This window comes from Hypomesus transpacificus, chromosome 24, assembly GCF_021917145.1.
Source record: "Hypomesus transpacificus isolate Combined female chromosome 24, fHypTra1, whole genome shotgun sequence".
NCBI lineage: Eukaryota > Metazoa > Chordata > Actinopteri > Osmeriformes > Osmeridae > Hypomesus > Hypomesus transpacificus.
Window position 1 is genome coordinate 1049895 of NC_061083.1, and position 144179 is coordinate 1194073.

The following is a 144179-nucleotide window of genomic DNA, read 5'->3' on the forward strand; positions in this document are numbered from 1 at the left end:
GTTCAGTCTTGGGTCTCTAGAACACTCGAGGAAAGCAAAACCAGGGTCAATGAACACAGACGAACTGTGGAGGAATAGAGGCAAGGACATACCTCAGTTATGTACTGTATGGATAATATGAAGTATTTCCTAAATTGTCAAACTTCTATGGATGTTAAACCTATGAGAATCGTATGCAAACTATGGATTAAGTCTTCACCTCATCAGATACAAAATCCAAATCCAAAAGAAAAATTGTGTACTACCTAATGTCATTTCCCATTGAAGCTGTGGTCTCTGATTCCAGAGAGTGGGGACAGGCCAGCAAGCTTCCTGACAGCATTCCCGCCATCTCCTCTGACATATCTGTGACAAAAAAAAATCAAGGTTGACTTATTATTGTTTTAGGTGCATGTTAACTTGCCTATGTGCTTTTCTGATAATGACTTCAATGGGCATTCACTTCAATGCACCAAGAAACAGTTCGAACAAATGGTTCGAACAAACTTGCAGTGGGTGGCTTCACATCCCTTTTTTGCTCATTGAACTCTCCATCACGTTGCCTGCACCCCTGCAGTGTTTACTTTGTGATATAAAGTGGCATTCATTACACATGGCAACATTGGACATTCCACAGAGGAATCATTGGGTTTTTGACTACGCACCCAAATATTCTTTTAAAATCAAGACTGACAGCATTGATTGAATTGTCTCAGAGGGGGACAATGTACGGTATGGCATGATGGCAAACCTCTGGATATCGATGCAAACTCACCTTAGAGTGAGTTTAGGTGGCGTGAAAAATATCAAATGCTAATTTGACAGCTTCGTTAGACCAGAGAGGGAGCATGGTCACTCCCTATGTCCTAATTAAGGTCAGATGTAAAGACAACTGCATTACAGTCCAAAAATGTCTCATGCAGGAAAGCTCAGTAATGACTTTCTGGGTAATAAACCCCCTTGGTTCGACAGTATTTAGAGCAAATTGTTCCTCTAGGGAACCCCTTTGAAATATGTCCAGAGGCAACTTTTGGTTTCTGGATAAAACATTCCTCCCTAAAAGAACCATCCTTCATTATTTTTTCCACAATTATTAACCCTATGGCGACAAAAGGTTAACTGGACATCTGGAAACCGAATGTGAGGACAAATGTAAAAGTGTCTCTCAGGTATATCTCCAGGTGACCAGCTTGAGCCACCCACTATCATTTTACTGACAGAAATGGCCTGTTTCTCCTATGCTCCTGTTCTATAATATTCATACTCTGCTTGTTCAGTCTGCCAGACCTCCTCCCAGACACATGACTGATGATCTCCAATCAGACTCTTTATTTTAAGAAGGGGTCCGACATTCTTGGGGTACACAACAGTGGATTCATAGAGGGTGGACTCTCTTTCCCCGCTCTCTCTCTTTTTCTCCCCCCCCCCCCCTCTCTGTTTAGAGCAGACCCTGGTTTCAGGGCCAGTGGAGGAGCCAGAGACTGTGGGAGACCCGACCCACCTCAACCTTACATTAGCAGGAGCACAGAACAGCTCTGGAAATGCTTTCAGGGGCTGAGGCCCCGGCTAGTGTTGATTTTAAATGAGCATCGCTAATTTTCGGGGGTCTGTTCAAACTTTTGCGTGTTTGATGTGTGTGTTTGTGTGTTTTTGTGTGTGTACGTGTGTTTTTGTGTGTGCACGCGTGTGCGCGTGTGTACTTGCACAGCGTGTGTATGTCAGTGTAAGTGAGAGAGAGAGAGACTTAGAAAAAGCGAGTGAGCATGAGTGTATTTGTGTGTACTTACATGTGCAAGTATGTGTGGATTTTTTTTTAACATGTTTCCACAGTGAAGAAAAATAGCCCGAATAGTGTCTATCAGGGAGCTTGAGCAAATATAGAGCTAGCATTAGGGCTGTACTGTTTCCTCCATACACATACAGAGGCCATTCTGTCTGCCCTGCCTCTCTGCTGACTGCATTGTGGCAGCCCTCCATTACACACCACATATCATGCACACTGTCTACCATAGTATATACAGCCTGTGTTTATCTAAAACCCTCTGCACCTTTCAAAAAGGCTCTTTCTTTCCTCAATCTGTCTGCCCAATTGTCTTTCTCACATACATATGCACGTACACACACACATGGGTTGCGTGTGTAGATGTTGCGTGTCAATGCGAAGGGCCCTGTCTCTCTCAGGGTGATGGCTTGGTGAAAGGCAGTCTGTTGTTTGGTGGGAAGCTGCTATATTTGCAAATAGCAGCATCATCTCCACATGGCGGGGCCAAACATGCCAGGGTTTGCTTGCTTATTTCCCATAAAAGAGGAGATTGCTCACTCACTCTCATACACAAGCAAAGGCAAACATTCCGTTTATTGTGCAGACCTTCTCACTCGTCTTTTTTTTCCCCTTCCTCTCTGGAAGGACACCCTCGTACTCTCACCCCGGAACAAGCCTGGAGGTATTCAGACCACACACAGAGCCTTCTCTCTCTCTCTCCCTCCCTCTCCCACTCTCCCTCCCTCTCCCTCTCTCCCTCTCTCCCCCCTCTCTCCCTCTCTCCCTCTCTCCCTCTCTCCCTCTCTCTCTCTCCCTCTCTCCCTCTCTCTCCCTCCCTCTCCCTCTCTCTCCCTCCCTCCCTCCCTCCCTCCCTACCTCCCTCCCTCCCTCCCTCTCCCTCTCTCTCTCTCTCTCTCTCTCTCTCTCTCTCTCTCTCTCTCTCTCTCTCTCTCTCTCTCCCTCTCCCTCTCCCTCTCCCTCTCCCCCTCCCTCTCCCTCTCCCCCTCTCTCTCTTCCTCTCCCTCTCCCTCTCCCTCTGTCCCTCTCCATCTCCATCTCTCTCTCTCTCTCTCTCTCTCTCTCTCTCTATCTCTCTCTCTCTCTCTCTCTCTCTCTCTCTCTCTCTCTCTCTCTCTCACTCACACACTTTCTCTCTCTCCCTCTCTCTTTGTCTTCCTCTCTGGTGTTATTCCCATCTGATTCTGTCTCATACCGTCTTTGTGTGTTTCTGTCACTCTCTGTTCTGCAGTCCGAGACAAGCAACACACAAGTCCTATCTCTTCCTTGACCAGGGTTCTCTTTTTCTCCCCCCCCCCTCTCTCTCTCTCTCTCTCTCTCTCTCACACAAACATACTCTCTCTCTTTCTGTTTGTTTGACCACACTGAACTGAACTCTTGAACTCATTACCAACTATAATATTTGGGCCCATGTGACCACCCACCCAGGACGCCAGTGCTTTTTTTTCAACGCCTCCAATATTCTCATGGCCCGAAAAGATCAGAGCTAAAATCTTTTCTTTTGTGTTTAATTAGAACATATATCCATTGACCACTGACAGACAGAAAAACATGTTTCTGTGCAGGCAGGAGAGGTTTAGAGCACAGATTGAGACTGAACGGACACAAGGAGCAGAGATGAAAAAGGAAGGAATGCAAGGGAGTCAGTGAGAAAATGGCTTTTTAAGGTGACTCCCTCTAGTGGCAGTGAAGAAAAATCTAGAAAAATAGAAAATACAATGAGAATAAAGAATGAAATGATTGAATTTCTTTCTTGACAAAAAATTACAAAAATTGGCATGAAAGCACCACACTAATTATACAGTTGGCTTCAAATTTACTTCAATTTTCAAATATTAAGGTCAGAGGCATGACTGACCTTACTGGTGTGACGTAAGTAGAAGCTGAGGAAACGGAGAAGGTGGTCTGAGAAACGTGTTGGGTGGCTGTGTGTGTGTAAAAATGTGCAAATGGAATTTACAGTGTGTGGACCACACACAGACAGAGAGATAGAGGGGGAGAAAGAGAGAGAGAGAGATAGAGAGAGACAGAGACAGATGAACAAGAGAACCACAAAAGGGACCACAACATGAGCACCTGCTTTGATCCTGGAAGTCCCCTGTGGTACAGTGAAACAGAGAAGGAGAGAGAGAAGGGAGAGAGAGAGAGAACGAGAGAGGGGAGAGAGACAGAGATAGAGATGTGACGTTGTGGGTCGGTGGTAGAGTTGTCGGGGAGTGGGGCTGTGAAGTGGGTGTGACTCAGAAGTGGTGAACCAGGGTCATAAAGCCACCCAGCCCTACCAGCTGCTGTGAGGGTTTAATTGATAGGTTCCACCTCACTCTGGAAGTCCCGCTATCACGTTGCTGTTAATTAAAGCTTGGTTGTTTTTCACCTCTGCAGGGATAAATGTTTTTGTTTAATTATAGCTCAAAAGGGAGAGAAGTGGCATAAACAGGCCTCGATGGAGTGGCATGTGTAATCATTGCTTTTGGGGATTGAGAGTGTATATTACAACATGATGATACAACAACTACTGTGTGGCTCCTCATTGGCTTGGTGTGGTTGGAACATACTTCTTGTAAAGCAGGGGTGTCGAACTCCGGTCCTCGAGGGCCGCTGTCCTGCATGTTTTAGATTTTTCCCTGCTCCAACACACCTGATTCAATTAAATGGTTTGTTATAATGACCCTTCATTCAAATCAGGTGAGCTGGATCAGGGAAACATCTAAAACATGCAGGACAGCGGCCCTCGAGGACCGGACTTCGACACCCCTGTTGTAAAGTCTCAGTCCAACTGATTCGCATTCAGATTTCTGAAATAGTCTTTGAATTGCCAGTGTCTGGTAGTGTTGTACAAGACCAAAGAGCCCTCTGTACATTACATACCACGTATTAGATAAAAGATCTAAATTCGGGTCTAGAATACAGCTGAGCTCTTGTGTGGAAAAAGCTACCTTCCCCCTACACAGGGACCCTCCACTACGATCCAAGGTAGTTCTCCAGCTCCAGAGTCCTGCAGTGGTGGTGTAGCGCAGCCATGAAGGAGACAGAAATGTGTGCTAAATGGTCCATGGGCAGAAACTGGAGACTGGGCTTGGACCCCCTCTGGTCCCCATATGGAGAATATGTCTGTGCTACATGCATGGACGCATGGCCTGGCCCATAGCTGAACAACTCCCCACTGGAAACACACACACACACACACAAACACATACTGTACATGCACACCCTCACACGCTCCCTACACTGTTATCTAAGATGACCAATGCTCTCGCTTCGAAGTGTGCTCAGTGGCCAACAGGAACTGAGCGACAGACAACATGTTGCGCCCCTTGTGCCCCTCGATTGTGGGGAAGGAGCCGAGGGGAACATAATTGCATGCTTAAACGGCTGAGAAACGGACGTCCAGTTCTGCTGAGCTGGTCCTTTTTGTGTGGCCTCATTGTTGCGACGTGCAGTCATGCAGATCCCCAGTCCCCTGGTGCTGCTCACGGTGGGCAGGGAGGTGGGGGAGAGAGACTGGGTGAGAGATGGAGACAAGAGAGAGGAGAAAAGGGAAAGGGGGAGGGGGGAGAGGGAGAACTGTCACACACATGCATCCACTGTCAGTTACACTCTCTGGTAGATGAGCTTATTGTGGCTCAAGTGGACAAACAGAAAGGCTGCTGTATGGGGTTGCAGTGTAATGAGAGGAGGTATGGTCGTCAATACGTTGCTCTCGAGTTTTCCATCTCACTGCAGGACTCAAAGGGCAAGGCCGACCTATTCGGGTCATCCCTGGCTCCGGCGTTGTAACTCAACTCACTGAGCAGAATCGTTTGTGTCATCATGGCTGTCTTTGGCAACTAATTGGCCACTTTCACTACTGGGTCCTCGATCACTGAAAGTTAGGACAAACATTCACTAGGTCATTGATCATCGTCCTAGTGATGTGGAGGGTTAGCCCCCAACACCTTGAGTCGGCTCACATCTTCCTGTCTCTGTAGTCCGGTATAGTCCATTGTTGGAAAGAGCTTCTGCAACAATGTTCAGAGCGTTCCTTTCAAGTGTGTGCCCACTGTTGTGTAATTGAGTGGCTCAAAAAAAGAGGGGGGGGGGGGGAGGGAGAAAGAGAGAAAAACTGGATTAGGTTCAAAGCTGCTTGGAGGAGATTCAAGTATTGTACAACTTAATTAAAAAGCATGGCAGCACCCTTTTTGTCTCCAGCTCAGCTGAATAGAAACTATTTACGGTGCCTATCCTTTACTTCTACTGTCACTGGATTAGGCTGTACTGAATAATATAAATTCAAGATTAGATTATTGTTGCATTTGAATGACTATCAATCACTATGCTAAAATGAAGAATGTTGCCCGGATCTCTTTATTTGAGAAAGAATGGGGCATCTATGTGTTTGACCTTTGTTTGAGCAGTTGAGTAGAACAAACTTCCAGAATATTCAATTGATCAAAAATGCGTGTATTTGGCTAAAAGAGATATAGTATATAGAAATGTAGAAATATTTGAATTTGTAACTTTTTCTTTTCAGACTTGTTTCTGCTATCGTACCACTGTCCATGGATGTGAGAAGAGGAACGTGAAAGAAAAGCCAACATTTCACCCAGCCCACTCTGCCTGAACCCTCTTGATTAACAAGCATATGTGACATGTTTACATTAGACATGATTGCAACGGGAACTACAGAATGATGGACACAGACTCTCACACACTGTGTACATGACATCATGTGAATCCAGGACTAGTGGAGGTTCCACAGAGAGACACATTCTTACACCGTGAATGAGGTACAAGAAAACAAATTTGTCAGTGAAAGGGGGAGAGGAAGAGAGAAAGAAAGGATAGGAAGATTTAGAGAGAGAGAGAGAGAGAGAGATGGAGAGAAAATATGAAAATTCATCCTAATTTTCCATTTCAGCAATCAATGGTTATGAAGCTGAAACTGTCATTTTTGGCATGGCTGTAATTGGTTTTGGCCCCAGTTCTGCTGTCTGACTCATGGGAGAGGGACGAAAGAGCAGATGGAGCGTTTCCTAGGCTTCTGTAAGAAGACAAGTCTTCCATTCAGGTCTTTCTCTCCTCTATCTGATTACGACCAGCGGCAGACATCCAACCGATGTTGGCTCCCAATATACTATGTCAAATTTTGTTTGGGTTTTGCCAGGTTGTTTTTCTAAGTTCTTCTAGATCTGTATATCTGGCATGTTTAGAGGTGTTAGTATCCTCTCAGGTCTTGTGGGACACTGCAGAATTGTAAGTTATTTTCCTAAATTTGGCCAGTCATACTGTACAAAAAAAAGATTTTGCAATAGAGAGGAAGAGAGAAGATGAGAGAAACGGAATACAAGAAAAAGCCTTCAAAACAAAACCTGTAAAATAACTAAGACTGTAATCAAGACAATGTATACAGTTTGTCCTTTGGATCTGATCAGAAAAGCCAGAGTGCGTGCATTGTTTGCCTATCTGTTGCTAGGCAGGGCTTGCGAGTAAACACAGTGTAACACGTCCATGGCTCCAGGCCCTTCATCCACCACTTGACTTTCTCTAAGCGGAGCCTGAGCCCAGGGCTCCAGATGAGGGCAGGCTCGTCTGCTCCTCGCCATGGTACACTGCCATACAAAAATGGAACTTTTTGTTCCTGTTTTCTCAACACTGGGAATTTATAGGGCAGCTGCTGCAGATGTTCCCATAAAGAAAGCCCAAACACTGATGTCAAACGGTTTACATACTGTGCTAGATCTCACACACACTTGTTCTCTCGCTGAACCACAAGGCCGTTCCCTGGCCTCTTTTACAATAATACATGAGGGTTGGCTGAGAGAACGCTGGGGTAGGCTAGATAGATGTCTGGTTTGATATTGCTCTTGCTGGCTGCAGCCTCGGACAGATGATTGGGTGTTAGTGCAGAAGTGTATTTCATCAAATGTGTTCGTAATTTCAAAGACAGGTTTAGTTGCAATGGCCCATGCTAAGAACTAGGAACATAGTGCTTAGTTATTTAGCCTACTTTGGTTTCTCAGAAACATGTAAGGCAGAAAATTAATGAAGGCAGAGAGAAGGTGAATGAAGGGCAATGTTTTGGTGAAATTATTATTTCTAAGCATCTTTCTTTCAAATCGTTTTTTTAAATAAGACTTTTAAGGATAAAAAAACCCAGATTAAACTTTTAAACGTAGCTTTCATATTTTATTCGATTACTATTTTAAACGTTGCATATTTATTATGTAGAAAGTGCTGCTCCCGTTGATGAAATAGATAAACAGAACAGAGCCCTCCTGCTTCCACTGTCGGTCTGTGCTGCTAGCTTCGCTAGCTCGCTTGCTAGTCTGAATATTAAGTTGACAGGTCTGTTCCAGCCAACAATACATGCATTTGCGCACAATCACACTTCTAAACGCCAACTAAGACATTTTTGGAACAAGATAAGGAACTTTTTTACACGTCAGCTTTTCAGTTTTTTTGACGGTCAGCTAACGGCTATCAGTGCTGCAATGGGTTCCAATGATTGATGACTTCGACTAATGTCAAAGGTTTGACATTGATACGATCTAGTTGGCTAATATTGATATCTACCTTTTTTTAAATGTCATGCCTTTATTAAATTGTCAGTTATTAGTCTAGTTATTATGCTAGCTATGGCTATAGCTAGTTTTCATACTTCGTGTAGTGCTATAGTAGCTCGTAAGTATGACTTATTTATTACAGGTTTATATAGGCCACTAGGAATCTGTCAAGAAGAGCAAAGTATTCCAGTGTACCTGTCCTTGAAATGGCAAATCAGCATTAATCTCCTTGCTGTTTCAGCAGTGTGGCAGGAGGGGGATGCATGCCTGGCTTCCAGCCCCGAAAAGGGCACCTTACGAGAAGGAACCATCCTGAAACTCTTCTCCGCCCCTCACACTCTCACCACAGCCCTCGTTAGATACACTGATCACTGCAATGTTAGTGACCAAGGAGAGGCGATGGAGGAGAAGGAAGAGATCGTTCCCATTTCTGAGCTCCAGAGGCCAGGCGCTGACTGTTTCGAGAGAGAACGGTCCGCTCAGGAGAAGCCTCTCTTCCACAGCAGTAGTCTAAGCCCTCCTGGTTCCTCTGAGCCCTTGATACTGTCTCAGACTGGGGATAAAGTCCCCTACACCATCAACAGGTACCTGAGGGACTACCAGAAAGAAGGCATCCAGTTCATCTACCACAGCTATGTCCAGTCCAGAGGTTGCATCCTTGGAGATGATATGGGTCTGGGGAAGACCATTCAGGTAAATCCAGACCCAGGCACTAACATTTCAAGTGTACAAAATGTTCTTTTGGGGAGTTCATTGTTGATGTGCGTGTGTTTCTGAGCAGGTCATTGGTTTCCTGGCTGCTTTATTACATAAAACAGGAACTGGGGAAGATATAGAAAACAACAGACCTCAGTTTCTTTTGACACAGGCCACCTCAAAAAACTGTAGACCTAACAAGGTAAGCTAATGGTAGATACCATGTTTTGCATTGGTGTCACGATATAATCAATAACTGCAGCCTCTGGCCTTCGAAATAAATAAAACATGCACCTTGCAGTGATCCACACATGTGGAACCCATTGCCAGGTTTTCCCTTGTTTTCTTAACCTTCTCTGGTGCTCTTACCCCAGGCCTTCTTGATCGTGGCCCCCCTGTCGGTGCTCTATAACTGGAAGGATGAGCTGGAGATGTGGGGTCACTTCCAGGTGGTGGTAGTGCACGGGCTGCACAAGGAAGAGGAGCTTACCAGGGTGAGAAGAGGCCGCACCGAGATCGCCCTCACCACCTATGAGACCTTGAGACTCTGCCTTGACCAGTTCAACAGGTAGATAGACGCAACCGTTTAAAGACAAGGCTTGTGTCCACTTCGGTGTGTTTCATATGGGGTCCCTTCGAGGCAACCGCAGGCAAAGGATCTTGGGTACTGTAGTGTCAAAATTCAAGTTGTTCTATTATCAGGTTGACCTGAGCTCATTCTTGAACTCACCTTCTCCCCGGGCGCTTTAGCATCGACTGGTGTGCTGTGATAGTGGACGAGGCCCACAAAATCAAGAACCCCAACTCCCAAATCACCCAGGCCATGAAGAGGCTGAGATGCCAGGTACGAGTGGGTCTCACGGGCACCATCCTACAGAACAACCTGGATGAACTGTGGTGTGTCATGGACTGGTAAGCTGTAGATAATACTAAAGGATCAAACAAGGAGAAGAACTGGATTTACATTGACTGTATTTGAACCCCTTCAGGGCCATCCCTGGTTGTCTTGGCAGCCTGGGTCATTTCAAGAACAAGTTCTCCGACCCCATTGAGCAGGGACAGAAGCACACTGCAACCAAGCGTTCCCTAGCGACAGGGAGGAAGGCGGTCCGGGCCCTGGCCGGGAAGCTCTCCCATTGGTTCTTGAGGAGGACCAAGGCTCTGATTAGTCGACAGCTTCCCAAGAAGGACGACAGAGTAGGTTGAGATGGAGCACGAGGGTCCACGTAAACGTTGCCCGGTTAACACCCAACGAAGATTCACCCTGCCATTGATTTATTACAAAACACATGCCTTATTTAGGACAATGTCGAACTTATTATGTGATTCTTCCCCGGTAATCTATGTCCGTCTGGTCACTCCTCTGGGTCTGATGATCGGAGTGGCTGTTTGGATGTGTGTCCTGGTGTGCAGGTGGTGTACTGCTCTCTGACAGAGTTCCAGCAGACAGTCTACAGGACAGTGCTGGAGTCGGAGGACGTCTCCCTGCTGTTGCGCTCGTCTGAGAAGTGCAGCTGTGGCAGTGGACGCACTCGCAGGAAATGCTGCTACAAGGTCGACCATCCATGTCAGACTTCAAGCTCTAAACGAGGACATTTAGCGGTTTACATGTCCAGAATGCGCTGTAAAACATTTTTAATTGTTTTTTTTAGGAGAACAGGGATGGCGTAAAGGTCAGTTCTCTGTACTTCAGCTACCTAACCATTCTCAGGAAAGTAGCCAATCACGTCGCCTTACTTCAGAGCACAGCAGACACCAGCAGCAAACAGGTGAGCATCTCTGAAACGTAAACTGGAGTTCTCTAAAGCAAATCTCTGAAACACCCGAACTTATGTTCTGTGACACTCCAACAGAACAGTCATTTTCATTCATCTATTTATGAAGTGTTACCAATTAATTCTTCGGTCGTTGGAAGAAGTAGGTATTCCATTTAGCCCAAAATAGTTGTAAACATTTCCTGGAAATAAGCACAACTTAGTGACACCTCTTTCCATGGTCTCCGTAGAAGAAGTATGTGAACGCTATCTGTGAGAAGGTGTTCCAGAAGTTTCCTGACTTTATGCAGAGGTGCAAGCATGAATCCTTTGAAGCTATGTCAGACCCCATGTACAGTGGTAAGATGAAGGTACGTATCCGGTTCAAATCTCCCTTTTGAAAGCTGTGCGTTGATCACAGGTTGATGTTGGGTTTAAATCATCTTCTTTCTCCTCTCCCCTATCAGGCCTTGCAGAAGTTACTGAAACATTACATGCAAAGGAAAGACAAGGTCTTACTCTTCTCCATGTCCACCAAGGTACTTTGGGTTGTTACACTGCTTGTGTGTGTGTGTGTGTGTGTGTGGAAGGGTTATCTGTGTGAAAGTGACTATCGTGCTGCATAATGTGTGACAGCTGGATGAGCTGGATGCTGGAGTTTGTTTGTTTGTGTTTAGTTGGTTAAGTGTCAGTGGTCTGTGGGGATGGTCTATCTGGTTTAGATAGTGTCTGAGTTAGATGTCTGGTCTGAAGGATAACTCCCTCCACTGCATACCACACACACATGCACACCCAGAGAAGTGCCTCCTGGGAACATGAGGCCTTATTTAAAGTTAGAACGTGACCAAAGGAGATGTGTCTCTCACAAGGTAGCATTCGCTTTGAAGTCCCGGGTTTTATGGGACAGTAATCGGCCCTAGTAATTAATCATTGATTTCAATGCTGGTGGTCGGTCAGCTGAGATTGAATGGTAAAACTGCCTGTCTACATATACTATGATGGGGGGTCAGATGGCTGAGTGGTTAAGGAATCAAGCTAATCATCAGAAGGTTCGATTCCTGGCGATGCTAAATGACGTGTCCTTGGGCGAGGCACTTCATCCTACTTGTCTCGGGGAATGTCCCTGTACTTACTGTAAGTCACTCTGGATAAGAGTGTCTGCTAAATGACTAAAATGTAAATCATTGAGTTAGTTAGACCCTTAAAGAGAATATTACACAGTTTGCTCAAAGTGAGCTGCAGTTACAATAGCGTTATGATCGTCACATTGCGTTGAATACGTTTGACTATCCCCTCAGCTATTGAACGTTCTGGAAAGCTACTGTATGGCCGAGGGTCTGGACTACAGCAGGCTGGATGGTAACACCAAGGCCCGGGACAGGATGACGGTGGTGAAGAACTTCAACAGTCGCCCTGACATCAACATCTGTCTGGTTTCCACCATGTGAGTTCCACTCTCCTCACCTGAGACCAACTGGACTCTCTGATCTGTGTCGTCTTTGGCTGATAGATTGGACTACCGTTGCGTTAAGACCTCGTTTGTTGTTGTTTTCTTTCCTCCTTCTCCCTCCCTCTGTTGTTTTCAGGGCGGGGGGTCTGGGGCTGAATTTTGTGGGGGCTAATGTGGTGGTTCTGTTTGATCCCACCTGGAACCCTGCCAACGACCTGCAGGCGATAGACAGGTAGGAGCTGCCATTCTTTCTTTCTATCTTTATTAATTTCTTCCTTTCTTTTGCTTTATCTGTCATGTGGTTGATCGACGTGGCCTGCTAGGCATCTGACTTTCTGTTTTGGAGATGCGACGTCGCTGATTGTTCCACCGTCCTATCATCAGACGGATGTAATACTGTTGTCGAGATGATGTCGTTTGCGCTGTGCTTGGCAAAATACAGGGTCCGTTGGCACTAGCCACTGAAGAGCCAGGCTCTTCGGGCCACGGATTATCCGCCGGGTCATTCCATCCATCCATCCTGGGGCTTCTTGTCAGTTTAGCGGCCCTGTTCTTGATGTTTTCAGAGCGTACCGTATAGGCCAGTGCAGGGACGTGACCGTGCTCCGGCTGATCTCGCTGGGGACAGTGGAGGAGATCATCTACCTGAGGCAGATCTACAAGCAGGTAAACCCCTCCCTCGGTTCGGAAGGCCAATGCCGATCGAAAACCTGCGAGCAAAAAACACTCCGGGCGGATTTCCGTCGCGACGACGCTACCTCGATGATGCCATCGCGCTGCCGTGTTGTCTTGTGTCCGCCCCCCCCCACCCCCCCCTTGCAGCAGTTGCAGTGTTCGGTTGTTGGCAGGGAGAGTGCCCGGCGCTACTTTGAGGCGGTGCAGGGGGCAGGTCACCAGAAGGGGGAGCTGTTCGGGGTGAACAACCTGTTCAGGCTGCAGACCCAGGGGACCTGCCTGACCCGACAGATACTGGAGGTGAGGGGAGCTGATGGAGCCGCCGTGGCCCACGGTGCGTCCGTCATCCCGGTGAGCAGATTCTTTACTGTAACGTCTGTACGAGGCCGCCATTGGTTGTGCTTGTTGACCGCGTGTGTGTGTGTGGTCTTCACAGAGAGAGGGCCAAGTGGAGGTGGGAGTGATGACGGCGAAAACGCAGATGCGGGAAGAGAAGGAGGAGGAAGAAGAGGCGGAGAGGAGAGAGAGCGTGAGTAACTCTGTCTTTCTCAGGGACCCGGGACGCCGGGGGGCACTCGTCTTTCCCATCCATCCATCCCTCTCCCAGGCGACTCAGTCGTTCTTCCATTCCCATGTAAAAGAGGGGGATGCCTCACACATGCTCCCTCGGCCCCCTCACCAACACATACTCTCTCTCTCTGTCTCTCTCTATGATAGCGTGTCCACTGACAGATGGCTCTAATTACCTCGCTGTAATGGAAGCAGCAGACCACACTGAAGCCTAGCTATCTGGCCTGCTGTATTTATTTACACAGCGATGCCCCTTATCTGCTGCCACAGTTCCCAGCTAGTGCTCCAGTCCGCGCACGCACACACACACACACACACACTCACAAACACACTGTCTCATTTGTATAGCTGCACAACCAGGCCATTCAGGATTTAACAACGTACAGTATACACCAGAGTGCTATAACTTGTTCAACACACACGCACGCACAAACACAGAACCATGCGTACGCACACCACGGAATAGTCATCTGCTCGGCTAAGTTCATATGATTGGTATCGCTGTTGGTGGTCGCACTCATAAAGGCACTCCTACATACCTCCCCTAGCTGTTGTAGACAGTGTGTTTAAATGTTGTGCCGGTCGTGACATCACGACTCAGAACCGTGGAAACGATCACGATTCAACGATGTATTATTGTAGACATCGGATCGTACTCACTGACTACCCGATCCGGCATCGTCCGTCTTTCTAGAGAGCGTACGGTCGCATTGAAACGTCCAGTTCGTCTTTCAGCAACGCCAGGCCGTTCACCAAACTCTGGGTTTGTTTCAGGGGCCAGGGGGTGCAGCCGGGGGGGGGCGGAGCCCCACGGCGGGGGGGGCGGAGCCCCACGGCGGGGGGGGCGGAGCCTCCGGGGCCGTGCTGGACTTCAGCAGCTGCAGCGAGGACGACGAGGCGGAGGGGGGGAAGCGAAGGGGGGCTCTCCAGCTCCGAGCGGGAGAGGACGGCCGGACCCCTCCCGGGAAAATAAGTCTGCTCCTCCGGCACGACTTCTCCAGGCCGCTCCCGGGGTCAGAGGTCGAGGGGGGAGCCGGGTCGTCGTCGTCGGACGGCAGCCTGAGTGAGGAGGGGGAGCAGGGGGAAGGCGGTGACTGTGAGGTGGTCCGGGGCGGAGCGGGGAGGACAGAGGGAAGGGGAGGAGAGGACGGCGATGAGGACTCCACCTGGGACGTGTCTTCCGGCAGTGGGAGAGAGGACGGAGGAAGCGGGAGGATAGAAAGGTCGGGGAAGGCCCGCGCTCCTGGATCCCTGTCTGAAGAGAGCGATGACCTAGGAGGAAAGACAGGAGGCCCTAGCGGTCCGAAACCCGGGATGAAGAGGGTCCGACTCTCATCTTCGGGCAGAGACGCTCTCGCCGAGGCCAAAACGACAGTTCCCCGAATGCAGCCGATCGAGTTTCACTCGGACGAGTCTGAGGACCTGGGCTCGGAGACTCGGAAGGAACCCGTTCTGCAGAACGAGGCCACCAGGGCCAGACACACGGAGGACATCGAGACCTTCACCTCCTCGGATGAGGAACCCTCTCCTGTCAAGAGGAGGAGATCCTCAGCCTGCCCTGTCTCGTCTCCGTGGAAAAACAAGCCCAGAGCACACAGGCAAGCACACACGCCCAGAGCAGACAGACGAGAAGACAGCCCTGGCCCGTCTAGACGGACCGCCAGACCCTCTGTCTCCTTCACCAGCCTGAGACACAAAGATGACCATCACCCCACCCCAGGAGGCCAAGGAGCCCCTGATGGAACCATAGACCACGTCTTGGGTAAGTTTGTGACGTCTGGCGTGGAGTTTGAATAGGTTTGGCAAAAATCGATATTGTTTGTACTGATCGGCATAGGACCTCGCCATGTTTTCAGGTGGCCTACAAGAAGTGGTGTTCACCCACTCTAACCAGCGGGTGGTGGGCGGGAGCAAGGCCGAGGAGCGAATCAGCAGAGCCGCTCTCCGGCACGTGTTTGTACGCAAGGTGCACTCGCAGCTGCCAGCCAATCAGGTTCTGGACAGCCAGGGGGAGGTACGGCCATGGCCAGTCTTCTGGGACCTAAAGTTCACACCCTTGCCTTCAGCCTAATATCGATACCCCTATTATCTTAAGCCACCATAGAAGGATGGATTGGTATTATGGTATGCTGTAAGGCGCTTGTGTGTTTTCACAGTCCCAGTGGGATGAGCCGTCCCCTCCAAGCACCCCCTTTGGGGTGAGAGATGAAGCAGCCCGCAGGCCGAGGGGGGAGGGCCGTGCTCCAGATCACCCCGTTACACACACCGCCCGGAGCATACACCCCACCCCACACACCACCTTCATCGTCGGAGAGACCCCTGCTGCAGTCCGTAGGTGAGGAGAGGGGATGGGGGAGAATGAATAACAGGAAGGGCATTAGGGGAGAGGATGAGGAGTTACCAGTAGAACAGTAGAGCAGGGTATTGGAGGGTATTGGACCAGACCAGAACCCACCACTGCTTGTGTATCCATGCAGGGGTGTGTGTGTGTGTGTGGGGGGGGGGGGGACCACCTCTGAGCTCCCCTCCCACCCTTTTCCCAGCATCTTGAGCATTTTTAGGCTCAGATCACAGCCCTCCAGAGACTGGCCCTTATATTCGCCCCCCAGGTCTTCCAAACACACACACACACACACACATTCTGTACTAAGCTTCATCCAATTTCCTCCTTCTACATCCCCAGAAAAAGACTTGTCTCAGCCTGTACACACACACGCACAAATATATATATATATATATATTCTTTTTTTTTATATATTCCCCTCAATTAACTCTCCTGTTAAATGATTTAAATCCAGTGCACGGCATGCAAGCGTTTTTACCACTGTTGCTTTATTTATTGTTTTTCCTATGAAAGCCACAAATGGTAGCAACACCTCATAATATGCTGTGCCACCATTGGCTTTGAACTATCCCTGTCCCACAGTATGGTCTGTTTTGGGTATGTTATAATGATGGTTGCCGAACTGCTACAGGATATAGAGTCAACATTGTGTTTGTTTGTATGTGTGTGTTTGTGTGTGTGTGGTCCTGTTGAACAATCCATGTGGGGACATTTTCTTGGGGCCCCACAACTTAAAATGCTATGTCTGTGGGCAGTGAGGGGGGTTAAGGTTAAACTTAGGGTTAGGGGTTAGGGATAACACTATTTTGAATGGGAGTCAATGGTCGGTCCTCACTAGGATAGTAAAACAAACCTGTGTGTGTGTGTGTTGCAGGCAGCAGCTGGAGGCTATGGCGGCTGCGTGCGGAGCAGAGTCGGCCCTGAAGTTTGCAGATGAAGTTCTGAGGAGCACTTCAGCCCAAAGGCTTTCTCAGCTACGACACTACTACAGCTCCCAGAGTTCCCAACTAGCAGCCGTTGTTAGGGAGAACTATCCGGAACCTGAGAGCGCCCAGCCCAAACCTGAGGAGACATCCCATCCCTCTACCTCCTCCTCATCTTCTCTCAAGCACCGGAAGAGTTCCAAGAGAAGCCACAGGGGGGATAAAACCACACGCTATGCTGTTCCAGAATGTTCCAGAGAGGTTCTGACCCCTGAGGCAGAGGAAGAGGAGGAGAAATGCCATGAGGCTAAAGGAGAGAAGAAGGTTCAAAGGAGGGCTTTTGGTTCTAAAACCCTCAGAACTGCTGCTGGCTCCTCCAGTCCATTCCAGCCCAGAGTCAGCGGTGCTCCGGGGCCTGGGGAGTCGGACACTAACCTGGACCCCCTAGACAGACCTCCTCCATCCTCTCAGGCTGCCAGGGAGACTGAGGCTGTGAACGTCCAGAGGCCCGCCACCCCGCCCTGCCGGAAGGTTCTCACAGAGCTGATAGGAGACACCTCCATTTTGGACGATCTGTTCAGAACCAAACCCAGGACCGCTGAGCCGAGACGGTCCCATAAATCGCCCCCCCTCGCCGTGGTCACCCCCCAACGCGCCCCTCCACCCATCTCCCAGGCTGAGCCCAACCCCCCCCCGCCCCCCGTCGGTTCTCCTCTGTCGTGTGCTCCCTCCAACCCCTCGCCCGGGCACACCTCACACCAAGTCACACGCCCGTCGCACGCCGTCCCGCACCCGCGGGAGAGGTCGAAGGACAGCCGCAAGGACTTCTGGGACATCCTGAGTGAGGGGAACGAGGAGAGCATCAACAGACTGACGGACCTGGCCGAGGTGGAGAGGGTGTGTAGAAGGACCAAGGTCCCTGGCGAGGCCAGGAGAGGAGAGCAGCGTGGGAGCGCAGACTTGTGGAAGAGCAACGACAGGTTTCTGTGGAAGAAATGAAAGGACGTTCAACGGGTGGTCTTGTCAAATACGTTGTATTGCTCTCGAGTTTTAAAACGGAACGTTGTGATGTCGCTATATCTCCACAAAGTGAAATCCTGCATGAAATACGGACTATTAATTCTCTTCGATGGTTGATTTGAGCTCTTTTTTTAATGCAACAGAGCGTTTTTAAATGTATTCAAATGTCAAGAGTGCTCTTTCTCTCCCAATGGGAATCAAAACCATTCAAACTGCCGTTGTGTCTAATAAGCCAAACTCATTGTTTTTACGGGTCCATACTTGGAGGCCACTGTTAAGAGAAACTAGCCATTGTTTTGGAATTACACTTTTTTGTTGGCCTCCATATTGTCTGCGCGTTGTCTTACACACTAGAGCACGTCCTGCACGCACACGTGATACACGCCGTGTGTCCACTGTGGGGATCGGATCTCACACAGGTAACAGAGAAGCCTGCCCACTTCCATCATGTTACAGTCCTGGAGCTTCATCAGTACTGTCGACACACCTAAACTTGTTAAATGTGCCACCAACTGGATTAGAGTGTGTGTGTGTGTGTGTGTGTGTGTGTGTGAGAGAGACAGAGCTTGGCCCCACAGCTGTTTGACCCCTTTCAGCTGTTGTGCTGAGGTAAGGAGGCCCCTGTCGGTTTGCCTTTTGTTTAGAAGAAATGAGAAAGCGTTGATGGCTAGTCATAAACAAGGAGAGTGAGATGTGCCTCCACAGAGCGCCAGAGTTTAGAGAGTGTGTGTGTGTGTGTGTGTGTGTGTGTGTGTGTGTGTGTGTGTGTGTGTGTGTGTGTGTGTGTGTGTGTGTGTGTGTGTGTGTGTGTGTGTGTAAATCTTTAGGGAGCTTTTGGAACAGGCCTATGGGCTCTATAGCAGTGACTCTTCTACTGACAATAGCAATGGACCACTGCTTGACTGAAAATGATTTGGCATTGATGTGTTTACATTACATTTTGATTTATTAATTTAGCAGACGCTTTTATCCAAAGCAACTTCCAAGAGAGAAGTCAAAAGTGCATAGGTCAATGATCATAAACAACGAGATGCCCCTCGTTGGCCAAAAAACATTGCCGGCAGCCAAAACATGAAGCATACACATCAAACAACATGAACCTCAAAAGTGCAAGACTGTACCTGGAGGAAAGCAAGCAACAATGATATAATTCACAGCAAGTACAAGTTGTTAAATCAGTTAAAACTAACCAACAAGTGCAACAAGTCCCTCAATAAGTGTCATTGTGTTCCTGGAGGAAATAAACTAACATCTGATCCAACAAATCTTTCTTAAGTACCGTTGTACTCCCGGAACAAGTGCGTCTTTAACCTTTTCTTGAAGGTGGGGAGACAGTCAGTGTCTCTGAATGAGATGACTCCACCATTGGGGGGCCAGACAGGAGAAGGGCTTGGGTTGGGAGCTCTTGAGAGGTGGGGCCACAAGACGCTTGTCAGAAGAAGACCGTAGGTGGCGGGTGGGGGTGTAAGGCTGAAGGAGAGACTGGATGTAGTCGGGTGCAGTTGTAGAGGGTGAATCTACACGACCGGGCAATGTGGGCCGTGAGGGAGAGCTCGTCATCCATGGTCACCCCAAGGTTCCTGGCAGAGGATGAAGGGGTCACCGTCGCAGATCCCAGGGTGATTGAGAGATTGTGGGAGGATGGAGGGTTGGGCAGGGATGTTTTAAACCAAAAGTTGCCCAAAGACATCAGTAACTGATCCGAGATGACTGTTGAAGGAGTGGCAGTGTCAGTCCAATAGAAGATACCCGTTTGACTCAACGATAGACTTCCGAGATGCCTGAACGTGAGACACACACACAAGCCTAATCCAAACATCTTTCTCCTTCGCACACATACACAGTCAGACGAACCTTTAGGCTCTCAAAACGGTTCCCATCGCCATTAGCGTCTCGTCCTTGCGTCGAGAGCTGTGTGACTCGAGACGTCTGTTTACAACTCCTGTCACAATAACTCAGTTGTCTGACAGACACCTGGCTAGGCATTTCCCAAGCCGACAGCCTCGCTCTCCCCCTCCTCTCTCCCTCTCTGGGTTTATTTGGAAACGGCAGCCCATGACACATGGTTTGGTTAGATGAGTCAAATGGCTGTTGACCTTCCGAGAGTTGGGGACTCCAAGATCTGGTTTCCAAACACACCGAGCTAGGCAAGGCTAGGCCAAGCTAGACAAGGTTAGCTAATGAGGGCCCCACCAGGTAACGGATACCTCTCGTCTCTCTGATCCTTCAGCTCGGCTCTTATTTAATGTTCCCTCTTTCTACTGGGGATGAAAGAGAATGTTTAGGATGACTTTTGGACACAGCATGGTGGGTGGTTTTATTGATTATTGTGAAAAAATAACATATTACCACAAACTCCATATACTTCCTTTACATTTACATTTAGCAGACGCTCCAGAGTGACTTACAGTAAGTACAGGGTCATTCGCCAAGGCAAGTATGGAGAAGTGCCTTGCCCAAGGACACAACGTCATTTGGCACGGCTGGGAATAGGACCAGCAACCTTCTGATTAATAGCCCGATGGCCTAACCGCTCAGCCATCTGACCCCTTTAAATACACACTGCACAGAACAACTATTTTTGTGTTTATTCACGAACATTCATGTCCACAGTACAATTTACTTAAGCACAAACAATTACCCAATAAAACTATGGATAGTTCAGATGACTCAGTCCACAATAAGTATGTTGTGCAGTTTTAACAGGAACTCTCTGAGGAGGTCTCTGGTCATATTTTCTGTCTCTATCCCTCTCTCTGTCCCTCTCTCCCCTTTTCTCTTTATCTGTCTCTCCCTCCCCTCGTTTCATTAGGAAATGACATCTCATTGGTCTTCCAGTCCTCTCTGGTTACCTAGACAACTGCTTGCTGTAATTTGGGCTGAATCAGTGGTTCCTGGTTCCTTCCTCTCCCCATTGTGCTAGGTAATAAAAGAGATATAACCCAGAGAGGGTTTAACACACAGAGACACACACAGGCTAATCCTAAATGTCTTTCTCCCCATTCCTGAACACGGCAGGAAACAAAGTCAAACTTCACTCTCGGAATATAAATGACCAGCACAGACACTAACCAAACTGGATTTGAATCTATTTGGTTTTAACACCGACATAGACAGTACAGACAGTATATATTACAACGTATCCAATACTTTCCTCCAGCACTTCCTTCAATATAGTGACTTTTGAAGGAAGATATGAGCAAGTTTGTGGTTGGTAGTTTTAGGTCGAAAGAAAGTTGTGTCCTTTCACCTTTGACTATAAAGGAAAAGTAACGTTCAGAAGGTGGGAGAGAGGGGGGTGAACAGAGGGAGGTTTCTCTCCCTCTCTCTTTCGCTCTCTTTTCAGCAGCAACAAAAGGAACGGAAACTTGTGCGTTTTTCCGTTGAGTAAATATTGAAAGTGGAGAGGCATAAACGTACAGAGGAAAGGCATTTCTGTGTCGTTTCTCTGTAGCTCAGCCAGAGGCGTCTGCGTCATCTGATCCATTGTTTAGTGGAGCGGAGCTTTAGTAAGCAAGCGGCTGCTCCCCCGGCCCAGCTGTACTCCCTCCACTGTTGATGTTTGCAGGGCCCTCGCCTTGAAGTGGGGCTACGTAAGCAAAGCCTCGCCATATGTGAACACTGACTTTTTTGGGGGGGGGGAGGGAGTCGTGCCCCTATCTACGCCTCTCTCTTTTCTCCCTCCATCTCTCCCGGCCTCGTTCTCTTTCGTTCATCCTCTATCTCTCTCGGTCATTCTTTCTCTCTTTCGCCGCTGCTTTTTTGTCGGTCTTTTTCTGTCTCTTCTCTCTCCCTGCATTTTGCCGGCTGACAGTGCACCCTCTCCCTGACGGCGTGCTCTTAAGAAGAAGATGACGGGTAGGAATTATGCTCTTGAGTTTCAAAGACCTCCTCGGTGCCTCTGAGAGTTGGCTGGTGTAACTGCTTGGGAGCTATAATTGCCCCTCTAAGCTCAGAGAGAAGCGTTCTAGATGTGCGAAAAAACAAACACAATTTGAGACAAGGTAGTCATCATGTCACAGAAATATGTTGGAAAATGTCAATATTTAAATATTTACCTTGGTGTGCCAATCTACTGACAAGATCAGCACATTCCTGCATAGGCAGCAGGCCAAACGTTATAGTCTGAAGTCTTGCATAGTGTTGGTGAACCCAATTAGTTTGACCTAACACGTGTATATTACTCGTGTTCAATAATGCTATCCCAATCATGAATGTTATCCCAATCAGAAGTGAATTATTGAAACGTAGAGTGTCTATTTACAATACGGTGGTTGATGGTGTTGTTTTACTGGTTTTCACCCTACGTTCCCTCTCCATCTGCCCTTCTACTGGGGAGATGGACTCCGGTTTGGGTTCTGGTCCCGGCAAGCCTGTATCCGTATTGGTCAGTGGTCCAGTTTCTTGACCATGTGTGCTGGCTGGGCTGTGGTGGACCCCAGTTGCTGTACAGCCTGCTGGTTTTGGACCGCCCTCTGACCCCTCTCTCTCTTTTCTCTGTTTACTGAGACAACAACCTAGAGTCCTACAGGACAGATTTGTAAAGGAAAAGTCTCACGGAGGGAGCCAATCCTCAAAGACATCTCTGTTCTCCTCCGCCCACCCACACACAGTAGATCACTCACACAAGACTCACTGGAGAGAAGAAGCTCGAAGGCTTACTAGACCTGTCTTCAATCATGTTGCCTTCAATCGAGCAACCCTCTTCTACCCTGGTCTCATCAGTGATCAGGTTTAATGCGAAGAAACATGTCAAGAAAGGATAGATGAGCTCTGCCAGTATGGGCGAACCTGATACCTTAGCATTAGATCAAGGGAGAACTTTGAAAGTGTGTAATTAAAAGGTGGTTTGAGCAGTGTGTTTATCCTAGAGTACCCGAGGTGTGGAAAGCCCCATCTGCTTGAAAGAGAGAGAAAGAAACCTGTTTGGTTTCTGCTGAACGTAACACGCAGTCTTCCTGACTGTGGCTTGGAGGATAAGTGCACAGCAACCTCGTTGCATTAAATAAGTATCTTCCTGGAAATTCCCATTATTTCACCTGACCCTTGTGAAGTTGAGTCATGTTTGAATGGTGTTAGTGTTGAGCAAGCGATTGACTCCCTCACAACAAACAAAGTAAAGAAAGCAGATAACGTAAATAGATGGATTGAAAAACGGGAAAGGATTTGCTGACGTAAGCCAACTGGAGAACTGGATATTGTACTTTTCAGACCTTGTCAGACCTTTTCGCTCCTGTCTAATCCTACTTGAGGTGCCTCAAGACATGTTATGGTACTGCCCTCTAGAGGTAATGTTTGACAGATCATTTGTTATTTATTTGCTATCACCACATACTACCACTAGATGGTGCCACATACGCAAAAAAAGATGCAACTTATCTACTGTGGTGTGTTCAGAGTACTTTACAGAGTTTGTTGCGCTTGCGAAATATAATTCAAATATAATTCACTGACTCCAAATGAAAACTGGACACATCCTCCAGGGCTGAAGATAAGACTACAGACTAATATGGCCATGCTACTCCTCATTAAAGATCCCATGACATGCTGTTTTTGGATGCTTTTATATAGGCCTTAGTGATCCCCTATACTGTATCTTAAGTCTCCCTCCCGAAATTCAGCCTTGGTCTAGAATTACAACCACCACGAGCAGTCCCACAATGAGCATTCCTCCCTCAGGACGTACTGTTTCTGTGTCTTTAGCTTTAAATGCTATGAGGAAGAAAGAAGCGGGGCTAACTGCCAGGGGCGGATCTAGAGATTTTCATTCGGGATGGCAATGGGGTGGCAGAAGGAAGTTGTTGGGTGGCCTCCTGGAGGCGAATCAAACCCAGAGTAGAATATTGTAGAATATTGTAGTTTAAATTAAACAGTAACATTAATATTATTTATTGAAATGTTCTGTAATGTACAAATAATATTTTTCCATGGGAAGATTGAGGTTCATGTTGTTTAATTGTAACTTGTTTCACTACATGCTCTTATGGTTCTTCCTTTTGGGACTGTTTTTTCACAATGTATGCTTCATGTTTTGGCTACCTACAATGTTTGGGGCCATCTCGTTGTTATGATCAGTGACCTATGCACTTTTGTAAAGCTCTCTCTTGGAAGTCGCTTTGGATAAAAGCGTCTGCTAAATGCATAAAAAAAATTAAAAAAATTGTAGCTCATTTTCTCATTGGTGGGCCAATTTCTCTGTGGGGGAAAAGCAGAGAAAGGGGAGGTAACCTTCCCAATTATGACGTCATAATAGGAACATTTTCAAAACCTAGCGTTTGAGCTTCCATTTTCTCAAAGGCAGAGAAGAATACGCAGGGCTTGGTTTAAACCTATCAAAATGTCTAGCCCCTGGGGGACCAAAGGCAGGCTAGGGGAACTCATATGTAATGTTAAATAACCTCCTAAAGTGAAAATATCATGTCATGGGACCTGTAAGATTCATGACCAACCAAGACTGGATAAACTATCAATGTTTTCCCTTATCCCCTTATCACCCCCCTTAGCTCTCTCTCTCTCTTTCTCATGCTCTCTCCCTTGTGACTGGGGATCTGATAGGATTCGTGCAAAGCTGCCGACCTCTCAAATGAATAACATCCTGTGCCGTAAACAAGAAGAAAGCAACAGCAGCCATTTTTCACTGTTGACCAGTAACTAGCCCAACAGACCCTGAACATCAGCAGGAGAATAACTCATATATATGATATATTTCCGGTAGTTCTCTTGTCAAGATAATGCATTGGCCACACTGGAACACAAGGGTTGTAAGGTTTCGAGATTGAAAGATTTTGGCTGTGTCTACTTTCTCTCTCTGGGAATAGAGCGTAGAAATAGAACTGTAGAACTGTCAACTGTAGAACTGTCATCCCACCTGCTGTGATTGACGGACATACAAACCTCCCCTCTGGCCCCTATTAGTTTAGACCTTCAATATGTTGGTTGTCCTTTGGTGTTGGATGTAGACATGCAGAGCAATTCATGAATTGATAATAATAATTTATAATAAATAAATAAATTGATTGATTGATTAATTACGTCATACTGTAATGCAAGAAATCTGTGTGTGTTCATTTGTATGTGTGTCTGTCTGTGGCTCTATTATCTTGCAAACTGGTTATTGTTTGAAGTTGTGGGGCTTATGGACGTTCAATAAAGCGGGTAAAAAAGAGTCGGCTATATTTGAGGTGATACACAATGAGCAACTTTTTAACAGGTCAGTAAGGGTGTGGAGTGGAGTAGATAATAAATGTAAGACCGTGTGTGGTAAGTGGAGCCAATAACACAGCCCTCAATGTTTTCATTTAGTTATATTGGAATAACCAACTTGGTTATGAACGGAACTTCTGTCAAACTAGATTAGAAGAACTAGCTTCAGCAACAGTCATACTAGTGTAGTGGCCAATTGTGTTAATGGTGTGGGATTTTGAGCCACCATTTAGAGAATGAGGGTACACATTTGCTAACTGTGCCTAAGTGATTACGAAAATTAGTAGTAGAGCGTGAACACTGTATTGTCAATGATATGTAGGCAATACGTTGTAGAAAAAGTTTACAAAATGGGATGTTTTATGAACATTACACACTAGCTGTGGTGATCATGGTGGGCCTAGTTTAAAGAGAACAAGACGGGCACTGAGCTATTATCATCAACTAGGGTTGTTAACTTCTCTCAATCATTGGCTGCATCACGGGCGTTGCACTCTATTATTATAATTCCAGGAATGTGTGTGTGTCTATTTATCTGTATGTCACCAAATTAACTCTCCGATTTCGAAATCACCAGATGCACTATGGGCACTAGTCAATGCAAACCTGCTATATTTGTTTTCATGTACAGTGGACTCCAGAATTAAGAGACTCCTGACTGGCAATACACAAACAATGCTAATAATATGAACAATATAATTATAGAAATAAACTCAAAATACAAGTTTTGTGTGTTTAATCAAGGTCTCACAATTAGGGGCACTATCAAAATTAAACCTGGAATAAAAACGCAATTAATTAAGTTACGTTTATCTAAGTCTTAGGGAACTTTACTGAGCACGCAATATCCCTTTGTCATCCAACACCATGAAGAAAACAACTGAACTGCCCGTTAAAAAGAGACAGATTTTCTTTTATTTGACAAAGACAAAAAACTTTATAAATCAAAATGACAAAGCTTTTCCATAGTCAAACGGTACAGGGAGAAGCAATTATGAGTAGCCGCAAATGGTCAACTAACAGTGCATAATTTAACAAACCATAAATCTTCTCTCACAAAATATGACTTTTCCGAGAAGCATTCTTTTTTTTATGGTCTGTTAAGGCAATTAACTAGGATCAGTCCCGAACATAAGAACCGACACATCAGTGATAAACAGTGAATCATAGTGAGTGGTCTGTAGATTGTTATGAGTTCATGGAAGGGGAAAGGGCTACTCCATACTACAGAAGCAAGAACAGAATGTCGGCACGGGCTGCACAAGCTTTTAACGGTAACTTTACCCGTGGCTGGGCAGGTACAAGCGGGTGACATTCAACTCTACTGTTCATTTTATTTATTACTAAAGAATACTGAAGAGCCATATAATTTACTGCATCCAAAAACATACAAGTACACTACGGCTCGTTGTATTTGGCCTTGTTTCTTTGAAGCCTGACCTGTAAAATAATAATGCTCTGGTTCTTGTGGGAATTGTTTTGGGATGGAAATTGGAAAACGTGGTATTGGGTCAAAGTTCAAACTATAAACCTTTTAACCGAACCCAATTTGCTCTTCTACCAGACCCAACTGAAATGAATGTGACTCGAAATGAAAAATGTAAGTCAATCTACAATCATCAGATCTACAATGTATTGTTTAAAAAACAGCTTTAGACCTACAGTATCCTTGATTAGCCATCTATTGTAAAGTGCAGAGCACGCAGCCAGCTAACTTCATGTTCATGTGTGAAACTAAAACAAGGAGCCATACTACAAATAGGAGTTCTGAATACCTGTGGGGTTTTATGTGACATTGCAGATTATATATAGAGATTTGCCTGCACAGCTGATCCTATATTTTTTGCTATAATGGTGGTATATAACCAGTGGTTTAGACAGATTGAATATTTCTGGGTGTGTAGTATATCTACAGGACCTTTCAAAAACTGTCAGAAGAATTTGACCACCTTCATACATATCATGGAGTGAGGTGAAGGAAAAATGTAGATTATGAAGATATCCGTTTGTCCTCCACAACTAGAAAAATTGTATTGTTTTTCTTTGGCCATTATATTTCCCAGTTTCTCCTCCCGCAGTGAGATTCATAGTTAATCTCTGGAGGACCAGTGTGCTCAGTATGACTGGAGATGGGACCAACAGATGGAGCAGGTTGGAGTCAGAATCCTCTCTCCTACCCCACTTGTGTCCCTGCAGGGATGACTGTAGGTGGGTGAATGGTACCAAGCTTGGACAGCTGGCAACTCTCCTGTTACTGCAGTTCATGTTCCAGATGTAGTCATCTCCAACTTGATGACTCCAAATTGAAATGTTATTTTCTAATTGTATGCATTTAAAAATGACCTATATGAGCACACACACTTTGTGTTGAAGGCCAAAGGTTTATTGTTAATCGGCCGTGACACGCAATTTTTCTAAATATTCTCCTACTTATCAAGTGAACCCTTTTCAAACACTTAAGTGAGTCATCTTTAGAAGTAGCAAACATAAAGTATAATCGGACTTTGGTCAATGGAACAATTATTTTGATTGTGTTTTCTTAAGTAGGTTCGACATGTCAGTCAGTATTTATAACAGAAACCAGTTTCAGAAATTCAGATAAATACGGGCACTGATCTACCTCAGTGTCCATTTTGAGATGTGGATAGCCTAGTCTTAGGCCTCTTTCATCGTGGTCAGGCTGTATTTACTCAGGTGAGCTTGGACTACTCACTTGAAGCCTGAGGCAGTATTTCCAGCAAGCCTCCCAGTCTCAACTGTTTCATGTACACTGGTGTGACCACAAACGGTAGAAGGTACTATGACTCAAAAGTTCAGCGAGTGAAAAAGCTCCTGTATAAAGACACAGCTGATACCGCTGTGACATACTGATCCCTGGGGGTGGTTACCAGACCTGGTGCGCATGGCTAACCGCTGAGGCACCGGGATGCCCCCACAGGATTTATAGTTGCCACCTAATTAATACCTACTTTCGTAACCATGAATGCTGACTACCATGTAACTTCTCTCAGGGGTTTAATCTTATTTACAAACATACAGCCATGAGGAGGATATCCACAAGCCTAACTGTAGGTCACATGCGACCTATGACCCCACCCTCTTCTTCACATACTCCAATAGGCTGTCCTGCACGATCTCACTGTGGAGGATTTGTAAAGGAGCATTCTTTACCAGCCAGCCCTGCACATACACATAAAGAGACAGACACAAGTACAAAGCAAAAACACACAAACACACAAGCAAACAACATGTGGAATCGGGTTAGGATTTATAAACTGTTCACGTTAACCACATCATAGCAGACCTGGGTGTCACATAGTGTATTTTACCAGGACAGTGTGGCGAATGCTTCCATGGGTCTTGTCTCCAGAGGTCAGGTACTGGAGGGACGTCCTGACAAAGTCCCTTGCTGTCAGGGTTACAAAGTTAGGCTTCTGGTAGCCGGTCATGGCTGTGGACACTCCGAATGGGGCTACTGTCTGATGTAAATAAATGAAACAAAGGTCCTGACAATGCTTATCTAGTACTATACAATACAACAATATATTAGTCATGATCATAGCATACACAGTAGAACCAGGACAAAGTCTTTAGTCGTTATCAGTATGTAAAGTATTTTTTTAAATGGTGTGAGGGAATCTGAACAGGCTCGGACAAGGTTGTGAGGAGGCAATATACCTGTATTAAGATTCCTTTGGCTTCGTATTCAGCCTGTAGACCCTGAGAGACTCTCTCCACAAACAACTGCAGGCACACGGACAGACGCACTCACACATTAGGTTTGAAGCCTTGAGTAGCTGTTTCTAGATCTCCAGCTGTTGTGTGAAGTTTTGAGTGGGGAGTACTAGCCTTTGATGCACAGTACATGGTGTAGAGGGGGGAGGGAACTATGGCTACCCCAGAAGAAATGTTCACTATCATTCCTTTTCCTCTGTGGACACGGACATTCAAACACAGACAAACACACAAACTGACATGATTATCAGGACAGAGCAACCTGTGTTTCCTATCAATGGATTGGCTGAACTAAAATAAAATTGCTTCTGACAAGCATTATGAGGACAAAAACCTCTGCTCCATGCCTGGGAGGATAATCTGGCTCATCTGTGTGGAGAATACAAAAAAAACTTTTGGAACGCTGGAACAGGAACCTAAACACAGCTGTTGCTTTTTATAAAAAATAACTTGTGAAGTGAAACATGAAGTGAAACAACTGTAACTGTGTTTTTACTTTGAGACCAATCTTCCTACCTGGACCATGGCTTTTACATTGCAGTTGATTACTTTAGTGATTCCCTACAAAGGAAAACAACCAGTCTCTATGTTAGGTCTTGAAGTGAAGGACAGCCAGGGCTAAGAGGGTCGGGGTAGGGGGGTGAAGTAAGGTGAACTTGTAATGCATGACAACATTTGTTATGCTGTACAAGTGTCTCCTCTCACCTGTTCCAAGTCTTTAGTCTGGAGGAACTTGCAGGGGAGATGACTGGGCAGGACACCCACGTTGTTCACTGAATGAGTTGATTAAACCGTGAGTAGGTCACAGTGATACATTGATTTAAATCTACTTTGGTAGCCTTTTTACATGTGTATTTAGGTATGCCATTCATTGACCTAAAACTCCAATGTTAAGGTTCTTCAGCTTCTCCTTGAGACCTTCATATATGCTATCCGTGGTGAAGTCTGCAACCAGGACATCAACCTTCTGTCCTGTGTTTTTTTCTGTGAGACCAAAAAGAACTGTTCAGCAGGTTTTATAGTTACAGTATGGAAAGACAGGATATATATCTCTAACACTATGGTATGATAATGAAAGAAGCATATGAGCTGATATCGGATCCAATCACCTATCTCGTTGGCAACATGATCCAGTTTCTCCTTGGTTCTGCTCAAAATGACTATGTTCATGCCTCGGCTGGCTAGCTGGTGGAGGTCAAAGATCAGGTCAACAGCGGATAACAATATCTTTATTTACGCTTTATTGGTTATTTCCCTATTGAAAAATATGCTAAATGTTGAATTTTGAAGTGATTAAATTGACATTAAATTAAAGGTTACATTTGCCATCTAGATTACCTCAAAAGCATAGGCTCTTCCTATGCCATCTGATGCACCAGTGACCACTGTATGAGAGAGAGAGAGAGAGAGACAGACAGAAAGACAAACAGAAAAGCTGTCAGATATACTGTATATGTCCCATTCAGTCAAATCCAGTTCTCTGCAGTGCCCATTCCTGGTACACAAGGCACTGATAGTCCAAAGCTCAGCTGATCACTGTGACCTCTCTTCTCCTGCAGTCAATCAAAACACTTTTAGGCTTCTGCTATCGCACTTTCTAGCACAGTGTACTCACACACACAGTCTGTCCCTATGCTCTGATAAAGAAGGTGGCAAAAATGTCTGTCTGTCTGTCAAACGTGTTACAATGTGATTATTCCATGTCCCTAAGTCATTTAAAGGTCTCAGTCTTTGCACTGCTGTTTCAATCTGACATTCAGGTATTCTGTTTGTGTCTGACCACTCTCTGGTGCCAGGCAAGTGTAAACACAAAATGTTTGACTTTAACAGCAAGCCAGACAAAATTGTGTTTGCGTTTGACTCAAATTTTGTTACACTTGGTGCATGTTCCATTTCTCGCAGTGTTTCCCATTGTGAAGCAACGCAATTAGAAATGCACCAGGAAACACAGGCAGATACACACACGTATAAGCATACCAAACACACAAAACAGACTAAACACACTGAAAATACAACAACACAACCACAGAAAACCAAACATTTCCCTTCCCCGGCTAAGCCAGCCAGAATCGGTAAGCTACAGTTTTCATGGCATCCATCTTAGAGCTGTGGACTTTGGCTGCAAGGTATTCAGCCTGAGCTTCTCTGTCATTCTCAGTGGCCTGAGAGGCATGTTTGTTAGGACTCCTTTGAGTGAGTCCACTCATTGTAATTCTTCCTCACCATTGCCAGCATCTTTAGCATGGTATGGGTCAAAGAGCTACAGTGGGAAGAGATGGGAAGAACATTCTAGCTACTGCAACACTGCTAACACGAGAGGCATGGCAAACTGCGGAGATACACACCACATAGACACATGCACATAGACACACTGATGCAGAACCACGCACACACAGATAACCCCCACCCCTTCAGCACACACACACACACAAACCGAAACGCCCACTCTCACAAACAAACCCATCCCACCTACTTCTTAGGATACTTGATAGTGAAAGGGAACATTCTGAAAGGGAAAACAAAGTCATGTCCATTTGGTTTCCAATGGGTCGGAGAGAATACTTACTGTCCCAGAACATACTGTTCTAATTGGCTTTTTTCCCTCCTGTCCTGGAATGGAATGGAAGAGAAGCTTAGGAAAAAGGTTGGCTCTCCATTGATGGTCCTTTATGTGGAAAGAGACACCCTGCCAGCAGTGTGGGAGTATTTAGTGGGGCATGTGTTTTCTCAAAGCTTAGGTACACCTACAGTATCTGTTTTTAGATATGTTGGCCTTTTCACCTAGTTCAAGTAGTGAGTGCGTGACGAAGCCTGATGTCAAGGCTCCCAGGGGCTGCTGTGCCAGAGGATGATATGGTCGATTGGGGAAATGATGACCATGTGTGGTTGCAATGAGTCACAGCATCACTGTGAGAGAATGCTATGTGTGTATAAGTTGTGACCTGTCCTTGAAGAAAACATATTAAAATGATATTGGTATCACACAAAAAATAAAATGACGAAGAGTCACCCACTCTCCTCTTCTCTCTCTCTGAGATTCTTTTATAAACTTGTAAAATTGATTTCCTGGACTCCAAATATCCCTAGGTTTATGTTACAATGACAAGCTGAACTTATAAATGTCTAGGAAATTTGAAATGTAATACAGATTGATTCCTCACTACATAGATTCTGATGAAGCCAAAAGTTGCTGCATTTAATTACAAACATAGGACTACCATGCACAGGCAATTTGTTATTTAAACAAAAATAACTTTTTTCAGCTATGTTTGGGTTAGAAGATCAGGTTCTTAATCTCCAGGTGTGGAAATTGGGTGTTACAGCAGCAGAGAGACAGGCGAAATGTAGAGATAAATAAATAATGAAAGAAATATAGACAATGGAGAAGTGATAAACAGATAACATGAACAATATAAACATATGAGCATTAAAAACTATATAAAACAAGATCAATAATAACATGTAAACAATGTGACGAGGGAAGGCTTTGGGGGATGGCATTGGCTTAGGCTGAGGGGGGGGGGGTTCTTAGGCGCTGTTGTGCAGCCTGATGAATTTTGGCACAAAGGAATGCTTGAAGTACTCTGTCTTGCACCAGAATAAAATACATTTTCTGCATGTGGAGTCTTTGTGCTGTGAAATATTTGAGCTATTTTATTTGGATTATAAATGACACACACACACACAAACACACACACATACACAGATGGATCAAGAGGTTGAAGTTCCCCCTTGTACATATCCTCGGATAAATGTGTCTTGAGCTAACTAACTGTTTCATATACACCCATCGGATTCATCTTACCTGCCCATTCTCCCATGGAGGTGAAGAAAGACTTGGGCTGTGGGAACCAAATTCTGGGGTAAAACATCCTGGCAAAGAGCAGTAATTTCACTCCATAAAATAAAACAACAGCAAAACCAAGTGAGACAAAGAACAACCCAATGAAATCCATCCTTTTGTAGGTGCTTCACTGAGTGGCTATGTTATTACCCACTGTGTCTCTCTGCTCCTACCAGACAAGTGAAAATCCAAGTTCATTCTGGAGAATTACAAACTAGGCCACTCCCATTCAAACACTCACACAACAGAAACACTCACACACACACACCATGGAGTATAACAGATCATTGGAAGAACCAAAGCTAACTATACAGAATAAATGAAGGAAGTCCAAAATTGTATTTTAACTGCAAGCAAAGACAAGTGCTGGCTAAATTGAGATATTTCAACGATTTAATTCAGGTACAAAGCACAGTTTCAAAGCTATAAGGCTATAAGAGACTTTTCTCAACAGACAACATGACACTATTCTTCAAATTAAAAGAAAAAGTTAGCAGAGAGAAAACAAGCAAATAAACAAACACTCTTAATACATTAGATTACCTCCCTACTACTTCCCACCCCATAACTGCCAGCACCTGTCTCTTTACCTATCTACCCCGAACACCACATAGGCTACTATACTGGACTTTGCACATTGCACACAGTGCTTATGCACATTTAATAAATGCTTTATTGTTTATGAGAATGTTTAATATAGCATAAGGATTTATTTATTTACAAATTAAGATTTAGAAGCTGGGTTCGACCTCTAGGAAACTTTCGAGAAGAGCAGGATCAGTAATTCCAATATGCCTGTACTTGATCCTTACAAATACACTTCAAAGATCATTTGAACGAGTCGGTGCAATAGGAGGATGTGTCGTCATCAACGAGCGTCTAGCTGTGTGCTCGTATGCGCGCCAGTGTGACAGCGTGTGTTCAGATTAGCTGAGACAAGCATCAGGTTAACTTTATCAACCGAGGTACCATTAACAGGTGAGTCTTAATCATGAGTAATTCATGCAATATATCTACAAAGAAGCGTTGGAGGATTATTTGTTTATATTCTTGCTAGGCAGCCTATGACACTACAGATTAGCCAGTGCTAGCTATGTAGCTTGCCATTCCAAATAAAAATTACTGAATCGTTTATGTGATGGTTACTTTTTTGTGGCATATATTTGGACATTCTACTTGTCACCAACAGTCTTCCCACATGAGGTCCAGAATTTGTGGACGCTGACCCAGCTTAATTTCGCTGTCATGTTGTTAGCTGCATGACTAACGTTTGCTTTTGTTTTGGCTCAATTAGGACAGTTTGTTGCTATGTTTTGCCACAGCTAATGTAACACATCTTTTAGAAGCCATGATGGGGAAGACAACATATCTACAAGACAAGTTGCACGGTTTCCAGACTGAAAAACATAAGAATATTTGTTTGGTTTCTAGATCAGATGTTTCCAAGTGAATAAGAACTAACCAAGAGGTTATGCTTCAGCTGTGCTATTCCCCAAGTGTCAGCAGGTTTAGAATCTACCCGTACCAAGGCCTTTCCAAACACACATAATGTACTGTATGAAAAGGCAACAAGCAACTACCAAGTCTTATGATTTTGGCAAATTGTTCAGAGGGTGCTTTTACAGGTCCCAAGTTAGTGCCTTCTATTCTTAGTAGCTACTCTTTCCTCCAGCCAAGTCAGTTGTTTCTTCTTAGACACTGATATGAAAGGCTATTTTCTACATTCCAGGCTAAAATTAAATTGCTCTAATTCAGTAGTGAACAGTGAGAATGATATTGTAGTGAGCTTCTTTGCGCCCTAGATGGCAGTGTTGCTAAATTGATTCATCCATCAATTCAGCTTTTCCCTATATGTCTTGATTCCAGTGCTCTCTTTTTATTGCCTCCTCCACAAGTGTTAGAATGGCAGGGTGCTTAAATGCCCTTCATCTCAACAGGCGGGTGGTAGCTTAAAAGCGAAATGGACCAATGTGGAATTTTTACGCCTTTCAGCAAGTTATTGAGTGCTTGACACAACATTACAGTAGTAGAAAGCAACACATAATCCACAATGGGTGTCTGATATGTTTGTATGAGAGTACATGCAGTGTAGATTACCGGGTTGTGGGAAATGTTTGTGTGACCTGTTTTTAATTAGCAGGTAACTGTTCTGAAGTAGGCATTAGGTTGTGGGCTGACTCGGTGTTGCAGTTTTAGTTATGCATGCCGTTTTTCAAACCTGATTGGATTTGGGGTGTGGTGCTAATGTATGCTTCCCGTTCTAGTCTCAAACGTCTTCATTCCCGAAAAGTCGTTGCAGAGCAAAGAACCTGGAAGTATGTTTCAAAGTTGTGGACCGAACAAGTCTGGGACCAACTTTGCTATTGCCTATGGGAGCTACGTCTCTCTTTTTTGGAGGTCTGCCTTCAAGCGCTGTAATCCGCGAAGGAGAGACACGGAACTCGCGGTGTCACTTCCCAAACCCCTTTGAAACGTAACAACACTTTCAGAGCTGGAAAGCAGGGCTTTGAGCGCTCTGACTGCATGATGGGGGGGGGGGGGGGGGAGAAGCTGTGTCAAAGAAGCCCTGTGTGGAGGTAAAGCCCTTTGTTGTCAGGCGGTCTCTGAACACGCACTCCTTACCTCACTGACATTGCCGCTACAGAGTGTTCCTCTCTGCTTTGAAAGTGTCTGTATGATTCGCTATGAAAGAGGGCGATGAGAAGAAGTAGCCTGCGATTTATAGATGAATAAAAGCAGGGTGACGCGCAGAGCGCGTGTGTGCGGGGTTGGGGGGGGGGGGGGGGTGTGCATTCTTGTTTTGACGCGGGTTTGAGGCACTTTCATGTTTCGCAGCTGTGCCTCTTCTTCCTCGGTGTCCCCTGCAACCCCGTCGTATCCCAGAGAGGTGGGTTCATAGCAGGAGAAGAGCTAAGCTCATTCGCTCGTCCACCCCCACTCCTCGACACGTTCCCAAACATCTCTCGGGGTTTAGTGGAGGCGGAGCGAGAAGCTCGTGGGAGGGCTCTCCACAATCGAACAGTCCTAATCACTGCTAACGTTCAACGTGCTCTCTACCTCACCCATCATCCTCCCCCCAGCCCCAGGTATGGACATGGACAGTGCCAGCACGGTGGTGCTGCAGGCCCTGACCCAGGCCACGAGTCAGGACACGGCCCTCCTCAAGCCTGCAGAGGAGCAGCTTCGACAGTGGGAGACCCAGCCTGGCTTCTACTCTGTGCTACTGGTGGGGATTCTCTCTCTCAGCCTACACGCTTAAACACAGAATGCTGACATAACTTGTCATAAAGGCTATGTCAAATGCCTTTGTAAAAAAAAAAAAAAAAAAAACAGCCTCGTACAATTATCTGAAGCTGGACTTTTTGGAGAAGTCGACTTGTCCTCTTAGCGCTTGATAGCCTGTCAGAGAGCCACTGAACTACTGGGCTCTTTTCAACAAAAAAAAGGTGGTCCTGTTTGGCTTCTCCAGAGTTAATTGGTCCACCTGGGCATCGTTATCATGACAGACAGGCTCTTTGGCTTAGTGATGAGGAGATAAACGATGCACTTGCTTGTTTGTGCTCACCGTGCGTGCATATCAAGCAGGTGGAAATGCTGGCGAAGAGGTGACTCCACGTCAACATGCCGCCTCTACAAGCGACGGAGGGCGAACGTTATGTAGACGAACATCAACGGGTCCCGACCTGTTACAGAGTTTTGCATGCTATCAAATATAAAGTAGCGCCGATTTTTATGCCGTGTTGGGATTGAAAATATGTTAGACAATTTAAAAGAGACCATGTGTGCGAGCGAATGAGTCAATTCGAAACTGTCTCATTTTCACTGTGTAAGAGTGACAGCCAGGCCCCATAGGACACATGCAAACTCAATTCCAATTCACAGTGTTTGTATGTTTGAAATGTGTATTTGTATTTTGGGGTAATTTGTGTGTGTGTGGGGAGTGTATGTGTGTTAACTGGACTTGTTTCTATCTGTCTCCTAGAATATCTTTACCAACCACCTGTTGGACGTAAACGTCCGGTGGCTAGCTGTGCTCTACTTCAAGAACGGCATCGACAGATACTGGAGGAGAGTTGCACCCCAGTGAGTAGCCTCTGTTTCTCCTACTCTCTCTATTAATGTATTACCCCCTGTCCGTCGTCCGTCATTCCTCTCTTTAGTCTGCATCAAACTTTTTTCTTTTACAGCCTCTCTCTTTTTGACCGTTTTTCTCATCTGTGTCGAATTCAATTGTGCATTCGGCTCCTGGCAGCACCAAAGCCAGTGTTGTCCGCATTTGCTGCTATAGAACTCGAATGTGCTCAGACTGCCGACGAGCTCATTGTTATTAAATCTAAGTGAATGAATGTCCAAAGAAGGGAGCTCTGTATCGAACAAGCCCCGAAAGGCAATTAGTTCTGCCTCAGCAGTCTCCAGCTTTTCTTTCATTACCTTTCCACCCTCTTTCGAAAAATCCCCACATCCTCCCATTTGAAAGTTGTGATCTTTCACGTAGAGGGCTTTTAAAAGTTTGGTATTTATTTTTTTGGACCAGTGTGAGGCAAAAGTCTCTGGGCAACGTAGCTCTAATTTGGTTTGAACGGGTGCCTTGGTGCCCCCCATAAACCTGATAAGGAGGCGGGCAAAAAAAAATGGAGTGAGGGAGTAAGGCTAATACTTGTCCATGAAAGACTAGACCCCCCCCCCCCCCCCCCCCTCGTTTGGAGAGAGGAAGAGAGTGTCTCTCGGCCCCGCCTGGAGTCGTTTATGCAGGTCATGCAGGGACAGGCGGCTAGCACGTAGCATTCTGCCATGTTCGTCTTATCTGCCTCCATATGAAAGCCCGAGCCTGGAAATTGGATCCAAAGGCAGAAGACGGCTGGTAGGATATCAGCTGGACAAGGCATTGGGCAGAGGGCAGTGCCACGCCTGGACAGTAGCACCCAGCCGATAGTGTTGTTCTATCTCATCACCCCGAGTCAGATGGAAGGTTGTGGAGAGAGAGCAGAAAATGTAATCAAAACTGGAACCCTATCTGTCTGGTCCCCCCCCCCCCCCCCCCACCCCCAGAGAGAGAGACAGAGCTGTATTCTGCATTAGCATGGCTGAGTTCTTCACTCTAGATCAAATCCCTCGACTTCCTCACTACCCCATATTACAAAACCCTCTCAATGATGGTATCTGTGTTTGTGTGCGCGCGTGCGCGCACCTTCTCCCCCACAGTGCTCTGTCAGAAGAGGAGAAGACGTCACTGCGAGCCGGCCTGATCACGAACTTCAACGAGCCCGTCAACCAGGTTAGCGGGGGCTCTACCGTCGACATGGTCACAGGGGCTGGGAGGGGTGGGGCTGGGCTTTGGCGGGCTTGAAGCCCACGACACGAGGTGACTCTGGAAGCGGGGCACCTGAGGACATCTGCTGAGACGGGAAGCCAGTTTGTCTCGGTGCCAAATGAGGGTCACTTCCTGGGCCACTGCAGGCCCGAGTGTCCTCTAGGAATCGGCTCTACTGCTTCAGGACTGATTGCGCACATATGGAGAGCGACGGCTGCTATTAAAACACCTGATGTCTCTGTACCCTTGCTCGTGTCGGTGCGCGCGGCTGACTGAGCGCGTGCGGCCAAGTCACGAGGAAACACTGTCCATATGCTGCACACAGCGACTATCCGTCGTTGTGCTGAAATGACCAGGGGCCTGGTCCGTGAGGGAGAGTTTAGAGTCTGTGAATGAAACTGATATAAGCCAGGCTTATTTGGTGAACTTGCTACATTGAACAGGCCCCTGGTGTATAACCGATGAACACAAAAACAATCTTATAGTTCTGACGAGTGCGTGTGTGAGCTTTTTCTATCAAATACGTCAGTGTGTCTCGTGTGTTTCAGACCTGTTGAATGTGTTTTGTTCCAGCTTGCTGTCTGAACTAGCCATCTATCTTCACACATACAAGTTTATACAAATATCGGATGAACGTTTGGCCACCTTTGCACTGTGAAGTGGCCGTCATAAGAAGAATCCCTCGCACACACTGGTCCATAACGCAGCAGCGTCTGCGTTATGGACAAGTCATAATCAGCCGTCTCCGACCCAGATCGTTAACCTCTCTCTTGTGTCGTGTGTTGTCAGATAGCCACCCAGATTGCCGTGCTGATAGCCAAGGTGGCCCGCCTGGACTGTCCCAGACAGTGGCCGGAGCTCATCCCCATCCTCCTGGAGTCGGTGAAGGGCCAGGGCGGCCTGCCGCAGCACCGCGCGCTCCTCACCTTCTACCACGTCACCAAGACCCTGGCCTCCAAACGGCTGGCCCAGGACAAGCGCCTCTTCCAGGACGTAAGCCCCTCTGGTTGTCTGTCTCTGGTCTGTCTGGCTCCCGGGTCTGCTGTGTCATTCGGTCTGTTGGGTGTGCCTTGTACGCAAAGACGCCGTGCGAGTCCACGCATGCAGTACTGACTCAGGCCGCTGGGAGGTGCTGCTTAGCTGCTCTTTTGGTCTGCTTTTGTGTTCAGACTGTGGTTGAGTCTGCCTGTGTGTGTGTGCTGTGTGTGTTTATATTTGTATTCCAGCCTGCATGTGGTTGCGTGTCTGGGAATGTATGTGTGTAATCATGCATGCCTTGCAAGCGTGTGTGTGTGAAAGAGACAAATTCGAGTGAAAATCCGAACAGATGCTCTGACTCCGAAGCGACACATTTGTCGCCCTCCACGTTTCTGCGGGAGATAAGAGGCCAGTGGAGACGGCAGCCTCCTTCCGCCAGCCGCCAGGCTACACGGCCCGTCGTTCATACGGGGATCTGACATCAGCCTGCCTTTAACGACACCATGATGAATTTAATTGCTAAATGATCCAGAAATGGCCTTCCGTCACTGTCTTGTATGAGGTGTACACACAGACACACACGCGCGTTACTACGACACTTGTCCACCATGAACGGTACACACCGATAAATATGAGAGGGAGAAATCCATTTTTCCAGAGAAACAGACTATTAGCAGAAGATGAGTCCTAGTTTAGTTCATCTTGTTGAAGGCCTTTTAACGTTGACCCGTGTCTGAGTTTCCTGTTCCTTGTTCTTCTGGATCTCGTCCGTCGTTCCATCTCTCATCCTCTCTGAAGTTGGGCCTCTCCAGAGAGCTCTCGGGTGTGCAGGTGTGACACTGACCGACAGAGATCTATCTTGTTTGGGTGACTGCCTCACCCAACCTTCCTACCTCACCCTCCTTGCATGTTCACCTCTTCTCTTTTCATAGTGCCCTCAGTCCCCTAACCTGCCCCCACTTCCACTCTCCCTGCCTCCCTGTGTCCTAGTGTCCTCACCTGCGACTCTCTGCAGTCTATGGACGGTCTGGGTTTGCCATTCCAACAGCTGAAGCTATTAATAATGAATAATGATGCCTCGTTTTGCCCTTCTCACCTCTACTCAACCTGTGAATTATTTAAACCTCTCGTTAGGGGAAGAATTTTTTAACCACTTAACCCCTGGGCAGGAGATTTGGCTGAGGTTGCAAACATATTCTCTTTTCCTTCTGTCTCTTTCTCTTCATCTCTCTCTGTCTCTCGCTCTCGCTCGCACTCTCTCGCTCTCTCTCTCTCTTGCTTGTTTCCGTCTTGTGCATTATCCCCATCTTTTGACGTAGGGTTATGTGTGTGCGTGCACTATCAGAGATGCCATTGTAAACACACCCACTTTGACAGTTCAGGGAGAGGGGTGTGGGGGAGAGTCAGGAAGGTTTAGAGGAATACATAGAGATATGGAGGTTGTGAATGTATTCAATTATATTCCGATGCCCTGCCTGATATTGAGGCTATACATTTGGCCGGCAAGTTCATCATGCAATGAATAGAAGTGACATCAGTGTTGGATGTGCTCACTCTGTTAGCACTTAGCAATGAAAACGTATGAATATGTGACCCTGGTTTGTAAAAGCACTTCTGATTGCACTGCTCTGAGCAGTGACATGAATCAGACAAGCATGCCAATCAGAGACTGTGTGCCCATCACTTTGGATCCCTCATCTGAACATGTTACCAAGGTTCTCATTTTCAGTGACTTTAACAAGGAATTGATACAGAATTCTTTCTGGAGAACTTTCTATAAGAGTTTTGCATGTGGTATTTAGTTAAAGCACCTTAAATTAAGAAGTGCCTTAGAAACAACGATTTCAGTTCAGTGTGTGGCTCTGGCAGAGGTTCTCCGGAACCCCATTAGTAAACAACATGTACTCTGTGGTTAAGAAATCGGAATCTGTGGAGACTAATCTCGTCATGTTGACTCAGTTATGTATTTAACACCTGGACCCAGTACATAACTGCAGCTGCCACTGAGCGACCAGCAGTCCCACCACAAATATGATCAAGGCCTAAAATGGGATTAGACATTTGCTGGAAGGATGGATGCCCATTTTGTACACGTTTGGCCTCTGGACAAAGTTTGATAGGAATGTAGCAATAAGATGCCAACTTTGGATCAGTATATATATATTTGTATGTGTAATCTAAAAATGCACTGTCTTGAGAATGTAGTTCTAATTGTGAAGAATAACATTTTGTCAAATTTAGTTTGTTGTTATTATTTTCTGATTCTGGGGGTTTGTGTTGCTTGGAAATGGATAACAGGATTGTCGTGTGCGTGGGGACAGTGTTTATTAGAGTTGTAGTTGACTGTCACAGGGGCGGCGATGTGCTAGTGTAGAGGAGAGACGAGGACGAGCATTTGAATGCATTTTGCATACCAATCACGAATATCAATATCAGTAAAGGGGCTGTATCCCTCTGCATGGGGTTTCGTAAACACTGGGAATGGTTTGAGGACATGAGCAGCCTTTCCCTCAAGAGCTTTGGTCTGTGAGTTCTGTGTGCCAAGTTGGGAATCGTTTTGATGTACCATGCAAGTGGAGGAAATTGTTTTCCTTTATTCAGTCAACTCTGCTCAATGGAGTCTGGAGAATATCACACACACACACACACACACCTTCACACCTTTAAATCAGCACTTCTTAAAACATGTTACATGGACTGGTGCCGATTAGTAAAATGTCAATCCACATTAAATTGACTGAAGAAAAGAATATACGAAAATCTCCCTTGAAGATAGTATTTTATGTATTTTTGTTGTGTATGCAGCTGAATTCGTTGTCCTCACTTGAGTGCATGCATGCAGATTCATTTGAAATGTTTTTGAAGTTTGGGGAGTTTTCAGCGTCACTCCTAGCCTGACGTTGTCATACTCATGATTCTAGTCAGAATATGAGTCTGAAAACTCTCCGTTAGGCTGTGACTATGGGGCGTGTGTCAACCGAGCTCGTAAAACAAATGCCTCTTCGCTCAATTGGATAGACCTGCAACCAATCAGAGCAACGTAATATGTTGTTTGTTGAAAACGAATTCAACCCAAGCGCTCTTTGGTGACGTTGTTGATTACGTTACTGTTGATCATCTGTCCATCATCGTATAAAGCCCGCCCTGACAATTTAATTGGTCCGAACAGCTCCTGTTCGGATATAGTTTTTCCGCAATCGAGCCCCTCCAGACCCAACTTCCCGACCAAAGTTTGTGGGTGGGGATAAGTTGGGCTGGCAGTCAGGCTACGTCACTCCACAAATCAAATCAAATTTGATTTGTATAGCCCTTTTTGCATGCAAGCATGTCACAGACGGCTTCACATACGCCCATAGAACTGCCCCTCAACCAACCTAAACCCTCAAGGAAGACAAGGAAAAACTCCCAGAAAAACTCCCAATGGAAGAAACCTTGGGAGGAGCAATTCAGAGAGGGATCCCCCTCCACCCAGGAGTTCTTGTTCTTGATCCGTGAAGGGCCTTCTAACGTGGATCTGAGGAAGACCCACTGTGGTGTTTATGGGTAGATGGGACTTATATTGCTGTTGCAAGGTGTTTAGAAAGCAGAACTGGGCACCTCAGTGAGGCACAGGACCTTTTGCCTTTTCCGAAAAGGAGTTTTTTGATGGAAGGGCTGTGTTGTGGATTTTTTAAGGAGAATCATTCGATTGTTAAACTGAATTATAAAGTCAAGTTTATTAAACAGCACAACCATTACACCAAGATAACGATCTTCGACACACAAACATCCGACACTAACACCAAACCACCTGGCCGTGAATCAGATGGGATCAAAAGTAGCACACGCCCAAACAGCATCTCACAAGTTCTGATCTCCATACAGCTCCTTCTAACACACAGACAAGTTCCTACTACATCTAGCATTCTAGAGTGGAACCGGAGAATCCAGCAGACATCAGCACTACTCCGCTGATGGTCTTGAACTCCCAAAGAACATCCTACCATAAAGACCTTTTAGCACACAGTTCTCGAAAGTCATTAGTCCATCCACAATTACAATAGACATGCAGCTGTCCCATGTCTCTTCTGTCATTGGCCCACTCCCTAAAATAACACAATCATTCAGTACAATCAGAGTTGAAACAACAGTCCTTCAGACCCCACTGTCCCAAAGCGTCAAATAAAACACCCAAACTGAAGGTCTCCAAGTCAGGCAGTCCTAAAACTCCAGAAGTCCTCTACCCAAGGTCAAACTGTCTTTTGCTCGATGACCAACCTCAAAAGTAATCAAACCAATCTACCACAAGCAAACCCCCAAAATGTTTGTGATCATCAACACCTTACAGTCCTTTGAACTCTTAAGAAGACTCTTAACTCTTAAGAAGACTTAATTATCTCCCCTTCCTGTATACAGCAAAAGTTGTCACCACATTTGTCTCTTTTAATGGAGAACACAGGAGCCTAAAAATCGAATCATACAAAAACCCCATTCATTTGACATACAACCTAAAATGCCATAACAGGCTGGTAGTTGTGTTGGTCATGTTATTGACTGGCTGCTGGGTTAGTAAACGGTTTGTAGCGTGCTTGGTGAGCTAGTGGGGATTTAGAAAACTAGAAAGTAACCATTTGCACACGGTTGCTAAATGGTTGTGCTGGGCTGAAGGTTGGTTGGTTAAATGTGCTGTGCAGCTTTTAGGATCCCCGGTAGTCAACCTTGGGGCAGTTTAGGCTTAGTTCTTTTAACCTGCACTGTGTTCCTATCACAGTCTAAAAGACTGGCATCCCAAATGAGGGTCATCAAATGCTCAGTATTTATCTTTTGGACATTCCTGGCACATATTTTCTGTAATTACCTATTTGATTATCAGACAGGGGATACGTTTGTAATAATGGGATTAATTGAATATGAGGCCATCTATTAGGAAAGTATTAGCCTAAGCCATGAAAGAGGGATAAAGGAATGAAAGACGAATCATTAAGCTAAGTACAACAGACGTTAATGCGTTTTAACGGATGAAATGGATGTCGTTTCAAAGTTACACCAAAAAAATGCCTCCATTTGTCTGATGAAGGTGTGCCACTTCATTTGATAGCACATCAAACTGCCACCCCCCTTTACCAATGGAAATGACTTTTGTATTCAAGCTCAAATTGTGTTCTCGTATTATGAATGCATGCATGGCTGACACGCACCTGATGTTATTGAGATTAAGGCCCCTTCGGAACACTGTGTATTCTCACTCACTACAGTTCTCAAATAGACACAAGCACGCCGACAAACACGCCGACAAACACGCCATTAGAAATACACTCGAACAGTCAAGCTCGCATACTTGCATGCTGCACACATGCACAGACTCACCCACCCACCGAGTGGCCTGATTAAAGGTTAAATGAATGTGATTTCTGCTTGATTGCACAAAGTATAGAGGGATCACTTATTTACTCTCTGCATGGCAGGCCCAGAGACACAATCTCCTGTGGTTGACTGGAATAGTGCAGGGGGGGTGGTGGTGGAGGGGGGGGTGTCGCGATGAGACGGAGAGAAGAGGGAACGGGGCTCTTCTAAAGTATTAAAGGCTTTCGTCTGTGCAAGCGTCATTTGAATAATGAGGCTTCTTACCTTCAGAGAGGAGAAATGGACGTCTTTCATATCCAATTCATTTTTGATCAGACAGACCTGCCTTCATTCGAATCCAGGGATAACACGAGCCCATTCGGGCCCCTCTTTCATTCTTTCTCAATCCCAGTTTTGCATTTCTCTCTCTTCCGTTGCTCAAATTCCTCTCTTTTCCCGCTATTTCTATTCTAATCTTTCAAAGGCTGTTTGCGGTGATAGGATGATACGAGGTGTGAAAGAGACCCAGCCCTTTTCCCCTTTTCATCACTATGTTTCCAGCGAATGATTAGAGAGAAATAGAAAGAGGGAGCCCACCTTGACAAACAGCCAGGCTATCTGGATAAAATGCACCCTTTTAACCTAGCACAAAGCATAAACACCCGCATGCACAAACAGGACTTTCTTTGGTGCCTTTGTGTTTTGTACAACTGAAGAAAGTCGAAATTACTTCAATGAGGAGTCGCTTTTAAATCCTTTCATGTTTTATCCATCAAGAACTACAAATGGCGACAATCTCCAAGAATTCTTAAAAAAGTTTCACTGGGTTAAATCGTTTAAACTTTCCGCAGTTAATATTAAAGCTGCCTGCATAAAAAGATTTTGCTTGTGCTGAGACAGTGTTTGTGTTGTTCCCTAGGGGTCTGATCACTTATTATAGCCTATAGTATAGGCAGTAACAGGCGAAGATGCCATAGGCCCCATAGCGTCTTGAGACTGGATGGGTGGAAAGAATGGATGGCGCTCATAGGAATTATGCAAATGAAGCAATCAAATCCGGTAACTGAAGAAGAATTGAGTCTGTTATTCATCGCATGTCCACAAAGCACACTGGAGAAGCTTGTCTGATAAATTGAGTGTCACATCGTGTATAATGTGTCAATTTTATATGCCGTGAGCATTGCATTTTGAAAAAGGAGTACAAAAAAGCCCATATAATGTTACTGCAGCCGTTCCATTCTGAATGGTAAATGGCAGTGACATTTCAAAGATGGACGAGAAGGAAGATCCTTGTTCGAATTGTAGAGGTGTCATCTGCGAGATAAACAGGCACTTGAAGCAGGCACAAGATGACTGGAGAAGACTCAAAAGATGGAGGACCAAGGTGTCTCTAAGATTTGTTTGAGTGATTCATGTTATTTTAAAAACGTACATAACTTTGCACACTCTGCCCTGCTGTGTCTATCTATCTGGATTTGGCATATAGGCCCTGGGGCAAAAGGGAGTGTTGGTTAACGGATAAGGACCAAGATGACGTTTGACGAATGGCTAGATGGGTAGAGTTCCCGAGAACATAACTGAGGGCTACATAAAATCCTTCCTGGTTGTAATTGACTGATTTCGACTAACTTTGTCTTCTTGATGGTGCCCTTTTTTCCAGGGCTGTGGTGTAGTGGCAGCTAAAAGATGCGGGAACACTGTGGAAGCAAATTTAAGGAAGAAGTTGTTGAACAGTGTGTCCATGTTGCTTGTACTGCACCACTGGATGGATACAGGTTTAGGATCGAACGGTCCAGCACTTCAGGCTATTTTTCTTCAAAATAATGTGCCATTTGACAGCAAAGTGATGGTCTCACGTAGCAGCAATGTAGGCCTAATGGAGACGTTTTGGCACCTGTGTTTCTAAGTGAAAGCCCCAAATGTTCTGCCAAAAGTCCACTGTATGAAAAATGGTTTAGTTGTTCCTCCATTAAGGACGGTAGCTATTTAGAAAAGCAGCTGTTCAGTTAATTAGGATCCAGACAGATGTAATGGGGAGGGGTAACAGGTTTGGCCAAATGACACGCCCGTCAGTCCTACATCCCCCTTCTCCTGTGCATGACTGTGTGCGAATAGGTTCAGTGCACGCGTGATGACGTTTATGTCTGTGTGCTTTTTACATGTTAGTGAAAATGTGCTGACGGTGATCTGGGTTCCTCCTTTGTTACAGCTGGCGTCGGGTATCTACAGCTTCGCCTGCTCGTTATGGAGCCACCACACTGACTGCTTCCTGCAGCACGTCTACGCCACGCCACGGGACGAGGCGGCCACCCTGGGCTCCCTGGAGAGGACGCTGCTGTCACTGAAAGGTGCCCGTCCAAACACCTGTTGACTAGTGGTGCAGTGAAGCGCAAAACGCGATCCGATCCGAACCGCAGTTTTTACTCACGGATCATTTTGACTCAAGGATCGGAACATATTTCGAATCAGCAAAAAAAATTGACAAATATAACTGCTCTTTACTTATTTGAATTGTATTATTGGCATCTGTGTGTAGTCTTTTCCCCGCAACTCTGTATTGAGATTTAGGGAATTATTACTTTAAAAAGTAACAGCGGCAGTAAAACTGTATTTCACACTATTGTCGTTAAACTTCGCAATAGGTCCGCAGTTCACATGCATGCCGAAGCACGGGGGCTGATCCTTACAGGTCAGGTATCAACTATGGTCCATTACGTTACTGTTGACATGAGGACTGACACCTATAGCGTTGAGTCCTAGTCCTGTAACCGATTATTTTTAAGAACTGGTGAGATTTATGTCTTTGGATCTAATTGATTTCATCTGTCCCTTGTGCTGTATGACAGACTACAGGAACTACCCCTTCATATGCAAAATATCCAGGGGTTTAAATTTTTTTACTATTAAACAGTGCAGAAAATAAGATCCCAAAGTTAATACCAATTCTGGTAGTCACTTTATACCAAAGATGGTAAGATTCAGCAATACACCAGTGTACTGCCATACAAGTACACAATGTGATTGCTTAATTAAAATAGTTGTACACTGAATACAATCTGGAATAAACTCGAGGTGCATCGTTTCTAACGTCTTTGCATCGGTAAAATCCAATGTATTTATATATAATTCTTAGTCTTCCTATGTCTTTATTATGTAGAATTGTGACCAAAAGGTTGCAACCAAGAATTGACTGATTCCTCATCTCTAATTTGTTTCTCAAATTCTCGAGAATATGAGATTACAGATAATCATGGAGGACGAGGAGCTACAGTTCCACCATATTGCTGGCAATCAAATGTTTGGCGACACTTCACATTTGCCAAGAGAGATAGACAATTTGACAGGACGCATGCAATTAGCTAAATATGCTGTGTTGCTATAAAGTACACAGGGAGCACAATTAACATAAATACTAGGTTATTTTTGTATTCTTCATATAGAAACCGCACCACTGCTTTCTGATCACGACTGAGTCAGCCTACATCCTGAAAGTGTAAAGCACATCCGTCTAGTGGCAGTAGTTACGGCATATTGCACTTCTGCTTAAGAACCAAAGAAATACAATTAAAACAGCAGTGCCATTTGTCCATATTGAATTGTCCAGCATCATATAATTTTGAATCGCAGTGTCTTGAGTCAAATCATGTTAAATTGCACTGCATCAGTCAAGGGTTATAGCCTGTCTGGAAAAGAAGTCAAATAAATTATGTTTGAAACACTAACTGTCGCTGAGCAGGGTCTTCTATGTGGTACTGGGTTTACTGATTAGCTCTGAGCTATTTGCAGAATTCTTCCTCTTGAAGCTGGATATCAACAAAATGAAGTTGAGGGATTTTTGAATGAATCAATGTTTTTTTTATTGTAACCTAACAAAGGAGTTTGTACACAATCAAAACAGTCTTATGGTTACACAAGTGTACAGTGCCTGTTATCAGGTCTTTGCCTCCTGTTTTATTGCCAGCTATGTTGACCTCCCATTTCTACATCCCCTGGAATAGGTGTTTTTTTGTACACAATCAACCTATCTCGGCCCTCGTTAACGACACCACATACACTTTTGTTCATTCATATATTTGTAGGAGATTTTCACGCACACATGCACAATGAAAATAATATACACAAATATCATCCACTCATGCACAAATACTGTACATCAAAATTGATTAACACACGTTTTTTGTATGTCTTCCTCCTGACAGTTCTCCGGAAGCTCACAGTCCATGGATTCCAGGAGCCCCAGCAGAACTTGGAAGTGATGGTAAGTATTGAGAATCAATATGGAGTCATTTCAGGAAGGTCACAAGTCATCACAGTATGATTATTTACAGTTACAGACTGCTGGAGCCATATAGTGATATGGGTCAAATATATTTTCCATCAAGCCACCAGCTGGCCCTCCTGGAATATCTTGATACATCTTTTTTGCATTGGTTTCGAATGTAATACATTTATTTTTATTACAAATGATAATATCAGCCTAACAATTTGTGATTTGTGAGGAATTTGTCAGAATTTGAATACTTAGTAGGTTCCCGTTTTGCTTTAATGATAGCGTGTACTCGAGCTGGCATGGACTCCACAACTTTGTGCAAAACCTGATGATCCCAGCATGACTTGACAATTCTCCAAAAAGTGTCTTGTGATGTCAGAGAATGCTCAGCTATTACATTTAGTCATTTATGAGACGCTCTTATCCAGAGCGACTTACAGTAAGTACAGGGACATTCCCCCGAGGCAAGTAGGGTGAAGTGCCTTGCCCAAGGACACAACGTGATTTTTTTTGGGCACGGCCGGGAGTCGAACTGGCAACCTTCAGATTACTAGCTCGATTCCCTAACAGCTCAGCCACCTGACTCCCACAACCACGGCTATCTCAGTCTTTAATTCACCCATTAAACATTCAATGTGGTGGGGATTTCATTAGGGTAGTCATCTGTTGAGGGAACAGTACAGGTCGTTTGAAGGAACTCCTTGTTCTCTTTTCAGAAACATTAAATTGAAGATGTCAAGGGCGAGAGGGAGAGAGCACAGTATTTTCAGTATGTGTTTCAATCTCCACAGCTACTCAGTCTCATTAAATGTTCCCCAGATAAAAATTCACTGAGTACTTTTTAGGTATTCAAATAAAAATACGCAGTATGGACCTTCTCAAAACACCTTAAGTTAAGATTTTTCTTAATGTTCTATGCAAGGTTTCCTTGCAACAACATAGATTACACAAAAAACCCATAAGTTGCTTCTGCAAAGCATCTCACTCCCATGTTAACACGTTAGATAAAGGCGCTACTGTAGCTGTCGGTCTCCTCACTTTTGTCGACTGAAAACCAACTGCTTGCCATGAATAAGAATGTTTAACGTATGCAACCCTACTATATAGCTAGTGCTAAAGTTAGCTAATTATCTAGCTAATATTATTACCTGCGGCTCTGACAACGTAAACTTTTTCAGCATTTGAAGAGAAACTTGGCTTATCGTGCAACATGAGACATGATAAAACACATTATTTTCCCAATAATACAACTCAACCTTTTCCCTTTTTGTTTTTGTTTTCTTTCTTACATTTTTATATTAGTTGAGGTTATCTCGAGCGCTAGAGGAAGCAAACAAACAGTCTTCATAGAAACTGTCAAATTTTACTGGTAAAATCTTTTTCCTTGCAGTTAAGTTTTTCCTTATATGAAGAATCTTTTTGAGGGATTCTGTGCAACAAAGTCCCTCAGCAAAGGAGAAATTAAGCCTCAAGTGTCATACTTCAGGGGAAAACTTAAGGCGGCAGTGTGTATTTTGACCTTTGGATGATGTAGTTTATGTCAGTCAGTCCTCTGTGTCACCAAAGTCATCAATTGCCTCTCTGTCACCTATTAATGCTCTCTAAAAGAAATAAAAGAATACTGATGTGTAGGGGATTTACCAGTCATATGAAAGATTGATTAGGGCCTTGTTTGGCTGTAATTATGACACATATTTTATGGTTGGCAGGTTAAAAAAAATGTGGTTAGCTTGTGTTTTGCTTGTAAATCAATAGTAAAAAAGGGTTACTGTTAATATTTAATGGATGAAAACATCTGCTTCTCAAATCTGCCTGTGGATTTATAAAACCTATCAGTTAACTGCAGACTGGAATGGCCCTTATGCTGCTTCATCTCCCTCCTTCAAAATTGCAGATCAATGAGAGAATATGTAACACCAAGAGCAGAGGGACAAGCACGTAAACAATTAATGGCCAAAAGTATGTGGACACTTGTTCAGTATTCAGACACCTTTTTTTAAACTCATTCAGGGTATCCGTGGGGTCTTAAAACGTATTAAAAGTTGATAAATCCATTTAGGGAAAATTAAGGCCCTTAAAAGGTATTGAAAAATCTTAATCCCGATTTTATGAGGCATTACATTTTGTTCACGCTTTGTCCAAAGAGTTTGACTCCAAAAAGGATGCATGAATATATTCATTTTCCTCCCTATGACTATTATAAACAACGACGTGCTCGGTCAGCGAGTCATGTATTTTGCGAAAAGCATGGTTAGGTGATGTGTTGCCCTCCACATGTTGCGAAACAGACTCCGAAATGGGGAAATGTAAATGTGCAGACTCCTGGTTGGAGAAGGATGAGTTTATACAATAGCTGAAGCCTGTCCCTGAAAACAGGCTTACTGTACATATTTTTAAAAGAAGATTAGCGTAGCTTCGATGGGAATCAACGCTGTCAAGGCCGCCGTTGGCCGCAGAGAGCAGCCGCAGCTGTCCATTGCCAGCTGAAATGCAGCACTACCCAACACGACAGCTGAGCTTGTCAAAACGGCTACGATAGCGACCTCTGCCCCATCGTCTGGCGGCATCAGGGTGGCTATGGGTGGCACAGAAACGATGCGCGCGGACGATATCTGCTGTCTCAATACCAGGCTCAATGAACTCAAACATTGAAATATTTCTATAAACCTTGCCTTTTATTCTTAAATTTATTATTTTGAGCTTTGTTTTCTTCCGAGCTTATCTGAGTTCTGTTGTATGGTTGTGCTCTATAGATTTATTTACAAACTACAACTGTTTATTAAGTTTAAGGTTGTTTGCAGATTAGAACTTGAAGTGGCGATGAGGGTCTTAAAATATTTTGAGGTCTTCAAAAAGTCTTAAAAAGGTATTGAAATTAACTTCTGGATTCCTGCATATACCCTGTCATTCCAAAATAATGGGCATTAACTGCCTCCACTATTTTACAAAAGTTTTCCAATAAATGTTGCAACCTTGAGGCAGGGCAAAAAGTAAAGTTGGACACCTGAAGTTGGGAGATCAAGTCTGACACGAGTTGGCATTCAAATTGATTACAAAGGTGTTTGTTGGGGTTGAGGTCAGGGCAGAATAGTCAGTTTATTTCACCTCAACAAATCATTTCTTCACGTAAACCCACAAATCATCTCCAGACAGACTATTCTTATGATGATGTTGCAGCTAGAGGGATTTTTGAAATCTGTAGACAGGGCTGCAACCAAAGACAGACGATGTTTATGGCCTGCACAAATTTGAAGGTGTGTTACAGTTTTTTTGTGCCATATCTATATCTATACACACTCAGTGAACCTAGTGGTAAATATTTTACAAAGTCTATTAGCCAGACCTTATACTAAGACTATCATATAAATCTAATATTTTATTTTTGAAATCTTAAATTGTTTAAGGAAAGCAATAAAGGTGAGTTGGATATGCGTAAAATATGTTGGTGGATTTGTGATGAGGTAAGGTGCTTTGCGGTACTTCCAAAGACGATGATTCAAATGTCGGTTAATTGATTTGATGTTAACTGGAGCTTGTGACCTCAACTATAACATTTTCTCAGTTTGTTTAGAGACATTCCTGCACAACCACATTTTAACACTATTTTCACGTTGTGCCTGAATGCCCTTAAATATCAATACAAAGATTAGCTTCTCAGTGATGGTAAGCCTAAAAAACATTAGTTGTGAGTTGCTGAATTGAAAAGTTGTCAAGCAAGCAAGTCCTCATTTAGATGATGTCTAGCAAAGCGATGGAAATGAAATCCCTGTAGTAAAGAGCTCCTCGCCAGGGGCAAGTGCTGGGTCTGCATCCCAGTCTATGCCCATCACCGCTCCCCCTGTGGCGACACCTCCACAGAGGGCAGCCGAGCCACAGCCTCGGGCTACTATTTGGACGGGGCAGAGTAAAAGAGGAAGGTGTGACTGACGGCGGGTACAACGGCGGGGTTCTTTAGTTTGAAGAGAGTACTGCACATCCACATCAGTAAACATGTGTTTTTACACACAACATTTACTAAACTATAGTGAAAATAACTTATCCCTTTTGATTTGTTAGCTAGCCAGAACTAACATCTATACCTGCAGTGCTGACAGACAACGTTGGCATAATAGTTTTAATCAGCTTCTTTCAAAGCGTTTAATTTATGGATGAAACAAACTGCTCCAGACAACACAAGTACGCTAACATTTGCAAGTAAGCATACAGCCCCTCTACCTCTTACAAATGTTCAGCTTTTAGAATCTAGCATGTACACTCAATTGAAGGCATGTTTCCCAACCTATGATAGAGAACAGAGGACATGGTAAGGACACTAACCATGCAATGCGAGGCTCTCGCTTTTTCCAGTCAGTATCCTCCGTAGTCTCATCCAATCAATATCATCCTTAGTTTTCCATAAAGTGCTTTTCATGCAACTCGTGTGACCTTGAATGAGCTAATTGTCATTCGCAGCACTGCATGTCTTTGGGCTCTGAGCAATACACTTGACGATTTTAAACTTCACATAGTGCCTGGATATTGAGATAATTGAGCCACAAAAACAGAAAGACAGAGATTCCTGGAACCACACTTAGACATCATAGCTTGTGTTGCGTGAGTGTGTTACCATCCATAGGAACAAGCAGTTGATAACTGCTTGGCAAATAAGCCACGGCTAGACTCAATGGGAAAGCTACAATGCCAGAAATGGCAGCAACATTGGCTAGCAATTCATACTCCCCGTACTGACGGTTCAATTAAGGTGACACTCAAAAGCCCATGCCTGGACAATTACAAACTCCCAGTGTCATTCACATCCTATCAAATACGGCTTTCAAGTCTCATTCCAGGGGTGTCTGTCAACCTTGGAGGTGACCTGGAGCCAATTAGCCATGGGCATTAAGGAAGTTAATAGGAGTTTAACAGGTCATAAGATGTGACTCACAATGTCATGTAAATTGACTAACCACAGAGATGAGTGATTCGGAGATATGAGAGCACATTCATTAGTCATGACATTTATGATATGGGTGGAAAAACCCTTAGATCTGCTGGGAATTGACTGGTTGACTGCTTGGGATTAGGTGTACGGTGAAAAGGTTATTATCTATTTAGACAAGCGCTCCGCATGCAGCACTTCAATCAAGCTCTGGCTTTGTGTTTGGATGTGATCAATTACTATGATACAAGTCCATTTTAGCCGAGCCATAATGTTGTGAGCAGTATTCATCTCAGCCCCAAAGTTATGCCTGCTTTTAGTTGAACTGAAATAACCTGTCAGAGTTGTCTCCCCAAGCAGAGTTGCGAGACCCCAGCTACGGTATGCTAGCATTTAGCTCTAAGATCCACAGCTCTGAACGGCACCAAGCACTCGTTGTTAGCATCTCTCTGGTTGTAGCATTTGCCGTGTTGCCATCACAACAGCCTTGGGCCTGGTCATAATTTGGCTTGCGCGTTTGGAACGTCGTCTGTCCCACAGAGGCGAAACACACACTCGCACAAGATGGGGAGCGTAGGGAAACTTGTTATGCCGTTTGAGTTTACGAGGATTTCTAAACCTCTCTTCCTTTCTTGCTCTTTCTCTTCCCTGCTCACTGTATTTTGAGAATAAATCCAGGTCTGACAGTTTTATAGCAAAGGGGATACACGGAAAGACTTTGCCGCTCAGAATGTATCTGCTGGTCTGACACTATCAAGCAAAAGATGCTTGATAGCATCTCCATCTCTATCAAGCAAAACGCCTGTTGATGTGGTCTGGACAGAAAGGTATAGGTTGACGGAGTTATGGTATACTATAGGTTGTTTTAGATGAAGGTTACTGTTGGGTCCCGTGTCATTGCTAGGTTATTTAGTCTAGAAGGCTATGCCTTCCAGTGACAGTGGTTCACACAGGGCATCTTTTTCAGGAAAGGTTATGAACCATGCTTTCGGGGGTGTTTGGCCATTCTTCAGGGTTTGAGTGATTTGTACGTGACAGCTTCATGTTTCCGACTGGCCATTTCTGTGTGTGTGTGTGCGTATGTGATGAGTCAGTAATTCCCCTAGCCTCTAGCTGTACACAAACATACACACACGGATAGCAAACAGAGGCAAGACGACACTCATTAACTTTCCCCAAAATTCGCTTTTTCCTCGATAACCTCTCTTGTCCCCTCTTCAACCCCCCCAAACTCCAGTTACTTCAGAGACGTAGCAAATCTTTCTTTAGATTTCACCTCTCCTTGCCCCCCCACCCTTTTTCCTCTCATTGACCATACCCTTCATCATGGTCTCCTCTTCTCCCTTCTTCCCCCCTTCCCTCTCTTCTACTCTTTCCTTCTCGGCTCCCCTCTCCGTTAAGGTGCTTATCTTCCAACATGTTCTCAGTGTGAGTCTCAGGGGCTGAACACAGGGACTCTCCATCACTCACCTGCTAATTACCCCCCCCCACACACACACACACACACACACGCACACACGCATGCATACACACACACTCTTTCCCTTAGTAGCACAACTGCCACTGTTTATACTGATAAGGCACTCATGAGTGATGTGACCACTAAGATGTCAAACAGATTAAATTACTCTCCTCCTCTTTCCTGTCACCCATTCCACTACTCTCTGTCTCCAGGGCTTTCTGAATGCAGTCTTTGAGAGGTTAAAACAGTTCCTGGAATGCTGTAAGTATTTCTCCTACGTTTCTTCGTCCTGCTAATGCTCTGCAATGATTATGCTTGCCCTGCTGTTGATAATACATTGTTGCAGCAACCAGGAATTAATCTCTCAGCCATAGGCAGTGGACAGAAATATCATTATAGCTATCATGCGCCGCTATCATCTTAATATGTCTTAGCGTTCACGGGGCAATGAGCAGTGCTGAGGGAGTTGTGGGGGTGTTGGTGGTCAGAGGAGAGAGGGCCGCTTGGTATTTCGGACGGGATTGATAGCAAATACTTCCAATGTGCCGGCGGTGGCGGCGAGCAAAAGAGACGGACCGGCGTGGCCGTCGATAAGGTCAGGGAAATAAGCCGCCTGCTGTTTCAGGGCCAGGCTATTTTGAGCCTTTTCTGTTTCTCAGCTTTTGGGTCACCTGTCAGTTTGAAATGCCCTATTATTATCTACCCGTCTCTTCCTACAATCTTCAGGCTTTCTCTCTCAGCCTGTCTGTCTTACGGCCTATCTGCATATTTGTCTCTGAATGTGTCGGTCCGCGAAACAAACCCCCCGGACCTCTCCTCAATCAAGGGGAAATCAGTACCCATCCACCCCTATGAGACTCACAGTTCTCTCTTGGGGGGGGGATTTCAACCAGAACTGGACTGCGTCCAGGGTCTTAACTATAAACTCCAGGGGACGTTTTAATTGGTCCCAGCATCTGCCAATGTTTTTATAGAGCTGAACATTAGAGCTGTAGGGAGATGTGCTGAGTTTGACTATTAGAGAGACGAATGGAGTTCATTGTAAGTGTGTTTAGGTGTAATAGAAAGCTGGACTGAGTACGGAACAGGAGGGTGATGGATGCGAATATAAAGTGTGTTTGGATGCTAATTGTTAAACCCTAATGCCCTCAACTGCCTGTGCTCCATCTCAGGCATCTCATGGATCTGTTAACATTGTATTGTATTGTTCCCCCCTTCCTAGGTCGACACTTGGGTCCAGATAGCTCATGCAGAGAGAAGCTGGAGAAGACCATCATCCTCTACACTAAGGTGGTAAGTAGAGCCGCCAGGTGTAACACCCTCCCCTAAGGTGGGGAGGGAATGCTCGGTTCTGTAAACAGGATGAAACTGGCTAAGCATCTTTTTAGCCAGTGTTCCAGGTTACAAAGCCTGTTTCAGGTGCTGCAGGCATTCTGTATGAGGCTCGGGTTTTCAGTGTCGCTGTTTATAGGGGGACTCTGGTACACAGGAGAAGAGGAGATCGTGCCTCTTGAACTATTTATTTGGGCAGGCCAAGTTGGTAATATGGAAGACACAGGAGAGTAGGGTCACTTGATGCAATGGCATGGTTGCTGGGGGGCTGGTTAAATGTCTAAGTCTTTCTCTCTTTACATTTAACATTTAGTCATTTAGCAGACGCTCTTACCCAGAGCGACTTACAGTAAGTACAGGGACATTCCCCCGAGGCAAGTAGGGTGAAGTGTCTTGCCCAAGGACGCATCTTCACTTGGCGTGGCCGGGAATCGAACTGGCGACCTTCAGATCACTAGCCCGATTCCCTAACCGCTCAGCCACCTGACTCTTTCTCTCTCTGTGTCTCTCCCTCTCGATGATCCCTCCGCCGTAGCTGCTGGACTTCCTGGAGTGCCACCCGTGCCCGTTCATCCCCCTCATCCAGCGCTCGCTGGAGTTTGCCGTCAGCTACGTGTTCACGCCCGTGGGCGAGGGCGTGGCCTTTGAGCGCTTCACGGTCCAATGCATGAACCTTATGAAGATGATCGTGAAGAACGACGCCTACAAGCCAGCCAAGAACATAGAGGGTGGGTTGGGTGGGGTTGGGTTGGGTGGGGTTGGGTGGGGTTGAGTGGGGGGGGGGAGGGAAGGGAAGAGAGAGAGATGAGACGAGACGAAAAACGCGCTTGAAGAAAGTGAGGGAACTCTAATGCAGTCACGAACAATCCCTTTAGGAAAGTCACGGTGAAAAGTTTGGTTTTATTTGACACAGTCACAGTTTTTCCATGGGAAGCTTTCGTCAACATTTCCCTCCGAACACACACACACACACGCACAGTTTGATCAAGGCCCTCAGAGGCCTGTGGTTTCTTGTTAAATGTGCCTGATGGAATCTTTGTTCACCAAGCCAGCATTTTGGGAAGCTGTATATTCCTCTCGCTCTCGCTCGCTCTCTCTCTCTCCGCTCTCTCTCTCTCCGCTCTCACTCTCTTTGTTTCCCTCTCTCCTCACTTTTGAAAGTAGCACTGAAATTGACAACTGTCTGAAACAAAGTACACAACAGCCATCTCACTTTTGAAAAGAGTCTCTGTCTGACAATCTGTGTGCCCTGTCTATCTTTGCTTCAGACAGTAAAGCAGAAAGTCTAGAGGCACATAAGATCAAGACGGCTTTCTTCACACACGCCACCCTGACCGAAATTGGACGTCGCCTGGTCTCCCACTACTTCCTGCTGACCGAGGAGGAAGTGGCCATGTGGGAGGAGGACCCGGAGAGCTTCGGTACGGTTCCGGAAATACACACACACACGTACATATACGCCCCCGCACACACACACGTACATACACACTAATCTAAATACCACACATACGCGCACACTCCTTTGCAGAGTCTGTTAAGATCCATTTAGTAGGTTCCATTTAGTTACCCAGGGTGGATTCTGACCCCTGGTCACCAAGGCAGTGACAGTCGTGGGCTCCCCCGCTCCGCACCAGATCACTCCTAAGTAACGGGACACAAATGGCTCATATTTGCAGTGCTCTACCTATGTTCTCTCTTGGGAACAGAGCAGTATGTTATCTTGAAGTTTTAAGTGCATTGGTGTGTGTGTTTGCCTTTGTGTGCTTTGAAATCATCTGAGATTCTGCTGGGAGCTCGCTGGTTATTGGTTGTGTGAATCTCCAGAATGACTTCATGGCTGTGACTTGTTACATCCCTGTGTGGTTCTCTGTCATTGAATTGTAATGTGGGGAGTCAAAAGTGTGAGCTTTCTGTAATGCGTTTTTAAATGAATTACTATCCTCTCACAGGTGCTGCTACTTTGACGAATGTGTTGACTAAGTTTATTTGTTTTTTTATTTTATCTTTTTCTCTGCCTTTTCTGTACTTTTTTCTAAGCTGTTGAAGAGACAGGGGGGGACTCTTGGAAGTACAGTCTGAGGGTGAGTTCACTTTTGTTGTTCTCTCTTTTTAAAACAGTTCTCACTCGCTCGCTCTCTCCCACACAGGCGAGCGCACACGCACCAACACTCTCACTCCGTGTGTATGCCTCAAACAGAGCTCGGTGATCTATGTTCTCGGTTGAAACTGGCACGCACCATTGCCTCTCCCGCATCAGTCTGTTTACAACAGCAACCGCACACAGCGCGACAGCCGTTCCGCTGAAGTTGCGGCGGGAAAACATCACGATAAATGTAACTGTCGCCAAGAGGAACTGCTCTCTCTGTTCCCTGAAGGCAAACAACACTGAACCTGTGAAACTGTTTTATTTTATTTATATATTTTTTATACTATAATAGCTCAGAAACTGTCTCAAGGATAAATTCACCAGCTGCATGTGATAGCTGGCCACCGTAGCTAGCTAGAGGCTATTTCATCGAAATGATTGTTAGCGTTTTGGAAAGATGTTCGCAGCTGCCATCCAGGGCACGAGTATCCCCCTTGCGAAAATACAACAGGATTCTAACCCAATAAAGTGATGTCCTCTTTGTTGAAAGGGATTGGAATTGTGTAGTGTATGTCGTCAGGCTGCCTACACTGTAATCAGGTTGCGCCAAACTCCTTTGTAGGCATTTTGTTTGTGGATCGTTTGTCTTGAAAGCGCTCGGTCACACTCCCTTAATCCCTATGGACAAATAACATGGATCCGATGGGAGTGCAACAGCCCCCCTTGACCTGTGGGTTTGGGACTGCCAAATGAACTGGCAGTGTTGTTTTGAAGCGGCTCTCCGTGGTCTCGCTCGCGGTCTTTCTCCCCGTTTCTTTCTCTCTATTGAGATGTTTTCCTCACGTTTTTTCTTATCTAAATCTCCCTCCTATCTCTCTCTCTCTGTGTGTGTGTGTGTGCGCATTTCTCTTCTGTTGATTGTCGGTCCGCCTGTCCTGGTGACCTTTTCATTTCACCCATATTGCCATCTGATTATGGCCGACGCCGTCCCCCCTGTCTATTGTTAGGCGTGAAGTGACCATACCCCCTCCAGGTCAGAGACCCATCAGCCTTATTTTGCCCGATTTAATGAAGCCAGACGGGCTTCGTAACGACGCCTGTTGCCTTTCAAAACCCCCATGTCCCTGCCTCAGCCACGCGCATGCGAGCGCGCACACACACAAGCCCCCACGCACTACCCCCTAGCGCTACCTGCCCAGCCGTTCCTGTGTAGCATGTTGATTTGGTGTCGGTGGACAGGACTGGACGCACGGTCGACCCTTTGTTGATGTGACGTCCTCGTGCTCTTTGTTTCTTAACAGCCGTGCACCGAAGTGTTGTTCCTGGACCTCTTCCACAACTACAGCCAGACACTGACCCCTGTTTTGCTGGAGATGGTGCAGAACCTACAAGGTCGGTCATTAGACACACACACACACACACACACAGAAACAGACACACACACAGCCTGTCTGTTCTGGGTCATTCAGGGAAATGAGATCTGTCGGAGGCCGGCAACTGATTCGATAATTCAATGTTGGCTGAGAAGACAACATCGATTGGAAAGCCAAAGATTGTTATTAACAATAGACTTCCTTGAGAAAAGGGTTGTCAAAGGCTTGTGCTTGCCAGACAGGATATTTCTATGTGACAGGTGAAAAGATGAAGCTGTCAGCGTCTGCGAGTCCTTCACTCAGTCATTTTCCCCCAAATCAAAACCTATATTAAAAGGTCTTCGTTGGAATGACAGGCCTGAGTATGCAGCTTCATTGGAGTAACCTGTCAGTGCGTGACTGTGTGCGTTCTGTGTTTTGCACCGTAGGTCCAACGAATGTGGAGGACCCCGTCCAATTACTGATGAAGGATGCAGGTGAGCACGCTCAGAGAGAACTTGCGAGGGTATGTGGGCTGTGATGGCAGGAAAGTGCCGGAATGCCTCCGTTGGCATTCTCAAAGCGCTGACTCGTGTTGCATCGTGCCCGGCCAGATGGATCCTCCTCCTCCTACAGTGCCAGGGCACCCAACAGTCCCCCGTTAGTTTGCCCTCGCTCTCTCGCTCTCTCTCTGTCTCCCTCTCTCTCTCTCTCTCTCTCTCTGTCTCCCTCTCTCTCTCGCTGTCTCTCTGTCTCCCTCTCTCTGTCTCTCTGTCTCTCCCTCACCCCCCTATGATTACAGCCCAGAGGAGCTCTTCGTTTGTCATTTCTCTGTCACCCTGTCATTGCGTCTCCCACCACCTCTCTTTCCGTCCCTCTCCCTCGCTCTCGTCCCCCCTTTTCCTTTCTCTCGCCCACCCCTCTTCCGCTCTCCCTCTCTCTACCCTTCTCTCTCAGTCTCTCTCCCCCCCCCTTTCACCTCTGTTGATTGAACGTCCTTGTCTCTCACCACTCACCGTCTCCCCTTCTCCTTTGTCTCTCCCTCCGTTCCCCTCCTCCTCGCACTCTCCTTTTCTTTTCATCTCCTAACCGTCGGTCGTCTGCAGGGAGTCGTGGCGGCGGCGGTGGTCTTCCTCCCGTCTGTGTGAGGGTGCAGGGCGCTCGCCCCGTCTCTCCTTCCGCAGGGCTCTCCCTCGACGCTCGTTAGCACTCCACAGGCCTGGCCCGGCTGTCGCTAATGGGATCGTTTGGCTGCCCTCCTCTCCTCGCTCTCGTCTTTCTCTGTCGCTCGCTCAATCACTCTCTCGCTCGCTTTCTCTCTGCCTTTCTCCCTCTCTGTCTCTCTCTCTCCCTCCCTCTCTATCAGCCTCCTCCTCTCGCTGATCAGTCTCACATCCTCGTCTTCTTCCTCGCCTTCTCCCTCTCCCGTCGCCACCCTCGTCATCTCTCGGCCTGTGTTTGTCCGTCCCTCTGTCTGTGCTTCCCAAAAAGTCCATCGCAGACCATGAGACCAACGACCGCCTTGGATAGCCTCAACCGTTCCTCTTTTAATGCTCTGTGAAAACTGTAGCTAACCCAGAGAGTCGCGTTCCAGATCAACACTTGACCTGACAACGTTTTTTAACATGGTGTTTACCGCATTGGGTAAAACCGTAGCTCATCAGATAAGAACAGAGCTGGCTATGATGAACAGATAAGATTGAGTCATTAGCAACACCTGGTCGACTTCAAACCAAAGAGAGAGAGTGACGATTATCAGCTCTACAGAGTGACTGGAATAACACTGGTGTTTCATCTCCTTCTTGTGTGTTTGCGCGTGCGTGTGTGGCCACAGTGTACAACGCGGTGGGGTTGGCGGCGTACGAGCTATTCGACAACGTGGACTTTGACACGTGGTTCAAGAACCAACTCCTGGGGGAGCTTCAAGTTGGTCATCACAGGTATGAAAATGCACTCACTGCCACCCCCATGACAATGGTTTTATCTGTCAACATACACTAGAAACTGTCAGGGCCCAAAATGACCATTCACTGTCAACTGTTAATGTACCAGTGGCACTCCCAATCTGCTTGTCCCCATGATTCATGCAGAGGATGGGCTGTTAGTCCTTTGTTTTGATAATTATTATAGTTTTAGTCATCAACTTCACTCCTGTTCGTTGAGCAAACTCTAAGTCGGTATGGGGGAAATTTGCTCAACTGCTACGTGTTAAGTTAGAGCAGTGGTTCTCAACCCTGTCCTCAGGGGTCCCCTGTCCTGCATGTTTTAGATGTTTCCCTGCTCCAACACACCTGATTCAAATAAAAGGGTCGTTATCTAGCTCTGTAGAAGCCTGGTAACGAACATGCATTTGAATCAGGTGTGTTGGAGCAGGGAAACAAGCAGGACAGGGGGTCCGTGAGGACAGGGTTGAGAACCACTGAGTTAGAGCAAGCCACTATATGAACTAAGAAATGCAGCTGTATTATGCTGTTGTATAAGTAAATACAAATTTTCCCTTTGCGGGTTAGACTGTGGATGTGTGTAAAGAGGACTTCATATTTAGAAAAAGTTATGAAGGTATGTTATTGCGTGAACGCTTCTGTTACATACATAAAATGTAGTGTTGAAAGGATAAGGATAGTAACGTCTGTGGAGACTGCTGTCTTTGCAAACCGTAGCTATTCCTGGAGTTTAGTTTGTTGGACCCTCTTGTCTTAGTGGTACCAGTTCTCAGTGTTGCTGTAACACTCTAGCTTTAGCCCCCTCCATTGAAAACCATTTCCTGTCCTGGGAAGTGGCTTGAACGCCCTCTGTGTTTTTGTGTGTGTGTTAGACCATGGCTATGACTTGGTGGAGATGAAAGCTAGTGATGGTGCTTAAGAGGAGAGAGTGGGAGAGGAAGAGAGTAGGACAGACAGAGAGAGAGAGAGACATGCAGTGCGTGCTCTCACAGACTACAAAGGAGACCCCGGAAAAGACGGGTCCAGGGGTGACGACAGACGGGCGTCTGAACACAGGTGCTCTGACGTCACCGTGGGATTGGGCTGACTTTGCTATCGAGACTGGAACTCTAACCTGCCTCAGGATGAATGTGTGTGTGGAGAAAAGGGAAGGTCCTAGCCCCTCACTAGATCAAAGACGCCAAGGGAACACGCACACGGACACGGACACGGGAGAGCATTGAACCGGCTCACCTTCAAACTCTTCGAGCGCGTTGTTATTGTGTCGCGCTCTGATCAACTTTTCAACTCCCTCTGATGTCCCTGTATCTCAGGGTGAGCCGAGTCTGTTGTTCCAGTCAGACGGTATGGCGTCTGATGTCTGCGGCACTTTGAAAAGATCCGTGCAATAGGCCTCTAGATACGTGATAATGCATGAGAACAGCTTTTGAGACCGCTTCAGCATATTTAATGGCATTCGGATGGGCGATTGTGCACGCCTGGGCATGTCCTAGATCATCTCAGACACGATCTCTTTATTTCTCTTCATTTGTCTACACTAACAGCAGCGAGCCTCAAAGGAACATTGTCACACAATTTCATTGAAATATCGCACGGCAATGTTCTCCGAACTCCGTGTTGGAGTCTAATGGAAAAACCTTTATTGGGTTTGTGTGTGTTGTAGCAATCAGTACTAAATCAGCCTTCTCACCACCATCCAGTAGGCTCTGATCACACACCAAATGGCTATACAAAGGAAAGAATACCGAGGGGACATTTCTGTTAACATGGACTTGACACTTCCTCTGAGCTTGAAAGGGGTTACCTAGACGACCTGATCCGAGTCACCAGTCCTCTCCATCACACACAAACTCACCTACCTTTCAATGCAGCGACAATAGACCTGTACGGCTTCATTCCGTCAACACATCACCTTTATCACAAGGGTATAAAGTGTAGAATTATGAGGGGATTTGTGTGTTGATCGCTACTGTCTTTTCTTTGTTGTTTGCTTTGGTGGTTTTAGTAACTTCTCTTCCTTCCGGCAAGAATACCAAGTCATCCTTGGTATTTATCTACATGAAGCTACATTTCTAAAACAATCATTCGGCTATATTTTGTAACTGTACGAGAACGATAATGTGAACAAGCCTTACACCAGTTCACTGTAACAGTAAGTGTGAATGGAAGAGGGGGAGATGGGATGACCCGCCTTTCCTGTTTGACCAATCACCTTCTGACCTCAGACACTGAACTGTATAAAAAAATCCAAGGTCACAATCCATCTTCGAGTCCACCTCAAATCCAATCCATATTGTAACATTTTTGTTTTACACGTTTGTTTTATATTTCACAAAATCTTTGTAAATATTCATTTGAAATGTGTGTGTGTTTTCACCATTGTTACGACCTGCTCTACTCTTATAAAATAGTTAATTCCTTCAGAATGCTGATTCTAACATATTAAATATGTTTCCTTGATTTGCCATAATAATGTCTGTTATAATAATTAATACATTTACATTTATGCATTTAGCAGATGCTTTTATCCAAAGCGACTTCCAAAACAGAGTTTTACGAAAGTGCATAGGCCACTGATCATAACAATATTAAGGTAGTGCCCATTAAATTGATACTTTATTATAAATGTAATATCTCTTATGCCTAACATCCACACCCCGCTACAGTGTGTGTGTGTGTGTGTGTGTGTGTTTGTTTGTTGGTGTGTGTGTGTGTGTGTGTGTTTCATTCTCTATATGCATGCAGCTGCATGTGTGTACATCTTTTTCTCTGTGTTTTGTGGTTGTAGAGAAGCCATGTCATCTTAGGCTACTTTCCTTCTCACCACACACACATCCAGATGTTTTTAGGTGCGTGTCTGTGTGTGTGTGTGTGTGAGAGAGAGAGATAAAGCACTCGGCAGCAGCTCTGCAGTCGCACGTGCAGAGACACGCCGACCAAGACGATCTTCTTGTAGGCTTTAGCAGCCGCGAGCCTCGGATCCATCCATCCAAGCATGTCAGTCGCTCCCTCCTCCTCCCCCATCCCCTTTCTCCGCATCCCCTCCACACCTGTTTGTCTGCCCCCCCATCTCTCCACCTCCAGGCCCCCTCTGCACCTCCCACCCACCCACACGAGCCGGCCCTCCGGGTCTGTCAGGAGTGGTGTGGGGGGGGCGGGGGGAGATGACGTCCTCGTTAAGACCACCACAAGTGGCCACCTGCCGTCGCCTTGGAGGGTGGGGGGAGGGGAGGGGGGGGTCGAAAAAGGGAAAAACAGAAAGGTGAGGTAATGAGAGAGAGTGAGAGGCTGGTGGATGGGAAAAAAGAGAGAGAAGAGGGGTGGGGGGAGAGAGGAGGGAAAAGGAGACAGCCCAGTGTGCTCACCTGCTCTCCTCGGGATAAGGATGATAGAGAGGGCGGATGGTGTGTGTGTGTGTGTGGGGAGGGAGTCAGGCATAGGATTACTCGAGTATAAAACGAAAAGGGAAGCCGGTTGACCCGATTTCTGCTCTTTTGGGTACGCGGAGAAAACCAAGGAATGTTCCAGAGTGCGTCTGCCTGCCTTCCTGCCCAACTGTGACATCTCGAGGACGGGGTGACATGACAGGAGATGGGAGAGCTGTGTATTTGACGTTCCCCAGACTCAGTTGCTCTGGGCTGGGGGGAATCTGGCCAGTCTGACTGCCGGTGACCCAGACTAGCCTTCTCTCCCCCAGGCCCAGAGACCTCCCCCTGAAACCCAACCAGTCTATCCTCAGCCCTGCCACGCCTTGCGCTCTCAGTTAGTTTGTGTGTGCGCGTGCAAATACTCTGTGAGAGAATAGTGGTGTGTGTGCTCTGAGAGAGAGAGAAAAAGGAGAGCCCTTGCAAGAGAGCGCTGACGTGAGTGGGAGCTGGAACATACACTGGTGGTGCTGGTGGGAGTCAGCCGTCCGCAGTCAGCAGGAGGGAGACTCGTCTGTCATGACTGAGGGGAAGGGACGACCGGGCGGGGGGGGGGGGGGGGGCCAGGCAATGAGTGTTACTGTCAGTTTATGAGAGGGGAAAGAAGGAGTGGAAAGGGCGGGCGCAAGGGGGCGGGAGAGAGGTTAAAACGGTGGGAGAGCAGATTCTTTCCGACGTGGAGAGGAGATAGGGCAACAGGCCAGGGTCAGGCCCACTTGTATACGAACTCCCCGTCAATTCCCTCACTCCCCGTCACTCCCCTTTCCTAGTCCACTTGGCATCTTCCTGTCCCCCCCCCCCCCCCCCCCCCCCCCCCCTAGGCTCCGATCCCACGCCCGGCCCCCTCGTCTGGGGTTGAGTGATTGAAGGTGAGCCCTGCCAATGATTACCTGTCTGGCTCCTCACTCACAACAGCCAAGCCTGGCTAAATATTAATGGGCCTGTCAGACCGGCCACGCTATCGAGTGTGACGGACACCTCCAGCCCGGCCTCCGGCTTCACGGAGCTCTCGCCATTAAAAGGGATGCCGTTCCCTGGGCGTGTGACGCTGATTGACTTCTTGTCATCCTCCCCCACCCCCCTTCCCCGTGCCCTCCGCCCCTTTAAGCACAACATCTGTCTCAGCTGATTAGTCTCCGCAGACAGGAAACAAGCGCTTAAGGAGAAGAGTGGAACCCGTCTCCCGGACTCGGATGGAAGCGATACACACACGCACGACCACACACACTCCCACGAAGCTAATGCGGGCCGTTTTCTTCGGGGATGGCTCATGAGAAAGTGCCCTCTCTCTGTCAGGGATTGCTTAGCTCCTCTGGAGCACGGCAACGTGGACAGGTTGACCTTGTCCAAACCGTTTTTTTCTGTCCCTGTGGGTGTTTGGATGTCTGCGTGTATTAGTTGGTATGTGTGTATGTCTGTATGCATGTGCATAGCGGCATTCATGTATCTGTGTGTGTGTGTGTATCTGTGTGTTTGCCTCACCACAGTGGCTACCTGTCTAGCCGTGTCTGTCCAGTGATGGATCGGGCAACTCCTGGGCGTCCTCTGTGGGTGTCTGGTACTGGGCATCTGGGCTTGATACTGACCTGAGCTCTGTGACAAGGATCTGGATGTGTGCCCATCCCCGTCACATCACCGGCACCTTAGCACGGTCTGGGCCCTGGTGCTCACCCGCTGCTGGCACCAGGGAGATGGGCTCCACATTCTCCATCCTCTCCCTTTCTCTGGATGACTAGCCATGATGACTCATCATGGCTGGATTTGACTGTAATGTCAGTTATGGCATAAATCTACGATGTAGACGACCCCCACTGCCAGTGAATTAAACGATGAACAGTTTCATCAGCTTGTGGACACGACACTCCTAGACATGGTGTTTTTTGAGCAGATTCCGGAAAGGCGTTTCCTCAAAGTAAACTCCTCAAAAAAAGTTTGGACACGTTATTTTGGTCGATTATCCCTCCCCTTTAGTAATACCAATTGGTATTGTATTTTATATTGTTGGAAAGCCTGATTAGTCACCTTTACAACGAGGTACAACTTGTAAGGATCGTGCATTCGTGGAATGAGCAACACACCGTGTGGTTAGCGGCCCGAAAGAATGTGACAAAATCCCCTGCAATATTCTTCTGTTGGTATTCACTCTCGTTTTGAATTGCTTGGTGGATTGGATGATTGCACTCTCCCACAGTAATAAGGAAAAAACAACACATATTGGCCATTGTTTACCTCAGTAGTGTGTGGAAGATCCGTACGCAGCCACAACAGCTTGGCACCTCCTCCTCATGGGATCAGCTTGGGCGTGCTGTATGTGCCAGAGGGACCAACGCAAACATGTTGGCTGACTTGCGACCAATCCTGGTCGAGGAATGGGATGCTATCCCACAGCAGTGTGTGACCAGGCTGGTGACCAGCATGAGGAGGAGGTGCCAAGCTGTTGTGGCTGCGTATGGATCTTCCACACGCTACTGAGGTCCCTGACAGTGTCAAATGAATAGTGTAAAAATGGCCAATATGTGTTGTTTTTTCCTTATTACTGTGGGAGAGTGCAATCATCCAATCCACCAAGCAACTCCAAACGAGAGTGAATACCAACAGAAGAATATTGCAGGGGATTTTGGCAATTTTTTGGGGTTCGTTACCCACACGGTTAGCTGTGTTGCTCATTCCATAAATGCACAATCCATACAAGTTGTAAAGGTGACTAATCAGGCTTTCCAACGATGTAACATACAATACCAATTGTACTAATACTATTATTTAAGGGGAGGAATAATCCACCGAAATAACGTGTCCGAACTTTTTTTGAGGAGTGTATTTGGAGTTTTGTATTTTGGTGTGAATGGTGGACAGTATTGACACACATTTACATTTCAGATCTGTTGGAGTCCTGTTCTTAATGTCCTGTATTAAAGGAGCCTTCCTATATTAACCTGTGTAGGAGAACTGACACACGCACAGTTTTACAGTAGTTCTCTATTTGTTGTTACTATTTGTTAGCCTCTTACCCTTTTTGGAATTAATTATAAAATGCCTTGCCTCGTGCTGTTCTATCCCCCCCTCACACATACACACACACACCATCTAATAATACTGTTTATCTTTTCTCCCCCCCTATGTCCGGTCTTCCTCTCCCCCCTGCTCTGTTGTGCAGATACAAGCTGATACGCCGGCGGGTCATCTGGCTGATAGGTCAGTGGATCTCTGTCAAGTTTAAGTCTGACCTCCGACCCCTGCTGTACGAGGCCATACTCAGTCTTATGCAGGACCCTGACCTGGTGGTGAGTCGCGCACACACACACACACACCGCACAAGATCAAATGTGCACACAACATACACTCAAGGGAGGAATTGTCTAAAAGTATTTACTGAGGTTATCCTTCAGGTCAAACTATCTGGAGAGCATGGCCAGCCAGTACTGTGTAATTGGCCTTGTCCAGACGTTTGACAGTTCAAATGGCAAATCCTGTGTTGCCTGAGCAATACCTGACTCCAAACATGACCTCTCCTCTTCCCAGGAGCAGGACCAAAGCAGGTTTAAACAAGACAGGCTAACTTAAGCAAAAAAATACTTCTATGATAATATCTTCATGGACTCTCTCAAGTCTTTACGGACCTACTGCCAGAAGATCCACCACAAAGTGATTAGGAAAGACAATTTAACTTACTGTAAAGATGTAGAAGTCATGACTGGGCAATTCTGTGGCATCAACTCCTCTCCATGTTTGTTTGACTAGAATGAGTAGGTTATTTAATTCCACAGGGAATGTGTAAAATAGTGAAATATACCATATTAACACAGTAGCTATTCATAGCATTATATTGTGAGCAGTGAGGTTTGCTGTGAGAGAGATGTTGGTCCAGTTTCTCGTCTGTGTGTGCTTTTATGTGCACGTTTGGTTGCATTGGGAAGGAGGAGATGGAATCTAAGCATGATGTAACATTTGTTTCAACAAAACTATATTCACGCAGACACAAACATATTGCTCTGCATTGCCCTTTTTGTCTCGTGTATTTTTTATGGTCAGCTTTCGAGATTCCTCTTCTTTTGACCTTATAGATCGCCTCTTGGCTTGCCCAATTAAGGACTTCCCCAAAGGTGAACAGCATCATTTATTAAAGGCTTCAATGTTCAGGGGATGAAAAATGACCCTATATATATATCAGAACTAGAGTTTTGGCCAGCGTTCCAGTCATCAGTTAGCGATTACAGACAAAATCACAGCTCTGTGGTAGGTCACTGGAGCAGAACTCTGCTGCCAATGTGAGGTGGGAAGGAAGGGAAAGAGACGCACGTTTTATGCTGATGTTGGTTGTTTACTTCTTGGTTAATTGCTTAATATTGGAACATCCTGATAGATAGAAATATGTGCGCAAGGGCTCTCTCGTTACACAATTGAATACATTGGCACACGAAGGCGCCGTCTACACACACAAACACAAGCATACTCTCTCACAACGCACAGCCTAATCTATGATATTCACGGGATGAGTCACAGAGGTTAGACTCCCTGTGATGTTCTCTTGTCTCCCAGCTGCCTGCCGTGATTGCCAGCTCCTCCATCCTTATCCCCTCATCCCTTCCATCCCCTTATCTCTCCCTCCTTATCCCCTCATCCCTTCCATCCCCTTATCTCTCCCTCCTCGTTCCCCCATTCCTCCCAATCCACCACTCTCTGTGTACCCCCTGTCAGGGAGGGAGGCTGTTATAAAAATCGCATCAACACAGACTCCAGGTTCAAGTCCTTCATCTGCTCTGCGGGGGCTAGAGTTTCTTTTTTTATATATATATATATATATATATATAAATATATATATATATTTTTTTTATATTCCAGTTAATCCATCTTTCTGCTTTATACTGCTGCTCTCTTGCCCTGTTTGGCCCAGTTAGGTCACCCCCCTCCCCTTATATTTCAATCACATAACAAAGACATGCAACTTAATCGGCTTTCACGTTTCATTTCTCTTGTCTTATGCTAGAATAGGTTTATAAGGTTAGTATAGGTTATTATGTGTTTTAGAGGTTTAGTATATTGTATAGAATATTATAGATTATCTGTATATTTAGGAGGTTTACTTATTTGGCATAGATGTACTTATGTCATGTTATGCCAGGTTGCCTTGCGTTGTCTTGTCCTAAGAATTTCATCGCCCAGCCTGACCTTGTGTTGTTCTGTGCATCTGACAAAAAAAGACTTGAACTTGATATCCTAGCTTTGCTACGAATGGTTGGAAGGGGGGGGGGGGGTACCAATAAAATGGTGCACAGATGTGTACTTTAGTCATGTCATTTGTGAGATTGATGCTCTGAACCTAACCACAGACGCATAACAAAAGATAACAAAAACCTTACAGCCGAGACGAAGGAATTGGAGGCTTTGGGAATTGTAAAGGCCCCATCTCAGATGAATTCATGGGTCGGTACCCAGGTGAAGCCAAAACGAGCTTTAGTTCGAGACACAGCAGGGAAGGCTGACAGCCTAGTGACAGACTTGGTAGCTCCAGAATTGTCTGCGCCGCGCGAAGGCTCGTGAAATCCTGTGTGCGCCCAAGCGTGTTCACAGAGACAGAAGAACATAGACACCGATAGAGGGGGGGAGTTGAGGAGGGCGACAGACAGGGAGATGAGACAATGGGAGAGAAGAGGAAAATGTTATCGCAGCAGAGGTCGGCCATGTTCACTGTCATTATGTTTACTTACTGGCCCCTGAAACCACAGCCACTGCACATTTCACAGCCGGCGTGTTGTCGAGGAAAGTGCTATTCATTCACTGAATAGTTCAAATGGATATGTTTTAGAGCTGTACAGGAACAAACACGTCGGGTTGCATTTTGTTTTTCTCGTGTCATAAGGGTCTGTTTCTGTCTGTGTGTTCGTTTTTCTGGGAGAGGGTGGGGACAAAGGAACTTTGACAGGGAGAAAGATTGGAGAGGAAAGGAGTAGCCCTGTGTAAAAAAATAAATAAAAAATAAATCCTGGTTTGGGTGTGTGGGGGGGGGAGGGGGGGGTCAGAATGATCTGCCGTTGAAACACAAGCACTCACCCACCTCTCATCCAGTCCAGGGCTGTTCTTTAACATTGTGTTTCCGTCCGACCATGATAAATTCCTGCTTCTGGACCCATGTTTTTTCCTCTCCCCATTCTCCCTCGCTCTACCCATTTGATGTCAGTAGATGACACGTGCTCCATCACTCTGGCAGTGTAAAAATACACACAAATGACAGGGAGAACTACTTAGCCACTGGGTATTTTAGCTTGGGCTAACTTACTCATACGCATGCAAACAATGAACGTATAATGCTGTATTATCACAATAAAAGCAAATGTACGCACATGCACATGCAACGTACCAAGTTCAGTGCTTTTCTTAGGAGTGTATATTTGGCTCAGTTCCAACTGTTATATTTGAAGCTGCTTGTCCATGATAGCTCTAATGACTTATTTTCCTTCTCTTGTCACAAAAACGCTGATTTGTGTGGGTAATGTTAAAGTATTAATCACATAAGTAATCATAAACTCTTTATAGAAACTGTTTACCAGGCACTTAAGTTATTAGGGATTTGAATATCAATACATTTAAAGGATGCTAATGGATATTTTCTCTACTGTTGTTGTTGGCTCTGCAGGTGCGGATTGAGACGGCCTCCACTCTGAAACTCAATATCCTTCACATGCCTGTCGAATATACCTTTGACTGATCGTCAGATACTCTTCTTGTGTTATTTTCATCTGAAATTATTTAACGTGGATCATAGCCTTATCTATCACCTATCTTTGCTTGTGTAAAGACAGCTGCCATCTCTGAAGGTTTACTGAAGCAATATTGCGGTTGAGACTTCCTCCTCAAAATGTCCTCCATTTAATTTTCTCCCCAAGTCTGTCTTCCTTAACTCACAATCACCTGTCGACGACTTTGAGTTCAGGACAGAACAGTTCCTGCCTGTGAGTATTTTCTGTCTACACATTCTAGTTATCACAGTCTTGGATAAAATATAAAGGCACCCTTGCACTTTTCTTTCAAAGAATCACACAATTTTCTCAAAAACATTATTGTAGAAAATGGTAGCCCACTCATCCAGACTACAGTTTTTCTTGATTTGATGGATGCCTTTTCCCGACAGCTAAATAGCAGATCCCATCACCGCTTTTGAATGAGATTTAGATCTGACCTCTTTGCTGGCCTCAGCTTTTCCGTTCAGTTTTTTTTCTCTGCTTTTTGAAATGTTTTTGGTCATTGTCTTTCGGATCTTCCATGGAGATACAAAAGTTCAACTTTACGAATACTCATGCCCATCCTTAGTTCTGTTGTGTTTTGCCAAACTTTCTAAATGTATTCTGTCTTTCTCCCAGCAGTTGGGTCCTCTTGGGAAATCATACAGTTTACTCTTTCATTGATTTGGTGACAGCTAGTGCAAGTCATAACAATTGTACCTTGTGTCTGACAGTCCGCGTGAATCTGTTTGTCGCTTGCCAGTCGATCAACGGTTTCTCTCCACGATTCAAACAATCTTTTCATTCATCTTTTATCACTTTTTCAGCTCCATCCAGGGAGTTTCAGTACTGTGCCATTTACCTTACACAGTTTCCCTTTCTGCTAGCACTACTGTGTGTGGTGAAAATAGGTACATTACCAAGGCTTGTTAGCCTTTTGAGATATTCCATGCTTGCCTATAATCTTTTCTGGTTTTGGAGGGTACACACAGTGAAGAAGCAAGGTCATTTTCTTTAGTCAAACTTTTTATGATCAGTCATTCCATAATGGTCCAATAATATTGCAGACAATTTGAGATAATTGAGGGATGAGCTAAGATTTATAAATATTTGTATAAAATAAAAGTATTCATTTAGCAGACTCTTTTTATAAGTGATGTACAGGGATTTGAACCTGCGACCTCTTGTTATGCAAGTGTTCTGACCTTTGAGCACACTATACCCCGCTACATTTTTGTTCCACTGCAAACATTTATAAATCTCTGGGCACCAGGGCATGTTTCAAGTTCACCAACTTCACTCTTTTTTTCTGTAAGAAATGTTGTTACTTTTCTTTTTAAGAAGTGCAGGGGTGCCACAAGTGTACAGTATATATTCCTGTATATTTGGGATCTCAATGCATTTCATTGTTTTGAAGTGTCTGGTAACAATTCTGTACCTCCCTCCTTTCTAGTACTTGGAGTCCATATTTGGCCTGCTGTTTCAGCTGCTGCAGCAGGTGACGGAGTGTGACACTAAGATGCAAGTGCTCCATGTCATCTCCTGTGTCATCGAAAGGGTCAGCATCCAGGTGAGGAGTCTAGGTTCACGGTTCAGAGCTTGGAGTTTGCTCAGGGTTCAGGCTGCTAAGAACCAATGATTTAGAGGTCTAGTCTCCACTGTGGTTCAGTCAGTGGTCATAGCATTTGCAAGTCAGAGTTGACCTGTCGGTATATGTTGATTAAGGTTGAGTTTTTTCAAGTTTTTTGGTTATGCTGATTCGCTACATCCACCTCGGACGCTCCCTATATGCCACCTTTTTGAGAGCCCAGTGTCTGAAGCTCCCCTACACCAGACTTGTTCAATGTGGCAAGTGGGAATTTAATTGCTAGATTTTAGTACATTGGCTTTGTTTACTAAACCTTTCAACTACACCCTTAAGCCTCACTCACACACACACAAACACTCCCCACACTACTGATACACTAATGGAAACACCTCTCATCTCCAGCCACTCATCTGTTGGAGCTAAATACATTTTTGAAACTGCCTCACCTTGACTACCCTTAGTCACGGTCTAGAGACAGTTGTGACACTCAGACGAGAGGCGACTTTAATGTATTTTTGACGATTCTGCAGTGGCTGAGTGAAGAACTGCAACGCAAGAAGGTCAAGAGAACAGCATCCAGCCCCTTTCGCCCTCGGGTGAAGCCTCTGGCCAATAGGCAGCCATTATAAAACTCATATACCATAACGTCCCTCGCGCTCCCCATTCTAGGCTCAGAGAGAAATAACCATCATCCATCCTGCAAGATTGCAGTCATTTTTCAGTTTCAGAATATAATGGAGCCCATGCAGGAATTCATCCTCTCTGACTTGACTGACTTTCTGACTTCATTATTGTGTGGGTGTCCTCAGTCGAACTCCCGCTTTCCCTTCTGTGATGGCTCCTGTTGCTCTGAACAGTCTCCTCTGATGTGGCTCCAGTCATCCCACATCCCAGTCTGTCCTCTGGGATCCCAGTCCTCTTCATCCTTTAACTCATTATAATCCACGTCTGTGCTGGTATGAATTTGAGTTCTTCAATAGTCTTTTGACACGACGTCTGCCATCCATTGCGATCCAAAAATGGTGTGATGGGGCACGAGTTCCAGAGGAGGAGAACAGTAAAATCTAAAAGTGGGGCAGTTTAATTACATCAGTACCTGTGTGCTCTTCAGAGCGAGAGACAGGACATGTGTCCTGACATGTTTCCAGAGAGCATAAAGGGGGCTCAGAATGACTTCTCCATTCAGATCTGTGGATTGTAGACGGGGAGGGATGATAGGCCAGGGTCGTGCTAATTGGGTGTTTACTTATACTTGGTATGGCTCAATTATACCGTGTAAATACTTAATGGGTCGTGTGAAGGACCATTTCGGGACAGAGCCCTATTTTTGTTTACCTGACGTATGTACACATCCCTGTTTCTATGGCTACGGAGTGCATCCTTGAAGATTTTTTTTTTCAGAATAAAAGCTGTATCTTGGATATAATGTTCCTGTTTTACTATCAGAGCTGTCATTTAGATACCAACTAAATTATGACTTTTTCCAATGCAAGCTTTTTCCCTAAACCGCAGGGCTGGTTTACAAATCTACGTGGGTTCAGTAATTTGCTAATAGTGCTGGTTTGTGTGTATGTGTGTGTTTTTCAGATCAAGCCATATGTGGGGTGTCTAGTCCAATACCTCCCCCTGCTCTGGAAGCAGTCAGAGGAACACAACATGCTCCGGTGTGCCATACTCACAACACTTGTCCACCTGGTGCAGGTACAGTAACAATAGGGCTGCACAAATAGTCACGTTTTAGTCACAATCACGATTTTGGCTTCCCACGATCAAATTTGCTTGATCGAGGGATATTTTAAATGCGTCATTCTGTTCATAGAATTCATTTTTCTTTTTATTTTTTTTGCTTCCTAAAATATATTTACACGATGAAAAATGGTGCCCTGTTGGATGTCAAAAGCATTTATAATTAGCATGTGTGACAATACATTTTTGGGTTAAAATCAACAAATAATCGTGATCTCAATATTGATAAGAATTATTGTGATTATCATTTTGGCCATAATCATGCAGCCCTAAGTAACACACAAACACACATGCTCTTCCACTCCATTCCAGTTCTATCATGGGTTAGCTGTGTAGCCATGGTGCTCCTACTTGGCAAAACCCACAGCCTGGGCTATATTGCCAGCCCAGAAGGTGTTCCAGCACAATCTGAGAGATTTCAAGACCAAGTGTTTGCTTTTTGGTACAATGTTTTGCCCTGCCGCATGGCTTGGTTTGTTAAAGAACACTACATACAATCAAATGGCAGGTTCCAATAAACAAATCTAAAAACATTCAACATTGCAACAAGCTACATATATGGTGCAGCATTGAAAATAGGTTACAACTCTTTTTGTCGAGTTCTTATTTTACAAAGTGCTAGTGTTGGAACAAAAGGAGTTTACCAGGGTCGGGTTACGTACGGGAATGCAGTGCAAAGCTTTGGTCGGGATGGGTATTTAGCACCTTTTAACTAGTTTTGCTAGCCTCGCACAAGCTATACTAAATAGCATATACTGTATGCTATAAATAAGCTGTATCCTATACACGTCTCCACAGTAACTTTTTGAGGCACTTGTATATTAATGTTTCACTTGTCCATGCGCAGAAGTCACTTGTCCGGGTAAAGATTCATAATTATAATTAGTTGACGTTAGCTAGCTAGCGTCGGCAGCTGTGTACCTAGCAAGCATTAGCAACATTTGTATCGGTTAAATGTACGTAGTTGAATATCACCTAATATTCAAATGTAAAGTATAGCTACATCTTTTAAAGGACCCTTTGGTAAATCAGCCTCGGCCGGGTAGAAAGGGAAATTGTACAAAAAAAAGGCAAACTCCAACATTTTGTGGCAAAATCCATTGTTATGTCTACAAAATGATTTTAGATATACTGGTAGTATAGTAGAAGTTTAGCTAGCTTGCAAACACTGAGGATAGCCTACCAAAGTTGAGTTAGCCAATGTCGTTATTGATGCTAGCTAACGTTAGTTTGCTAGCTGTATATAACATTTCACCGTCTTGCAGCGCTGCTTGATTTACTGAAATTATTATGAAATGTTGTGTTCTACTTGCCATTTCCCTACTTTAGCAAGTCAGTTTTTCCAAGCCCTGATAGTGTAACTGAGACGACACAGGAAATAATTCCTCTTTCAAGTAATAAGCCCTCGTTCAAGTGTTGTCTGTATGCTAGAGATCTTGAGACAAAGCCACTTTTGTGTTTTGCTAATGCAGAATTCGGTCAAATAAAATTGGTAAAATAGATGTAATAAGTGGCACATAACGTGAAATAACATGGCATTCCATTTTGTTAGATTTTTTGTCCAGTTGGGTAAGTAGCCTACATTTCTCTTCCACTTGCCCTACAAAAAAATTCACTTGTCGCGGAGAAGCAGACAAGCCTTAATGTCGAGCCCTGTCCTATAGCTTACATATCTTTTTACATACATTATACATATTTATGTATGTACTATTATTTACATACATTTACATTACATTTAGTCATTTAGCAGACGCTCTTATCCAGAGCGACTTACAGTAAGTACAGGGACATTCCCCCCGAGGCAAGTAGGGTGAAGTGCCTTGCCCAAGGACACAACGTAATTTGGCACGGTGGGGAATCGATCCGGCAACCTTCTGATTACTAGCCCGACTCCCTCACCGCTCAGCCATCTGACTCCCATACGTTATACATTATTTATTTCAGCATTTATAGCCTACCATACAACCAACTATTGCATGTCATACCATTTATTCCATTACATTATTATCAGAACAGAACAATAGTCAATTTTATAAAAGTGCATGAAAAAAAAAAACAAAGCAAATTGTTTTATCACAAACAAAACTGTGCCTGTTGAAATACCCCAAGTTAATGGGAAAGAAAGAGAGGACATCTTTATCAACCCAACTGTTCAATCAAAACTTAAGGAGAAGGCCTGTCAAAATAAAAACCTTAGGCTACCAAATGTCAGGTGGAAAATTAAAACAAAATGCAGCAGAATGATGATGCAGTCTATATAAATCGCTGTTGTATAGCATTAGCTGTCAGGGTTTACTCATTCAGTTTATAGTTTCGATCAACAATAAAAAAATATATAAAAAATTTCAGTTTGTTTTGTTTTAATATCACCCACTGTACTGAAGACTGAAGTTTCTATATATATACAGTGCAGCCTTTTCCATGACACTCAAAATTGAGCTCAGGTGCATCCTGTTTCCACTAATCATCCTTGAGAGGTTTCTACAACTTTATTGGAGTCCACCTGTGGTAAATTCAGTTGATTGGACATGATTGGAAAGGCACACACCTGTGTATATATAAGGTCTCACAGTTGACAGTCCATGTCAGAGCACAAGCCAAGCCATGAAGTTAAAGGAATTGTCTGTAGACCTCCGAGACAAGATTTTACCACATGAAGAAAAAAAACAAAGCAAATGGTTTTATCACAAACAAAACTGTGCCTGTTGAAATACCCCAAGTTAATGGGAAAGAAAGAGAGGACGTCTTTATCAACCCAACTGTTCAATCAAAACTTATAGGAGAAGGCCTGTCAATATAAAAACCTTAGGCTACCACATTTTGTTATGTGTTACGTTAAATGGTACTCACCATCCAACCTGATGGAGCTTGAGAGGTCGTGCAAAGTAGAAGAGGAGAAAATGCCCCAAAATATGTGTACCAAGCTTGTAGCATCATACTCAGAATTGAGGCTGTAATTGCTGCTTCAACAAAGTATTGAGCAAAGGCTTTGAATACTTATGTACATGTTATATTTCTGTTCTTAATGGTTGCTTTTTTTTATTGATAAAAATATGAAAACATATTTTTTAACTTTTCATTATTGGGTATTGTGTGTTGAATTCTGAGGGAAAAAAAGAATTGAACACATTTAACGTAACACATAACAAAATGTGGGAAAGTGAAGCGCTGTGAATACTTTACGGATGCACTGTATATATCTATATTTTTAGAACTTCATTTTCACTTTTTTGAGATCCACTTTTTGTCCACCACTCAAAAACCTAAAGAAGAGTAGTTAAAACTGGCACTGCTCTGGCATATGCGCACTTTCGGAGTGATCCGATACAACCTGAGAAGTTTTTAAGCTAACTTTGAAAGTACCCTCAAAATAGCAATTAAGAGAAAACAATTGTGTGTTTCATCTGAAAATGCCAGGCACAAACTTTGTCCAAGTGCTAGACACGGACTACATCCCTGTCTGCCTGTCTGTGTGACAGTGAGAGAGAGCTCATAAGTTTTCTCTTAAGTGGGCTGAGGGCCAAGCGATCTGGTCTGGGCTCTTTCTGGTTCCACATGATTGAGTTCCCTGGGAACTGTCCCTCCATTCACACTCTACATAAGGAGACAATGTCTGGACTATGGTTAGCCGTGGATTGTCTGATACACACATGCACGTTAAAGCAATAATAGCTTCTATAAATTAAAAATAAATACAATTAAATTAAAAAGTCGTTCCAAAGAAATACTGAAGACATACTACAGGTACAAGGAAACTAATGATGGCATTGAGTGTGGTGATCCAGTATAAAAGAAGAGAGGGGGTGTTCTAGGATAAAGTTTTAGTGGAAAAGTAGCACTAGAGGGAGGATTTTGATGAAGTGAGGAGGAGTTAACCAGATGAGAAAGACGGTGAGAGAGGTGTGAGGATTTCACTTGTCAGGCAGAGCCTAGGGATTGTTTTTCGAAGAGAGTTAAACAGGTAGAGGGAGGAGGTGGGGGGGGGGGGGGTGAGCAGAACGGAGCAGTTTTGAGAGGTTGCGGCAGCGGGCTCAATTGCCTTCCGTCTAACCCGACTTGTTGACAGCTGTCAGTAAAGCTTGCTAATTGACAGGGCGCGAGGAAGATCACTTTCGTCTTCGAAATCCACATCTGTCTTTTGTGACTTCGCAGGGCCTGGGGGCGGAGAGCAAAAACCTGTATCCGTTCCTGCTTCCTGTGATCCAGCTGAGCACAGATGTATCCCAGCCCCCCCACGTCTATCTGCTGGAGGACGGACTGGAGCTCTGGTACCTCCACTGTACACACACACACACACACTGTCACACACACGCGCATGTTCACACATACTTGCGTTCTTACACACGCAGTGTTTGAAAGTTTTCCAACGTGTGATAGAGGAAATGCCAGGTCCTCTGATGCTAATAGCCAGTGTCACACTCCTCCAGGCCGGTGTTTATCAAGCACTCACTGTGCTCAACCTCCCTGTCGTCTGACTCCCTCCATTTCTCTTTCTGTTGCTCCCCCTCTCAGTAACTTATCATCTTTTCCCGCTCAGCCTCTCACTTTTCTCTCGCTTCGGCAGAACTCGCCCACTCTCTCACCTCGCGTTCCCCTTTTTCATAGGTCGGCTTTTCTGCTGTTTCTCACCATCTCTGAATTGTTCTCATCATCCTTCTCCCATCTGCTCCCCCCTTCTCTCTCTCTTCTCTCACGCTCTCTTTTCTCAGTTCTTTCGCTCTCTTACAATGCCTTGGTCCCCCCCCCCAATAGGCTACAGGCAGTGGGCTTAAGATGGACACGCATTCCCCACACATAGCTTACTAAGTCTCAGGAGCCTACATGTTGCCTGTGAGCCTGTGGCTTTTTTAATAAGATGTTTAGTCATATATCCCACAGGAGATAAGGAGACCTTTTCATCAAACCACATTCTTGTAATCATTCACCATCTGCTACCTGGGATTAAGATCACAAACACACACACTGTTTTCCACAGTAAAATAACAAATTTAATCTGCTTAAGTAAACCACCATGACCTTTCATTCCTCAGCCCTCTAGTCTCTCTCTCACTCACTCTCACACACACTTACATCCTCTCTGTCGCTCTCTCTCTGCTATGTCTCTGTGTGGAGTGTGCTCTGCTCTCTCCGGGCTATGCTACTTTATCCTGGCTGACAGACAGTCGTGACCTAAGTACTTGTTTACTTCCTTTACTGAGTCATATGTGATTTTGCCTGTCTATCTCCTTTTCGCCTTCTATCCCCCAGTCATTTTTTTCTTGCTATGTCCCTCTATACATACCCCTTCCCTTTCTACAGGTGCAATATAGGTAGCAATAAAATTAATAAAAAATTCAAGGATGTCTTCCGGACAATTGTATTGGCAACTTTGTATTTCCATTGAATCTGCTCTTTTGGAATCTCTGACGGATATGTCACTGGCCCTCTTTCTTGCTCTCTCAACCTGTCCTTTCTTCCTTCCCACTTCATTCCTCTCCCCCTATCTGTCACCCCCGACTCACCCTACGACCTACAACCCTCCAGGTTGGTGACCTTGGAAAACAGTCCGGCCGTCACCCCTGAACTGCTGAGAATTTTCCTCAACATGTCAGCTCTGTTTGGTGAGCTTATATATATATATATATACACACACAAACACACACACACACAGTTCTTCCTCCTTCTCTGTCTCTACATCATCTCCTAGCTTTTGCTTCTTGATGACCAAGGAGGGATTTGAGAGGGAGAGATTGAGATGGAGAGAGAGAGAGAGAGGGCGAGAGTGGGAGAAAGAGGGAGGGGGAGTTTTTGTATCATGGCTTCAAGGTCAGCTGAGTCAGCATGTGCTGGTTGAGTGAAGCTGCTTGTCTGATTGGTAGGCCGTTGAATTTTAGAGCTTGGAGCCATCGCAACTCTCAGAAGACTCCAAAAGCAGCACTAGGGGTGTGCAAACAATACCAACAGGATCACTAAACCCTCTGAATATGACCAGGGTTTGCTGCTGAGCTCAAAAGCTTGGATTGAGGGAAGGATAGATGGGTAGAAGTAAGGATGGATGAGTGCTAGAAAGGATGGATGGATTGATGAAAGGGATGAAATATATATTTAAATATCGCCGTTAATCTATTCTCAAAGTTGGGTTGGGAGCTGGGTCTGTACTACCCAAGCTATGATCACCTTGATATTTTAGCGCGGATGTATACCTAGCCGAATTGCACTGTAGGGCGAGAACGAGTCTTCGAACGTGTGGGTATGCCTCGTGTATGAAATTAACACATCAAACGTGACGTGCCAACATGGATGCAGCTATGGAGCCGCCTGGTTTGCTCCAGGGTAAATGTATTATTAAGAAGCTTCCCAACGGAAACCTTGACAAGACTGAGGTTGTTTGCACCTTGTGCTATGCGGAATTAGTTTACTGTAGGAGTTCTTCCAGTCTCAAATACCACTTAAACACAAAGCATCCCTAGCTAATGCGTAAGATGCCGGGTCAAGCACTGATGTAGCGCAGGGGAAGAGGCGTCGTCAAACTACTGTTTGAGTGCAACCGAGGCAAGCCCATCAGCAGAGCTCTATCAGCCAAGCTAACTAATCTCCTCGCTCACCTGTCTTGAGAAAACCATTCTCAAAGACCTACTTTTAGTCATTATTTGGGTAGCACAATTATTCTGAATGCCTTTGGTGGAATTCAAATGAGCCATTTAAATATATATATTAACTCCAAGATTACAGTGAGATTAATCTAGATTTAAAAAAAAATCTATGCCCACCACTAATATATATATGCATATATTAGTGATGGTATTTTTATTTTTTAAATCTATATATATATATATATATATATATATATATATATATATATATATATATATATATATTGGGCCTGTTGGTACCTCCAGAGGGCCTTCACGAAAGGCATAATTGTGGAAAGTGGCCATGATCTGCACTCATGTATAATGAATGACACACTGTAAATAACAGCCTCAGGCTTGTCAAACCTGGAACCCACTAGCCAATAGCTAAGGATAGACTTGGTTGAAGGTCAAAACAAATCAGGGAGGGGAAACTCTTCTGAGCTTTTTTACTCTGCGGTTGTGTAGTGTCTGTGTGTGTGCGCGCTCGCATGCGTGTTTGATATCCCAGCCAGACACGTTGTGGTTCAGAGCATCCTTCAGTGGTCTTATGTCTGCATTTTACTGGTCTGCTAAGCCTCCTAAGTGCCTGTCACAATGCCTCCCAGGCTGACTACTTGTTAACATTGCGAGATTAGCCTTTAGCCTCTCTTGTCTGGCCTTGTCAGACTTCCTGCCCCTCTTGCCCCCATCACTAACTGTCTGTGCCCGCTGACATATCCCTTTAATGACATCCCGGACTGGCTTCCTGGCTATATTTCAGAGACAATATTTTGCTTTGTTGATTCTTTTTTGTTGTCGTCTTCTTTCGATCTTTCCTTATTTCTGTCAATGTTTTTATAGTTCACAGTTCATCAAAAACATGCAGGTCATCTTAAAACAAACGACATCCCATGAAGCATATTCGGAGATGGTCTTCCTAATTAACGGGCTCTGAGATCTTTTTACACGTTTTTAATTTATTTATTTTCAACATCTATCTTTAAATTTGCATTCCCGTGGTGGTAATTACAGAGATGGGTCATTATGATTCCCACTTTACCACTCCTCATGTTTTCCATTTGATATTTCATCCTAATCTTTATCTTTCGCTTTAACACTTTCTTTTGTCCCCGGAGACTTTCTTTACACATGAAAGAAAGTTATTTTTTCCCCTTTTTTTCCTTTCATCTGGTATTTCCAGGACTTAATTGTGATTCTTGATGCACACGCATGGCATTTAGCATATTGGAAAGAACATAATGTGACATTCCTTTGGATGTAAAGCCTATGGGGAAAATCTGTTTTAATGAGCGAGGATTATGAATCTCTGAGGTGCGGTTGCTGGTCAGAACAAATTAGCACACAATATCAAAGTGTGCTTCCCTAGTCTTTTCCTAGAAACATGAAAACAGGCAGTGACTTCCTAACCCACCCTCTTAAATGCATTTACGTATGTTTAGAATTAAACACAGCAAAATCCTCAAGGAGCTTACGTATAGATATTTATGTTTATATTTATGGTTGCTTGGCATACTGCCAAGCATGTATGCCAAGCGAAAGTATGCTGGGTATACTTTTACAATCAGTGGTGACAGTCTGGCACCGAGTGAGTCTCATGGGCCTCGATAGCTGGCAGGTGGGTGTGTTGACTGACTTTCTCAGCGCTGCTTAATTGGAGCAGCAAATGTAATATTAGGATGTAGGTTTGCCCTAACCTAGCTCTCACCAGGGAGTCGAGTCGATAAGGCAGCTCTCTGTAAAGCTGATGGATCATGGAGACTAATCCGTTCATATCAGCCAATTCTCCTCCTAATACTGTCTTTCTGCTTACATCTCTGTGCACCCTGGAGCTGTGGATCCGTCAGTGTTGTGTGTACAGAACTGCGACTGTTCCCTGGATATATTGGCCAGTCGAAACTTTTAACGGCTGCGCTCTTGTGCCTCGTATCTCACGCTAATGACCCGAGTTTCGCTTTTACGTCTCGCATTAAAGTGAGGGAGGGTGAGGATCCTTCGAGCAAGCCAGCTCCTTCACCCACTGCCCAGCCGTTCTCCTCCCTTCCCCTGAAGCGCTTGTTATTTCAACACTCGTCCGCAACTTTTTTGAAAGACTTCTTCAGTCTGGCGTCCTCAGGGGCCCTCTTCCTCCTCTCAGTGGCTTCGACGGCCATCTTGTTTCTTGATGGTGGTTGGAGACGCGGGGTTATGGATGACAGGGCGAGGGTGCTGCTTTCACGCAGCGCGCAGCGTTTGAACTCTAATGATGTCGCCAGCGACACACTGCGACTTCTCTCTGATGTCTCCCCAGCAAGGGCCGAAAATGAGATTTTCAGATTTTCTTGGTTTGTGTCAACTGAAGAGATCAATTAGACAGGCTAGCCATGGATTTTTCGGACCGAGGTTGATGTTGTTGGTCTCTTCAGGGCACTGCAACACAGCGTATGGTTTGGTTTTTACTTTCCAATTGCATGCTGATTTATTCATTCAAAATGAGTTTTCTGTCTGAGATGTATGCATTTCTTGAAGTAGGTTCATTGCCCTTGTCCTTGCTACTTAAATCTAAATCTAAATGCAAATGACTTATCCTGTAGCTCATCAGCAAAACATGTATATCCAGGCGCAAGCCCTACTTCTCCTTGGGGCCAGTCTGGAATTGTGTATGAAGTTGAGAGAATATAGGAATTGTTTTTCTCAAAGTGGTTCCTGTTCAAACAATATCCTGTTGCTGAACTACTAATTGACTAGACAACTACTTTCCTCAAGCTCCCAACCAGTGTACTGGCCCAATAACCAGTCTCCAAACAGTGCCCCATCCCTGCTCTGAACTCTACTTGGCTGGGTCCCCTGCAACTATCAGACAGCTTTCACTCTCACAAACCAGCTGTGAACAGAAACACGCACAGACGCACTTTCTTGCACAGCCCTAGCCGTGCCTCTGAAGCCTTGGGGGAAGGCAGGAAAGTTTGGGAAGGTCTTATCAATGCCTCTGCAGATGCTCTCCGTTTACCTCATCAATAACGCTGTGTGAGAAGTCTGGGTGTTCAACTAGATAGAATTATATTCATGTCCCCCCCCCCCAACTCATTTTGGAGGATTTGAGAATTGGGTTGTACAGGACATTCCCAGGACTCGTGTGGGTATGTGATGGATGACTTGTATGCACTGCCTATCCCTTTAAACAGTCTCTCAACTGTAGATCCCCAGAGGAGAGTCACACAAATGGGACTCTGTCGTGTTCTGGGACAGACTCCCCCTGCGTCTCTCCCTGGCTTCTTTATCAGAAGCCCTTGTTCTCAGAAGCCCAGAAGCCCAGGGTTGAAGGGGGGGGGGGGGTTGTTATCAAAGAAGAAAGAGTGTGGCTTTTGCTCTCTTTCTGCTCTGCCAACCCCTCACATGCAACTCATCAGATGCCAGTTGCCTGCCATTACGTTCAGTCAGTACGTAGGGCATTCCTCTACCTATCTATCTGCCCTGATAGTTGAATGACATGACTAAAGGCCAGGTGTAATGATCGGCACGGGACCGTACCGTGAGATCTTTTGATAGAACGTGTAGATGTTGTCTTCTCGTTCTCTAAAGTTCAGGCTTGTTGGTTTCTGTATCTTTTGGTATTGGACTCCCATCGTTTCTCTTATTCATCCAGATAGGTGGTGATAACATTCTGGGTCAGTCTAGGTTTAATCACCCCGAACCCAGCAGGAGATAGAAATACGTCTGTATTTTAATTGTGCTTCCCAGCAATTTACATTTACATGTATTCATTTAGCAGACGCGTTTATCCAAAGCTACTTCCAAGAGAGAGGTTTACTAAGTCCATAGGTCACTGATAATAACAACAAGAACCAAAAACATTGCGGGTAGCCAAAACATGAAGCACATATTGTGAACAACCAAAATAAGTGCCAAAGGGAAGAACCACAAGAGCATGTAGTCAAACAAGTTACAATTAAACAACATGAATAAGTGCAAGTGTACCTGTAGAAAAGCAAGCAACAGTAAAAATATATATTTCACAGCGAGTACAACAATTTAAATCAGTTCCCACTAAACCAACAAGAGCAACAAGTCTGTAAGCAAGAGTCATTGTGATCCTTTAGGAAACTAACATTGGGTCCAGCAAACCATTCCTAAGTACCGTTGTACTCCCTGAACAAGTGCGCCTTGAGCATTTTGTTGAAGGACGGGAGACAGTCAGTGTCTCTGATGGAGGTGGGGAGTTGATTCCACCACTGGGGGGCCAGACAGGAGAAGAGCTTGTGTTGGGACCGGGCGGTCTTGAGCGGTGGGACCACCAGACGGCTGTCTGAAGAAGACCGTAGTTGGCGGGTATATTTTACAGAGGATGGGACATAGATCTGGAAAAGATCGGCTTGATCACGTCATGGAATTTCCAGTGGTTTTACATGTATTCACTAAGATGGTGCTGCAGGCAGTCATATGCACATTCACTCATGCCCATATGCACACGTTGGGTGCTTCTAGCTACAAATCAGTTTACCACAGTTCTCACTCTGTACTGAGGGGGCGACTTGTAGTTGACCAAATATTCTTCTCCAGAAGCATACCACAAAACAGAGCATGTCACCATGAAACCAAGAAGGAACTGTGACTTGATTTCCCCAAACTGTAATGTAGCCTTTTAAGCCAGCTATGAATGAGGACATGATTTTGTTGCTGCTATTCAGAGTGGAGAGAAACACTTCAATCCTCACAGGGACATGGCACGGGTACAACAGCAGGGGCAACAACATATGTCACAAAGGCAACAAAGCATTCCAAATGATGGCAACATCAAAGAAAGCAACAAAATGTAAAGGGTACGAATACTGGTGGTCCTGAGCATCCTGAGTGCGACAATGCTAAGAGGCTGTGAAGCACTGCTGTGCGTCATGTTTGTTGTGGTAGAATTGCCCGTATCGCCCTAGCACACTCCTAGCTATCTCGAGTCTCTAACATCCAGACAGTCAGAGAAGGCATCGAAGAGGCTGATATCGGCCGGTGCGAAGCACCTTCTGGAAACCCTCAGTGGAGTGCCGTGGTTTGATCAGTCTGTTTTGAAGCTGCTTCTTTGCCTGACTGGGGTGTCTGAGGACGGAGGGTGAGAGATGTTGTCCATGATGGCCCTCAGGTTGGAGAGCCTCTCTCTCTCTCTCTGTCTCTGTCTCTCTGTCTCTCTGCTGTCTGCTTAACTCTGTCCATCCTGTGCCCCCACCCACCCCCCTTCCCCGAGCAGCACACACAGATTCTTCCCCCAAAGGGGAACAGGATCGGCATGCACGTTTAATGAGGACAGGAGAGAAACACAGCTGCGGGGGGGCAAAAATGGAAATGAAAGAATCAAGGGAGAATGCAGACCTAAGAGAATGATTGAGATCTGGAGAGAGAGCGAGTGAGAGAGACTGGGACAGTAGACGGACGATCGCAACGAGAAACATCAAAGGGAGAGAAAAAAAGGAAACCAATAACTTTCTTGATTCACTTTCAGAATGATCAATACTTGGGGAATTTAAAGCAGCATTAACTGGTCTCCCTTATACACTCCAAGTGGGTGGATGTTGAACAAGTCAGAGGAGAGTGCAATACTTTGTGCGTTTACCAGACTTGAGGCCAAATGTTAGTTAAGGCTGTGAGCTGTTACTATTCAAGCTTTTACTCTATGTATTCATCTATAATATAGTGAAGGGCAAGCTCTTTCTGAGCAAAGCCATCATTGTCTCAAACTGGTAGTCTACCGAATGCTACTGTACTGAATGTTTCAAAGGTAACGGTCAGGTACATGACATCTTTGGATCTCTGTGCTGCAAATAAGCTCCCACCTTGATTAAAAAGCACAGCAATCAGAGCACTTGCTCCAAACGTGTTGTGATTACTCCCGTGGGACTGGTGCAAAATGGCAAGAAGGTTGACTATGTTAGGGCTCCCCTGTGATTCTAGTGATGGGTGACTATGCATCTCCTAAGAAGCCCCGCTAAAGGATATTAGCTGTAGCAATTGTGGTAGTCAGGGCGCCACGCAATTACGTTAGTGTGCTCTTCTCTATGACTTTTGCATATTCAAAGGATTGTTTATTATTCACACTGTGTTGCATCATTAGTCAAAATCAACACAGCTAATTTGGGGAGAATGCACAGCTGCACCTGTGTGTGCGCGCGTGTGTGTGTGTGCACAAAGGGAGGGAGATCAGTTTTGTGTGAAAGAGAATGATTGTGATTCAGCAAACTCTCGGGGGGGGGGAGTATTTCTCAGTGAACATTTGTTGCGTTTGAAATGTAGCCCACAGACATTTCTTTTTCACACCTCAGAGCAAAACATTGCTATTTGTTTCAAACACATTGACGTCCTGAGGATAAGAGTAGAGAATGTAGGCAGTGAGTGAAGGCGCAAACGCTCTCTTGTTGGCATTTTGTCCTGTTAAATTATCCGTGCCTATAGGGTCACATGTATTAACCTTCCTTGGTGAGTGAATTCATGCATTTGCAAAACTTGTGGCACTTACTGGTTATTTCATTCCTTCATCCTTAGTGGGATGTCAGGCGAATGGTATATTTATGCAGACAAGCAGAATTGTGGTTCATGCCTTCGACATGGGTTGACGGTAATTACAAAAAGCAGAAGCAAGACCAGCGTCATTTTCTGCTGATTTGATAGAATTATATGTATGGAAATTGTATGAAGCTGTTTTCTGAGTGCATGCATTATGTAGGTTGATGCAGAATCTCACATTTGTTCCATCTTTGATATGGGTACACACATGGATAGGGGGCAAGCAATATGCAGACCAGGGAGTTGAACAAAATGCCTCTTTAGTGGCAAGAAGCAGTCTGAATGATTGATGACACAGCATATCAGAGATTCAGCAGTGAGTTAGCTCAGTCTTAATGGAGCATCTGTAGTATCGACCAGCACATTTTAAAGATCTATGTCATTACCCGCCATAATATTATTGTTTATTTACAACTAGAGTTGCAAAGGGGTAGAAAATGGCTGGTAAACTTCCGGAAACTTTCCATGGGAAGTTAAACTAACTAAAGGAAGTTGGAAACGTAATGGGAAATTTGGTGTAGTTCAAACAAACTAACATATGCAAACATTAATTTATTTTGTTTGGTTGGTTGTAAGCTGACATGCATCTACCTGCAACCAATACAAATGTAAAACAAATATATATTTTGACTTTGATTTATTTGTGAGTAATCAATGATTTCATTGAACAACAAAAAGCATGAATGTTGAATAAAATCAATTTACTTGCATTAAATATGGTTGTTTTAGCCAAGTTTATGCTGGAAGATGGGGTTTTTTCAACTTCATTTAAGTTCCCCTTTAAGGGGTAACCTGAAATTTGTCCAATTTCCAGTTTATTCCTTTTAATTCCCATATATTCCTGTTAATTAACATATATTCCAATGAATTTCCAATTTAGAAAATTCCTGGAATTTTGCAACCCTGTTAACACCATAGTAGATTATATAGCATGTAGAAAGACCTGTAGGCAATCTATAGACAACATGTCTGCATCACTGCCTGCCACAATGCCTAAGAAAGGGCATTCAGTTCGATAAAAGACATTCAATACACCAATACTGTAGGTTTAACAAGGTGCGTCTGTAGAATGACCAACAACAAAATAATTCCATGTCTGTGACCCTTCAGTGATGCTCATGCAGGTCTTTGTAACCACAAAGGCCACAATAGATGTGGCCAGGTATGGAATATCCTTCCTGGATATATAAGGCTTTTTAATCAGTGGAAATCACTGAGCCCCGGGGTGTGAGACTGGGAAGAGCAGTGTGACCATAAGGATTATAGATTAGCAGTCTGTTAACCTGTGCCTCCTGTACATTGACCATATACGTGCGTTGTTCAGGCTCACGCGTACGTCTTCGGCCTTATTTCTAGTGATAAATTGCATGTGTAGTGACAGGAAATTACTTTGTATAATCAAAGCAGAAATAATGAGCCGGTGTCTATTTTTTGTTCACCCACTCCACACACACACAAAACGGGCACAGCCTTTGGTTCTCTCTTCCTCAGCTAGGATGTGGCTTTGTTGTTCATAAATATTCATCATGCTGGAGGTACTGACAACATTTCTTTCCTGTGAAGAGACCTGACGGAATGCATTATCTTCATTACCCTGCTCTGAGGAGTTGTCTCTAAAAGACAAAGCCATGTTGGACTATGCTGACAGGAGCACACTTCAGCCCCACTATCCCCTCCTACAAAGATTTGACGACTTGTTGGATAGCTAAGAAACGGAAAACACTCAAACCCCGTCTAGTCTTTTCAATGAGGGTGAGATTTCCGTTTCACAGATAGTTTTGGTTAGTACATCCTCACTTTGGTTAGTACATCCTCACTTTGGTTAGTACATCCTCACTTTGGTTAGTACATCCTCACTTTGGTCAGTACATCCTCACTTTGGTTAGTACATCCTCACTTTGGTTAGTACATCCTCACTTTGGTTAGTACATCCTCACTTTGGTTAGTACATCCTTACTTTGGTTAGTACATCCTCACTTTGGTTAGTACATCCTCACTTTGGTTAGTACATCCTCACTTTGGTTAGTACATCCTTACTTTCGAGTTCATGAAGGACTCGGGACCCAAGCCTGCTGCAGTAAGCATGTGGTACCTCCCAACTTTCTTCTCCCCCACCCTTCTCTCTCACTCGATACGTCAATCTCGTGAAAGTTGCAAGGATCCGTGTGTAATTGAAGTTGACTCGGGGATGCAGCCAGCCCCACAGGGTGTTGGTGCGCGCCTGCATGCCTGCATGCGTGCGCACGCGTCACCTGTCTCGCCTGAGGGATGCGCTGGCGAGATAAGTGCGGCCGGAGCGAATCGCTAACTGAAGTCACACACACATGCACTCAAATGCTCAATTGCTCCACTGTAGACACCAGAGACACAACACACTCTGAACCCCCAAACTAATCAGGCAGACGCTCAATCTGACGACACCTATGCACACCCTCGGCACATGTCACACCTATAACGTGGTCCCTAATTGGACTCGGAGTGTACGGAGTTTCCACGAAATGGCGGGCAGGAGAAAAGCATGCCATGGTGTTGGTTTATAAGGACGCGTGTGTGTGTGTATTTATGAAGATGGGCATAAGGATGTGTGTATTCATGAAGATGTGTGTACGTAGTGTGAGTGGGTGGACACAAACGGCTATTCCAGGCGTCAGGATCAGTAACCCTGTCGTTCTCTATCAGCGTCAAGCGCCTGTGTATTCATGTGAAGACTCCCTTTTGTGTTGTATGTGTGAGGGGTTGAAGTCAGGCATTAGGATTAGCCGTTCTGCCACTCCAGATCACTGTTAAATCAAGGCTCCCTCCTCAAGGCAATCCAGGGAAGAATTGACTGACATCGACGACTTTGTCCTACACACACAAACACACCACTGACAATCAGGCGCGTGTTGAAAACATCACACGCGTGTCGGTGCCGCTCATTTGGTTCTTATCTCTCCCGTTCTCCTCTCGCTGTCCTCCTCCTCCCCAACACGTACGGGCCTCCCTCCGTATCCTCCTCCTCTCTCTCCCTCTCTCCTCAGCTCCTCTCTCTCTCTCACACACACACACACTTGAAAACTTGCGCACGCGGAGTCGTGCCACGTGTGAGAGACGGCTATTATGCCGACAATTAAGAGCATCTCCACCACTGTCAGCTGATTAGCCAGAAATGAGCGCTAACAGCCGTCCCTGCTTGAGGCCAACCATTGTTAACTGTCAGTCTGGGCACCGGAGACACGGGGCCTCCACGCGCTTTGCTTTTTAGTGTTGTCGGCGCTACACGACTGGGGGTGTCTGGATTTGCTCACTGCCGCCTCGATCTCGTTTGAACTCAGCCATTACCTTGATGTTCCCCATGCCCACTAGTTGTTCGGCTCTCTTTTTGCATGGCTTGTTTTCTCTCCGCCCACCGCGCCCTCCATCTCTGTCAGGATTTTTTCTTGGAAGAGGGAGAGAGTGGAAGATGGGGTGTTAAGTGAGCCCAGCAGCTGGTCCAAGATCAGGTGGTCATGTCATGGGGATAAAGAAGGATGGACCCCCCCCCCCAGGCCAGAGTTCCTGTGGGGGCGGGGCTTTAGTGTGGAGTTTTTTGAAGTCATTCTTCGTTTTATTCATTTAGATAGTGACAGAGGGCCAGGAAAGGCAGAGTAAGGGGATGATATGCAGGAATTGACCTGGGCCAGAATTGAACCATGGCTCCTTGTGGTAAGGCCTTAGCCCACATGGTACCCTCTCTATAGGGGGCCCATATCGATGGTTTTGTATAGAAAATGAGGTTTCCATAACCTCCGGTCACCTTCCGATGCGAGAGGCTTTTGTGGTCATACGGTAGCCATAGCAACCGCTAGGCCGTGGAATCGTAGCATGAATTAAGCAGCCATATGGTATTAAGGTTGGGTTGATGTGTAGTGTACATTCTGTAACTGAACTAGACCCAGCCTGATAAGTGTTAGGGCAACAAACAGCGTTCACTCTCTTCTCTGTCGTGTCTCAGTCTCTCGCATGCTTCTCTCTCTCCTCGTTCTGTTTCTTCGCTCTCCTCTGGGCAGTGCTAATGTGTGTTGTGTTTTCCTTCATTGCAGAGTTAAGTTCAGAGAACCTGAGGACATGCTTCCAGATAGTCAACGCTTACATGTACTTATCTGTCACTCAGTTCCTACAGGTGAGAAACACACACACACTCACACACGCTAATTCCCCATGGGGATAAAATTATGTACCTACTTACACACAAACTAAACTGTCTCTCTCCTTGTCTCTCTCTGTCCCATGAATCTGTCCAGAACTATGGAGAGGCCTTGTGCAGATCGTTCTGTGATCTTCTCAAAGACATCACCAATGAAGGGCAGGTTCAAGTTCTAAAGGTATGGTGTGTGTGTGTGTGCGCGCGTACGCATATGTGGGCAAAAAAAGGAATGTGTCTCCATTCAGGCGCTGTGCGATCTCACTCAGTTGGTGCTAAGAAACAGAGGTGAAAAAGGGAATTGACCGAGGAACTGGGAGGGGAGAACGCTGGCTCACACCCTTACCGTCATGATAACAAAAATACTAGACAGCGAAGGGTATCTCTGTGACTCTGACGACCTTGGTGCATGTTCGCCATCAAGACGGAACGGGACAGGAACTGAGCTGAGAGGTGGCTCCCACGCCTGCCTAATTGACGGCGAATCTGATGAAGGCTGATGCTTCCGCAGGGAATGAGTTTACAGAGAAGGAATGTGTGTCTGCTTGGCAGGCGTGTCTGAGTGGGCTCTTACGAACCTGATCACCTTCCACAGAGCGAGAGAGAGACAGAGAGAGAGAGACAGAGAGAGAGACAGAGAGAGAGAGACAGAGAGAGAGAGACAGAGAGAGAGAGACAGAGAGAGAGACAGAGAGAGAGACAGAGACACAGAGAGAGAGACAGAGAGAGACAGAGAGAGACAGAGAGAGACAGAGAGACAGAGAGAGACAGAGAGAGACAGAGAGAGACAGAGAGAGAAAGACATACACACACATAGAGAGAGAGAGACACACAGAGAGAGACAGACACAGAGACAGATACGGAGAGAGGCAGACACGGAGAGAGGCAGACACGGAGAGAGGCAGACACGGAGAGAGGCAGACACGGAGAGAGGCAGACACGGAGAGAGGCAGACACGGAGAGAGGCAGGCACAGAGAGAGACAGGCACGGAGAGAGACAGACACGGAAACACAGAGAAAGATGAAGAAAGACAGAGACATTGTCCAGTACGCTTTGGGTATTGAAAGCTAACTTCTACAGTGTGATGATGATCCTGCTCTTTGCTCTCGCAGCAGTCTAACCCTTAACGCTTGGTGCGCTTCATATTTTTCATGCCATTTCAAATGCGTTTTGCAGACATTCCACAAAGTTGTCAGAGAGTGGGTGGAGCAGGTGTTATGGGTGTGTCTTTATCAGCAATTTTTGGCGTATTTGCAACATCAGGCAACAAAAAAAAGACAAGAAGGAAGCTGTGTGCCATCAATGTAAATCGCTAGGGCATTGATGTTCAGGTTGTTTTCAACATGAGTGATTACACCCCTCACGTTTACTGTATGTGAATTAACCTGGCTCAGCACAATTTTTTTATGTTACATAATTCTTAACTTATCTGGTGGATGGGTGGCCGATAGGAGACGGTGAGAATCTATTAAAGGTCTGGCGTGTGCACAGTACTCAGGAGATTTTGTGGTTCAAACCTTTTGACGAGTTGAAGTTGATACACTGGACTCCATTAAACTGTCAGACAAAATCGATGCGTTCCTGCTAAAGCCCAAGTGTACGTTTGTCTCCTCCCGTCCATCCCTGGCTGCGTTTCCCATACTGTAGTTGGTTTCGTGTTTTTCGCTCACACGTGAAGCTTTGCCTACGTTATTGCAGTCACTGCTAATGGACATGTCTCTTCGATTGTTATATCACTTTTGAATAGGATGTTTCTGCTGAGAAACGATCGACAGGGTAATCCTGGATTAATTGTTTTAAATTTGAATGACAAAGAATTACAGTAAAAATCTTTGGAAGAAGTTCTTCAGATAAGATACCCTGTTGTCCGCCAGCTTTAAAAACATTGCCAAGACGAAAGCAGGAAACAGCCAGTGTTCACATGGCAACACCGGGGTTGTTTGAATCCGTATCCAGAGCAATGTCTGCATGCCTACTGTACAGTTACAAGAAAAATGTGACGCAACATTTCAAATGGTTCACTTTTAGCATCCTTACATTACAGCATTTACAGTGTTCCTTGCAACTGCACAGTACATGACGTACGAGCAGGTTCCCTGTTAGTTTGCATGGCTTGAGCCCTGTTTGATCTGCTGCTCAGTGCTGCAGGCAATATATCATCCCTGTCCCTTAAACTCCAAACTAAAGCTAGTTTACCATCTAAGAGGTTGTGATTCATGTTTCGGGGAGGCTCCTTACAGTAAATCTATTTTATTCCGACTTGTGTTTTAACTGGATAGTGCTCTCTTCTCTTGTCCTTCCCTCCGTATCTCACTAATTATCTCACTAATTAACTCAAGTGCTATCTTGCCAAAGAAGGAGGCAGGGATGGTATCTGTGTCCTGTATTCCTTCGGGTGTGTCGGATTGAATGCATCTCTGCATTGTGCCAGTCTTTCGCCTGCGAACTAGTTTGTCTTCCGATGTCTTTTTGTAATTGATGAGAGAAATTTGCCTGGCTTTGTTGATGTTTGAACTTGGCAATGTTGCAACGAGGGGTGAGGGAGTCTAGCTCAGACTGGATTTACCCTTGAAAGAAATGATACTCGTGCCGATCCTTGCATCAGTTTTCGGACTTTTCTAAAGTGCTTGCATTTAAGGGCCATTGTGTTTAATTTCCTCTTTCTGGAGAGGAAATTCCCTTCTAAGGAGGGGGAAGTGTTTGTAAGATTCATGACTGCTAGTGCAGTGAGTGTGTCTTGACATGCTGATGGCTCGTATGACAGTAACTCATAGACTGTCTGTGTTATCAAGGTCATAACTTAAGCACATCTTGATAATTGGGCATGTAATGGCAAGGACAGATCTCCTGACCTCCGGCGAACTCCCTGCAGATTGATTACCGTATTTTTCGGAAATAAAGCCATGGTTTATATCCCAATTTTACATCATTTTGACGTCATTTCTTTTGTCGTGGTGATCTTATATTTCGATGCGGCTTATAGCACGTTTTATAACCAAACAACAGTAGAAACACTACTTTCGTTAAGGCTATTTAAATACTAGTTAATTCCCAGGCAATAGAAAACATACATTACGCACTTACTTACTATCGTTTTCAAAGTGTGTTACTCAACGGCATGCTGTAAGATCGCCTATACTCGTGCATTCCTTGGTATCATTGTTCTGAAAAATACAGTAGGTTCCCCTACACTCTCACACTGTCACACACCAACTAGGACACAATTGAGCAATGTTTGCATGGTAATACACACTCACACACAATCTGCAATCAGGCTAGAGCCGGCATTATACTAAGTGTATTTTTAACTCGACGTTTCAATTTGTAATGCGAACACTTTTAATGCCTGTAAAGTCAGCAGCAGAATAGCATGCCAAGCATCGTGTGAGAACTGGACTGGTATTGTTCCTCAACGGTCACATCATTTGTTATCCCTCCCCTCTTCACCTACTTCATCCCCTCCCCTCTCTTTCTCCCTCCTCACCCCTCCCCCTCTCTTCACCCACCCATCCTCCCCCTCTCCCAGGTGGTGGAGATAGCCCTGAAGGTCAGCCCCGTGTTGAGCACCCACACTTTCCAGCCTCTGCTCCCTTACGTGTTCCGGGGTGTGGTCGAAGGAGAGGTGAGCTCACACTCGACTCAATGACCCCTGCGCTCACTAGGCTCGATGAGCGGAGCCGCTGTACGGCCCTGGTATCAGTCATCGTCTTCTGTCCGTCTTTATTCTAATTTATTCCACTTTGCCCCTCTACGTCACGCGCCTTCTTCCCTTCTCTCCTTCCTTTTCTCTCCCTCTCTCCGCTTCAGCCTTCTCTGTGTCTCTCTCCCCATGCGTCCATCCCTGTTCTTAGTCTCAGTAAGGTCCTTTTTGAAAGACGGCCTTCTCTGACCTCTTTCAATGACCCTTCCCGCTGAAACCTTACGTTAGGACTATCCTTAACCCAGCCTCGACATGCTCTGTAGGCTGGCTGGGGTGTGGCCTCAAAGCCTTCCCCTGTCGCCTTATATAATCCACCTGTGATATGTCATGTTAAGTTGTAGGTTAACCTTGTCCTGACTGGCTAGGACATTTGTAAAGGGTTTTGTGTGCGTGCATGTGTTCCTCCATGCAGAGGTACCCAGTGGTGATGTCCACCTACCTAGGCATCATGGGAAGGGTCCTGCTTCAGAACTCCTCCTTCTTCTCCTCCCTCCTCACCCAGATGGCCTCCGAGTTCCACCAAGAGGTATGAGACACACACATACATACATACAAACATACATACACCCACACAGCGGATAACAAAGAGGTACAATTAATAGAATATAATCAACTTTCAACTTTCTGTGTCAGAGCAGTTCAAACTCCCAAAAAGCTCCCAAGAACCTTTTAGTTTTCTCCTACATTTCCAACTCATTCTTTGTTTTGGCATCTCTCGACAGACACAGACAATCACTTGAAAGGGACATTCTGTTTCAGCTCAACACCCAGACTAAAATGACATTTTGCACCCCGGTTCTCGTAACCTAACCACAGAGCCAGCTGTGCTGCGAATGCCCTTGGCGCAACCTAGAGTAAGCCTAATCTGGGTGTCCCAGACTTGCACGCTCTGCTGTGCTCGGCCGGTCCTATCTGTCTCAGACACACTCGGATAGGAACACACGGGTCGGGCCGGTGAGGTAGACGTCCGCCAGCTGCCCTATCGTCCACCTGCCTGCGTCCCTGCCCTCAGAGAAGAAGAAAGCTTCCCAAACCGTGTGAATGTGTCAAGATAACTAACAGGAGGAGTCTCTTGCTCACCCCTCCTTTCTCTCTTTTTTCTCTCGCTCGGTCAGACACCAGTGCACGCATACGTGCTGTCTGTCACACACACACACACTCTCACATACACACACACTCCCTTACACACCCTCTCACTTTCACACACACACACACACACACTCAATTTATCTCTCCCTGTCTCTCAGATTAACCATTTGTTGGGCGCCGTCATTGAAATGTGGGTGGACCGCATGGACAACATCACACAGCCCGAGAGAAGGAAGCTGTCCGCCCTGGCCCTCCTGTCTCTACTGCCGTCAGAACACAGGTGAGGGCACACGCACACAGGTCCCAGAGGCGCTCTGGACGCGCGCCGGCGTTAAGAGTGTCTGGCTTGCTTGGCTGGAGCATGACTGTGAGAGACACGCTGCCGTGCTACAGCCGGGGAACAGGAACCAATTACTCAGCTCCGTAACACACACACACTGGTTTGTTTTTCTATCCTAGTGGGACCCGACCGTTCACTCCCATTCAAAATTGTAAACAATTGTCTAACCTTAACCCTGAATGTAATTATAACCCTAAGACAAATTCTAACCATAACCGTAAAAGCCCCTGAAGAAAAGGTTTTTCAAATTTTACTTTGAACATTTGGTCCCGACAAGGGTAGGTAAACAAAGCCACACACACACAGAAACAGATATACACACACTTAGAAACCCTCAGACTGAAGGAGCGCAAGTCACAGTTTCTATCTCAGAACGTCATGTTTCATTAGCTCATTTGAGAGGTCAGGATGTAGTCTTACCTGTGACTCAGCTCTCGCTCTCTCTCACTCTGTGTGTGTGTGTGTGTGTGGATCGATCAGCTTGGAGCAGGGTGGTCTGGGGTGGTTAAATTAAACATCTTCCCAGGAGCCTCTCCTCTGAGTGGAATGGCAGACACATGTGCACACGCACACAAACACTGACACCTATACAGAGAATAACGATTTCAAGGTGAAATTGACGCTGTACATTTCTGTGTCTTTCCTGGGGGATTTTTGTTAAATTCTCAATTGACCATGACTGCAATATCAGCCTCAAACCAAATCCCTGTGAATCGATTCAGGAGCACTTCTACACTCACAGTTGTGGTCAATGCCAAGTTAGTATGGTTGCGGCAATTCTTTTACACCTGACAGAATCGAATACCTGCTCATTTATGCATTAGTTCTGCTTTTTGGAGAGAGTGCAGAAAGGTGGAAAGAACTGTTTCCTATTAATGGACTAAGTAAAGTCTTTCAAAGTCTGAATGGAGATTATTCATGATTACGCTTTCCCTCTGATGTGGTTTCCTCGGCTTCCACGAACCTTGCATTTCTCATCAGTTTTTTTTCTGCGCATTTTAGATGCGACCACCAGAGGCTGGCATTGATTGTTTTGAACGCCCCCGCCATTGCTTTCTCTTGAATTGAATATGACGGCCTTCACTGGTTTGTTTTGAATACAAAGAACTCCCCCCACAGACATATTCATCCACACATCCATTCACGCAAACACTCACGCACGCCTGCCACATACACAGCCTAAGACGTAACTGTTTGGTTGAAGGGACGAGCTTTGGTGCAAGTTTGTCCTGGAGGTTCATCTCCAAAAACACGGCTAGGGAGGGACATGGAAAACACAATTCTGATGGAAAAGCGTTGGTTTTGGGGAGATGTCTATGAAACAGTTTACTGTCAGTGTGGGCAACAATGACTTATGCACCAATTGTCACCTTGTTTCTCAAATACGAGAATGAATGTGTCCCCAGATACTGCAACAATTAAAATCCGATGGGGGGGGGGTCTTCTGCTTAGCCGGTAATGTAATGTAAATATGTGATAATGATGGGCACAAAGATAAGGAGCTCCTTGCACTCAATGTGCAATTATTCATCTAACACTCCAACTGCTGTCTGCCACTTATGTTTCAATAGGTTAGCTCGTGGATATCCTTCATTTCTTCAAATGTCTTTTGGGCGGGGGATTACATAGAACTGACTGAAGCAGTTGAGAATCTGACACGCAAACGTCTGCTAGGAGGGACGCGTGGCCTTGTTTGAGCAGAGCTGCTCGACCCTCTTACCGCAAAGGACAGAGCCTTCTTGCTGTCCTCTTCCTGTAGGTTTTCACTCAAACTACAGTTGTCTACCCTAACTCAGTTCATCCACCAGCTAGTTTTTGGATTAGGGTTTAAAAAAATATTTGCTTCATCCACATGTTGCATGTTTCAGTTCTTTAAGATTTCAATGTGAAGGTGGAACTTTTCCAGAAACTCTAATTCAATATTGTGGTACATCTCTTACAGTGGTACACTGGGTGTTCATATACACTGGAGAACACTTCTGGTCATTTACTGTACATTACTTTGATGACCTGCAGTTTTGTGGCGCATTAATACAGTGGCCATCAACAAAGCCATCATGTACAACCATGTACAGAGCAGAATATTAAACTCCAATCAGCGACTGATGAGGTGTGATTCGGTTGACAGCGGCTCTAACCATCTCTTCTCAGGTGGTGGGTGGTATTGAAGTCTGTCTTGGAGGATCAAGGGTTCAGAATCCAATACAAATGTACCTTTTTTTTCCCCAGTCGTGTCATTTGTCTTATGAATAAGCTAGGTGTGTTAGGCCCTGTAGTGGCTATCCAAAAATTTAAACCCCTTAGACGTATAACCACCATGCCAGCAGTAATAGATAGCTCAACGCACCTGTAGATGTTGATTCACAGTCCAGGTTTGGGCATCCGAGTGTGTGTAAGTGTATGTTTGTGTAAGTGAATGTATATTTGCGTGGTTGAAAAACTATATCGCTCTGCTGGCTCTATATAAACAACTCAAAAACCAACTCCCAATTGTTCCCTACCAACAAATTCTCACACAGGGCTCTATAAGCACCCTCCCCCTGGGCGGAGCAACAGATACCTATTAACCCAATTAACCAATTAATCAATCAAAACAAATAAGGGAGGGGTTTGGCTCCAACAGCCCCATATTTTGTTTCAAAAGTTTGACGTGCTAGGTGCTAAAAAGTTTATCAATCAAATAAAGCTAAAGTAGATGGATGTTAAATATGCAGGGGCAAACCTTTCTCATTGCCACTACCGCCCTGAGAAATGCAATCAAACTGGGACGGGATATCGTAATCAACCCCAAACCCTTGCTGCATAACATGAATACCTACAGTACAATTACACTGAGTAAGATATTCAGAAGGCGACGGACATTGATGGCTCTTCCCAGGGCGCGCAAGTGAACAATCGTTTCAGACTTGGGGCGTAGCTCAAAGGCCTGGCAATCAACAGCATTGTTCCAGCTTGACCTTACCCATCTGTCCTTAACTTCCACACCGTGTTCATGGTACCTGATTCAGAAAGGAAGATTCGAAGTACACAAAACTTTTTGGGGAACTGAATGGATAGAAGTCCGAAAGGACGCATGTTCGATATGCACTAAGAGATGTTTAATGCGCCTACATCAGACGGTTGCCGTGACAGCCAAGCTGGGCGGCGTGAGGATTCAGGCTTGTTGACGCATGTCACATTGCCTCGATATTAAAGTCATGAAATGTAGACGGTTGGCAGCAAATAGGATGACCACTCAAGTGTCCCAGCTGGTTGTTTCTATTAAATTAAAATCCACAAACCAGACTCATCCGTCTGATGTATTATTTGCGTCAATTGCATCCGATCTTGAGGCTGAGGTCTTCAAAGGACCTGATGTTCTCCAGATAATGTCACTCAGAAAGCCAACTTAACAAGTTACACAATGTGCTTCTTTTTAAAAGAAGAAGATAGGAAGAGAGCTTCTGGCTGCTGATGAGCAGTGATTGAACTAAAGTTATCGGATCTATAACTACTACTGTCAAACTTATACAAATGACAAATATTTTACTACATCCTTACGCCAGTCGATTATTGTAGTGGAGATGGTATCAGAGATCATTAATAGAGCCAGTTCTTATGGTGAGATGAATGATGTTTTTTACTCTAGAATGAAGATGAGTGCTGAAATCTCCTTCATAAGTCGCTCACATCTTAGATATACTTAAGTATGCTTTGATCTACTTTAAATGCAATGTCTGATCTCTTATCTGTAGTCTCTCGCTTGATCTCAACCGCTTACATTTCTCCATCAGTCATTTTCTGTTGGTATCTCTAAATTGAGGTGAGTAAGAGTGAATGTGTCTATTTAGAAAATGCGGCTGGTATGTGAAGTGACATTGCTGGATTGTCGGTGGGGAATGGTGAAAGATATGAAAACAGCATGTATGAAAAGGGGGTCAGAGGACGCGTTTTTAATAAGGATGAATATTGCAGCAGCTCTTTAGCCCTCTATGCGATAGAGATGGTACATTCCCCTCTGGTTTTAGGTTCAGTTTATGAGATTTTGGACATGTTAGATGATTACACATGAGCCTTTACATATTTTACAGAAATAAATTACTCATGTACACTAACACAGGGCCTACTTTGACTAAATCCACAAAACAGTGGATGTCAAAAATGGCCTCATTGGATCTTTCAGTGTATTAAGATCTGCTTTGATGGTTGTCATTATGTACAGTAGATGTTTTTACATTTTTCTCTAATGGGAGAGCTGTCTAACTAGAAAGGCAGGAATCTGTGTGTCTGGCTCAATTATCTCAACCACCGAGCCCTGTATGAAGTTGCAAGTCTGCAGGTGTATTGCTCAGGACCCAAGTACCTGCAAAGGGCTAAATGTGAATAACAAGTGACGGAAAAATAAAAAACGGATTTGCCACCATATTGAGCTGCACTACATTTACATTTGGTCATTTAACAGACTCTCTTATCCAGAGCGACTTGCAGTAAGTACAGGGGCATTCTCCCCGAGGCAGTAGGGTAGGGTGAAGTGCCTTACCCAAGGACGCAACGTAATCTTTCCACGCCGGGAATCGAACCAGCAACCTTCTGATTACCAGCCCGATTCCCTAACCGCTCACCCACCTGTCTCCCTCCCACCCATGGCTCCCCGCACTAAGCGATGGACCCATGAATATTGGGCGAAATGCATATAAACGTGCCGAGCTGCACTTGTCGATCTCGCAAGAACGGACACTGCACTGGCATTCGTCACCCAGGTGTTTAGCATGTTTGCTACATGCGTGTTCACCCATGCATGTGCAGATGCACACACGCGTACTTAGTGTGTGTTATTCGTGTGTTTCAGTGTGATCCAGGATAAGTTCTGTGGCATCGTCAACATCTGTGTGGAGGCGCTGCATGATGTAATGACTGAGGACCCCGATACGGCAACCTTCAAAGAGTAAGTCCCTCCACAGTAACACCACAACATGGCAGCAAACATGACCACAACACAACCACAGTATGGCATGGAGTTACCACCACACTATCTAAACATAACCACAGTATGGCATGGAGTTACCACCACACTATCTAAACAAAACCACAGTATGGCATGGAGTTACCACCACACTATCTAAACATAACCACAGTATGGCATGGAGTTACCACCACACTATCTAAACATAACCACAGTATGGCATGGAGTTACCACCACACTATCTAAACATAACCACAGTATGGCATGGAGTTACCACCACACTATCTAAACACAACCACAGTATGGCATGGAGTTACCACCACACTATCTAAACATAACCACAGTATGGCATGGAGTTACCACCACACTATCTAAACATAACCACAGTATGGCATGGAGTTACCACCACACTATCTAAACATAACCACAGTATGGCATGGAGTTACCACCACACTATCTAAACATAACCACAGTATGGCATGGAGTTACCACCACACTATCTAAACATAACCACAGTATGGCATGGAGTTACCACCACACTATCTAAACATAACCACAGTATGGCATGGAGTTACCACCACACTATCTAAACATAACCACAGTATGGCATGGAGTTACCACCACACTATCTAAACATAACCACAGTATGGCATGGAGTTACCACCACACTATCTAAACATAACCACAGTATGGCATGGAGTTACCACCACACTATCTAAACATAACCACAGTATGGCATGGAGTTACCACCACACTATCTAAACACAACCACAGTATGGCATGGAGTTACCACCACACTATCTAAACACAACCACAGTATGGCATGGAGTTACCACCACACTATCTAAACACAACCACAGTATGGCATGGAGTTACCACCACACTATCTAAACACAACCACAGTATGGCATGGAGTTACCACCACACTATCTAAACACAACCACAGTATGGCATGGAGTTACCACCACACTATCTAAACACAACCACAGTATGGCATGGAGTTACCACCACACTATCTAAACACAACCACAGTATGGCATGGAGTTACCACCACACTATCTAAACACAACCACAGTATGGCATGGAGTTACCACCACACTATCTAAACACAACCACAGTATGGCATGGAGTTACCACCACACTATCTAAACACAACCACAGTATGGCATGGAGTTACCACCACACTATCTAAACACAACCACAGTATGGCATGGAGTTACCACCACACTATCTAAACACAACCACAGTATGGCATGGAGTTACCACCACACTATCTAAACACAACCACAGTATGGCATGGAGTTACCACCACACTATCTAAACACAACCACAGTATGGCATGGAGTTACCACCACACTATCTAAACACAACCACAGTATGGCATGGAGTTACCACCACACTATCTAAACATAACCACATTATGGCATGGAGTTACCACCACACTATCTAAACATAACCACAGTATGGCATGGAGTTACCACCACACTATCTAAACATAACCACAGCACTGCCAGAATATAGCTGCTATTATTATTATATTGTACTCTGAAGAAACACCCGTGGCCATTTATCTTGGTTTGACACCAGTCTTACCCCACACAAAAAACGTTCTAAAAGTTACTGCTTACGGGATCACAGGCTCCTGTTTACTGACATTTCCCACTGTCCGCAAGGAGGTGGGCGAAAAAGCTTTTTGGGTTGCTGCTTTTACTACAATGTCTTCAATCTGACTGAAAATGCAGGAGTTTGTAACATTGGCTGGTTTTAAAGACTATGTTTATTCTTACTCATAGTCATATTCCTGGTTAAACAAAATGTGTTACATTTTATGCATATTTCCATCGTGAAATGATGTGGATATCCTGACTCACCACCACATGACCACAAATGAGCCACACACAGAACTAGAAAGATTAAAGTTAAAAGAACTATTTAAGTTTCAAAAAGATGCTCATGGATACACCAAAAAAGTTACTGGAATTGCTGCTGAGCGTGCTAAAATTGATGTCTCAGCCCCTCCTAGAAAAAGATGGGCTGAGGAAACGGCAATGCCATAAATAAGTGGAGAAAGTGAGTATGACGACGGCTGTGTGGTTGTGATGGGACATCATCTCCGTAGCTCTGCCAATCTAGCAGTTTAATGGCCTGTGAAATGGCCCCCTGGAAAACTGCTTCCACAACCACTGATGAACTATTAACTACACACATTCTCGCACGCACACACACACACGCACACTCACACCTGCCTCAAGGTGCGATCAACATCCCTGCAACCCTAATTCACCCACACCCATCCCTGCAACCCTAATTCACCCACATCCATCCCCTCAAACCTGTTCCCCGAGCTGCCCTTAAACTGCCAACCCCAACCCACTTAGGTGTGTCAGTGGTGTCCCATGTTCATTCTGTTCTCTCTCACTCTCTCTCTCCCTCTTTCCAAATCTCCTTCATTCTCTTATGTCATCATTCTCCCTTGATTCTTTCATTTCCATTTTTGCCCCCCCCGCAGCTGTGTTTGAATCATGTTTGAACAAATGAATCATATGGGATGTTTTGGTCAAAGTCTAATACTCTGTTAAATGACTGTTGTTGTGTATCCTGGGTGTGTGTGTGTGTGTGTGTGTGTGTGTGTGTGTGTGTGTGTGTGTGTGTGTGTGTGTGTGTGTGTGTGTGTGTGTGTGTGTGTGTGTGTGTGTGTGTGTGTGTGTGTGTGTGTGTGTAAGCCCTCTGGCGTCCTGTGGGAGCGTGTGTGCATGCCTGGACTAGCCCAGATATCCAACATGGGAGACAGCTGGATATATGTTAGCCAGTAAAGTGGAGGACAGTGGCTGCGGTTCAGTAAGCACCATACAGTGCAGTCATTCCTAGCTCTGACATGGTGTGTCCTGGCCTGAGGCCTCCTAAATCATACACTTCCATCACAGTCACTATGGACTGGAACTGCCCTCCCACGGATAGATATTGTATATGCGTGATTGATTTTCCCGGTTTATCCACGTGCCCTTGGAGAGATGGGGACATTACACGTGTGGGTGTGCAATCCTAAGGGGCGAAGAACGCGTTTTGGATTGTTCTCGTTCAGTAAGCCTTTGACGTCTTTCTACATATGGTGACCCAAGTGGTGGATGTCAGTGATTGGTTAGGCTGGCAGTTCAAGCAAACACAGAAAGGCACGTCCATACTCAAGCACACACGCAGTCTCTGTCTAGAGCAGGGGTACTCAATTAGAAACTCAAAAGGTCCACTCACCAAATTTCCATTCAGTCGAGGGTCCGGAACGGACCATGGTTTATTTTTTTTGCCCTTCTCCCATTGACTCCCATTCAAAATTGACTTAGGTTTAGGAGGGCACAGTGCCCGTGCCCCTGGGCATCTTTCTCCCATAGACCAGAGTTTGGGGGGTACTTTTGTTCAGTGTCTATAGTGACGTTTCACATTAGCTCTACCACTTTTGACAAGGGCAACCATCTCATTGCAGATTAAACACATCGGTTTTGTGCTCCCCACCGGCAACACAAATGCGTTCTTGTCAGTCCCCTGTCTGAAATGTGCGATTTTTCGGAATCAACTTTTCGCTGGGTTTTGACGCCATTATTTTTGCTAAGGAAGAACAGGTAGGCTAGCTACCATTAGCAAATCGATTAGCTTGCATTGTTGCGAATGACACACAACCTGCGTGACCCACAGAGGTTGCGGCCAACGTGAGTGAGTGAGTTGTCATGGTGATTGCTATTACAGCTCCTGATTGTATCTTTGGATTGGACACAGAAGATAGAAACCACATAGTAGGAAAACCATAGACATAATAAATAGCGTACAGGCTATAAAAAATGTGCCGGTTAAAATGGAAACGTTCCGTCAAAATGAATCAACTCCATAGGCTAATAATATATCGGCTAAAGGTCCGGGTCCGGAAAGGAAGCCGCCTGGGTCCGGACTCGGACCGCGGTCCGCCATTTAGTGACCCCTGGTCTAGAGTCTCGTGTGTGTGTGTGTGTAACCACCATGTGGCAATTTGACATTGTATTCATTTAGCAGACACTTTTATCCAAAGGATCCTGAGTGTGTGGATGTTTGATGCTGTGGCCTGGCAGGTGGGGCAGTGGTGTGTATATATATATATATGTGTATGTGTGTGTTGCAGTTGTATGCTGATGAGCCATCTGGAGGAGCCCAAGCTGAGTGACGATGAGGAGCCCCCCACTGAACAGGACAAGAGGAAGAAGTTGGTGAGTCACATGACCTCTCCCCACACACACACACACACACACACACCTGCATGACCTCTCCACCCTCTGTGATAGAGAGGTGATAGAGATTGTACCTTCCACACCTGCATGACCTGTGTGTATTGTGGACCGTCTGAGAGTAGATCCAAATGTTTCCACCGTCTTCTACCTAGAGTCTAGACCAACGAGAAGAGGACAGACACTTCAGCCAGCCTCCCGAGCCATCTGCCGTTTGGCTATTTAATATTCTGGCTATTTGTCAGTCACTCTGTCGATCTCCTCCATCTCCCCCCCCCCCCCCCCCCCCCCCCCCCCCCCCTTTTAATTGTCTGCTCTTGCAGCTGGAAACCGATAGAACATAGGCGCCGTTATGTGAAAGCTTTGTCATTCAGTCCCCTGGTAGTCGCCGTACCATTAGTGAGAGGGTTCACCCTCATCTGAGCCAGTAAGCAGCAGAGAGAGGGAAGGGGTGAGCAGGATGAAGACGGAGGGGGACAAAGAGGGACGTAGGGGGAAGGAGGAGAGCGATGTGGGGGTAAGATACGGAGAACAGGAGGGAGGAGTCAACACCAGTTTGAAAAGGAGAAAGGGAAACGCGGGGCGAGTGCAAAGACGCACACGGCAATGTGGTTGAGGCTCATTGTTTATTTAGAGGTTATTAACACAATGTATGTCCCATAACACAGGGAGAATAATTGTTTGGTTATGCGACTGTATGACTCACCTGCTGTAATTGCATACATAAAAAACATTGTAGTGGAGGCCTGTTTGTGTGTGTGTGTGTGTACCTCTCCACCAGTTGGCTCAACGAGACTGCACAGAAATCCCCGCCCAGCTTGTCTTTGCGGCAGTTTGTCTCTGATTAGCCAGGTTTGGCACCCCACTGACCACCAGGTTCTCGGTGTTTGTGTGTGTGCGTCTTCCAGCTGGCCCTGCAGGATCCAGTGCACAGCGTGCCCATGCAGCAGTACGTGTATGAGAAGCTGACAGCCCAGCAGGCTGGGATGGGCGACCAGGCCTTCGCGGCGCTGATGGAGACGGTGGACACGGAGATCGTCAGACAGCTGCAGCAGTTCCTCCAAGCTGTGTGAAGGACGAAGGCAGCGAAGGGGGGGGGGGAGAGCGACTGTGCGCTGCAACCATACTTTCGTCCTTCCTAAAGCCTCCTATCCACCGAACGTCCCCTCGTGTAGCCATGAAGAAATGTCAACCAGAATTGAAGTCCCCCTTTTTTAAATTCAGACTCCTCAATGAATCCTCCACAACACCGTTTTTATTTTATTTTTAGAATGAGATGTACAGGACAGTGGATGTAAAAAAAAAAGATATAAAAAAAAAAAAGATATAGGTGATTAAGCTTCTGCAAGGGTTGGAGTAACAAGAATGTTTTGTTTAAGTAAGTGGCAGAACTTGATGCCTCTGTGGAGTAAGAGGATGGACTGGAATGGTGTCTAAAGACATTCATAAAGAGACTGATGAAAATGTTATTTTTTTAATGGACATAAAGAATGGGTGGTGATCAGCACAAGAATATTTTACATTTTTACTTGATTTTCAATTTGTTTCTTTTTCTTTTTTTTCTTTTGCGCTCTTGCATCCAGAAGTCAGTTTGTCTTGACTACCGATTGATTCAGACATTGGTGTTATGTTTGTATATATTTCCATTACATCATCAGACAATGTGTAGAGTTGACTGACAGATTTTTAACAGAATGATTTGTAAGACTGCGTAACCACATTTTTATACACACACACATACTGTATATATATATATTATGCTGCTATTTCAGGTTGTGTCGGAACACTTGAACCTGAACCTAATGTCTTGTGTCCTATCCATCTCCCTTATAACTGCTGAACTTCATACCTCATGGTTATAGCATGATGGGGGTAGACTGAGCACACCGCTGCCAAATAGCTACACTATATACAATGTTGAGATATAACGGACCCTAATTTATATATCCTAGGGGTATATTTCTAATTGAATGCTAATATCCCAGATATATGCTCCCTCTAAACATAGGTCCAGCTTACATCTCTCCAGTCATAAGCCTTTACACAAGTCAAAGATCAGTGTTTCTGAATGGGTTCGACCTGATACTTATCACTGTGTATGAAATGCCATGGGATCCGATTGCACACATGCAATACTGTGTCAGTACATGCAAACAATACTGTGCAAAGGTGAGGCGTGGGGAGTGTGTGTGTATGGGAGATAGAGGTCCATTTTTGAGACATTACAATAGGGGAGGACAGGAGAATGGTGACCGGCTCCATCGCTCTCGTTACGCAACATTTGAAGACGTGAAGCAGAATCTAAGGCCTTATGCGTCATGTCTGTTGAACCATTCACGTTAACTTTCGTACTGATTTCATTATTTTAGTTACCTAATAGCTTTCTTCTGTGCTGCTGTCACATTGATAACTGAAGTGAATATGACATTCAACACAAACGTAGAAAGTGGTTTGGGCTTATTTTTGGTTCTGAAGTTTGAGTTTATGAATGGGAATTATTTGTAGTTCAAAGTATTCAATAAAGGGCAGTACATGGCAAACGTGATTTTAAGGACATTTTCATTCCTCCACAAACACAACTACACAAACATAAATACAGACATGCATACAGCACACACATAAGGCTTAGAACAGTAGAGGGCAACATATATGCTGATTCTATTGCTACATTTCAGGTTATCACTCTGGTTTACGGGGTCATTCACTATTGATTCCCTCATATCATTGTCCCTAAAGTATTCAACCTCCTTCACAGGATCTGGGTTGGACTACCGGTATGTGGTTTAGAAGATAGTGTGGTGAGGCAGAGCATGATCGTCAACCAGCATTATCATCAAGATCTTGATCAACATCTATATGCAAGCACATTTCGTCCCCACCATGTCCTGTACCTTCATTATAACTGTCATCATGACCCTCGTGTCTGTAAGAAAGTCGTCATTTGGAAAGAGGTGAATCTCCATCCCTGGCTCTGGAGAAACATAGAAGGTCATGTTTTGTTCTTTAAGAAGTGAAGAACCCACATATCTTGCTGTGGAGAGGTTGGACTCTTCTCACCAAGGTGGGAAATAGCCCTACCTATCTCTGACCTCCTGCTGCAACTGAAACTGCTTGAATAAATGATTACAGCACCATCAACATGACGCAACCTACAGATATGTGGAAACTACTACTAAAACATGCATGCTGTATGCATTATTCTTGTCTCCGTTTAATTAAATATCAGTACAGCCGCATCTTCTCCAAGGGGTGGGTGATCTTTTTTTCATGAGATGTTTGTTATTTTTCCGTGCAGCATTGAAGTGTGTTGTTAAGTAAATTTGTAGTGGTTACATAACCATGTAGTATATTTGTAGTGGGTACGCTGTTGGGCAGACAAAGTGTAGCAGGTTTTGAAAAACAAAGGTCATGAAACAGAATGTGTGTCGTGAAGCATTTTGAACAGCGTATAAATGACTGAATATACTATGGGTAGAGGTATACCTCTGGTGTGGGTGAACTCTGGCTGTTGTGATGTCCTGGCCTCCTCTGTCTCATCCATAAAGAATCCCCCACACATCTGCCTCCACACATGGGTTAAGGTGGTTGTCCCCGAGATCTAAGGAAGACTGCTTTATCTCCCTTCCTTGTTTGTCTGCCTCTCACTCGACCTGGTGATGGTTGTGGTGATTGCGCTTTGTGCCTCTAAGGACATCTCCTCTTTTGTTCTCGGTAAGGGGGCTGCAGCTTGAATAGAAGATGAAAGAAGTAGCCGAGGGATGAAGGAGAAATTCCTCGGCATGTTGTTTCTCACATTTCTCTTGCCTTTTCCCTCTTCCTCACTCAATGACAAACCCCTAGTGTTTGGTTTCACCGGCGTCAAGGCAGTTTTTCTGTGTGTTTATCCAGACCTCTGGGTCTTTGTTTACCCACTGGTAATTTGTGTTTCAAATCCCTCAATCCTTAGGTGGATCACCAGGTACATATGTGAGAGAGACATAAAATGGGGTGTCAGAGAAAGAAAGGCAATACACTTTTACTTTCTGCCAATATCCATGGAAGAAGTCTATTGTCCCTGGGTTTATGCTATGGACAAGACAGAGCACAACTGTGGGAGCCAACATTGATGAGGAGTGCTAAAAATGGCCTCCGCGTATTTAGATTTCACAGAACCCACAGTTGGTGACGCCTTGTTGGTCGGCTTCACTTTACTTCTATAGGAAGAGAAGAGAATACAAAAGGCGGGAGCGCATATCTTGGGACAGGAGAGAGAAGTAGATTGGGGCTGGGTTGTTGAATGGGGGTAGAGCATGTTAAAGAAGATGGAGCGGGGAGAAGGGACAGGGTGACACATGATTGAGGAGGGTTCCGGAGTCGGAACGAGGACTGACAAAGCGGGATGGATAGTCTGCTGGGGTTACCGACCCCATGTCATCTTGCAGAATACTTCCGCCACTTTCTGAGTCTGATGGATTTCTGGCTTGCATAAAAGATGACAATGCTGGCCAGCTCTCTGTATTCTTTACATGTACGTTACAGTCAAGCGCTTCATGACAAATACATTCATTTTGGTGAAAGTTTGGATGGTTTGATCAGTGGCCTATGCTCTTTTGTAAAGCTCTCTCTTGGAAGTCGCTTTGGATAAAAGCATCTGCTAAATGCCTAAATGTAAATGTTTGGTCCTCCACTGAACACAATTGGAAAGAGGAGCCCAGTGATAGACAATGCAGGAACTGTGCCTTCTTGTCAGAATGTGAATGTCAAGTCATGATTAAGGGACAGAGAGCTTGTGGTAGCTAATCAGGAAGACATCATGAACGAAAGAGAGAGTGGAGATTTCAACATGCACAGTAATGCATGTTTTGAGGAAGACAAAGAAGCCAAGAGATACAAAAAAAAAGAAAAAAAAAACTGGTGAGGGAAATGATGAGGATATTTTGTGTGCAAGCAGTTGGAGGGTCTGATTAATAAGTTCTAGCACTGAAATATTACACGTTACACTTTATATGTAAAATCAGCTTAGCAAATGTCTGTTTTGAGCAGCAGTCGACCCGTGGTGTGAGATCTGTGAGTCTTTACGTTTGAGTCTGTCAAAAAGCACCAGTAAGTGGCGCCTATCTCTTCATCAAGTGATTACTTCAAGCTTTGACACTACTGTGTCTCTCGTGTTTATCAGTTGAGACATGGCTGCCTCTCTGTGTGTGTGTGTGTGTGTGTGTGTGTGTGTGTGTGTGTGTGTGTGTGCGCGTGCGCGCGTGTGTGCGCGCGTGCGCGCGCGATTGTTAGTATGTTTATTTGTATGTAGGCTTGTGTGTGTGTTTTTATGCTCGTGTGTATGTATGCCTGTGAGTCTTAAACCCAGAAGCTTTAGCTGTCACAGTCCTTCACACTCCCCAATGACAAGGTTCCAAACTGGGTCACAGCTTTTTGGATGTGTAGCCTGCCCTCCCTTGCTCCATCTACCATAGAATTATCTCTGTCACTGAAGCATATGTACCTCTTTTACTAAGCTGAAATGGATCAACTAACGGAAAATGCCACCTGCAGCCTGTGGAGAAAAAAAAACTGTTCTAATGTAACTCAGCTATGAAATGGGGGCACCTAATCTAATTTCTAAATGTTTAAAAATGCATAGATAGTTCTCACTTTAGGTTTTGCAAAGGTTTTGAATATCATTTAGTAAATGCTTTAGTAAGCATAAATTGCTTCATTAATAAGTGTTTATAAAAACATGTTTAGCATAGTTTTTGTGTTTATCATATTTATTATACTGAGCACACATTGAAAGCAATATGATGATGATGTTGGTCATTTAATCATTTAAATATTATATAAACACAATAATTGGTTTTGCATATAATTTACTATGGGTTTCACATCGACAGATGTTTTTTTAATTGGGAAAGATTTTATACCTTAGACTTTTCTTCCTCTATCCCACCAAACTCCCACCAAGGTCATTGAATAATTGTTGTTGTAGTTTGTGGGAACTCGCTCGCAGTGATGAAAAAGGAAAAACAGCTGAGTAGCGTCATCAACTCCAGCCATCGCATTAGAGAGATAGGCATGTCATATTGTATGTTCAATCATTTAGTGCGGCCCTTGAAGGATGTTAGAAAGACTGAAATGTTCCATGGTGGGGGAAACATTCTCTCCCCCTCCTCACTACCCTCACCCCTATACCCCGCCCTCTCTACCTCCCCTCTCTACCCTCACCCCTATACCCCCCTCTTTACCTCTATACTCTACCCTCACCCCTATACTCCCCCCCTCTCTACCCTCACCCCTATACCCCCCCCCCTTCTCTACCCTCACCCTTATACACCCCTCTTTACCTCTATACTCTACCCTCACCCCTATACCCCCCCTCTCTACCCTCACCCCTATACCCCCCCTCTCTACCCTCACCCCTTTACCCCCTATAGAGATGTTTCCCACCCCTGCGTTAGACTACATATCAGTGCGTTAGCTGAATGGTACCCCGGAGCGTTAAACTGAAATCCCTAGTGCCTTGTTCTCTTTAAGCATGAGGCTTAAATATAGGCTGAATATGTTATCAAGTATCTTGTTGAGGATACATGAGTTGGGGTCGATATGCATGTGTATAAATGGGGAGTTGGTATGGTGTCCAGGAGAGATAATTGTGGACTGTAAATGTGTACAGATGGAGAGCTATGGGAACAAGTCATGCCATCTGTGAGTCTTATTTGTGGGATTTTCAGGAAAGCAAAAAACATAACTGATAATAATTAATGGATCAGCAAATCTGACAGAAAAGGACACAAAGCCACACAAAGAGTATAGTGTGACTAACGGAGTGGAAGAGTGAAGGCAATAAAGACTGGACTGCAGTGTCCTAGCACTCAACAGCATGCATTGACAACACTGGACACAATCAACGTGATGGATCTCATGTCAAAACAGGTCCGTTGTATGTTTGGAGGAAACATTTTAAACTTTTGAGGGAAAATCATTCTTTTTAAGAAGTTTAATCGTGGATTAATCATCAAAATCATCAACAGCTGAACATCTTATATCCCTGTTCTCGAATGGAGATCTATCTGGCCTTGAAGCACTTTGTGTGCAAAACTCCTTGGGCAAAGCCCTGAGCTACAATTTTCCAATGCCAACCACAACATTTACACACACACATAAACACACACACCGTTGCCTGTGAACATGTGGGTGAACTCCAGAAATTAAGTGTCTGATTTGCCATGGAGAAAGAGACATCAAAGACTTCCTCTTTGGCTCCAATCCCATTGGATCTCAGCCCTGAGATCTTCTCACTATCATCATCCGCTAGTTGGGTCAAAAGCCCCATCCAGCTCCTTTGAGGACTAACAGAAGGTGTGTTGCAGTGATTGCTTCAGGCAACACAACTGCGGGTGCAATCTGTCTCCTCCTGAGAAGCTTATTAATATCCATGATGGAGTGTAGAGAGACCTTCTCCACCACTCAAGTTATGGAGACCTTGTCCTGAGAGGCTGAGAGCTGAAGGGGCTATAGGCTCTTTGTTCCCAGAAGTTTCTTTGTACCTGACAGCCTCTATTTCCCCAAGACTCTCTGCCTCTTAGACACTCAAGAGCCTCTCAGGCCCTTATACTCTTGGTGTTCCCGTCACTGTGACACGATCCTCTCCGACCCCCTGGCTGTTTCACCCTTTCAGTTTAGCAGGCGCTAAGCCCCCCAGCCTCTCTGCCCCCCAACCTCCCAGATCCTCTCATAGCCGCCTCATTTCCTCCTAGTTTCAGCCTTTTAGCATCCAATCTTGCTGTACCAGCCTCCCAGCTCCTCATCCTTCTCCTCAGTCTCCCAGCTCCTCAGTCTCTTACCTTCAAATCCTTTCATCTCCCCGGATCCTCAACTTTTCAGACTAGGACTGTTTAAAGTGCCTGGGAGTATCTGTAAGATTGAAGATGGTGGAAAAACTTATTGAAATATGGTAAATTACTTATAAGACATATCTTGGTCAAATCATGTGTCCTACTCTTTGTGCGGAATAATTGCATTCATGGCTTTAATTACTTGGTTGTCCATTTTAGGGAATGAACAATTGTTAGGTTGTGGTCTGTTTAAACCCAATTTCACAAAGTGATGGCTTTTCAGTAGAGGTTCTCAGATGTCTGTGTTTCTCTCAGGTGAGTTATCGACTTGTTGTATTGCCTTTGTATATTCCTTTTCTATACCTATAAATAAATACAAATGCTCTGTGACCTTCATCCTGCAAATAGACACCCTCAGACTCCTATCTGGTTATTTCATTGACTTCTCATGATTATCTGTCCTTCCAACTTAATGTTTACTAATGACACATTCACATCCCAGAACCTGAATCGATGGGACGCCGTTGGAGAAGATGGGTATTTATTCCACATTGACGCCCTTAAACTACAAAGGGAGGAGGTGCTTCCTTTCTTTCATTCTCTGAATGTGGAGGCACAGGATGGTCACTGTCTGCTGTTGATCTGTAGGACTCTGAGCCAAGGGGAACTCAATCAGATACATTTAACCTTGTGATCCTAGGAAGGACTCTGCCAAAGTTTAAACAGCAGATGAATGTAGTCATGAGGTGGGATAAGTTTATGAATCAATGTTACAGCGTTATTGCAAATAGTTCTCTTGTTGGGCAACTTGGACTGTATCACCAGAAACTGAAAGCTATCAAACGAGAGATTAAAATGGTTAAACAATGGTCTCCTCAGGTAATGGAGAAACTAAGTGACTGTTTATATTGTCGTGACTGGTCAGTTTTTTCAAGAGGTATGTCAGGACTTTGATGAATATGCCAAAATTGTTACCTGTAACATACATGTTTGTGAAAATGTGTGTATTCCATCTAAGTCTTGTCATTGTGTACAGCAATATTAAGCCATGGTTTAGGAAAGTAGTTGCTAATGATATCATTAGCTAATTCTAATGATAGTAAAGGTCAGTTTCACTAAGACCACTGCTTCGGTAACGACTACAGGCTGCTAGACAATCTGTGTGTTCTACAGTCACAAAGTAGAGCACCCAGAACATCTTACATCAGTTGTAAGAACCTCAGCAATGATGGACATTTTGGGCACCTGGTTTGTAATCACCTTATGCAGCTAGCCTATACTCTGATCAATTTGCACACAGACTAGCAGGTCTGCTGAGCATTATATGCTCTATGCTCATTATACCCTCTGTCTACATTTCATCCTGCAGCACCTGCTACCTATGCTCGGGTTCTCTTTCTTGTTTATAGCTCAGCCTTCAACACAATTGATTAGATTTTGGACTTTCTTTAGAACAGAACTCAATTAATAAGTGTTTCTAAGATCCTGACCATAAATACTGGGGCTCCACAAGGCTGTGCTATGACCTCTGCTGTGCACTGTACTCGTATACAAATGACTGTATGCCTTCTCTCTCCTCGAATGAGCTGGGTGCACAGTGAGGATCATTCTGTCCCAATTTCTCCAGTCCCTTCTAACACCATACAGCCTCAGCTTCTGGGGGAGAAGATGAGGCGGATAGAGGTGGTTACCCTCTAGGTCTCCTGGGTGGTCAACTGTCTGTCGGTCAAATCAACATTTGTGAAGCTGCAGAGCTGTGTCTGACCGTGTTCGTCACAAGGGCTCCCCAAGGAATGGTCCTGTCCCCCTTCCTGTTCTCTCACCTCCATCTTCAGAGACTTGTCATCTGCAGAGGTACAGGGTCAACTGACTTTGTTGGGAGATATGAGAAAAATGACCTGCAGATTCACATGTTCCCAATGTTGTCACAATGATGGTTGGGAATTTCCAGAAGTCTTAGGCCCCCTCTACCCCAGTTCTCATTCAGGGGGCTAATGGTGAGACAGTGGGGTTCTAAAAGTACCCCAGAGTCCTTTTAGACGAGGCTGGAGAGGGCTGGTAGCACCATGACCCTCTACATAAAGGGACAGAGCAGGCTCTACTTCTTGAGGCAGCTTCAGTCACAACTGCAAGGTATTCTACCAGTCTGTGGTCACCTGTACCATCTTGTATGCTGTTGTGTTTTGGGATGCCAGCATCAAGGCAGGTGATGCCAAAATAATTAACAAACTGGGAAGCAGGCTCTGTACTGGGCTTTGACACCATGGAGGAAGTGGCAGAGGCAAGGACACTTTCCAAGCTACTGGCCGTTATGGACAATGCCTCCCACCCAATCCACAACATGGTTGTGGTGAAATGGAGCACCTTTAGTAGCCTACTAGACTGGTTACACCCCAATGTCACAAGGAGTGCTATCGGAAGCCCATCTTGCCAGCAGCCATTAGACTCTATAATGGCTCACTGTGAGCCGGAACACTGGCAGTGCTGCACCACTCACTCACCTCCATTCTGGACATTCTCATTCACTGTCTGTAATTATGTTTGACCTGCTCTGTTTGCACTGTTTAGTTGTTTAGTATTAGGTACAGCACACAGTACTTGGTACACCACTCCCAATATAAGAGCTTCTGTATTTATCGATTTACCCAAACACTCATCTGTGCAGTTTGCTGGTTCATTATTATTACTGGCCCATGCCGTTCACATGCTTTTCACGGCTGTTCACTGTCAGCAGTAGTTTTTGTGTGGAGAAAGACCTAGTCAAGTATGTACATACTGTGATAATGCTGTAGCAGAGGGTAATTACAAAGTCGGAGTGGAACTTTTAATGTAGAAATGTTTCTGCTAGGTCCTTCATACTCTCTCAAAAACAAATGTGCTTTGATCAAATGTTTGTATGGGCAAGCCAAGCTAGCAACTTTGGTTGTCATGTACAATATGAGTTAGGTGGGAGAGACTAGGCTTACAGACCTAGAAACAATCTTGAAAGAGATGGTCTTTACATAACTTAGAGTTGAATAGGCATATTATTTACTGATAATGTGATGGTGAGTTTGAAAAAGTGTCTAGGAGTTTGTACTGTTGAAGTGGAGGCTTGAAGTGAATGTAACAAACGTAATGATATAGTATATGATGAAGTCTTTGTGGGTCAAATGTTGTGCGGTTGGAGGGCTATGTGTGTGAGTGGGGGGCAGGTGATGGGGAAATAATGGGTGTTAACAAAAGACTTACTGAGGTGGTTTTCTGTGAGGATGTCTCCATAAACAGCACCTGAAGTCTCTCTATCTCTCCAATGCTCTTTCCATTATCTCTCTCTCCCCCCTCTCCCTCTAAGCCTGTTTGCAGTTTGGGACATGGAATGGGTATAGCTTTGCTAGGGATTACACTGGTTAATACCTTGCTTGGCTCTGCAAGAGAATCCAGGTGGTCCCAAAACAATATATCTCATGATTATCATCACACCAGACAAAGCCTCATACTGGTCAGAACACAAAGCTGATGTGGTGGTTTTATTTGATGTTGAGTTATTCAGTTAGATTACTTGGTTTATCAAAATACCCATACTAAGTTTTCTTATTTGTCCTGTTAACCACGTATTTCAGAAGATAAAATAACAAAAATATTTTTATGTGCAGTTAGCTTACATGTATGTGTGCTGCTATGTGTGTGGACCATTTTGCAAGTGTCCATCATAAACCAATACTAAATACCAGTCATAAAATCACAGCCTAACCCCAATGGAGGTTTATTAAAAATGGAGCAATTACTGTATGTGCATGTGTGTCGAGCGGGGTGAGTGGGTGGGATGGGGGGTATACACTCTCTTGGTTACTTAACAATATTAAGAATGGAAGAGTATTAACCTTTTGAGCCTCCTAATAAATGTCACGACGTGAGGTGGGGTTGGACCCAAATGCAGGGGAGTACCGAGGCATAGCGAGGAACACAGGTTTAATTCTCAAAAACGGAACACAGACAGGGTACACTCAGGGACAAAGGACAATGCTAAGACAAAGACTGGACACAAAGCAGGAACCTAAATACACAGAAACAAACAAGACACAGGTGAACACAATGAAACTAACGACAACTGAACGAGACAGGTGACGACAATGACAGGGAAACACTAGGGCAAGGCAAAACCAAAAACAATAGGGGGGCACGGCTGTGGCCGTGACAGTACCCCCCTCTCAAGGGACGTCACCCGACGACCCACAAGGCAGGGCAGGGGGTCAGGGCAGGTCCGGGGGACGACCTGGAGGCAGGGCAGAGGGTCGGGGCAGGTCCGGGGGTCGGCCCGGAGGCAGGGCAGAGGGTCGGGGCAGGTCCGGGGGGGCGACCCGGAGGCAGGGCAGAGGGTAGAGGCAGGTCCGGGGGGCGGCCCGGACGCCGGAGCACGGGCACGGGGGCGCGGGCACCGGGGCGCCTGGGAGCGCGGGCACCGGGGCGCATGGGAGCGCGGGCACCGCGGCAGGCAGCAGCCAGAAGTCCTTGGGCGGAGGAGGAGGCCAGAAGTCCTCGGGCGGAGGAGGCGGCGACCAGGAGTCCTCGGGCGGAGGAGGAGGCGGCCAGGAGTCCTCGGGCGGAGGAGGAGGCGGCCAGGAGTCCTCGGGCGGAGGAGGAGGCGGCCAGGAGTCCTCGGATGGCCTGGCACTGGGCGGCACAACCTCGGGGCGAGGCAGGGGCTCAGGGCAGGAACGAGGCTGGGGCACAGGGCAGGAACGAGGCTGGGGCACAGGGCAGGAACGAGGCTGGGGCACCGGGCAGGAACGAGGCTGGGGTACAGGGTAGGAACGAGGCTGGGGCACCGGGCAGGAACGAGGCTGGGGTACAGGGCAGGAACGAGGCTGGGGTACAGGGCAGGAACGAGGCTGGGGTACTGGGCAGGAACGAGGCTGGGCTACAGGGCAGGAACGAGGCTGGGCTACAGGGCAGGAACGAGGCTGGGGCACAGGGCAGGAACGAGGCTGGGGCACAGGGCAGGAACGAGGCTGGGGCACAGGGAAGGAACGAGGCTGGGGCACAGGGAAGGAACGGGGCAGGGGTACAGGGCAGGAACGGGGCAGGGGTACAGGGCAGGAACGGGGCTGGGTTCTGGCGGCAGGCGGCCGACTCTCCCTGGCAGGAACAGCCTTGGTGGTCTGGGTGCTGGGCGGCGCAACCTTCTTCGTCCGGGCGCAGGGCGGCACAACCTCAGGATGAGGCAGGGGCACAGGGCAGGATCGAGGCAGGGGCCCAGGGCAGGACCGAGGCTGGAGTCGGGGTTCCGGCTGGAACCAGGACTTGGGGTGGGCCTTGAGCTGCAGGCTTCGGGGTCCACCAAAGGCCAGGCGGGTCCCTAGGAAAGGGTTGGGTGAACTCTCTGCTGGGTCCCATCTTGGTCTTAGCATTCTGTCACGACGTGAGGTGGGGTTGGACCCAAATGCAGGGGAGTACCGAGGCATAGCGAGGAACACAGGTTTAATTCTCTAAAACGGAACACAGACAGGGTACACTCAGGGACAAAGGACAATGCTAAGACAAAGACTGGACACAAAGCAGGAACCTAAATACACAGAAACAAACAAGACACAGGTGAACACAATGAAACTAACGACAACTGAACGAGACAGGTGACGACAATGACAGGGAAACACTAGGGCAGGGCAAAACCAAAAACAATAGGGGGGCACGGCTGTGGCCGTGACAGTACCCCCCTCTCAAGGGACGTCACCCGACGACCCACAAGGCAGGGCAGGGGGTCAGGGCAGGTCCGGGGGACGACCTGGAGGCAGGGCAGAGGGTCGGGGCAGGTCCGGGGGTCGGCCCGGAGGCAGGGCAGAGGGTCGGGGCAGGTCCGGGGGGGGCGACCCGGAGGCAGGGCAGAGGGTAGAGGCAGGTCCGGGGGGCGGCCCGGACGCCGGAGCACGGGCACGGGGGCACCTGGGAGCGCGGACGAGGAGGTGCCTGGGAGCGCGGACGAGGGGGCGCATGGGAGCGCGGGCACCGCGGCAGGCAGCAGCCAGAAGTCCTCGGGCGGAGGAGGAGGCCAGAAGTCCTCGGGCGGAGGAGGCGGCGACCAGGAGTCCTCGGGCGGAGGAGGAGGCGGCCAGGAGTCCTCGGGCGGAGGAGGAGGCGGCCAGGAGTCCTCGGATGGCCTGGCACTGGGCGGCACAACCTCGGGGCGAGGCAGGGGCTCAGGGCAGGAACGAGGCTGGGGCACAGGGCAGGAACGAGGCTGGGGCACAGGGCAGGAACGAGGCTGGGGTACAGGGTAGGAACGAGGCTGGGGCACCGGGCAGGAACGAGGCTGGGGTACAGGGCAGGAACGAGGCTGGGGTACAGGGCAGGAACGAGGCTGGGGTACTGGGCAGGAACGAGGCTGGGGTACTGGGCAGGAACGAGGCTGGGCTACAGGACAGGAACGAGGCTGGGCTACAGGGCAGGAACGAGGCTGGGGCACAGGGCAGGAACGAGGCTGGGGCACAGGGAAGGAACGAGGCTGGGGCACAGGGAAGGAACGGGGCAGGGGTACAGGGCAGGAACGGGGCTGGGTTCTGGCGGCAGGCGGCCGACTCTCCCTGGCAGGAACAGCCTTGGTGGTCTGGGTGCTGGGCGGCGCAACCTTCTTCGTCCGGGCGCAGGGCGGCACAACCTCAGGATGAGGCAGGGGCACAGGGCAGGATCGAGGCAGGGGCCCAGGGCAGGACCGAGGCTGGAGTCGGGGTTCCGGCTGGAACCAGGACTTGGGGTGGGCCTTGAGCTGCAGGCTTCGGGGTCCACCAAAGGCCAGGCGGGTCCCTAGGAAAGGGTTGGGTGAACTCTCTGCTGGGTCCCATCTTGGTCTTAGCATTCTGTCACGACGTGAGGTGGGGTTGGACCCAAATGCAGGGGAGTACCGAGGCATAGCGAGGAACACAGGTTTAATTCTCAAAAACGGAACACAGACAGGGTACACTCAGGGACAAAGGACAATGCTAAGACAAAGACTGGACACAAAGCAGGAACCTAAATACACAGAAACAAACAAGACACAGGTGAACACAATGAAACTAACGACAACTGAACGAGACAGGTGACGACAATGACAGGGAAACACTAGGGCAGGGCAAAACCAAAAACAATAGGGGGGCACGGCTGTGGCCGTGACAATAAAGGGCTTTCAGTTCCATTTCTCTCTAGGGTCATTAAGTCACTCACCCAGTACGTATGGAGTGGTGCTGAGGCTGTTTGCTTCTCTGAGACAGTGATATCACTGGCCTAGACTGCTAAGCCAGAGGAGGTGGATGAGATGCGAGCAGGGCTGAGCTTTTGGAGATATGGCAGAAATAATTAGTTGAAGCTCTCTCTTTTATTAGGTGAATGGATAGATATTTTTAGATGTCAAAGGATTATCTTATTATTGCATTGTGGATTTATTAAAAGAACATAAATGGACTAACTTGGCAAGAAAACAGGAAATTAGTTCTATAGGTGATCATTTTGTCAGTTGATCACTGTAACAACAGTATCATGATAACGAGATGTTCTTTTAAAGCAACATTATTCTTATCTAGGTCGGCTAGATCATCAGTGTCAGAGTTGTTTTCAATGCCTATTTTCTAATGCCATTTGAAGGACCAAAAATTCCTACTCAGGATGTTTTGAGACAACAGACTTCTACATTCTCCATGGGTTCTGCCCGAGGGCCTCATTCCTCACCAAGACTTCCTTTAAACCCGGAGAGACAAATAAGAGTGGCATCTTGACAGATTAGTTTCTATTAGTGGCAATCTAAATAAGGCAGAGAGTTATATTAGGTAAGGAGGTTTGGAAGAAGGTGGGTGAGGTGAGGATGATTGGAGGGGAGCAAGGTAGGTAACGGCTCACAGCTCACATAAATTCACATTCTCTGTGGTAAAGAATGTTTTATTAGTTACAGTGAACACAGGGGATGGACCCGAGAGCAAGAAGACAACGGCAAAATGAGAGAACCAAGACTTTACTTAACAAGACAACAACATGGCAGGGATTATCACATAAACGTCTACAATGACCTACAAGGACTTAACCCTTGCGTTATCTTCGGGTCATTGTGACAATCAGTTTTTGTGACCCCCCACGTGTAGTGACAACTTTACCTCATACAAAAATAAAGTGAAGCATTTTCTTTTAACCGTCGGGCTGTCTACAGCCCAATTTATACTTAGGTCGCAGACACTTGTGAAAAGGTCGCCGACAGAAATGGCGTCACGGTCGACACTTTTAACAGTCGCTTAAAAGTGTCGCCTACCAGGAGAAATTTCTACTGGCGCTGATGTCGTCACTTAGTGTCGCGCAAGTGTGATTGGCTAGATAGACAGCACGCGTCGTTGACTTCATTGTTTTGAATTTTCAGTGAACGCTCAACAGCGGTTCATGATGGAAGGAATAAAGGAGAGATTGGCGGAGCAAGTTAGAACACATCAACACCTTTATAATGCCTCTCAAAATTAGCTACAGCCATTTTCTCCGACCGATCACTTAGGCTACAAAGCATAAACAATGTAACCATAGCTATGAATGTAACAGTGAAATGATTCTGTTTACGTCACGCGAAATTTGAGCACAGGCTGTTTGCCGAAGTATAAATGCAGCAGCCTGAGCGTCACTTTTTTTTAACGTCTGCGACCATTTCAAAAGTGTTGGCGACATAAGTATAAATTACGCTTAAGACCCCCACATTGATGGGTCGTTGTGAACCTCCGGGTCATTGTGACCCAAAAGCAGCACAAGGGTTAACACAAAACAGGGACTTGAATACGAAACCAAACAAGACACAGTTGAAACAAACGACCACACACGAGCAGACTCAAAACCTCACGCACACTTAACAAGACACAGGTGCAGGCATTAGACACATAACCACTATAAAGGGGAAAACCATGAACTAAACACTAACTGGGGCATGGCCGTGGCCGTGACATCATGTTTTGGTTTAATGCCATTTGTGAAAGTTAGTACAGGTACATTGGAATACTTTGGTCTAGCTCCTCTTGACAGTTTACAAACGACTATAATAAATAGTCCTAATCCTATATAAACTGCTGTTCTTGTAAACATTTATTTTTATGGAACAATACTGAAGAAAACCATCTAACAACTGAGAATAACCAGAGTTTAGAAAAACAGTGTAACTGTAATCAAGTGAGTTGTGCTCATTTGACTTACAGTCGGTTCAGTTGGTTGAAATGGACTTTGATGGAGTATGTGTTTACTGGATATGTGGTCAAGGTGTTCTGCCATAGCCTGTCACTGGTGATCTTCCCCTGCCACACACAAGCACACACCTCTGAAAAGGTGATCTATGTTTCCATTCACACATGGACTCTCCAGGTACTCTCTGAGAACATTGTGTGATTGACCAAGAGAATAATCTATAGCAAATGTTGCTATGGCCTGACGTGTCATGAGGAAAGTGCCACAGTATCTCCAGATCCCGAATCTGATGGCATTGTGAGATACTGCATTTACCCCTAACACAGATGTGCCCCAGCACAGCCCAGGGACAGCTTCATTTTTTCTTCATCTTCTTCTACCAACCGTGTGACTTCGGTCAAGGTTTCTGGAATTGATATGCATTTACCAGTCAGCTGAGTGGAGAGACCGCAACATCATACGAGAAATAGGTCTCAGGAATAATGAATGGGCATTGAAATGGTATGCCTCAAAGTATCTCTTGAGGCATGAGGGTCAGAAAACTCATTTTCATAGGGAACACAGACAAAAACAGAATTAAGACAGAACAGCTTGTCTCCTGAAAAGCAGGTTGATGAGTACAAAGGCAGATACGGCTAACGCAGACCTCTGATCCTTTTTTGTTCCACAATTCTAAAACAACAGTGCAATGATTTTGCCCTTTTCCACTGCCGTCGTATTTAGCCTAGATGTGTTCAGTGAATGCTCCACAGCAGGCCTGTTCCTATTTCCTCCATGATTTGCCTTCCTTCTCTCTTCTAGAAACTGTGTTTGAGTTGAGATGTGGGTGGAAACGTTAATCTTTCATGAATGCTTTTTTTTTTATTATTAACCTCGTCTCTTTAATCGGAACCTCCACAACCTAATTAAATGAGGCTGCACTGCGAGAAACTCTTAACGAAGGCTAGGCTGTCTTAATGAGCATTCAGGCAATCAATGACCAAGCACCCGCTACGAGGGACACCAGCAATACCATTTAGCTCACTTAGTATGGAAAGCTTGCCACCGTGAATGTGACTTATAGGCTATTTGAGTTTGAATGTTTTTGTGGATGGATTATAAGGTAAACCTTTTCTTTCAACTCGTACATCTTACAATACTGTATGCATTTAGTGGGCTATGGAATGAGAGGACGTAGATGGATTTGCTTTATTGGTCAGAGATAAATAATTAAGCTCCTAATTAGCTATGATTTGAAGTTCCCCTCTTTCCCTAGACAGCGAAAACCAAGAAGTAAGACTTAAGAGAAGGAGAGGGAAGGGAGCGGGGGAGAGGGAAGGGAGTAGGGAGCAAGAGGGGAAGAAAAACAGAGAAAAACTGAAAGAGAAAGGGAGAGTAGAATGAGAAGAGGCGTAAAGAGTGAGAGACAGGCAAAAAAAAAGCAACAGCTTGAATGGTAAATGCATGCAAATCAGCACCGGTCAGTTCAGCCACACAATTATGGGTTTTCGCCTGGAACGAGACGATTGATTTATGGCACCACCTTTCATTGATCCTGAGTGGACGTAGACCAAGATCACCAGCGTGACATTCTGTGCGAGTCCCAGCTTTATGCTGTATGTGTGGGGGGTAAGGATGTGTGGGAGGAGGTGGTTATGATAAAGCAGTCTGGACATGCAGTGTTCTCAAAACGTTCTCCTCTAGATTGTTTCCTGTCCCTCCAATCCCCTGGGACTAGTGAAAAGGAATGTTAACATTTTGTTTTTAAGAGACAGGAGGGGGGATTGAGGGCCAGTGGCGGATACATTGGCAGGATTATTTCTGTGTAGGCAAGCACATCAATTATGAGTTTGGGGACATGTATGTCACACTAAAATGACAGAAGTCAAGGGGTTTCTGACTCTTAAGCTACTCTAAAAAGTCATATTACTCAGTTCTTATGCTAAATAGATCATTATTTCTTTAAGAGTAACTTTTTTCATTCAGTTAATTTGTCTTTCTGAACATGACTGTCAGTCAAAAACTACATATTCAGTCTGCTAAACTAAGCACCAGAAAATCTCCTTTATGAATCAGGATACTTTTTCTGTTGGTTTGGAGCTGCAGACATCAGAATGTGAATCATGAACCATTTAAAAGAGTTGCGCTGCTGATGGGGTTTTGTGTTGAACCTGGAAGACTCACTCTGGGTTCTAACAGAATACTGAGGTGTCAGACTGTGTGTGTGTTTGCTTTATTTCTATAAAGCTACAAATCCAGTTTTCAATCTGCCAAGTGGTTTTGCTTGATCGAACACCTCACACCAGGTTTCCTTTTAATATCACCATCCCACTTAATGCAATGTCCCTCTGAACAAGAACCAGCATAGACTTTTTCAATGCACATTATGGTTCTGTCCATGTCCAGAAATGTCCATGTACCAGTCTTTCCAGTGTTGAAATCTACATGCAGAATATACTGAGTGTATGCATGGCCATAGAGCCGTTTTAGAAAATACATGTAATTCAGAGTCAGAGAAAAGTGACTGGAACTGCAATGAGTATTTGTTCCGCACTCGATATTAGTCTGAAAATCTATATCCCAGAAATGGTCCATTCCCAGAAGACTGCATCATAAAATGCAGAAAGGATAGGGGCTTGGGTGAGGGAATGAAAGAGGTTCCGGAAAGATCCATATCTAGGCTTTTGCAGACATGACGCAAGATAAGATGATAGCTGGAAAATCCGTGGTTGAATTTCTGAAGGACAGGCAGACGAGATGTGAGAGCTGAATGGCAGAGAGGACTGGAGACTTCAGCAAGGGAAGGACACAACACAAACAATGTCTCTGCTTCTCAGTATAGTTCTGTGGCATGATGCAGAATCTTAAAAAGCATATATATGACTATTAACCATGTTTGTTGTTCATTTAATCTTCCTGTCAGACTGATGAAAAACATTAATGGAAATTATTAATTGAAAATTATGTATTTTCTTTTAATCCTTTGTCATTAGTCAGTTTCTGCTAAAGTAAAAAAGCATGCTACTGTGGGACATTCAGTAAAAAAAAATATGATAATAAGAGTAAGAAGTTTGAGTTGTTTGAACTTTAACAAACAGAATGAGTAAGAAATGACGGCAATAATAGTTATTTAGAGTGCACGCGGATTAAATATGCATATAGGTAAATAACCTTCAGTACATGATCCAATAAAAGGAGACAGAAAGATAATGATTGGAGAGAGAGAGGCATAGAAAGAAAGAGAAAGAAGGAGAACAGGAAGGTGAAGGTGGGAGAGATATGGATGACAGCAGAGTATCTGTCATTCAATTTACTATTGATCTGTTGATGAAATACAGTGGGTACAAATACTGTAGGACTGATTAAAACGTGTCTCACAAAACACCAGTGATCACTACCGTCAGTTAGGATTCTCATCAGGGTGACTGACAGCCATGCCTGCACTTCCTTCACTGCTACAGATACGGAAGGCAAATAACAGGAAAAAGGAAGATTACTGATTGGCCTTGAAGATGACTAAGCTTGAAGTATTTGGCTTTGAATAGTTAAACTCTCCCTCTAATCCCAGTCCAAGTCAGTATCAATTAATTTAAATATGGTCTCAGAAGACTCCTGCATCTGTAAAAGACCTTCAAACTCTCAATCGTTTAAATCAGGGCAGAAAGCAGGAAAGTATGGAAGTTGCCTTACTAAAGAGGGAGAGGGAGGCATAGAGAGAGGGAGGAATGATTGAAGAGGAAATGTTGCACGCACACGCATGCTTGGAGTGCCCATGAATGACTGAATTGGGGACAGAATATTAGAGAGAGGAGTATGGGGGAGAGATGAATGTGCAGGGCAGAGAGTTGGCAAGAGGGAAAAGTGGGAAAGAGAGGGAGGTGTGGAGGAGAGATTATTATTAATCTGTTTCTCTCCCTCAACATGGGATGAAGGGCTGCTTTGAACCCCCAATGTGATTCCATGATCTTCGGCAAGTTTGTTGTGCATCGCTGTTTGTATGCGTGTGTACTTATTTACACCATTCACACCATAGTCTAATATGTGTTTGTTTGCCTGTGTGCGTGACCTTGTTGTCTGTGTGTTTACTTTCAAGCTAGTTTAAACTGCTACAATGTCACAGTTTGATTTGGGTTCAGTCCCACAAAAGTAGCAATTGTTTTCCTTCTCCTCAGCTGAAATGACAGCTTCAATGCAGCATGCGTTAGATCAACAGCAGACCAGCGGGAGAGACCCAACAGGGGTTAGCCATTCAGGGATACTAACTCTTTCATACAGTACACTGGCACTTTCTATTGACTGGTAAAATATCTGTTTGTAGTCTTTGTGACTTACTGTGATTTTAGAAAGCACAGTACTGTAATTTTCTCTACAATTCAACAGGAACAAAAAAGAATGGCATGACACATTGAAAATGTTGGCTTTTTGTGGTCAGTGGTGTGTGTGATTCTACGTAAGCAGCCCATGGTGAAACTATTCAAATGATTTTGAAAGGTCCTGAATGTCTTTTTTCTGTTCTCTTATTTTTTTTAATTTGATTTCTTCCTCTTCTTCTTCTTTTGTTTATTTTTCCTAACATTAAACTTTTTGCTTTGTGGCCTAACACTGAATCAATTCCCGCATTCAGACGCATACAGATCGGTCTTTGGCAAGCACTTTTGAGGCCAGGCATCTCTTCTGAATGTAGACAGTGTTGGATCACCAAAGGAGAACCGTCTGACCTGATGATATGTGGCCTGTCCTAACTGCGCTTGCTTCCCCAGACAAAAGATGTCTGCTCAGGTTCATGGTGTTCCCAGCTGTTCAGTCATCAATACATACATTTCTTTTGATTGATCCTTGGCTGTGTGTGTGTGTGTGTTTGTGTGGCTCTCAATATATTGATTCATTGTGCAGGGTGGCTCTCAGGAGGCTGAAGGCTGAGTGGAATAATTGAGAGATCTGGTTGGTCAGCTCGTCAGGTGGTTGTTTATGAACTGCTACAAGGTCAGACAGTAGGATGCTAAGTAAACAGATGGTTTGAGCACCTTTTTGTTTACTTTTGCATTCTGGTGTTATTTTATAAATGAAACAAACGCACACCTAAAAAGCGAAAAGGCGCACACAATTTGTGACTGTTGAGACCAGTGTGCTCTAACCTGAGGAGTTAATGAATCAATCCACACCGTGGTATTCTCAGTGAGTGTGTTTGGTTGTTGAAGTGAATCAAATGTAATAGTACTTTTGGCAGCATTGCCAAACCGATCACCTCTGTTTGACCCATGCTCAAGTCCTTCACAGGTAACAGTGGCTTTCCAAATGCCCTTCATGTTGAGAAAGTTCTTTTGATATTTTCAACTGAAGATAAATGATTATGCTGGATGGATGGCTGAGCTGTGATTTCTGCAGGCTGGTACAATGCCAATGATAAATGGGATTAAGTGGGTGGGTTAGGCTTGGTTCAGTGGGCTAAATACTTCACTGTATGTGTGCACTCCCATAAGGATAGTATTTCAAGACTGTGTGTGTGTGTATTAATGGGGGGGGTGTATGGTTTAAAATGGCACTTTGCTGTATATTGATTTCAATCGACCCTACGTGTGTGCCTGTGCATCTTTTGAGTGTGTACTTGTTTTAATGAATCCTCCACTAAGAGACTGTCAGGAGGGCCTGTTCATTGACGCCCTTTAGCCGCATGCTAATTGGGGCAATATAATTTGTGCTGCTTCATTTAGTGAGGATATTACTGCAATCAAGGCCTAACCCTTCCCTAGCCAAAAGACCATGAAGCCTGTCAATACACCCAAGACGGAAACATGTAGAAAACAAGGAGCGAGGGAAAGCCGAGGATAGCTCTTCTTCTCTTCTCGTCCCGGAGGGGCAGAGTTGTGGACCCAAATGCAGGAAAAATGCAGGCAGGAACTGATATTTACTGACATACAAAAGGTACAAGATTACAACAACCAAGGTACTGACCGAAAACTGGGAAAACATCCACAGAAAAGATGTAGGGGATAGATACTCACAGAGACAGGGCAACACGGCAAACGATCAGACAAAGACTTGACGAATGAAGACTATTCACAACAGCTGAGCAGTGGCTTATGGTGCCAGCAACTCATTTGTTGTTTCCTGACATCTTAGAACGACTTACAGTAAGTACAGGGACATTCTCCCCGAGACAAGTATGGTGAAGTGCCTTGCTTAAGAACACAACGTCATGTGCACCCGCCGGGAATTGAACTGGCAACCTTCAAATTACTAACCTGATGCTCTACCCGCTCAGCCATCTGAGTCTCTACTCATAAACCATGCAATGGTATAAATAAATAAAACCATGACAATGCAATGGTCATGGGCAAATTAATGGGATAGTTAGACTAACCATAAGACAATGTATAAAAATATATGGTCTCATGTATAGGATGTATGTTATTTGTTTTTACCTTTCTAATTTAAATTCTGTCCTCTGACCTTTATGCTTTGTAGAGACTTTGCTATTACCACTGTGTGTCTGAACTGGTCAATTTGATGTCTAAATGTTTGTTGAACTTGCTCCAATCAGTTGGTTGTAGAATACCTAAAAACAAAGAACCTAAACTGATAGTCACATCATTCTAGTTTCGGAAGTGAACTGAACTTTTTTTGATTTATCCATTTAATTATAAATCTATTTCTACTCTCTCTCTCTCTCTCTCTCTCTCTCTCTCTCTCTCTCTCTCTCTCTCTCTCTCTCTCTCTCTCTCTCTCTCTCTCTCTCTGTCTCTCTCCCTGTCTCTCTCTCGCTCGCTCTCTAATACTATTAGTTCACACTGTGAAGGATCTCTCTGTCATCTTTTACCTGCCTCTGAACCCCAAAAGTGGAACCTGGTCTCCTCTCTTTTTCTCTTTTCCACGGCATTCCTCTCTCTGCCAGGCTTCTCAGACTCAATAATTGGCCCGTGTGTCAGAGGTCAACGCTAACGGGAGCTCGTTAATGAGAAGCAAAATGAAGAGGTTTCTGTCCTCTGTGTGGATGTCTTGACTCTCCACCATAGCAACAGACATCATAAGCACAATGATAGATGCCAGAACATTTACTATTGTAAATAAGAATATGTTTACTAATATTTTTATATCTTACATCTTAACAAACCTGGCTTTTAAAATAATGGTGAAATCAACGGATTAAAATAACATCTGCACTGGACCTGTCTGTCTGACTGACCAATATCTGAGTTTCTCAACCAGCCAATTGTCAGATCCACATATTCAACTATTTAGAGTTCAAGTTTACATGAGAATACAATAGTACTGTGGGGGATCTTTCCTGTGAATAGAGTGGAATTTATTTTGCTGCATTGTGTTCTGTTTTGTGCTTTCAACACAACACTAGAACAACACTGGCCTTTGTTCCTGTAATGCTTCCAAGCTTTATTGACACAATTCTCAAAATACGTTTGATTTAGGAAAGCCATTAGTTACATAGGCCACAGTGTTGCAGTAGATGCATGCAAATGTGCATTACAAAATAAATGTTTCTATGTGCAGCTCTATTTCTCAGTAGCATACTGCTGTAGTTAACCTTAATTAGGATAATACGCTGTTAATAGGGAATGCCTTTAATTTGATAAAGTGTATCTTATCAACAAAACCAAACAACAATCCATGCCTTTCCCTGGCTAGTAATTCCAGCCATTGGTCCCACAGTCCTCCTCTCTTACTCCTCTAATAGCTTTTCTGATAAGTTTGAATGAGGAGAATGAAGAAATATTATGAATACAGATAACATTCATTAGCTCAGCTGCAGTAATGACCTGCCTGTCAGAGGCAAAGACTCCGGCTGTCTTCATTACTTTCAGCTCCCCATGGGGAACACAAACCAATCACAGCTGTGCTGAACGGGTGGGTAAATAGTATGTCAAAGCCTTGGTTACCTCTTTGAAACATTAGTAAAAATCACAAATAATCTACCAAAGTTATTCTGATCACCCGCCGTATCCACTTCCAGTAATCAGAGGTGAAACTGGTCTTGGATAAATTTTGCCTCCATTCATGCATGTTTTACAAGACGGCGTGTCCGTGGGCTTCTGGGAAACCAAAATCCCATCCTGCTCTGCAGTGGATCCTGCAGGTTATCTACATTAGGAATGAATCTGATGTAATTTATGAGACTTTGAGCATAGCTATTGATCTGGTCTAGACCAAGCGATTAAAAATGTGCTTGGTTTTGGTGAATTCATTCTGAATATCATCATTAAGGTCACACACACACAAACACAAACTGATTAAATGACCTATCCTCTTTTATGAAACACTTTTTTAAGTTTAATAATAGAGCTATTGCTGTAAAAATGACAATAATAGTAGCAACAAAATCCTTTGAAAGTTTGGGGTTCAAGTCTTTTATTGCCAGGTACACAGAACAACACAAGGTTAGACTGGGCACTGAAATTCTTAAGACAAGACAACGCAAGCACCTGGCATAACATAACATATAAGTACGCGGAACACAATTTACATCAATGCTGAGTTTAAATAAGTGAAACTTCCTACATATACAGATAGCAATAAATATCGACTATACTAACCCTAATACTAAAACTTCCTAAATTACAGATAACAATAGATAGTACACTTTACTAACCTTAAATGCACAAGAAACCTGTTCCAACCCTATAACCTATTCTAACCTAAGTGGAGTACAGTACAATAGTGCAATGTCAATGACCATACAGGAGCCTGTTGGTGAGGAACAGTGGGGTACAGTAGTGCAAGTTACTGATAGAGCAACCAGTAGCTGAAAGTGACAGTGTATAAGTGACTAGTGTGCAGAAAAACAATGTCCATATCAGTGTCCATTCAGAAGCCTGATGGCCCTTGGGTAGAAACTGTTTTCCAGTCTGCGTGTGCGCGACCGGATGCTGCGGTAACGCCTGCCAGAAGGCAACGGGGTAAAGAGACTGAAGGATGGGTGGGAACAGTCTCTTAGAATCCTGCCGGCTTTCCTTAGGCAACGTGTGTGGTAGGTGTCCTGTAGGGCTGGGAGCTTCCTGCCGATGATGAACTCAGCAGAACGGACCACACTATGTAGGGCCTTGCGGTCCCTGTCTGTGCATGTATTAGCATTTTTTAAATACGTGCCATGTGTTATGCATGTTTGTATGAGGTTAACCATGGTTATCTTCCTCTATTCATTTCAAATTATTTAATTTTGTGTTCCTATTGTCCAAAATTACCACCCTGTCATAGTTGATTTATAAATCCATAAATATACATATATAATCACCTAATGTTGGTTAGATCTTTTCATCAACTTCAGTTCTTGTGAACATTGCTCATTTAGAACTTCTATTAGCAATGTATGGCTTACAGGCCTCATTAACCTGAGCTCATACAGCACATTTCTAATGTTAAGGTTATTTTGGCCTTAACAAATTTGCAGATAAAAATCATATTATGCTCTTTATCACATAAATAGCACAATTTATCTGTCTGGTAGAGGTCCATCTGATGAACGGGAAAGGGCATGAGCTAAACACTAATTTAGTCTCACCCAAATGTTGTAATGCCTGGTCATATTTGACCACTGGAACACCACAGGTCTATAAAATTGAAATAATACACCTAATATGTCATGAAAAATATCCCAAAGTATTTTTTTTTCATACTTTCAGACAAAGTCCCAGAATTTTTAAACAATGAGATTAAATGAAGGACAAAGCCCTTTGCTTTCTGTCTGGACTGGCTTTAAACTGGTGAAATGAAAAGAAAATAGCTTTTCCTATTTGTAGGCTGCACAGTATGCTGTATAGTACACACAGGTCCACAATTTGACTATGATGTGTTTGTCCATTTGTACTTGTGTACATGCACATTATGTACATCATTATCATTATCATATATATTTTATTTTTCTGTGTAGCCTTTGTGATTAGACTTTAACTAAAGGGTGGAGAGGCCTTGTCACACATTGGCCCGTGAATGATGGTTTTGGAGAGCACTAATCGATCAAGAACATATATGTAACAATGTTTAAAATATCTCTGAAATTTATAATGGGATTAAAACCGAATCTCGTTGCATGTCACTTCTGAACAGCACAAAGACACATCAGATCCTCAGTGTTCAACATTTTCTGGTAAGTTAGCGTTAAAACCTCAATTTTCTTCGATGACAGACACTGTAATGTCCCCCACTTACATGTGTCAGTGGTGTCCCATGTTCATTATGTACCCATCTCTCTCTCTCTCTCTCTCTCTCTCTCTCTCTCTCTCTCTCTCTCTCTCTCTCTCTCTCGCTCTCGCTCTCGCTCTCGCTCTCGCTCTCGCTCTCGCTCTCGCTCTCTCTCTCTCTCGCTCTCTCTCGTTCGCTCTCTCTCTCTCTGGTGAGTTAGTTATGATGGTTCTTCCTCTGTATGGGGTTTTCTGTGACCTGTCTTCTATACGTGCTGTTTTGTGTCGAGTGAGACAATGTGTTTGGAGTGCTACAGTAGGTAAAAATACCCAAGGCATATAATCCATTATTAAATGGTTGTCACCCTTTTATTCTGTATGAGACCCTTTAGTTTTAAGGTAGTAGGATCAGGTTAGAGGTGTAGGAAAGTGCATGGCCCTTTGTAATATGTGTGGCGCGCTGCTCACACAGTTCTTCGACCCTCTTTGAGTCCCTAACCTTGCGCTCCCTGTTTTCCTATTTCCCCAGTATTTGGTGTCATTATTCAACTTTCTTCCCTAAATGTTTGACTGAGTCTCACTCCCGCCTCTCACATTTATTTCTGTGTATTCCTACGCAGGCGTTTGTATTCCACTTCTCCCTAATTATAGCATATTAGCAAGCTTTTAGTTTTTTTAGGCAGTTGCATATCTTAGTTACTTTATTTTTTCCCTTTTTTTCCTGTGACGATCCATTGTGTATAAAAAATATCGGTGAATTGCGTGGTCTATTGTGTTGCCACGCCCCCTACTCCTACTCTGTGCATTGTTCAGTCCTTCCTTATCCATTACATTAGACAAACTTACACCTGCTTTGACTGCAAGCAGAAATGGGTTCTTCAATTCTTCTCTACATTTTTTACGTGAAAATGTTGATTCTTTATGTTGTAATTCACTGCAAACATAAGAAATGCTGTATATGTGAACCTTTTTCATATATACAGCATATATTATTTTATTTCATCTATTTGCCGGTGATTTTTTGCATTTATGTATGTCCTTCACCATAGCAGCATGTGATCAGCCACAGGGCTTACCAGCTGGGGTAGTGAAAGATCCTGCAGTCTTCCACCCATCAGGCTCCTGCCTCACTGCCAGAAACAAACTCACCCTCACCTCTCTTCTTCTTTTCTCTCTTCTCCTTTCCGCTGCTTTCCTTTCATTTCATGCTTCTTTTCACCTCTCTTCCTCTCCTGTCATTTCTTCTAACCCTTGAAGACGCTCATCAGGATACTGCCAATGTCAGCTACACCCACCTCAAGGTGAAGGTGAATTTCCCTCTTTCCCCTTTCCCTTCCTCTCATCACACCTTTCTCCCCTCCTCTCTCATTTGCTCTTCTCTCTTTCTCCTGACAGATCTGTGTTGTCCTCCCCTTGACAAATTGCCTCTCTGTAAGCAATTCCTTCTCTTCTGATCTTTTTCATTTTACCTATTGTCTCTCACTCTTGTCTGTCTTTGCCAGTGACTCTGCACCCAGCAGGCCGATTCCACATCTCCAATCAGAGAGAACATTGCTCTCCTATGCTCTACATTTTCTCTCACTTCCTCCCCCTCTATACCTTCATGGTGTATACATTCTTCAGACACACTCTCCTCTCCTTTGTTTTGGAGTTGTATTCATGTGTTTCCTTAAACTGTGTCCTGGGCCTCAGTCAGATGAATGCTCCCTCTGCCTCACCCAGAAGTCCTACTGCGCTGTGGTCCTTTAGGGTGTGATGGTGACAGTACCTCTACCAGGAAAATAGGACTTACCTTGAATATAAAATGGTCTCCAGCTGCCTCTGTACCTGCCTTCACAACTTTTCAGCCAACTTCTCCGGCCTCTTTCCCTCTCTCCATCACCAGTCTTTCCTTGTGTAGTTGTCCCTTTGCTTTCTTGTCTTTTTCTTTATTCATTCTAAATTCTATCTTATGTTATCTCCCTCCCTCCACTCTATTATGTCTCTATAATGCTGGTCCCAGCAGCTGTCAGTACTACCCATTCAATTACATGTTAACAATGGTTCTGCTCTCTCAACTGAAGACTGTCAAGTAGGCCTGTTACTGTAAGGCACGTGGTATTTATTGCTACAGTATAAACTGTTAAACTATCCACCAAGTCTAAGTCAACTAGCATTTGAAATCCTTTTTACAGATGGATATCTGTGTCTGTGAATGTTTGGGGCTATCCTTTTTGCTGACATTATGGCAACAGGGTTTAATTTTGCACAGCCATAGCAAATCATGTGTAGATAATTTTATAAGCAATTAAGTTTTGCTTCCTTTTTTTTGTTCTTGACCCATTTCTGTAAAATGAGATACTGTAAGTCTAGCTTCAAGACTATATAAAATGTCTTCACAACATAAGAAGAAAATAAAACAACATGCATTACTAAGTATTCTTAGGGGTAGAGAGAGTGTATAAAAATACATTAGGTTGATTATTTGCTGACACTTGGGGACATACTGACACTTAGTTACAGTCATAGTGTACATGCTAAATGCTACATATACATGCTGTATGGATGGGTTGTAGAAGTGGTGTTTCCTAACTGTGTGCAGCTCCATGTGAGGTTGTTGGGGGTTCAGCAAGTGTACTATGCCTCCCAGCCCCTCCCCATCCCCTTCTTATCTCAACTTATAAATTAAACATCATATTGTTGGGAAATACATGAACAAATACCTGGGGACTAATTCACCCACCCGACTTGCTGGGAACTGTTGAATTATAACTAATAAAAGATAAAAGACAGACGTGATACTGTGTTCGTGTGCATGCCCATGGCTGTACTTGTCTGTGTGTGTGTGTGTGTGTGTGTGTGTGTGTGTGTGTGTGTGTGTGTGTGTGTGTGTGTGTGAGAGAGAGAGAGAGAGAGACAGAGAGAGAGAGAAACAGACAGAAAGAGAGAAAAGAGAAAGAGAAGGGCGATTAGATCACCACATCGTTCTCCATTTACACTCGATTAGCTAGATCATGCCTTCTGGTGTTCATCTGTCTGATGTAATGTCTTTCCATTTCTCCTGGCTATAAACCCATGAAATCTCCATGTGGCCCCAACCCATAATTCCATAACCTCACATAGACCCAGAGCTGTCCCATACTGCAACTCTGCATGCAGAAGAGTCACGATGAACATCGATGAGTGAGCAGATGCTATAATCCACTGTAGCGCTGACTAGGTTGTTCGTTCTATCTAACTGTAACACTGACAGTGTACACTTTTGACACTGTATATTTTCATTTGGTTGCTATGTTGTGTGTGTGTGTGGTGTTTTTTTTGACCAACCAAATATCTTTTACAAGTTTTTGCCTGTACCTTTGCTCTGGGTTTTTGTACACATCAACCTTGGTATTCAGTCTGATTGATTTTGCCTTGACCTTTTGTACCTTTGCCTTGGATTTTCCTGCTATAAAAAATGATTTGGCATTCTCTAATCCCTGCTCTCCTCTCTGTCCCCCCCCCACACATTCCCTGTGGTGTGGGGGGTTTGAGCTGTCAGGACCTGCTTGGTCGTCGGTCTGCCTACGCTGAACCAGGTCGTCACCCGGAATCTCCATGACGGCCAACAGCGAGTTTCCCGGTCCCATCCAACGTCTATAAAGCCGAACAATGGATTTTGGTGTTTCAAAACCCATTGACACTGTATGACTATGTTTAGCTTGTGTTCTGCTCCTCTCTCTTACCAACCGTCTCTGGAGGAGGGGATCCCTCTCTGAATTGCTCCTCCCAAGGTTTCTTCCATTTTTTCTCCCGGTGGGAGTTTTTCTGGGAGTTTTTCCTTGTCTTCCTTGAGGGTTTAGGTTGGTTGAGGGGCAGTTCTATGGGCGCATGTGAAGCCCTCTGTGACATGCTTGCGTGTAAAAAGGGCTATACAAATAAATTTGATTTGATTTGATTTGAATGGTGTGCACTGCGTAAGGCCTACCTGTGTTGTGATATGTGAGGCATTTTTATTGTTTATACGATTGGAAATGGATGTATGACAAACCGCTGTCTTCCAACAGAGGCTAATGCTACTAGCTAGCCCTGTTGGTTGGTACACATAAATCTATGTGGATTCAGCTATAGCAAATTAACGCTTGTTTTTATCTATCATAGATAAATAATTTGTTTGGTGTGACAAGAAAGGTCAAATGTAATCCTAACACAAATTAACAAAGCCCCTTTGGTGACCAAGGATATTGCCTGCAGTATGCCCAATGGTAAAACTGCCTATTTTGCTGCTCGTCAAAGCTAATAAATCTGTCTGTGGGCCTATCCAATTCCACATCTATTTTTAACAATATTTATCATGAACCACATTTCACATTTAATAGACTATTCCACCTTGACCTTCTTGTACCTTTGCATACTGCATTTGCACCAAATCAAACGACATAGCAATTTAAGGTACCATCAGAGACAGCCAGCCATGAAGCTTGTTGCCATGAAGCTGGTTCAAAGTGGATTTGAAAAGAAAAAGAAGATGCCTGGTTTAAGGAAAGTTTGCCTAAACTGAGAACATCCGTCAAGTAAATATCAAGAGACTCCACCAAGGAGGAGCAACAAGCACTAGCTATGAATGCGGTCAGCAAAATCTAGAAGACTTTGACATCACTTTGCTGGGCCACTATAACCCCTGTTTGTACCTCTGGTATGTACTGTACACAAAATATTGGCAACACTTTAGATCCAGTGTTTAGAGTTTGTAATACTCATTAGTTATTAGGTAATAAGGCCTTTATAAGACACGTATTAACATGTGCAATATGAGGTCTTGAGGGTTGTGCAACGTGTCAGTATGTATGTGGTCAAGAGGGTTGTGCAATATTTGATGTGTGACTTACGTTTGCAGGACAGTATGGAACACATTTTCCTAAGGGGACAGTAAAGACATGTCTTGTCTTATGAACATGCGTTAAGTGTTAAGATAAGTTAGTGTCATCATAAGATGAGAGAAGAGTTAGTAATTGGTCAAGGCCATGATATGCTAATTAACATGAACGTGTTAATAAGACTTACCAACTTAATAAGGCCATATTACCTATCAAATAGCTTTAATTACAAGCACCTCTTTGTTAGGTGTTACCAACATATTTGTTTCATCCCCCAAACATTTTTTTTAAGTGAAGATTTCAGTCGATAGCAACTGAAAAAATTATAGATCAATGTTACAAGGCAAGGCTATTTTATTTGTATAGCACATTTAAACAAGGCAAGGTGCTTCACATAAAACCATTAAAAGCATAAAAACATAATGCAAACGAAAACAAGATTTAAAAACAATTAAGAACATTCAATACAACATTAAAAACTGTCAAAAATATAAAATAAAATGAAAGTTACAGTGCAGTTTAAGACATAAATTGCAGGAGTGAGATGCAGAAATTGATATCCTTGAATCTGGTTCAATTAAAGGCAACAGCAAGCAGTAAAGTCTTCAATCTGGATTTAAAGGAGCTGAGGGTCTCAGCAGACCTGCAGCTTTCAGGGACCTTGTTCCAGATATGTGGAGCAAAAAAACTGAACGCTGCTTCTCCATCTTTAGTTCTGACTCTTGGAACACAAAGTAGACCAGTCCCAGATGTCTTGATGGGTCGGGATGGTTCATAGGGTAGCAGCAGATCACAAATGTATTTCGGAACCCCTAAACCAGGGGCCAAAAAAAAATTCTGCGAGGGCCAGATCATTTTTCCTTTCTTCCTTTCTTTTTTCCTTTTTGTGGGGCCGGGTCGGTCTGTAACAGAAAATGACATGGGCCGGCGTGAATACCAGTATTGTTGTGGAAATGTTATTATGATTTTAAATGTATTTATTACGCTAGATTCGTTTATTATTTTGTTATGTACCGTACATCAGTACATATCAAGGGATATATAGCCTATTAAAATAGCATTATTAATATCCCAATTACCTTTGTTCATATTCATTGCTATTAAAATATGAACTTACTTATGCATATTAATCAGTGTAAACTTTTTTTTATTCTTTTTTTTTATAAAAAAAAGTCTCTGGCATTGTCTAGTGGGCCGGTCCAAATTCGCCGTAGTTTGGGAACCCCTGCCCTAAACCATTCAGTGCTTTATAAACCAGCAGGATTTTAAAGTCAATTCTTTGTTGGACAGGAAGCCAATACAAAGACCTCAGAACTGGAGTGATGTGATCCACTCCCTTGGTCTTAGTGAGGACTCGAGCTGCAGCATTCAGAAACAGCTGCAGCTTTCTGATTGACTTTTTAAAGACACCTGTGAACACACAGTCGAGTCTACTGAAGATAAATGCATGGACAAGTTTCTCCAAATCCTGTTGAGACATAAATTCTCTAACACTTGATACATTCTTCAGGTGACAGTAGGCTGGTTTTGTAATTGTGTTGATATGGCTGTTCGGGTTGAGGTCTGAATCCATAATTACAGTACTCCTCTGCTGCAACATTCCGCAAATGTACTGAGAGCATCTAAAAAAAACAACAAAAAAAAGAACATGGTGGAGCTGTGGCGTATGCCCACAGCAAGTCTCCAGTTTGTGGCACTGCTATCTCCTCAGGGGCATCCATTGGGGGAGGAGGCAACGTTCATTTAGAGCTAGTCTTTATGTAAATAGATGTTTTGCCATAACTTTCCAACATGATTAATTGGTAAATTACTTCTATAGGGATTCCCTCACCTAGAGAAAAGCTTTTCAGTCAAAGGCTGCAATGTCCTGACTCATATGGTCCTCCATCACATTGTCTACAGTGTCCAGTGTTCTGTCATGTTCTGGTCCGGGATAGAATAGTCAGTCACAGCAGGGACGGACGAATGTGACTGAGACATTTTCTTTCTTCCTTCTTTGTAGGGCATTTTGTTACAGATAATTTTTCCCTTTGCAGCAGGGCTTGCTTCAAAGCTTTTGAGACAGATAATATTATACAAAACACTAACAATTTAGCTCACTGTTGGCCACTTGCCAGATTTGTGTTGTAATTATCCAGATAAAAAAGGACCACTTTAATCCATTTAATTCACTACTCCATTAATTAAAGACCACTTTTGATAAAAGCTTCTGCTAAATTAATAAATATAAATGTAGCATAAAGAGGCCTACAAGACCTCACAACTATTGCTCAAAAGGTTGATGACTCAATCTGTATCAGTACGTCTTTATTGACATAAAATGGGTTTGCAGACTATCGGCACCGTTCCCACAGTCAACATCATTTTGCATGAATTGCCTAAAATTGTTTTATTGACATGGTTGGGATTGTGTGGATGACATAATAAACTGATTTACTGAGCTAGCACTAATGTTGTCTCAGTTGTAGAGACTGTAGGGGGTTTTATGATGGAGGGAGTATGACTCAAGTTTCACCTTAACTACTCTTTTGCTGGCCTAAGGGCACAGAAAGCAGCACTTAGCAGTATAACACTTCTTGTGATACCTGGATAACTCTTCTCTGCATGTTGCATTTGTGGTGTTATACCACTGTCTGGCAAGAGAACAGTGCTGTCTTACTGTATGCACTATACTGGTATTTTTATAAGATACAGAGATATTTTTGTGGTTGTTTACCGTGCCTGGTAGCTGAGATTTGGTTACCTTGCTCTGTGGCTGTGGACCACTGAATCGCTACTCTTCTAATCCTTGATCTTCTGATGTATATTCTTTACCTACTATTTGTATGTTGCTTTGGAAGACAAGCATCTGCTAAACGAATAAAATGTAATGTATGATCGAATGCAAAGCAAAAATGGTCAGGCGAAGTGACGTTAAATGAAGATGATGTTTGATAACATTGAAAAATAATTACATCAATTACAATGGTCTAAATTACTGTTTATACCCAACCATCAACTAACTTTTTAGACCACATCTTGACCCTTACTCACATACATGGCTACCAACACAACAGAAAGCCACATAATGATGTGTAAGAAACGTCAAGCATAACTTTATCCAGAAGTTCAAATCTTGTAGGGTGTAGCCTAGCCTACATGGCTTAGCTTCACTGATGTACTATCCCATTCACTGACTGGAGCATTATCATTACATAATTGACCTTTCCTGTAAGCTGTGGCATTCAACATTCAACATTCTTGTGTCAACATTCTTGTGTCTTCACAGTTGCTTCCAAAACAGCACACACACAGACACACTAATCAAACAATGAGGCCAATTTATTACTATAATTACTCATCACTCATGTTACAATGTCAGGGATGAATTAACTCTTAGTCATAGTCACTGAATGCTCACGTAGTTGAGAATGCCATTATTATAATAATATCTCTCACATATATTACAGCAGATGATCTCCAGCCTGTGTGCATGTGTGTGCACGTGTGTGTGAGCACACAGAATAATAAAATGTTGTTTGAGTCTCTGTACTGTGTGCTCTGATTTCCCGTCAGATTACCTTACATGATTATCTGATGAAGTATTGCTATCTCAAATTTATAGACTTTCTGACAATCAATTGCACGCTGATGTGCTTGATGGATAACGCTGCTGGGATAATCATATCAGGAGGTCTTTTGCGTGCTGATTTTTTTCAAAACAGATTACAGCTGTATATAGGAAGTACAGCATAAGATCAAGGACCAGAAGTGAATAATTGTAGCAACATTTTGGTGGTCAGTCAAGGAACGGTCTTATTTACTGGCCACATCAAGTCAACGTGGTTTATTTGTCACATGTACCGAAGCATAGAGTCATCAGGAATATAAAATTTGGATGACCTGGCAAGCTTCAACTACGCAGTAGCATGAGAGAGATTTTTTTTGATATATATAGCAAAAAACAACAAACAATACATATATGGCATACACAATAGGGTATGTACAGTATGTGCAATATACAAATATCAAAAGAATGGAAGCAAACTAACTCAAGTTATAATAGAAAGAGTGCAACTTGGGTGTATGCTTGCGGCTGCCCCAGCTGGGGTTTATTTGACTCTATCCCCTCCAAACTTACTGTTTGAACTACAAGCAAATGTCCATATATTTGGAGAAAAACAAGAGTTTTCATGGGTGTATTTACATTTTACAACTGATTTGTGAATTATAATATATGTGAGATAACAATAGTGTGCATTACAAGCACTCCAATTATGCACAGACTGTACTGCATGCATATTTACAATTCGTGTTTTTTATTTGCAAATGGATTACTCAATGGCAGCAAATATTTAAGAGATGAAAGTCAGGAGGAAGGAATGTTTATATACCAAGGTCATTTGTCGATACTAATCTCCTGGAAATGTTCTGATGAGCAGACACTGTAATGAAAAATGGTAAGACAGTTTATTGTAACTCTGATTTTGCCCTGTATTAACTTTGAATGGCAGAAAGAGAAGGGGTAAGTGACACAAAGGTTAGACTTGTAGGTTAGTCAGACATGAGCAGACAGCAGAAGTATACTACACTAATAGATGTGTGTGTGTGTGAGAGAGAGAGAGAGAGAGAGAGAGAGAGAGAGAGAGAGAGAGAGAGAGAGAGGGAGAGAGAGAGAGAAATAAATGCTGAAGGCCTCAATCGAGTAAACATAGACAACAGAGTTGGAAGAAAAAGACACTTGAAAATACATGAGCATATATGCGCTGTTTCAAATGAACATGTACAGTCTGTTCCTATGGTGTGTCTCACATTCCCCCTACACACAATGGAAGCCTCTGTCCATTCCACGGTACACACACACACACACACACAAATCACAGGGCTACTCCCTCACTCACAGACACGCAAATACAGATACACATATGCACCCATCTGGACACACACAATTGTAATATACTGTCGACCCATATCTCACACTAAGTCATATCACACTGGTGCTTTATCTGAAATCATTCCTTCTTCAGAGATTAAGCCATTGAGACTCTTTTGTATCGCTGGACTAATTAAAGTTTCCAAGCAAGTCTCAAAGGTTTAGAGATAATTGATAACACTATTTAATGGCAGATATGCCATTAAATATACATTTCAGGATGAGAAAAACATTTTTTGTCATTGTACAGTCCACAGCACAAAACAGTTGATGTTACCACATTAGATAGTTAATACTACAGTAGCAATGAAAGTGATTTGAGGATGTGACCACAGTGATTTCCATATTGATTAATATTAATTTCACTACTGTGTATAGTATGTAGCTGTCAAACTAAATAATAACATAATACTAGTAAAGATATTGCTGTAATTACACTGGACACCAAGGGTTGTGACATCCAAGAGCAGGGTTTGTTTTAGGACAATTAAGGTACAGGCAAGAGTTCATACATGGGGAGACCGGGCAATGAAAGTAATCCTGATATCATAGTTGAGTGAACAAACTATAGGTTGAAACACAGTGACAGAAAACAATATTTTCCATGAACAGAAAGAGGTATAACAAGTATGGACATGCTAATAAAAAGCAGTGTGTGAACAGGACTCCTTACAAGACAAGCATAAGTAAAAGTAATCAAACAGAGTAGGGAGACGGAGCACTGCCACCTGGTAGGCCGGCTAGCGGACGTGGGAAGAACATGACCTCCCCACCACTCCCT

General features: G+C 44.8%; 3 protein-coding genes across 6 annotated transcripts; 2 read left to right on the top strand and 1 right to left on the bottom strand.

Annotated features, from left to right (window-relative positions):
- Positions 1-7568: 7568 nt before the first annotated feature.
- Positions 7569-17239, top strand: ercc6l2 (excision repair cross-complementation group 6-like 2). Its single transcript, XM_047048398.1, has 17 exons — positions 7569-8268; positions 8543-8994; positions 9083-9199; positions 9372-9565; positions 9748-9909; positions 9987-10194; positions 10411-10551; positions 10650-10766; positions 11003-11122; positions 11219-11290; positions 12050-12195; positions 12338-12433; positions 12768-12867; positions 13024-13176; positions 13313-13405; positions 14221-14508; positions 17150-17239. The coding sequence occupies exons 1-17, from the start codon at positions 8247-8249 to the stop codon at positions 17159-17161; spliced, it is 2493 nt and encodes an 830-aa protein (XP_046904354.1). The 5' UTR covers positions 7569-8246; the 3' UTR covers positions 17162-17239.
- Positions 17240-25831: 8592 nt separating this feature from the next.
- Positions 25832-32693, bottom strand: hsd17b3 (hydroxysteroid (17-beta) dehydrogenase 3). Of its 3 annotated transcripts, XM_047048726.1 has the most exons (12): positions 32477-32630; positions 31238-31281; positions 30010-30056; positions 29781-29856; positions 29548-29655; positions 29377-29444; positions 29188-29232; positions 29006-29040; positions 28786-28867; positions 28615-28680; positions 28266-28415; positions 25832-28116 (listed from the first exon to the last, which is right to left on the bottom strand). In XM_047048726.1, exons 2-12 carry the CDS (start codon positions 31248-31250, stop codon positions 28021-28023), a joined length of 786 nt encoding a protein of 261 aa, XP_046904682.1. In that variant the 5' UTR covers positions 31251-31281; positions 32477-32630; the 3' UTR covers positions 25832-28020. The 3 variants fall into 3 exon arrangements, with proteins under 3 accessions (XP_046904682.1, XP_046904681.1, XP_046904683.1); XM_047048725.1 differs by lacking the exon at positions 31238-31281 and having other exon boundaries at positions 32477-32693; XM_047048727.1 differs by lacking the exon at positions 31238-31281 and having other exon boundaries at positions 29781-29852; positions 32477-32520.
- Positions 32694-33400: 707 nt separating this feature from the next.
- On the top strand, positions 33401-109121 carry ipo11 (importin 11). Of its 2 annotated transcripts, XM_047048346.1 has the most exons (30): positions 33401-33493; positions 35596-35741; positions 36498-36598; positions 37718-37790; positions 38616-38819; positions 46336-46474; positions 48326-48384; positions 54989-55037; positions 55999-56069; positions 56644-56836; positions 57377-57529; positions 58146-58189; positions 59496-59586; positions 59996-60043; positions 61381-61486; positions 68069-68195; positions 71546-71579; positions 71821-71861; positions 73084-73200; positions 74806-74919; positions 79117-79232; positions 80488-80564; positions 92162-92241; positions 92363-92443; positions 95790-95885; positions 96376-96489; positions 97211-97332; positions 102221-102316; positions 106479-106563; positions 107490-109121. In XM_047048346.1, exons 2-30 carry the CDS (start codon positions 35604-35606, stop codon positions 107652-107654), a joined length of 2934 nt encoding a protein of 977 aa, XP_046904302.1. In that variant the 5' UTR covers positions 33401-33493; positions 35596-35603; the 3' UTR covers positions 107655-109121. The 2 variants fall into 2 exon arrangements, with proteins under 2 accessions (XP_046904302.1, XP_046904303.1); XM_047048347.1 differs by lacking the exons at positions 97211-97332; positions 102221-102316; positions 106479-106563; positions 107490-109121 and adding an exon at positions 96686-97173.
- The last annotated feature ends 35058 nt before the right edge of the window (positions 109122-144179 follow it).

Bases quoted from the DNA above. Each gene is read 5' to 3' on its own strand.
- ercc6l2 (XM_047048398.1), top strand. From the start codon at position 8,247: ATGACTTCGACTAATGTCAAAG. The intron at 10,552-10,649 runs GTCGACCATCCA...TGTTTTTTTTAG, and splicing joins GCAGGAAATGCTGCTACAAG to GAGAACAGGGATGGCGTAAA. The intron at 12,196-12,337 runs GTGAGTTCCACT...TGTTGTTTTCAG, and splicing joins ATCTGTCTGGTTTCCACCAT to GGCGGGGGGTCTGGGGCTGA.
- hsd17b3 (XM_047048725.1), bottom strand. From the start codon at position 32,627: ATGGATTTCATTGGGTTGTTCTTTGTCTCACTTGGTTTTGCTGTTGTT. The intron at 29,656-29,780 runs GTGATTGGATCC...TTGGTCTCACAG, and splicing joins TCATGTTGCCAACGAGATAG to AAAAAAACACAGGACAGAAG. The intron at 29,233-29,376 runs GTGAGAGGAGAC...TTTCCTTTGTAG, and splicing joins AGACTAAAGACTTGGAACAG to GGAATCACTAAAGTAATCAA.
- ipo11 (XM_047048346.1), top strand. From the start codon at position 35,604: ATGGACATGGACAGTGCCAGCACGGTGGTGCTGCAGGCCCTGACCCAG. The intron at 80,565-92,161 runs GTGAGCTTATAT...CCTTCATTGCAG, and splicing joins CAACATGTCAGCTCTGTTTG to AGTTAAGTTCAGAGAACCTG. The intron at 95,886-96,375 runs GTGAGCTCACAC...TCCTCCATGCAG, and splicing joins GGGGTGTGGTCGAAGGAGAG to AGGTACCCAGTGGTGATGTC.